At 45.2% G+C, this 114,502-nt stretch overlaps 4 protein-coding genes and 1 long non-coding RNA gene across 26 annotated transcripts; 4 read left to right on the forward strand and 1 right to left on the reverse strand.

Moving 5' to 3' along the window:
* The first annotated feature begins 4,748 nt into the window (after positions 1–4,748).
* Positions 4,749–17,452, forward strand: LOC310698698 (rho-related GTP-binding protein RhoG-like). The gene is made up of 2 exons (XM_083486094.1): positions 4,749–5,017; positions 14,281–17,452. The coding sequence occupies exons 1-2, from the start codon at positions 4,835–4,837 to the stop codon at positions 14,878–14,880; spliced, it is 783 nt and encodes a 260-aa protein (XP_083342220.1). The 5' UTR covers positions 4,749–4,834; the 3' UTR covers positions 14,881–17,452.
* A 1,991-nt stretch (positions 17,453–19,443) lies between these two features.
* TAF1 (TATA-box binding protein associated factor 1) lies at positions 19,444–64,876 on the forward strand. Of its 20 annotated transcripts, none has more exons than XM_083486179.1 (37): positions 19,449–19,646; positions 21,663–21,780; positions 23,834–23,947; positions 27,640–27,750; positions 28,209–28,381; positions 28,935–29,168; positions 31,264–31,458; positions 31,567–31,759; positions 33,831–33,998; positions 34,904–35,031; positions 35,125–35,232; positions 35,638–35,811; positions 36,673–36,846; positions 36,935–37,039; positions 38,535–38,735; positions 40,441–40,579; positions 41,971–42,101; positions 44,410–44,520; positions 45,004–45,153; positions 45,460–45,576; positions 45,672–45,847; positions 46,087–46,328; positions 47,744–47,963; positions 48,979–49,123; positions 49,388–49,584; positions 51,314–51,422; positions 51,691–51,789; positions 53,498–53,675; positions 55,011–55,078; positions 56,170–56,292; positions 57,025–57,117; positions 57,670–57,754; positions 58,993–59,060; positions 59,148–59,264; positions 60,055–60,208; positions 61,555–61,729; positions 64,622–64,876. In XM_083486179.1, exons 1-37 carry the CDS (start codon positions 19,515–19,517, stop codon positions 64,695–64,697), a joined length of 5,301 nt encoding a protein of 1,766 aa, XP_083342305.1. In that variant the 5' UTR covers positions 19,449–19,514; the 3' UTR covers positions 64,698–64,876. The 20 variants fall into 20 exon arrangements, with proteins under 20 accessions (XP_083342322.1, XP_083342323.1, XP_083342307.1 ...); XM_083486193.1 differs by having other exon boundaries at positions 64,625–64,876; XM_083486190.1 differs by having other exon boundaries at positions 51,694–51,789.
* A 3,472-nt stretch (positions 64,877–68,348) lies between these two features.
* Positions 68,349–91,316, forward strand: HTATSF1 (HIV-1 Tat specific factor 1). Of its 2 annotated transcripts, XM_083486494.1 has the most exons (9): positions 68,349–68,955; positions 75,295–75,499; positions 75,904–75,951; positions 77,497–77,651; positions 77,900–78,063; positions 80,873–80,972; positions 83,014–83,103; positions 83,784–83,921; positions 89,787–91,316. In XM_083486494.1, the coding sequence occupies exons 1-9, from the start codon at positions 68,785–68,787 to the stop codon at positions 90,069–90,071; spliced, it is 1,356 nt and encodes a 451-aa protein (XP_083342620.1). In that variant the 5' UTR covers positions 68,349–68,784; the 3' UTR covers positions 90,072–91,316. The 2 variants fall into 2 exon arrangements, with proteins under 2 accessions (XP_083342620.1, XP_083342621.1); XM_083486495.1 differs by lacking the exon at positions 75,904–75,951 and having other exon boundaries at positions 68,647–68,955.
* On the reverse strand, positions 90,903–94,038 carry LOC310698895. Its single transcript, XR_014521793.1, has 2 exons — positions 92,581–94,038; positions 90,903–92,325 (listed from the first exon to the last, which is right to left on the reverse strand). It is a non-coding gene; the product is annotated as an uncharacterized lncRNA (long non-coding RNA).
* A 1,798-nt stretch (positions 94,039–95,836) lies between these two features.
* VGLL1 (vestigial like family member 1) lies at positions 95,837–109,444 on the forward strand. Of its 2 annotated transcripts, none has more exons than XM_083486622.1 (4): positions 95,837–96,063; positions 97,949–98,154; positions 99,165–99,575; positions 106,962–109,444. In XM_083486622.1, the coding sequence occupies exons 2-4, from the start codon at positions 97,971–97,973 to the stop codon at positions 107,000–107,002; spliced, it is 636 nt and encodes a 211-aa protein (XP_083342748.1). In that variant the 5' UTR covers positions 95,837–96,063; positions 97,949–97,970; the 3' UTR covers positions 107,003–109,444. The 2 variants fall into 2 exon arrangements, with proteins under 2 accessions (XP_083342748.1, XP_083342747.1); XM_083486621.1 differs by having other exon boundaries at positions 95,866–96,063; positions 97,949–98,178.
* Positions 109,445–114,502: the final 5,058 nt, after the last annotated feature.

Raw genomic sequence — 114,502 nt, forward strand, 5'->3', positions numbered from 1 at the left:
GGCGTTAGGAAAACAAGAAACTGGCTTTATACAGAATCAGACCATTAGATTACCTTGCCCAGTATTGTCCAGCCTGACTGGCAACAGCTATCCAGAGTCTGAGGCAGGGGATCTTTCCAACCCTACCTGGAGAAATGAGGGACTGGACCTGGGAGCTTCTGCATGCAAGCAGATGCTCCAAGACTGAGTCATAGTCCTTCTAGGCTTTGTGTGGGTTTCCATTTCTGAATTGGGGTTGCCTTCACATACCTGCTCTGGACAAGGCACAGCATCATTCAGACAATTCAGAGCAAGCAAAGGAAAAGTAATTCTTCACATAGTGCACAGTTGAACTATGGGATTGGCTCTCATTAGATGCAATGGTGGCCACCAGCTTAGGTGACTTTCAAAGGAAATCAGAACTCCATGGAAAAGGAGGCTGTCAATAGCCATGATGTGTTGTCCCTCCACTGTAAGAGGCAGTATACCTGTGACTTGCTGGGAGTCACAAGTGGGAAGAGTGCTGTTGTGCTCAGGTTGCACTTTCAGGCTTCCCCCTGTGGCATCCAGCTGGCCACAGTGACAGCAGGACTCTGGGCTACATGGACCTTGGGACTGATGCAGCAGCCAGTCTCTTCTGGTGCTCCTACCATTTTCAGAAAGGGAAAGGATGTAGAAGGAGCAGAAGCAAGGGAAATGTATGTTTGCCCCTAGCAGAATTTTGATCCACCTGAACAGTTTCAGGTGTTGGAGGGAATTTTTGGAGGTGTTGAAGCTGTGCAAGGGTCAGTTTGCAGGCTTGGAGAAGTGGTGATAATAACTATCCATTGAAATGACTACTTCGCAGAGTTGGAAAACGAGAACAGCCTGATGCCAGGGTGGAGAACACCTTTCTCAAATACCTACCTTCTTGGCATGTGCCAATGGTGGGCTCGGCCAGAGGCAAAACTGGGCAGACCAATTAATGTAAATTTTATCTTCGCACAGTAGGCTTGCTTGTGCACACACTTTCTCCTCCATCCAGGCATGCAAGAAGCATTATCAAACTTCATTGTAGCAATCAGGCCAGGCAAAAGGACTCTATGAAGGTGCAAAGCAGGGCCAGTAGAGGATGTCTGTGTGTGATGGGGGAGGGGCTGTAGAAAGTCCCAAGGGGGCTGGAGAGCTGCATTCAGCCCCTGAAACTGAGCCCCCTACCCTGACCTACATAGAAACTAGGAGAAGAGTATGCTATGTCTGTTCTGAGCTGCAGGCCCAAAGTGGTTTGATGCAGGGATACTAAAGAAGGATGGAGACAACTCCAGAATGGCCTGTTCTAAGTGCTTTATTAAAAGAAAGGTATAAACTCACAACACAGCATGCAGAGCCTCACAGTCTTTACAGACATGGGATGGAAACAGCAACAGAGAGAGGTCATCATGACCTGCCTGCAAAGTGCTAATATGCTAAGCATTACTTACACAAAAGACAGCTTGCGTCAATTTGTCCAGAACCTCCCCTCACACCTGGCTGGTGAGGCCATAGGTGGCAACTGTCCAAAGCTTCTCCCCTCTCTGGGCCTAGAGCCCAACATCCCAAGGTCCGCAGATAAGCGCAGCATCAAAGCAAATTCATTAGTATACATCAAAGCAAGCTCGTTAGCATACATCAAAGCAAGGGAACATAAACATATATGAGCTCATTCTTGCAAAGACTACCAATTAATTGTAGGGTTATCCTGAATACCAAGATGGCGTTTGCAGAGCTTCTGGGAAATTTCACCTTTGGTTCAATACAGTGTCCTTCAGGCACATGGTGACCTGTGAGAATTCTGGAGTTCCTGGAAGCAGGTTGCCAAGGAACAAAGCCTGCCTGCCTGCGTGGCCATGGGCGATATGACAAGTAAGGTAACACCTTTCAAGGTATTACCTTGAAAGTATTACCTTGAAAGTATTACCTTGAAAGTGCTATGTTCTGGAAGTGGTATGTCATAAGAGAGCATATCCTCGTTAGCTTTTGCAAGAGCTGTTGTTTTCAGCAGGCTGGCCACAAATTTGTGCTCTTTTCCCTGTCACCATCTCAACTTTAGCTAGCTTTTCATTTTCCCTGATGGGAAACAATGTGTCACTCAGAAAGCACGCATAAGTAGCCCAATAGCATGCATCTGGGCTGATATGGGGCAGCAGCTGCTTGACACAACATCTTGTGATCTCCCAACAAACAAAGCAGAATGAATGCTTAAGAAATATCTGATGTCATCTAATCTCCCTGCAAAGAAAGCAGGATGAATACTCAATAAGCAGATAACCTGGAAACTACCTCAGAGAGGTACCAGCTCTGGATGAAAAGGTGCTAGGGATTGAACCAGGAACATTTTGAATGCAAAAATATGTGCTTTCTACCACCTTGTTCTCCTGTGGCCTAGTATGAGTGAATCACTGGATGGCCACAGCTGCTGGGCGCCAGCATGTAGAAGTATAGGAAGTGTGAATGGAAATGCTTTATGTTCCCAGGTCCATGCAGGAATATACACGTTGCCTCTGTTCTGCCATACCAGTGACATCATGCTTTGGTGCTTGAATTGTCTACTGGAACTAAGAAATCAGGGTGATAAATGAATGTCTGCCTTAACTGCATGAAATGCAGAAAAACACAGGCGGTGATAATTATGTAACATAAGCAAGTTGTTGATAACACAGGCATTCTGGCATTGACAAGGAAATGAACAAATATTAATTAAACATCCTTTATCTCGATTCAATCAGATGTGATAGTGTGGAACCTCTTGATAGCTTGTAACTCAGCAGTTTCATATTGCAGCCTCCTATTTAAATTGCTCTAGGATGAGCTCTCTAGAATCACTTACAGAAAGAACTGGAAGGTTGAAATGTTCCCCCCAAAGGGCTTTTAAATATTGTCATACCTGATGCCAAAATTTGTGACCATTAATTTTTTTCCACAGAACATAGCTGGCAGATGATAGCATGCATGACATTGGAAGATGAGGTGATTGAACCCCAGATGTTGTGAATGGACGAGGGTGTTCAGGCATATGTCCCTAGAGAGTAAGAGTGTAACCCTAACCCCTATTTAGTAAAGGTAACGGGACCCCTGACCATTAGGTCCAGTCGTGGCCGACTCTGGGGTTGCGCCGCTCATCTCGCTTTACTGGCCGAGGGAGCCGGTGTACAGCTTCCGGGTCATGTGGCCAGCATGACTAAGTCGCTTCTGGTGAACCAGAGCAGTGCACGGAAATGCCATTTACCTTCCCGCCGGAGTGGTACCTTTTTATCTACTTGCACTTTGACGTGCTTTCAAACTGCTAGGTTGGCAGGAGCAGGGACCGAGCAACGGGAGCTCACCCCGTCACGGGGATTCGAACCGCCGACCTTCTGATCGGCAAGCCCTAGGCTCTGTGGTTTAACCTGCAGCACCACCTGCATTCCAACACCCCACTGAATTCAATAGGACTTACTTCTGAGTACAGTGGTACCTCGGGTTAAGTACTTAATTTGTTCCGGAGGTCATTCTGGAGGTCCGTTCTTAACCTGAAACTGTTCTTAACCTAAAGACCACTTTAGCTAATGGGGCCTCCCACTGCTGCCGCACCGCCGGAGCATGATTTCTGTTCTCATCCTGAAGCAAAGTTCTTAACCCGAGGTACTATTTCTAGGTTAGTGCAGTCTGTAACCTGAAGCGTATGTAACCTGAAGCGTATGTAACCCGAGGTACCACTGTATACATTATTTGGATTGTGTGGTCACCCTCTCTGAACTTAGGGGTCATTCCTTCTGAGTAAATGAGTAATGGGGCAGGGATGCATGATGTTCGTGCTGCTGATTTCATGTATGGTCTCAAAAACCTCAGCCATCACCTCAGTCGAAACTGGCCTAAGGTCACACAGGCTTGTCTTATTCCTAGGGCTGTCATCTGAGTGGAGAAATTCCTTCTTAACTGATTCATCACATGTGTTTTTAGCTGATGAATTGATCAAATTAATGATTTGATCTTGATTTAATATTTGTATTCTGCTTTTCCAACAACAAAATGTTGAGCTCAAAGCTGTTATTGTCGGCATCCATCAGTCTTGCAAGACAATGGAAAAATGTGCCATTAAGGGTAAAGTCTAAGCACTGGAGAATTACAGCACCTGCTATGGCTGCAGAGAGCGATACGGTAGAGACATGTGTTGTTGCAGGTGGGGCAGATGAAGGTGTCTGATTGTGTTGCTGCATCTGCAGCAAGGCGTTTCTTCTCTCTGCGCTCCTCCCAGCAGCCATTCCTCCCCTAGGCACTGTTCTGGATACATGACCTGACTGTCTCCAGGCACTGTGGCCGTCGTCTGCAAGGGATCCCCACATGACAGTGTCAATGGCAGCTCACAATAATCGCCACAGCACTGCACACACACATTGTAAACACTATAACATTGAATACAGTAACATATAAATAACTCGATGATAAATTCATCAGCAATTCAGTAAAATCACAATAATTCAAAATATTAGAAAGAGCTGCTGAGCTGTGCCAGGCGACCTCCTCTCTTGGGGAAGAGGCTTCTTTCCCCCCTCAGTGGGCAGGCACAACTCTCTACGTTTCCAAACCAGACTTAATGCCTGCAACCGTTTTTTGTTTTTCCAAATCTCCACAACCTCCTTGCGAGGTAGGCTAGCTAATCCCCTCTTTCAGTCTGGGAAGCCGCGGAAACTACATCTCCCATCAACCCCAGTCGCTGGCCACGGAAGCCTCCCCTACGCAAGGAAAACCATAGACAGAGGGGGGGGGAGAGAGAGGCCGGAAGTCAGCCCTGAGCGGACGCCGGAGGAAGCTCGGCTGGCTCCCGGCCACCGTAGGTTCGAGCTGTGTGTGTGTGTGTATGTGTGCCCGGCGGGCCGTTCCGAAAAGGAGGGCGGGCAGCGCGCGCGTGCGCAGAATCGAGGCCGGGCTGCGGCGGAGGTGTGGGGGCGGTTTCCCTCAGCCGGATACAGCTTCTCTTCGGCCGGCGGCGGTTGCAGCTGACGGGAGAGAGCGAGCGAGAGAGAGCAGGGGGGACCCCAAGGTAAGACCCGGAGCCCCAGGCCGGCTTCCCCTCGCGAAGCAGGGGGTTCGGAGGGTGGGGGTGGGGGGAGCGCTTGCTTCAGGCTGTGTGGCCGCCGCCCTCAGGCCTGACAGGATGGGGGAGGGGGGCTATTTTAAAATCTCTTGCGGGCTCAGAGAAGCCTCCGGGGGCTCCGGGGGGTGGGCACGATGAGGAAGGGCCCCCCCCACCCAGTGTCTGAGCACCTTCCTTGCAAGCAGAGGAAGACTGGGAATCGCCTCTCTGGAGGCAGGGCTGCTGCCAGTCAGTGCAAGGCAATGCTGGAGGAGAAGGGCCCAGTAGTCAGAGTGCCGGGGGGGGGGGGGCGAGACGGCTTGGTGTAATCTGTGGCCACCGTTTCAGCCCCCGCTGGCAATCGCCAAGAGGAAGCGGGGAGGGGGGGGGAAATCTGATTGATTGCTGCCGGTCTGTGCGGGCCCTGCTGAGCTAGATGGGGTGAATGGTCACGTTCAGGGCAAAGGGGGCTTGCTGCCGTCTGTATGGGGAGGCTGGTGGGGTAGCTCAGCTGGGAGAGCCTTAAGACCTTTACTCTCAGCTCGACGGACTGTAAATGAGAAATGATGCGGCAACGCGAGGAAAAGGATGGCGATCGTGTGTTCGGGACAGGAGCGAAAAACGCGATTTTAAGAAATTGTATTGCATTAATTTGGTTTGGTTTGGTTTGTAATCGTTTGGGAAATTAATAAAAAATAATTCTGGGGGGGCGGAAGACTCTTCATCTCAGAGCTGTGGGTTCGAGCCCCATGTCGGGCAAAGGATTCCTGCATTGCTGCAGGGGGTTGCAATCACTACATGGGTTAGTTGGTCTCTTCCAACTCTACAGTTCTGTGAAAAACCCAGCAAAAATCAAGGTCTGGGGCTTGGAGAAGGGCTTTGGCATCTGCTTTGCATGCAGCTTCAATCCTCCACTCCACCAGGGAGGGCTGGGAATGTACCAGGCCTGGAATCCTGTAGATCTGCCGCCAGCCAGTACCTTCTTGCTGGGCCAGCCTTAGGCCTGTGACAGAGTGGGCAGAGTAAGAATTGGCCTGACTCTGTATAAGGCAGTTTCCTCTGTTCATTAGCAGTATCAGTAGGGGGGAAAGAGTTTGCTTTTGATCCCTGAGATCTCCAGGTGGGGCTAGGAGAGGACCCTGCCTTAAATCCCAGAGAGCTGCTGCCTGTCAGTGCAGACAAAACTGAACTTGCTGTGATTCATGTTGACTAGATCAGAGGCAAGCAGTTGAACTGGTTCACCACTGCGGCGTAACTTTGAAAATAAATCATGAACTTGGAGGCTGCTATGAAATTTCATATTAATTAGCAGGTAAAAGAGATGTAGCTCAGTGGTAGGACATCTGCTTTGCATGCAGAAGGTCCCTTGTTCAATCCCTGCTTCTCCACAGAGTCTTGAGAATGATCCTTGCCTGAAACTCTGGAAGCTGCTGTACGTCAGAGTGGACAGTGCTGGGCTAGGTTCTTAATGGTTTGACTGTATAAAGCCAGTGCTTGTTTCCCTAATGTCCAGAGGCTGCAGTTTATATTGGTCTTTTAACCAATGAAAGTTTCTCCCAAAACTGCAGAATGTAGTCTTTGGATATCATGCTCAAATAACAGAGTCTTGTAGCAGCTTGAAGACTGACAAATCTTACTGTGACATAAATGTCACTGAGCTACAATCTGCTTCATCAGATGCATGAAGCATAATCCTGAGTTCCAGGTATATATTATGTTTGTCCTTCATCTCTGTTGGTCTCTATGCTCACCCACCCACCTTGTTTTGGATAAGGTCCAGCTTGAAGAAGTTGAGAAAAATAACAAGGGAGGAGCTGGGGAGAAGAGAGAGCAATATTGTTAAAGCCCCAGAGTTTTCTATTTGTAATAGACATTAACACTTTCTGCTGTTGTAAGCTGCAGAATTTGTGCCTTCAACATTATGCACTTCTACTTCTCTCTCTCTTCTCCCCCTCTGCAAACATTTTAACATTTTCCTGACAGTTCTGGAGAATTTGGGAACTTGTTCTCTACATGGACACCTTTTTATTGATCCTAATAAAGCTGTTACCCACCTGAGGTCTTTTGTTGCATTTCTAATAGGCTTTGAAAAATGTTCTAATAAAGGGGACCAAAAGATACTGTTGGTGATGGTGGAGAAGAGGGGAGGTCTTCATCTTTATTAACTGTGGGTGGGGGGGACCGTTGATCAAATGCATTGACTAGAGTTGCCAGCTGACCAACTTGGCCTGCTCCTTGGTCTGTGTATCTGAAGAAGTGTGCATGCACATGAAAGCTCATACCAAGAACTAACTTAGTTGGTCTTTAAGGTGCTACTGGAAGGATTTTTTTTATTTTGACTATGGCAGACCAACACGGCTACCTATCTGTAACTTGGTCTGCTCCTGTGCTTGTACAGCAGCCAGAGGTGCAGAAATTAACAGGTAAAACTTTTCCTAGAGAAATTAAATTGCTGTGATTTGTGCATCAAACTGTTAGTAAACATGCCGAAGTAGGTTTAGAGAAAAGTTGGCCACCTGCAATGCATTTTGGGTGCTGCAGAGATGCTTAGCAAGGCATCCGTCAGTGTTAGAAACTGAAATATGAAAGCTAGGAGCTAAATGGCACCTTAAACCTAAGTTACAGGCACAACAAAGAAATGTCTAGGCACACTTTTTTTAAATAACAAGAATACAAAGCTGAAAATGAATAAACTGCAGCTAAAATATTATGTTCATTTTTCATATGATTTAGTCCTTCTGCCCACCTCCCTAATATTCTTAAGAGGGTCTCTCTTCCAGTCTTCAAAGAGTAGCTGGAAGTGGGGAGGCAGAAAACGCTCCTCCTTTTCTTCCATTCTGCAGTTTTAATCTGAAATCTTAGGTGCAGTACTGCGTCCAGAGCTCAGAAACTGCTCACACTAATGAAATTCCCTGTCGCAAAATGCGCCTAGAACAATGGGAGTTTCGAACACTGGCACCCACTCAGGGCTTCTTTTTTCTAAGGTAGGATTGGTCTTCCCCTTGCTCTTTGGCAGCTCTTGCATTCCTTGTTACACAGCTGCATGATCCAGAGATGGTTTTGCTTGTGGATGAGAGGCCAGAGCACAAGCAGTGAGGCATGGCTGCTGCTTCTCCACCCAGCTTGTGTACCTCCCTTGGGCATAAGGCTGCTTTCTTTCTTTCTGGTGGCTTGCCAGCTAGACTTTGTTCAAGTGTGTCAAATTGAACTGGTGATCACGTGACGCTTTTGTCCCACCCACAAAGGGTGCTTGGGACTTGGTAACCCTTCTATGATCTACCCCCAACTCCACGCTCTGTCATTTAAATTTCAGAACTGGCACTCTCTTACACTGGCTGCTTCCATATAGTCTGGTAGCATCAAATTGTCTTTTATTTTATTGATCCAGTAAGCAGACATCACATTAAAACTTGTATATCAGCTTACAGAAACAGGATGCAGAGTTGTCAAAATATTGATTTTATATTTAATTGGATAATTTTTCTGCTTTCATCTGAATTTAGCTACAATTTATGTAGGAATCTTAATGACACAGTGTGCGCATACACCCTCCTTCCCAACTCCTTTTCAATATGGCTTGAATATGGCTAGCACATAGGGGGACATGTGTGAGCAGCAAATCCTTTGTATGCACAATCTGTGGTGGGGCTCCTCTCACCTTGCAGCAGCAAATGCAAAGCTGCTTGCCATGTACAGCAACCACTGGGGAGGACTGAAGCAGAGTGGGTGAGGAAGTGGTTTTTTGTACAATGTATCTGAATTGACTGTTTACAGTTTGTCACCTTATCTCTCCCTGGAGGTGTGGCAGCTTTTGACAGCATATTATGTGCCTTGCAGGGAGGGTGTTTGGGATACCAGGCTGATCTGAACTCACAGTCATTGCTGCAGTTTGAGCTGCTGACATTAGTGAGGATGGAATAGCCGGGGAAAGTGAGGGCTGTTGGAGCTTGGGTCCTGCTGCACATGCAGTTTTGCTACCAGGGCGTTGCTCCTATCTGGACACCCTGGCTCCATAACCCAGCACTCTCTTCCTTCTAGCAGGAAGCAGACAAAACTGATCTTGTGACACTATTGTTACAGTTATGTTTTCAAATGTAATCTTCAAAGCTATATTGAATATCTATACAAGTCACTGCTATATTGTCCTTGCAGTGCATCATGGAATACTGTTTTTTGGCGTGTGGGGTATGGGGGGAGAAGTCTGTGCATTATAGAGATGTGATGAATGAAAGACATTTGCTGGGGAAAGTGAATGAGTTGGTAAAGATGCTTTGTAGGATGTGATTTGTAAATGAAATAAATAATTTATAATAAAAAAATAGATGCTGGTTATAAACTGTTAGCCTTAGATAAAGTGTGGCCAAGAAATTCCCTAAACCAACACTCTTAACAACACAATTCCTTACATATAAGTTCCATTGAGTTCACTGGGGCTTCCTTCCCAGTTGTTTTCATTGTATTTTGTATTTTCTGCACCACCATGATATGTGTGTTAAAGGTGATAGATAGATAGATAGATAGATAGATAGATAGATAAATACAATAAGTGGATATAGGATTTCACTCTTAATGAAGATAACTAGCAAACCGATTCCATTTTTTGGGGGCGGGGAATATTCTGGCCACCTCTGCTTGTTATTACACTAGCGGAAATTTACATGTGGATGTTTAGATGTTGGGCAGACCAAGGTTCCCTTATCACAGTTAAATTTCTAGCCATTTTTTTGTAACTGGCGGCTGTCCTTGCTGAGCCTGTGGTATATGATAGTTGAGATAGAATGTGACATTTTACACACTTCTGTGTATGAAGCTGAGCTGGTTAGCTCCATCTTGTCCAGGCTTGACGAGATAGCTCTTTAGTGTCTGTGGCAGAGATCTTTGCAAGCCTGAGATCAGTTATTGGCTAGACTGGTGGGATTGAATCTGGAAAGATACAGGACGGGGCAGGAGTCCAGTTTCCCAGATTTTGTAGGCTGCCTTCTATACCACACCAGTGCTCCCCTTTCATTTAATCACAGCTTCCTAGTTTTCTCTTGAAAGTGACTGCATTCCCTCAATGGCAAACATTCCTCCCATATGCAATTGCATGGATCCAGGCTTCCCCAAATTGGTGCTCTCCAGGCATTGTGGGTCTCCAGCTCCCATCCAGCCCAGCTGGCATAGTCACTGGTCAGGAATGATGAGAGGGGTAGTTTTGAACATCTGCAAGGTTCCAGGTTAGGGAAGACTCCAGATATGTTAGCAACTTTCACAGAAACAGCAGTCCATAAAACTTAAAATATATGGGGAGGAATTCAAGTTAAATGTCATACAAGAAGATGCAGGATATTGGTTTGGCTCTCGTGGCTGGTTGCACAACAGAAGTCCCATTACTTCCTGTTCCACAAAAAAAATTCCACTAGTGCAACCGTTGTGCTGGATTTCATATTGCGCAACTGTGATTCTTGCCCTTACACTAGCACAACTGTCTTTGCACTGACAGTTAAAAAATTTTGGGTCTCAGACTCCAGCTGCTTGTTTGCGGCTAGTATGAACTATTCAAGCAAGATTATGGTGGAAGGACATTTTGGGAGTTCAGATTGGATAGAGCTTCAGTGTGAATGATTGCTGCTGTGTGAACAGGGAACTCCAGTGCCAGTGTTCTCCCCTCCCCATCCCCCAAAAGGAGATTGGTGATTTGTTGAGGAACTGGAACAATTGCTTTAAGTGAAGGGACTTGAGCCAAAGGTTGCAGAGAGTGGTTGACTGAGTTGCTCTCTGGAGAGCTGCCCTGCTAATACATGTTCAGCTGTTAGTCTCTTGGAATGGGCTGCGTTATCTTCTAAGAGGGTTTCTCGCTCAGCAGGAAACTGCATCCTGGGAGCTAAGTAGCACCTTCCAAAGAAAGAGGCTGACAAGTTGTTTCTTGTTTGGGCTAGCTTGGCAGTTCCAGCTTGAAAGCGTGCAGGCTTTTGGTTTATATTTGGGAGTGATATGCGGCTCCACCAAGTCCATTGGGAAAGTGCTGGGAAGTGTCCTGTCAGAAAATGGACTCCCCGCCCCATCCCCAAATTGTCTCTGGTGAATTTGAATTTTTCATGCTAGAAGTCATTCTGAAACTTTCCAGAGTGACGAGGCCTGCGCTGAGCTTTGCACATTGCTTTCATCCTGAACTCTTCACATATATTTGGTATTAACGTGTTTGCAGCTCAAGCCCCTTAATTCCTGCTGGACCATTCATTGTTAAGAATAATCTGCTCTTGGCTTCCTTCTCAACAGTTCTTTGTGTATTCACAGAAGGCCTCCGTGCCTCTGGTGCTGGCTGAGAGAGGAAACGTTCTGAGCACCCATCACAGCTGTTACGTTCTAAGCTGTTGTGAGTCTTGGACTGCTGAATTGGGTCCTAGATTGCACCAGAGCAGCTGACAGATAGTTCAGATTTAACAAAGCAGAAGATGTTTCTCTTGCAGTCATTTTCAATGTAGAGAATTTCTGCTGGTAGAGAACCAAAGTTAAGACTGCTCAAGATTGCTAGAAGCTTATTACAGAGTATCTGGTTTGTTCCTTTGCTGTTTATTCAAAAGCTTTGGTTCAGCAACCAGGAAAACTTTTCTAACAATCAGGGGCCAATGCTAACTCTTGGCTGGGGAGCAGTAGGGGTTATTCCACTGCGATATCTGAAAACTAGCTATGTACTGACCAGGGCAGAAGTCTTTTTTGTGTGGGGGAGGGGGGCAGTATTTGTCTTAATATTTGCTGAGCCAGCTCTGAATTGGACCCCTCTCCAGTTGATGGAGCAGTTTAGGATCCAGCAAATCTTTGTCTAGACCAGCTCTTCCTGTATCCTGCCCCATTCCGAGGCTTTACACTGGCTGCCCAAATACCACAAGTGGTATCCTGTCAATAATCTGCACTGTTGGCAGGCGCAAAGGAGGACCCCCCTGCTGGCAGAGGGAAATCACTGCACTCTTAATCCCCTTCCAACAACAGATCAGGGGTCAGCAAACTTTTTTAGGAGGGGGCCAGTTCACCACCCCTCAAACCTTGTGGCGGGCCAGGCTGCGCATGCATGCGCACGTGCACACATACGCATGCATGCACGCATGCACACGGCGGAGGGGGGCTTCTCTCTCTCCCCCAGCCCCTCCCCTCCCCCACTTTCCTACCTCCTCCACCGCTCTGCCTGCGGTTGGGAGCCGGTGGTGGTGGTGGTGCCTCTCCTTTCTAGGCCAGCTTTCCCAGGTACCTGGTGCAGGGCCAGCAGGCACTCCAAGCTCCAGCCAAAGCCCCGTGACACTCCTGTCATGATGCCTACAATGCAGCCATGGACGGAGAGGCTGGCAGGCGGGTGGCGAGTCTGGGCCGTGCCTCAGCGCACGAGTGGCAAGGCTTTGGATTGGCTGGCACCAATCAAAGCCCAGCTCCTCCACAGGGCAGGGAGAGCCCGGAAGAAGGAGGGAGGAGGGGGAAAAGGTGCCCGGGGGGGGGGGAAATTGCAAAAAAAAAAAAAAAAAAAAGGCAGAGCACGAATGATCATGCCGATCCAAGTGGCAATTCCAGGACCGTCCGCGGGCCAGATCCAGAAGGCAATTGGGCCTGATCTGGCCCGCAGGCCTTAGCTTACTGACCCATGACATAGATCAAGGGTTAGGATTGCTCTGTTACTGACAAACCAAAAAGTGTGTGTGTGAGTTTAGGGTGAATGTATGTTGAGACAACAAGGGACGCGGGTGGCGCTGTGGGTTAAACCACAGAGTCTAGGACTTGCTGATCAGAAGGTCGGGGGTTCGAATCCCCACGACGGGGTGAGCTCCCGTTGCTCGGTCCCTGCTCCTGCCAACCTAGCAGTTTGAAAGCACGTCAAAGTGCAAGTAGATAAATAGGTACCGCTCCAGCGGGAAGGTAAATGGCGTTTCTGTGCGCTACTCTGGTTTGCCAGAAGCGGCTTTGTCATGCTGGCCACATGACCCGGAAGCTGTACGCCGACTCCCTTGGCCAGTAACGTGAGATGAGCGTCGCAACCCCAGAGTCGGTCACGACTGGACCTAATGGTCAGGGGTCCCGTTACCTTTTTTATGTTGAGACAACAAGTCGTGGTGTTTTACAATCTCTGGAGTTTTACAAAATACATCAGGCAGACCTGGTCTTGTTCAGATGCATGGTTTGCTTAGGAGTAGGTTCTAGCTCCCCGGAACATGGTTTTAAAAAGTGTTTGTTAAACTAGGTCAAGAAAAAGCTCCTGTGCTGTGTAAGACAGCTTCCTGGGTTTTTGGGGGGTGGTGATGATAGTGGGTTGTTCTCTGATTGCTTCTGGCTCATTCCTGGCTGGTTTCTCTTTTCTCCTTGCATAACTTCTGAAAAATGAGCTCCTTACTGTGGTTGTGGTTCTTTTAAATGCTTGCATATTTAATACGTTCGTATTCTGCTTTCTCCTAGTGCACTTTTCTCCTAATGCAGTTTACTGTTAAAGGCACTGTACTAAAACAAAAGGTACAATAGACAAAACAGAATCCTCTCAATCTGTTTGTGGTTTCTTTAGGAACTGTTACACGTAATTCGCAATTTTGAATATTTATATTTTGCCGTTCAAGGCAGCTTATCCAGCCCAGCAGCCCTTCAGTCTCCTGGCCGAGGCATGTAGCTAGAAAGTGCCTCTTTTCAGCTCTGCAGTCTCAGGGCAACTTGCAATTGGAGACTAAAGAACATGGGAATTCTTCCTGACACCAAATCAAACGCTTGGTCTACCTAGCTCAGTACTGTCTGTGGTGACTAGCAGAGGCTCTCCAGGGTTCCAGACAGGGAGCCTCTCTCAGCCCTACCTGGAGTTGCTGCAGATTTGGGACTTTCTTCCTGATACTCCACCACTGAGATGTGGCCCATCCCCGTAAACCTTACGTTTTGAGGCAGGAAGGTGGGAAACCAGCTCCTTTCAGTTACGCTTCCCTTGGCTGATAGGGTGGGACCAGGTTTTATTTCCATCTTTCCATGATTTTCTCCTGGACAGCAGAGGGTGAAGCCTCCCTGTGGCCATTGGCTGATGGTAGAGGCCTGAGTCTGCCTCTCTTTGGCTTTGCTGTCCCCTGGGCAAGTGGGAAGTGAGTCGTCTCTGGAGAAGGGTGGGTGCGGAATGCATGTCCATAACTTGGTTTCTGAGTTATTGCATAAGTCTCCTAGCAATACTGGAGGCTTGGTCCAGTATTTTTCTCCCAACTGAGTTTGGCTTCCTCTGACTTCTTCCTTTCTTTGTGCAGGACTCTTCCCTTCAGATCAGAAGAATGCAAACGATAAAGTGCGTGGTTGTTGGCGATGGAGCTGTGGGGAAGACCTGCTTGCTCATCAGCTACACTACCAATGCATTCCCTGAGGAATACATTCCCACGGTGTTCGACAACTACAGCGCTCAGATGACTGTTGATGGCAGGATGGTTAGTCTGAATCTCTGGGACACGGCAGGCCAGGAGGAATATGACCGCCTGCGCACCCTCTCCTATCCTCAGACCAATGTCTTCGTCATCTGCTTCTCCATTGGGAGCCCCTCCTCGTACGCAAATGTGAGGCACAAATGGCACCCTGAGGTGTCTCACCACTGCCCAAATGTGCCGATTCTTCTTGTTGGCACTAAGAAGGACTTGAGAAGTAACACGGAGACGGTGAAGAAGCTGAAGGAGCAGAGCCTGGGCCCCACCACCCCCCAGCAGGGGACGTCGCTGGCCAAGCAGATTGGAGCCGTCAAATATTTGGAATGTTCAGCGCTGAACCAGGAGGGGGTGAGAGAAGTCTTTGCTGAAGCTGTGCGTGCCGTTTTATACCCTGTGACAAAGAAGAACTCCAAGAAGTGCCTTCTGTTGTAGTCGCCAAGGAATGTGGAGTAAGGATTGAGGGCTTTGGGTTGTTTTGAAGGTTGCCTCCTTAATCTAATTGCATCTTGCACTAATGGCTCTAAAGAGATATATTTCTTTCCGCAAGTACTCTTGCAGTTCAGGTGCCAGTTCCAGCAGACTGGAACAAAAGACATCAATTCCAAGTTTTAAGATCACCCTATCTGCCATATTCTCAGTGTCTATGCTTATCTAATTCTCCATCTCTTCAGTGGAGGAGAGCTGCAGCCAAGAGAGACTGTCCAAGACAAGTGCTTTCTTTGCTATACAAACCTAAGATACAGTCCTTTCTGAAGGAGACAGTAATCTGTTTTGATTCATGGGCCACTGTTGCTTTTCCTAACAATTTCTTCATCAGTTAGCTGTCTTTTGTATAGATAGGGCTGTGCCTTTCCAGTAACTGTGTCAATTTGCCAAGAGTGTTTGAGAACATGTTCTGAATTTTAGAATGTCTCCGCTGTGGGATGCAAGCACCACATGTGGTAACAGAGATTTAGAAACTGAGAGGGCTTTCAATAAGATCAAAACTACTCTGCTCCTCTTTGTGGAATTGGATGCAGGTTCCACAAACTTGTTCTGGGATTGGGAGCTGGTCCCTTTTTGCTTTCAGGGTTGGAAAACTGGGCTTTACAATGCAGCTCCTTACTGTTTCTGGAGGGTGTCCCTCAGCTGTGTGATTAAGCCAAGGCATCCTTTCAAAAGCTGACTTTGCCACATATCCTTTTAAAGCTGGGCTTGCCCTCCACAGGATGAGATTTCCTTTCTCAGCCTGCCATAAGAGTCCATCACTCCAAGATTATACTCTTGCTGTGCCTGCTGTAGGAAGATGCCCTGATGGCATCGCTGCCAGGCCAACTAAACCCCACAATGAAGTGTGCCCACTCACTTGATTTTAGGTATGTTTTATACTGTTGAAGGCTTACTGCTATGCTACAGGTACCCTTATATAAACTCTGGACTGGCTGGCCTTTATGTCCATGGGCACCGTGGCAGTGCCCACCATTTCCTCAGCATATGCCTCCTTCCCCAAATGTTGTGGTTGACCGTAAATCTTATGAATGTGGTATAGATGGCAGAGATCTGCCTGCTCTAGAGCAGAAGGTCTCATTTGCTCACTACACCCCGCCTGCCTTTTTAATATAATTGCCAATGCTACAAAGCAGTACTGTATTTCTGTGCCTTTTCATTAGTACTATGTTTTCTCCTGCAGGTGAAAATATCAGTAATTTCTTGCCTTCTAAACTTTCAGGTGTAAATGCTATTAAAATGTTGCACTGGTTTGTTGACCTCTTTAGGACATAGGTACCCAATATAGGTGCATATAGGCAGGGTTTTAACTTTCACTGAAATATTAACTTCCCTTTCTTGGAAAAAAAACATGTGCAAGTGCTTTTTAAAAAGAAAACATGCATTTCTAGCACCACAGCTGATTTAATCTAGTGGCATTAAGGAACTTTTTTTACTTATGATGATTTGTGGCCATATTCAAGATCTTTAGTTTATTGGGAGCCTGATGCTCTGTGGCATCTCTCTGGCCAAGGATAGCTTATTTATTTGATCAACAAGTTTGTTAATTGCAGTTCTTGAGAAATGAGTGTTTTCTCCACAGGTATGCTGCATTGCTGCCAAGGAACAAAACAATACTGAGCAGAATTCTGTTCCTTTTTTTTTTTTTAAGCTCAGCACCATTTCGAAGTGAATTATTTATGTTTTTATATGACGATTGTTCTGATTACAAATCTGGTGTGTCTAAATGGAGAGCAAAATTTGCCTGACTTTAGAATCGCAGTACTTGTGAGCTGTCCTCGGTATTGATGCCAATAAAATGCAGGTGTAATGGAGCTAGACAGATAACTGAGACCAGGTGCAAAGCCAGTGTAGTTCACACCATGGTTGAACAAAATCTGCACCTAGAAGTCCTAAGAGTTGAGGCTAACCTGACTAGATCACTACAATTGAAATTGGGTGTTTTCTTCTCCTCCCCACATAGCCTGGGTCCTTTGGCTGTGATCTGACCATTCTCAGGATTTAAAGTGGAGACGGACACATTCTTGGTGACTAGGGAACACAGTTAAATATGGCTTGGTCTAATCTCTGGATCCAAATGCTTTTTTGAACATCAAATAAAATCATAACTGTGTTTGGCTCTGGTGCCTTTAGGCCCAGAAATATTGTGGACTAGGCTCTGGAGGCCAATAGGTGGTTTGTTTTTTTACTTGAATGTTTGTGTAGAATGTGCAGGCCCTAAAAACTTGCAAAGCTTTCTTCATCTGCCTTGCAGAAATAATTCTGGGTGCTGCAGGGGCCAAGGTGAAAGAGCTGTCTGATCTGCCCGTTGGAAGGAATTTCTCTAGGTTGAGGTTTTACGTGGTTGATGGGTGTGCCACATGTGCCTTAATGTGCAAGGGGAATCTGAGACTGTGTGGTACTGAAACATACACTGGCAACTGATTTTATAGTTAAAAAATAAATTTGTATGGCGACTAACGGAGTTATTTTTAAATTATGCAGAATTAAATTGTAATAAAGCATTTTCTTTGTTTTTTCCTTTGTCTGGTTATTCATTCTCTCTCTCTCTTTTCATAAGGGGTGTTTCAAAAAGTGTTCCCTTTCTCCCTGAGCTTTTGTTATAAGGAATTTGTAGTTCCTTGGAACCAAGTTTGTTTAGAGCAACTTTGATCTTTTATGAAATGCCCTTGCTCCCTTTAAGAATGTTCCTCTGTTTTTACAGCTTTGATCTTGCATTTAGTTCTGAGGGAAATATCTCTCCAGTCATGCCTAGAATTGCATTCTGAGCTGGAGAGGAGGATGTGAGTTATGACAGTAGTAGTGCCTCTTAAAAGGTTGAAGTAGAGATGGTGCAGCAGCTACCATCATCTACGCCTGTTTAAATGTAACCTTTATCATGTCTTTGTTTCAGAAGTGTCTCCTACTCCATTGTTCTATCAGACCTTCACAAATTTGGTGTAGGCAGACCAAATTTATAATGTCCAAGAACTACAGTTGGACATATGCTACTTCTGTTACTTCTAGTGCCACCTCATCCTTGCCTGATTTCTGCTGGGTGGTAGTTGTGCAGAAAACACAATAAAAACTTACCCATTTCCCAAAACAAGCAATTGTGTGAATATATGTGGATGCAAAGGGTGGCGCTGTGGGTTAAACCACAGAGCCTAGAACTTGCCGACCTTCAGCAGTTCAAATCCCCATGACGGGGTGAGCTCCCATTGCTCAGTCCCTGCTCCTGCCAATTAGCAGTTTGAAAGCACGTCAAAGTGCAAGTAGACAAGTAGGTACTGTTCCGGTGGGAAGGTAAACGGCGTTTCCGCTCTGGTTTGCCAGAAGCGGCTTAGTCATGCTGGCCACATGACCCGGAAGCTGTATGCTGGCTCCCTCGACCAATAAAGCGAGATGAGCGCCGCAACCCCAGCGTCGGTCATGACTGGACCTAGTGGTCAGGGGTCCCTTTACCTTTACGTGGATGCAAATCTATTCTGTCTTCCCTTAAGAGCACAAGAACTATGCTGGGTCAGGCCAAATGTCCATCCAGTCTACCACCCTGCAGTAGCCCGTTGTATTTTTTAAATTACCCCCTCACACACCACCTGCTCTTCAAAACAAATTAGCACAGTGGTTTACAATGAATATAAAAATACCAGCAGGCATCTGTGGCCCTGTAAGTTAAAGTAGTGTGCAGTGCTTCTGTTCACTGTTTCAGCTGCCTAATTTCATCTTTCCGGGTAAACCACTGGTATTGCGTTAAGCTAGGTAAGCTCTGATTTCGTCCCAAGCCTGCTGCTGCCCCCTTCTTCCTGCCATAGCTGTCAACGTTTTCCTTTTTTTAAGGGAAAGTCCCTTATTCCGAAAAGGGTTCCTCGGAAGAAAAGAGAAAGGTTGACAGCTATGTTGCTGCCACCTCGTGGAACATGTTTCAGTAGTGCAAGCATAAGCATGCCTCCTCGGAGGTAAGTGCTATTGAATTAAATGGGGCTTACTCCCAGGTATGGAAGTTTAGGATTGCAGCGTCCCCCCCCCCCTTTAAAAGCAGTCTTGAGTAAGAATTTGTTGCCACATCATTGTGTCGGAGTTCCACAGGTTAACTGCATGCAGGTTGGGAGAAAGTCCTGGGTTTCCCCACATATAATCCCCTACTTAGTGGGGTTGTGTGTAGAGGATAGACTAGGAGCACCGTCAGCAGCAACTTCGCCACTTGAGAGCTCCTCGTGGGAGATGGTGTGATGTAACAAAAGATTCATTTATAAAACCAAAAGAGCTGTAAGGGACTACAAGGGTCCCGGAATAAATCTATTCTCCCAGCGCGGGGGCTGCAGCCCGCAACCCGCGCTCGCTCTGCCGACTTGAGCTGTGCCAGCGCTCATTCATTTCGCTCAGCCCGGCGTAGTGGGAAGCCACGCCTCCCCGTCCTTCACAGGCCTCCCGCGTCCCGTCCCACGGCAAACTCGCTAGTCTAGCGCCGCTCTACCCTCATGGCTGCTCTCTATGGATGCGGCGAGACACGGCGCAACTTCCGCTTCCGATATAAACAAACCTGAGTTGAAATAAATGGCGCTGTTGGAGGCGGCACCTGCAGATACCGCTTGGCGGAGATGTCAGACACGGACAGCGAGGAAGCGGCGGCGGCGGCGGCGGCGGCAGCAGCAGCAGCCAAGCCTGCCGCATTCCACTTCGGCAACATTAACGACCACGGCCAGCTCGAGGGAGAAGAGCTCTTCGACGAGGTGGGCTCCTCTTGGGGGGCAGGGGGCTGGGCGCTGGGCAGGGGGCTGGGGCTCGCTACTCTCCGAGCAGCCGCCCCGGGACCGGAGCTCCATAGCTAGGGGGCTTGCTCTGCATGGGGAAGAGCTCTTCGACGAGGCAGGGGGCTGGGGCTCGCTACTCTCGGAGCAGCTGCCCCGGGACCGGAGCTCCATAGTTAGGGGGCTTGCTCCGCATGGGGAAGAGCTCTTCGACGAGGTGGGCTCCTCTCGGAGGCAGGGGGCTGGGGCTCGCTACTCTCCGAGCAGCTGCCCCGGGACCGGAGCTCCATAGTTAGGGGGCTTGCTCCGCATGGGGAAGAGCTCTTCGACGAGGTGGGCTCCTCTCGGAGGCAGGGGGCTGGGGCTCGCTACTCTCCGAGCAGCTGCCCCGGGACCGGAGCTCCATAGTTAGGGGGCTTGCTCCGCATGGGGAAGAGCTCTTCGACGAGGTGGGCTCCTCTCGGAGGCAGGGGGCTGGGGCTCGCTACTCTCCGAGCAGCTGCCCCGGGACCGGAGCTCCATAGTTAGGGGGCTTGCTCCGCATGGGGAAGAGCTCTTCGACGAGGTGGGCTCCTCTCGGAGGCAGGGGGCTGGGGCTCGCTACTCTCCGAGCAGCCGCCCCGGGACCGGAGCTCCATAGTTAGGGGGCTTGCTCCGCATGGGGAAGAGCTCTTCCTCAGTCGCCAGGAAGGACTGGGAGAGCTCCTGCAGAAAAGCGTAGCAAATATCTAGGGTTGTCATGTGCCCTCTTTTTCAAGGGGGGGGGGATTCTTCTTTTTCAGAGGGAAAATTTCTGTTCTAAATTTACATTTTCTCCGGCTTTACTTTCTGGATGATACATAGACACCGCTGGTGGCTGAAGATTTGCTTTCCTCTTCTCTTTTCTTCTGTCCCCCCCGCCCCTGCCCCCTGGGGGCAGGGGGGGCACCACTGGTTTGGTTTTGGAGCATGTGCTCTGTGTACAGAAGCCCCCTTCCCCAGTTCAGCCCCTGACATTGAAAAGTGGGGCTGGGAATGTTCCTGTCTGAGGGAGTGCAGAGCCACTTCCAGCAAGCATGGAGAATTCTGGGCTGGGGGGACCACTGGTCTGGTTCTGGAGCATGTGCTCTGTGTGCAGAAGCCCCTCCCCCTCCCCCATCAAAAAACCCTCTCCCCCTCTTCCATCAATCCCTGACATCTCAATGTAAGGATTGGAGAGTTCCTGCCTGAAAGCCTGGAGAGCCAATCACATTAATAGCAAATGGTGGACTAGGTGGACCAATGGTTTGGTGTTGGAGGATGTGCTTTGTGTACTGAAGCCTCCTGGTTTGACCTTGACATTTCAAGAAGGGGCTGGAAAAGTTCCTGCATGAGTGCATGGGAGCCTTTTCTAACAAGCATAGCTGATTGAAGCTGATTAAAGCTACAGCATTGGACAAAGCGTTAATTAGAAGCCCCTTTCCCTGCTATTGAAACACACACACACACACATTCTTCTTGCAGCTGTGCATCTGCTGTAACTGGTAGTACCTCTGCAAGATATTCCAGGCAGAGAAGGATTTTTTCCCCACTTGTCCTTCAGTCTGAGATGCCAAAGACTGAATGTCACTGAGGTCTTGTCACTGAGCCCATAGTGCTCCCCCCCCCACCTTCCATATGAAACAGTCTTATATCAAATGAGACCTCTGGTTCTTCTAAACCAGTACTATCTGCTTTAACTAGCAGTGGTTCTCCAGAGATTTTTTTCAGCATTGCATCTTTTTAACTGGAGATACTGAAGACTGGATCTGGGGCCTCCTGCATACAAAATGTGCTCAGCCATCAAAACTACTGTCACATCTTGTATAGCTCCCAGGTATGCATTTCTGTTAATAGTGCAGTGTGGCTAGATGTTATCTGCAGTGCAACTTACTGCTTTGTCCTCCTAATAACTTTACAGTTATGCCTTCCCAACTCTACTCCATATTACTGTCTTTCCTTCCACTTCTGACCAACTTCTGTTCTCTTTCTTTCTCCCAGGAAACAAAAAAACCTTTGGCTGATCTAGGGGCAATGGATCTGGGGAGCGACATAACCGAAGCCACAGCCGGTGAATATGATGCTTCTGTGGTAGATGAAGTCCTGATGGATGAGGAAGGTGAGATAACCTTTTTGCCTTGGGGGTCTGGGGTAGAACAGCCTTCTCCAACCTGGTGTCTCCCACATGTTGTTGGAATCCAGCTCACATCAGCTCTAGCCCGCACAGCCAATGGTCAAGGAAGATGGTACTTTTGGTGCAACAGAATGTGGAGGGCACCAGGTTGGGGAAGTCTAGGGTAGAAGAAGGGCTTTGGTCTCAGGATCTGGGATGACTCCTGTTTGTGTATTAAAAAGAGGTCCAGCTGGTTGATGCTTTAGTGATGCTTGCTCAGCATCTGCAAGCAATGGCTAGACTTAGTAGCAAAGTGGCATCTTCTGCTAGGTAAAGGTAAAGGGACCCCTGACCTTAGGTCCAGTCGTGACCGACTCTGGGGTTGCGGCGCTCATCTTGCTTTATTGGCTGAGGGAGCCGGCATACAGCTTCTGGGTCATGTGGCCAGCATGACTAAGTCGCTTCTGGCGAACCAGAGCAGCGCACGGAAACGCTGTTTACCTTCCTGCCGGAGCGGTACTTGCACTTTTGATGTCCTTTCGAACTGCTAGGTTGGCAGGAGCAGGGACCGAGCAATGGGAGCTCACCCTGTGGTGGGGATTTGAACCGCCGACCTTCTAATGGGCAAGTGCTAGGCTCTGTGATTTAACCCACAGCGCCACCTGCCAGCCCCCAATACAATAGCACAACGTTATATACAATTAGCACAGATGCTTCAGGAAGAAATGGATGAAATTATATACCTCAGGTTGCAATCTTGTAAAGTCTTACCTGAGAGGAAATAGCCACATGTGATGGGACTTTCTTTTTGTTTGTGGCTCCAACTCTCCCCTTCCCCAGAGATGTATTTGGTTCCCTCCCAGATTTCTTTTAGAAGAGCTTAAAACCTTTTTCTTTGTCGATCAGTTTTGTTAAGGTCATGCTCTCCTCTGGGTTTGATCTTCTCATAGATTGATGATGCAAGGGACAGATAAAGATGCTACTCTTCTGTTAATTTTAGTGTTTTGTTAGATGCCTAGGCAGAGCTTAGGTTTTGCCAGGACTCCCTCTCAGATCTTCTTTTTACAGGCTATAATCTTGTAAATGCTTGTCTGGTAGTAAGTAGCCACATGTAATAGGCAGAAATCAGATGTCTAAGCATAAATCCTTATGCCAGTGGAACAAAAGTTAGTGCTAAACTGGATTCCATCAGGGGAGCTGATATTCTGCACTGGGACTGAAGGGGTTTATATGTGATGGTTCCTATGTGTTGTGGTTCCTTTAATTGCTGTTCAGAAAAAATTGGTGCATGGCTTCCCTTATCTTGCACCTGCAGATCTTGTGATTGGTGTTTGAAGGTCACTGTGACCTGGCAACCAGCCAAGGTTATGGTCATTCTTTAGTATATTAAGAGAGAGTTTGTACATTGTCTGTTCGGTTTGCTTTGAGAAAGCTATGCATGCTGTGAGTTCTACTTGCTTTGCATTTGAAACCCTCACCTTCTACCAGGGATCTAGTGGAAGCCTGTACTTTATGTATACAGTGAAACTGTCTTAATGCTTTGGACTGTCAGTAAGTACTGAACTGACTGAAAAGTTGGAGTCTGACTGAATTTCTTCCAGCACAAACTGCACTGCCATGAACCTACATGCTTGGGGAGCTGCACATGCTTGGCACAAGCCCTATGCCAACAGCTTCTATGTGATTTGTTATCTGCACCTGGTTTGTTCATATTCTGTGAATTAAATATTGTATTCCTCTCTCCCTCCCACCCATTCCTTGCCTTGGTGTTTCCCTTACAGTCATGGGAAAAAGAAAGTGCACCCTCTTTGAATTCTGTGTTTTTACATATGAAGACATAATAACAACCATCTGTTCCTTAGCAGGACATATTACACTTTTGCTTTTATCATCATGTCTAGTTGCTGGTGGGAATGAGGCTTAGGATACTCCTGCGAAAGCCATACTCCTTTTTCCCACGTCCTTCATGAATGTGGGTGCAGAAGCTGTGATAGGAAAAAGGTGTTGCCTGCTGGATCTGTAATTTTGCTGTGTTTTCTGTTTCTCCCTCCACCACTAGGCTGGGTTAAGAGTAATGACAATGCTGTTGATTATTCTGACATTACCGAGCTGGTTGAAGATGATGTCCACAGTGGGCAGGCGGTATGCAGCCCTCAGCTAGTTGTGAGGGCAGGTAAGCGGTGGCAGATGGTTTTCTCTGTCGCCTTTGGCATAACTGATATTTTTCTAATCAAGCTGGTTCCTGCTGCCCTGATGTCCGTGCTGGTTCTCTCTTGCTCTTCTTCTTTAGAGTCCTATACCTTTAATAATTGCAACCCTGGTTTCTGCTCCTGGTAAACATTTTATCAACGGAGTCAGTCTTGCATAGTATGCTTTTCCATTGCTCTGCCCACCTTGGCCCCTGTTACAGGAGCTGATGGTAATGAAGATTGCATTAATTGGATGTTTTAGCCCTAGGCCTTTCCATTCCCATAGCAGGTGTCTCAGCTGTGGGGAATAGGGAAAAGGTTTTTTAAAAAGAGAAAGTGGCTAGTTCCCTTGGATTCTTTCACATTTTTCTGTCTGAAGTCATCACTTGCAAATATGTCTCAGGCTTGGCTAGCCAAAGGACAACCTTCTTTCACACGGCCAGACCATGGAAGATGAGGCAATCAGTGGCTACTTACCATGACTAAATTGATTTTAGAATGTATTTCAATAAATTGACTGTGATTTTATGTAAACTGTGCTATTTTTACTGTTGTTAGCCGCTCTGAGCCCAGCTTTGGCTGGGGAGGGTGGGATATAAATTATTATTATTATTATTATTATTATTATTATTATTATTATTAATCTCCAACAATGCTTTATGTTGGGCCAGGCGCCTGGCCCACCTAACTCGGTATTATCTTCCCTGGCTGGCAGCCGCTCTCTGGGGTTTCAGCCAAGGAGTCTCTATCAAATACCCCTGGAGATGCCAGGAACTGAACCAGGGAGCTTCTGCATGCAAGGCAGGTGATCTACCACTGATCTATTACCCGTCGTCTGGGGGCCCTCGAGGGTTGCATTGGGCTGCTGTAATCCAAATGAATTCTGCCTGGTCTGTGTTGTGCCATTTATTTATTCAGTGGATTTCTTTGCACTGTATCCCAGCCTTATATTGGAAGTTCAGGCTGAGTTGTGATGTTGGTTGTGCTTATGCACATTCCCAACCTGCTGCCCTTTGATTTGATCTTTGGTGCTGGCATAGATGTGATCATGCTCCCCCCACCCCCTGTGGAAGTGCCATGGTCTGATCACTATGCTCTGAAAGCCAAGATTGAAACCGGGCCCCTTGGTTTACCGAGGAGCTCTGGAAAATGAAGCGGGATCTCAGATGGCTAGAGCGAGTATGGCAACGGACTTGTGACGGAGCTTCAAGAATATCTTATAGGACGCTTATGAAAGCTTATGAGATGGCTATGAAAGCTGCTAAGAAATCTTACTTTGCAGCCTCCATTGCATCCGCTAGTTCTCGCCCAGCACAACTTTTTAGAATAATTAGGTCAATAATGTCCTTAGGAGGACAACCAAATTTAAGCACAAATTCGACCCACAGCTGTGAGGCATTTGCGAGCTTTTTTGCGGAGAAAGTCCTGTTGCTCTGCCATGACCTCCCTGCCAATTTAGATACAGTGACAGAACTGGAGGCCCCCCGACTGTCTTCGGGTCCAGTGTTGGACCATTTCGATCGGATACTCCCTGCTGATGTGGATAGACTCCTCCAAGCTGGTAGGCCCACCACCTGCCTCCTCGATCCGTGCCCATCTTGGCTGATTAGGGCATGCCCAGATATCACATGGACTCCCCTGGTTGAAATTATCAATTTTTCCCTTGGCACGGGGATATTCCCAGGGGAGCTGAAGGAAGCAATGGTGTGTCCGCTCTTAAAGAAAACTTCACTAGATCCTTTAGATCTATCCAATTACCGCCCAGTTTCAAATCTCCCATATCTGGGTAAGGTAATTGAGAGAGCAGTTGCAGAACAGCTAGGTAGGTTTCTGGAGGAAACATCGGCTTTATCGTTCCAATTTTAGTATATGTGCTGCCGAAGCGAGCACTAGATCCATTTCAGTCCGGATTCCGTCCTGGTTTTGGGACTGAGACGGCTCTGGTTGCCCTAATAGATGATCTCCGCAGACAACTGGATCGAGGCGGGTCGGGACTGCTGATTCTCTTAGATTTGTCAGCAGCCTTTGACATGGTCGATCACGATCTTTTGGACCACCACCTTGCTGACGTGGGGATGCAGGGCATAGCCCGTAAATGGCTGTGCTCTTTTATCTCTGGTCGGGGACAGAGGGTGGGAGGGAGATGTCGTTGCGCCACTCCTTGGTCTTTGGAGTGCCGCAGGGCGCAATCCTCTCCCCGATGCTTTTTAACATTCTTATGCGCCCCCTTGCCCAGATTGTCCAGAGCTTTGGGCTGGGCTGTCACCAATATGCTGATGACACTCAGCTCTATCTGCTGATGGATGGCCATACTGCCTGGATCCTGGATCCAGATGTTTGGAAGCTGTGGCTGGATGGTTTCGTGGGAGCTGATTGAAACCAAATCCTTCGACGACAGAGGTCCTCTGGCTGGGTCGAGATGGTATGGGGATGAGGGACCAACTCCCTTCTCTTGCAGGGGCCCAATTAGTGCCACTGCCTTCCGTTAAGAGTTTGGGTGTAATCCTTGATGCCTCCCTTTCCATGGGGACGCAGGTTACAGCAACAGCCAAGGCGACATTTTTCCACCTTTGCCGCATCAAGCATTTGGTCCCTTACCTTTCCTGCCTCAACCTGGCCACAGTGATCCATGCAACGGTCGCCTCCAGGCTTGACTACTGTAATTTGCTCTATGCGGTGCTGCCCTTGAAGCTGTCCCAGAAACTCCAGCGGATGCAGAATGCTGCAGCGAGGCTCCTCACGGGGTCTCTGCCATGGGAGCATATTCACCCAGTGCTTTTCCAGCTGCACTGGCTCCCGGTGGAGTACAGGGTCAGATTTAAGGTGCTGCTTTTGACCTTTAAAGCCCTCCATGGCCTAGGACCCTCGTACCTACGGGACCGCCTCTCCCGGTATGCCCCACGGAGGACCTTAAGGTCCATATATAGCAACACCCTAGAGGTCCCGGGCCCTAAGGAAGTTAGATTAGCCTCAACCAGAGCCAGGGCCTTCTCAACACTGGCTCCGGCCTGGTGGAACGCTCTGTCTCATGAGACCAGGGCCCTGCGGGATCTGATTTCTTTCCGTAGGGCCTGTAAGACAGAGTTGTTCCACCTTGCCTTTGGCTTAGAATCAGTTTGGTTCCCTCCCCCTCTTTCTTTTTCCTTTCTCCTCCGGTGAAGAGGCTACATCCTAATGTTTTAATGTATTTTAATCTTTTTAAATTGTATTTTAATCAACTTGTTTTTATTATTGGTTGTTAGCCGCCCTGAGCCTGGTCTTGGCTAGGTGGGGGCAGGGTATAAATAAAAAATTATCATTATTATTATTATTTGGGGTCATAGGAAGCTGCCTTAGACCATAGCTCCATCTTTCTCAGTATTGTCTACATGGACTAGCAGTGGCTCTCCAGGGTTTCAAATTAGGCCTATCGCAGCCATACCTAGCGATGCTGGGGATTGACACTGAGGTGTTCTTCATGCAAAGCAGATGGTCCTCAGCCCTTCCCCACAGGAAATCTAAAAATTACAGAAATAACTAGTTGAGTTTGGGGAATTATGTGGGAATAGAAGATGATGGAGGATGCCTGGGTCTTCTTGGAATGTTAATTCTGGTAGCTTTTAACAAGGACAACGAACTGGAGGTGGGATGAGATGGAAGGGCTGCCCATCATTGAGTTCCCTCCTTTCTTCCTTAGGTGGTGTTTCTGTTTCTGGCTCTGAAGAAACCAGTTCCAGGCTGATGGCTCCTTCGCCACCACCTCCAGCGCTGGTGAAGGAGGCCGAGGAACAGGACACAACTTATTTTGGTGCGTATGCACTCATGGGATGTGACTGTGAGCCCTCTAGAGTCAGGGGCGAGCAGAAGGTATACGGGAGCAAAACAAGCACACTGTACTCCACCTGTTATTTTTCATTGTAACACCTAGCTCTCATCTCATTACGTTAAGGATTTATGGTTGCGCAATAGCTCGACAGTCACAGAATCTACTGGTAGTGGGAGAACTAGATCTGGGTCATTCAGACTTCTTTAGTGCAGGGTCAGTGTGGCTTTGGGCATGTCCAAGAGGATTCTGTGTGACTCTTCCCTTGCCCTGCCCCACACCACTTTTGTCCCAAATGCAAGCTGCAATTCTCAAGAAGCCAGGTTCCATTTGAAACACTGCTCTTCTTTCCACTTCAATGCCTGGCTTAGCTTTCTGCCATGTTGAGGTTACGGAGCAGAGATTTTCTTTCTTTTCTCTCTGAGAGATGCTCTCCATTCCAGGGAATGAAGACAGCGAGAATGCCATCCAGCTGCCCACCATTTCCTCTTCCGAATCTGAGCAGCAGTCCAAGGAAGACAAGTCTACATTTCCGCTTGCAGGGATAATGCAGCAAGATGCCACCGAGCAGCTGCCCAGCGCCACAGACCTGTTCCCTGAATTCCGGCCAGGCAAGGTAGGGCTTGAGGGTTGAGTCGGAGTGAAAGGCTGCACTTCGTGGTAGAAGGATGGGCGATTTCTCTCTGTACTTCTGTTTATTTCACAAATTTATATACCACTTGATTGTAAATCCTCCCCCCAACCCCCCTCAAACAGTTTGCAGAAGGAATAAAACAATAAAATTATCAGTAACAATAGTTACAAACATCTATTTAAAACAAAATATAATTGCATTTAACAATAAGCTAAAAACAGATTAAAACACATAGCAACATTCTACATATTTGGGTAGGCTTGTCTAAGCAAAAGTGGCTTTAGCAGCGAGTTCCATAGTGTAAATTCCCAAAGTGTAAAGGCAGGGCAAGTATTATACAGCAGCTGCAATGGTGTCAGTTCTGCAGACTGAAGCTGTTGGGTGAGCACATTTCAGGTACGGTGATCTTCCATTTTGGCCCCCGGAGCCCTGAGATGGCTCTGTGTCTCCTGCTCCTCTCCCAATCCTGAGTGATCAGAGAGACCAGCCACTTATGCCTCCCAACCTTCGCGCCCTTCTTTGTCCTTCCCTGTAGGCGCTGCGATTTCTGCGCCTCTTTGACCCTGGCAAAAATGCCCCATCTGTCTGGAGCACAGCCCATGGGAAGCTCAAGAAGAAGAAGAAGCAGAAGCAGCACCAGAAATCAACTCAGAAAGTACAGTTCCAGAAAGGAGAAGCTGCTACTGAGGAAGGCCCAGAAGGCAAATCGTCCTGGGAGTACAAGTTTGCCCCAACTCCTCCTCCGGAGCAGTGCCTTTCTGACGATGAGGTGGGTTTCTGGGAGCAGAGAGGAGGATGGAGTAGGGGATTGTTAGTGTGTTCGCTGCTTTTACTCTCTCACAGCAGAGTTACTTAGAAAGCCTTCCAGCATCTTCACAGCAGTCCAGCTCTCTATCAGTGGGTCTGTTTAGCCTGGAAAAGAGGAGACTGAGAGGAGATATGACAGCCATCTTCAAATATCTTAAGGGCCGTTACATGGAAGAGGGAGCATGCTTGTTTTCTCCTGCTCTGGAGGGTAGGACTCAAGGCAATGGCTTCAAGTTGCAAGAAAAGAGATCCCGACTAAACATTCAGAAAAACTTTCTGACAGTAAAAGCTATTCAGTCGTGGAACGGACTTCCACAAGAGGCGGTGGACTTTCCTTCTGTGGAGGTTTTTAAGCAGAGGTTGGGTCATGGGTGCTTGAGCTGAGATTCCTGCATTGCAGGGGGTTGGACTAGATGACCCTGGGGATCCCTTCCAACTCTAAGATTCTAGGATTCTCTGAAATGAAGAGAGCCTCTTTGCTCCCTGCAGCCATCTAATTAGAGAGACAGACTCTCACAGACACAGGCTGACACTGAATCTCTCCTCCCTCAGATGTGCCCCACCTGGTGCTAGGGAGGATTCTCGTTGCTAAGCAACTTGCTTCAAGGACAGACTCTGTTCCAAGCACCATTAAAAGTTTATCTTTGGAATACAGCAGCAGGGGTGGGATGTAGTTCATGCCAGACAGCCTCTTTGCTACTTCAAAAGAGAGGTTGTGGATTCCTGTCTGCCTTGCTGTAGGACATAGGTTCCCCTGCCAACAACAGCTGAATCTCTTCCTACCAAGAAGGAAGGCTGAGAAATATTAGTCTCTGCAAGGCGAATGCCAAGTGCAAATCAGTGCTGAGGGTGGTCCAAGTCCTCTGGAGATGCTCCTACCACCTCACTTTTTTAGAAAATAATTTTTATTAAGTTTTCAATTTTACATCTCCAAATAAACCTTTTACAAACTTTAAAATATCTAGTGACTTCCTTCTACTCTTTCCATGGTTCATTTTACACATCCCTGCATATTTTTACTATAACCATTCAAATCAGTTTTCCATTTTACATCTATCAAAAAAATTATTTACTCTGTTGAATTTATCTTAGTGCTTCCAGCGTTTTCAGCTTTATAGTTATTTTCCATATATTCAATAAATGATTTCCGCTTTTCTTTAAATATGTTCTTTTTGCTCTTTTATTTTATGTGTTAAATATGCAAGTTCTGCATTTTCTGACACCTTAAGTTGCCAATCCTCTTTAGTTGGGACCTCACTCACTTTGCATTTTTTGGCTAACAAAACATGGGCCGCAGCTGTTGCATACATAACCTTTTCTGACACCTAGGAACTTCAGTCTGGGTTATTCCTAACAAAAAGGACTCTGGTTGTTGTTGGTTTTTTTTGGGGGGGGGAAGTAGTTTTAAATATTTTTTTTCAATTCATTATAAATCATTTCCCAATACACTTTTACCTTGTTACATATCCACCACATGTGAAAAAAAGTTCTCTCCACTTCTTTATACTTTAAGCACATATCTGATTCTGTTTTATAAATCATAGCCAACCTACTCAGAGTTAAGTACCATTTATGAATCATTTTCAAATAATTCTCATTCCATGAATAACTTTCAGTAAATTTCAGGTCACTTTTCCAGAGTTTCTCTCAGAGGTTGAGATCTATATTGTGCCCTATATCTATTGCACAGTGTGTCTTTGAAGCTTTAACAAGCTCGTCTTTTGTTTCCTGTTCTAGTAGAAAATTATACATTTTAGACAAAGGTCTATCCCTTTTTTGTAAGAGTTTTTTTCCCCTCTTCAAATTGTGAGCTTTGGTCCAGAAATCAATTCTTTCTATCTCATTTAAACATGTTGTGTAACTGGTGTTATTGCAACCAATCTGTAACTTGGCTCCTTAAATCTTCCATAGGTTTCAATCTGGGTTCCCTCACTGTAAAATCCAGCAGTTCCCTGTAAGCCGCCCATTGTCGGTCCCTATTAACTCTCTTAATTGTAATTGCTTCAGTGGGATCCAGCTCCTCTCTCTTGACCCTCTGACTCCCTCTCCCCCTCCAGATCACCATGATGGCACCGGTGAAGCCCAAGGCCTCCCAGTCTACAAAAAACACGAAGGTGGCAGCCCCCACGTCCAAGGTGGCTGAATGGCGCCATGGGCCTGCCAAGTTCTGGTATGACATGTTGGGCGTCCCCGAGGACGGCAGCGGCTTTGACTATGGTTTCAAGATGAAGGAGCACAAAGAGGAGGAGGAGGTGGGTGTGGAGGAAGGGCTCTGTTTTTCCTCTTCCAAAGCAGCAGCAGGAAGAGGAGAGAAGGGGCCCAGCTACCAGCACCTTGACCATTTTCTGTTCTCCCTTCAGACTCCTAAGGCTGAGAAGGACAATCTGCTGTCAGATGAGGACTTCCTCATGGTGACCCAGAAGCACTGGGAGGACGACGTGATCTGGAACGTGGATGACATCAAGGAGGATCCCAAGGCAAAGCAAGCGAGGCACGAGGCCTGGTTGCCGTCCAGTATGAAGACAGGTGCCGCCGCCACCAGCACCCAGCAAGGTAAGGTTAGCAGGCAACTGGAGGAAGGGCCATATCTCAGTGCCAGAGCACACCTGCTTCGCACACGGAAGGTCTCTGGTTCAGTTCCAGCATCTTCAGGTCCGGCTGGGAAACGTGGCCTGAAATCCTGGAATGCTGCTGCCTGTTAGTGCCCACAATACTGAGACTGATGGACCAATCTTGGTATAAGTCAGTTTCCTATAATTATGTATCTTTAAAGCTGCAGGTTGTATTAATAACAATACCATTGTCAAAACATTATTATTGGTAGTAGTTGTAGTAGTAACCCTTTTATATATACAGTATATATGTATCAAAATGATTTACGGACAGGCCAAAGAAACAGATTACAATTTTACTCTGTGAAGCACCCTAAGATCCTATGATGAAGGGTAGTATATAACTCAAAATAATAGAATAAAAGCAGTACGACCCCCACCCAGCCCCCGGCAAATAGATTTCAAAAGCAATACGAAACAAATACCTGCAACAGAGACGTTTCACCTCACTGCACAAACTTATTGAAACGAAAAGTTCCTCAATTTGTCACTTTGTTTTTAATGTCTGATTTGATGTTTTCAATGAATTTGTGTGTTTGTGTGTGTCTGCGTTTTATGTGAATAGCTTAGAGCAGGGATGTCCAACTGGTCAACAGTGATTGACAGGTCGACCCCCGGTTGATATAAGTCGATCGCGGTTGATTGTGGGCTCATTTTCCTCCTCGGGTGGACGTCCCTGGCTTAGAGGGTTTCGTTGTTGTTGCTTGTGCAGTATTTAAAGATATTGCCAAATAAATAGACAAGAAGCACACTTTTTGGACCGTCTGCCGCTGGACTTCATTTGGCCTCCTCAACATCTTCTTGCATCTGTTGCCAGGACTGAACTGCAGTGGGTGCCTGCTCAGTTTGCCTCTCCCTCTGACACACAAAGCCCAGCATGTTGGGAGTGTTGGGCCTTGCTCAGCAAAGAGGAACAGCTCCTCAAACAGTAGAGAGGAAAGAGGAGGCTTGTACCATGCAGTGGAGAGATGTTCTATGTTAGTCAGCAAAAGGGAACGGGCAATAATTACCTGGCAGGATCTAGGTCTGACGTGTCAGCTTCAGCCCTGCCCACATTTCAAGCTTGAGGCCTATTCAGAGGAACAGCAGCAGATCTGTACTCAGTCAGTGACCATTGAAGAGTTGTTGAATCTGGGAGTCCCTGCCACAGGACAAGAGATCCCAGCACCTGGGGTTCCTGGATAGCTATTTGACCCCACCCCACCCCACAACAAATCTCCCCCAGGAGCACAGAATGCAATGAACCAGGCAGGATCTTCAGAGACACTGCCAAAGTGGCTGGTTTAGCTGCAGAGGACACTATTGTGGTGGCTTTAAATGGGATTAGGCAAATCCATGTAGGCCTGTTAACCCTGATGGCTATGTTCTCCCTACATTGCTGGAGACAGTATGCTTCTGAATACCAGTTTCTGGAAACCATAGGAGGGGAGAGGTCTTGCTTGTGGGCTTCCCTGGGGAATCTGGTTGGCCACTGAGTACAAGATGCTAGACTAATTGGGCTGTTGGCAGAACTTCATATATCGTTATGGGGTCTTGAGAGAGCAGTTCCTTGGAACAGAGGTGCTGAAATTCCAATGTACCTCAAGCACGTGGCAGTCAGTGGAGATATGGTCATTTGTATCCTTTGCGTTTCTGGAAATAAAATGGCTAGGCTGTTGAGGAACAAATGGAAGCAGGGCTGTAGTGATAAGGACCAATCACATGAGTCATCACCACACACATGGCAAAAAAACAAACAAACCCTCTCCCCACATGCTGGTAACTTGTGTTAAATGAGCAGCATCGATTCTCCAATAAGCCTCTGTGTGGAAGGAAGCACCCTCCATTGACAATGTGCTCTTCCTCTTTGTCTTGCAAAATTCACACACTCTGCCCTTACATCTTCTGAGGGTCAAGTCTGTGCTTTGGAGAGGGTGATCAGCATCATTTGGGTAGATAGGGGGAAGAGGAATTTGACAGGGTCCTAGTTCTCTGGAGATCTTTACAGGAGTGCTTTTGTTGTGTCGTTGCAGCAAATCAGAAAGAAGGCAAGCCGTGGTACTCTATTTTCCCCATTGAGAACAGAGAGCTCATTTATGGCCGTTGGGAGGACAACATCATCTGGGACCATGAAGCAATGGAGAATGTACTGACTCCATCGGTTATGACACTTGACTCAGACGATGAAAATCTAGTCCTGGGTTTGTTCACACAATCACAATGCTTTTCCTTTGACCTACTAGTGGTTGGAAACAAGAGATTTCTGGTTTTCTGGAGATCAGTGATTTTGCAGGGTTGGGTTGGGGAACATAGATGCAAAATTCAGGTGGACTGAGGAAATGATGATGATGATGATGATGATGATGATAATTTTATTATTTATTATTTTTACCTTGCCCATCTGGCTGGCTTGCAGCTTATATAAAAACATAGTAAAATGTCAAACATTAAAAACTTCCCAATACACGGCTGCCTTCAGATGTTTTCTAAAAGTTGTGTAGTTCTTTTTATCTCCTTGCCATCTGACGGAGGGTGTTCCACAGGGAGGGCGCCACTTACTTAGAAGGCCCTCTGCCTGGTTCCCTGTAACTTCGCTTTTTGCAGTGAGGGAACCGCCAGAAGACCCTCTGATTAGGACCTCAGGGGCTGGGCGGTGGGGGTGGAGATACTCCTTCACGTTTTACTGAGCAATCTGCTGTTTAAGACAGGTGAAGCTCTTGCTTTTTTTTTTTTTAGCTCCCAGAAAATTGCTCCTAACTGTCCTGACTTCTCCCAAGGGATTCTGGGAATTGTAGTTGCTTAGGGGGCCTGAGGATCTAATAGAACTCTGATTCCTTTGGAGGAGCCATTAGTTAACTTGTGTGTGTGTAAAATATTTTTGCAAATTTTACAGCAGAGATAAAAATATCATCACCTGGCATTAACAATAAGAATATTCAATCAATCCTTGCTTAAAAGTATAGATGAATATAAGCAGTCCATGTCCAAATAGGTTTCTTAAAGGGTCATGCATTCAGATGGACTTCCTTTATGTAAGTGCTTTGGTGATGGGGATACCTACAGGACAGACATTGAGAGTACACTTTTATTTTATGTTCTTTCCTAGAAATTCCTGAGGAGGAGGAGGACGAGGGGATGTTGAACACTCCTTCTGAAAATAAGAAAAAACCTTCTCAAAGGAATAGCCGGATTCTCCTGAGCAAGACGGGAGTTATTCAGGAGGAGCCTCAACAGGTTTGTGGAAGCGGCTCAGTTTGTTTCACATAAGGCTAATAAATGGAAGGGGGGAAAAATTCTGACTTCAACTTCCCTGTGTTGCAACTCTAGAATATGTCTGACCCAGAGGTGAAGGACCCCTGGAACCTCTCGAATGATGAATTTTACTATCCAAACAAGCATAGGCTTCATGGAACCTTTGGAGGCAACATCATCCAGGTTAAAACCAGTGGTATCATCTCTCTCTGTATGTGCATGCATGTTTAAATGTGCAAAAGTGCAGTCTCGTGCAGAATTCCAGCCTTCTGAGAACCATGTGCCTGTGGCAAAATGCTCAGCCTTGCATCTTCACAATAGGACAAGATTCTGTGTGCAGGTACGATTGGTGAGCCAGCTTTCCATTGGATGCTTACAGAGCTTCTTCCCAAGGCTTAGGATGTGGCTTTGTATGGCATGTTTGTAGGGTGGACATATCCCTCAGCCCCTTCCCTTCTGTGACCCATGATTGCCCTTGTTCTGGGATGGGGACATGTTCCTTTGGCTGGCGGTAATGTACATCCAGACTTTTGTACATCCCGAGTAAAAGTTCATGTTTGGGTTGTGTGTTTTTTTGCCTTGGTGCAGCACTCAATTCCTGCAATGCAGCTTCAACAGCCCTTCTTCCCCACCCACCTGGACCCCACAGAGCTTCGCCAGCTGCACCGGCCCCCCTTGAAGAAATACTCCGCCGGGGCCTTGTCCCAGCCTGGCCCCCATCCAGTGAAGTCACTACAAAACCACATCGAGAAGAAAGCCAAGGTAAAGCCTCCATTTCCTGGTTCTGCTCTGATGCTTTGACAGCTATGCCCTCAACTCTTTCTCACCTTGGGGGCTCAGAGAAACTACCTGATGCTGTGTGTGTTTCTGTCCTCGTTTAGTCGGTTTATAATTTTTTAATATTAAAATCTTCATTGGTTTTATAACTTGACACAAAACCCAATTTATACACTTTTCTTAGCAATTCCACTTCCCGTCCTCCCATTGATGATGTCCCCCCTCCTGCAATTACCTGGTGCCTTTTATACAATACTTATTCTACTTTACATTTCTTTATTTATTTCATTCTTGCTACCCTTCCATTGCTTACAGTTCAAGCCTGCTTGCAATTTCATTTGGCTATAATACTTTTTGAAAAAATTCCATTCTTCCATATACTATTCTCATTTTTGTCTCTTTGCCATCACTTTTGCCATCTTCACATAGTCCATTAACTTCAAAATCCGTTCCTCTTTTATTGGAACCTTGCCGCCTTCCCACTTCTGTGCATACAGAACTCTGGCTGCTGCGGTCGCATACTTAAGCAACTTGGCCATCTTTTTTGGGATTTCTAATCCTATTACTCCTAATAAGAATGCTTCAGGCTTTTGGGGAACAGTGATTTTAAACTTTTTTTATTACATTATGTATCATTACCCAAAAGCCTGTTGCTTTATATATATATATATAAAGCTTTATATATTTGCTACGAAAGCAAATATATATATATATATACACACAAGTCCAGCACCTATAGAAAGATGTCCCCCGTGTTGGCACTTCTGACATTTGCTCGATGCTGTCTTATACATCTTTGCTATCTGCATTTGGTCTCTTTGTACTTTCAACTTGCTCTGCACCCAGATGAGAAGGAGTGCGCTGCAAGCCTCTGGTGGTGGGGAGATGTTCTTCATGCGCACTCCGCAAGACCTCTCAGGCAAGGATGGAGACCTTATCCTAGCGGAGTACAGTGAGGAGAACCCCCCCTTAATGATGCGGGTTGGCATGGCAACCAAGATCAAGAACTACTACAAGCGGGTGAGAGTGCTGTTGTTTGGCTGCAGGTGTTTGAGCTTCTGTAGCTTGAGGCTGCCCTTCTCACTAAAGCTATATTTCCTTTTGGCAGAAGCCGGGTAAAGATTCAGGTCCCCCTAAGCAGCCATATGGGGAGACCACCTACTGCCAAACCTCCCCCTTCTTGGGTTCTCTTTACCCAGGCCAGCAACTCCAGGTGAGATGTCTGCCTTTCACAATGGGTGGGGTGGCAAGGTTGAGTTTGTGTGTGTTCTTCAGAATTGTGTGACCTCCTTCCCAAAGCCAAGAAGTGTTTGCCTGGTTTTGGGAAGGAGGCTCGAGGCTCTGGCAGGGTCCCAGAGCTACCACCTTCCCAAAGCCCAGTAAGCAAGGTGCCGGGCTTTGCGGAGGCGTGTCATAGCCCGTATGAGTCCTGTTGCTGAGCAAGCAAGGACTAGGAGTCTCTGAGGAACACTTACCAGAAAGGAGAATCCACATATGAAGTCAGACAGTCCAGAGATCAGGGAAACCAGATGATTACAGAGCCCAGGTGGAGAGCAGGAAGCAGCAAGGTAAGGCCAGGCACCACAGGCATTGTTTCCAGCATCTACTGCTACTGGGAGCTCTATTTAAAAAGGCTGAAGCCAGCTGATTCTCATCAGTGCCTTCTCTGTGTCCTTGAAGGCTGATCAGCTACAGGTGCAGTCATTCCACCTTCTCCTCCTCCAGGCTGCTGTTCAGCAGGCGAAACTGACTCCTGGCTCGTGACAAGAAGGCACAGGGGCTCTTGGGCACTGCCAGAGTCCTTGTGATGCCTTCCCTGCGGCCCCAGCTGTGCAGGGGGGAAATAAATAAACGGAGAGTGGGTTTCCTCCACTTTCCATTTTTTAATTTCGCTCCCCGTACCTCTCCAAAGCCACAACCTCGTGAGTAAAATAAGCATAAGATGTGAGTCACTTGTATGGCTTTCTGTAGATGTCTAAAAGAAGGCAGGAATGCTTTCTGCCAAAACTCTCAGACACTTGCAATAAAAGCTTGGACTTGGTCATTAGAGTTGCGGTGGAGAATTCTTCCATGGCTAGGGAGTCTGTACTCTGGGTGTGAGTGCTTCTCCCCAAGGTACCAGCAGAGGCCAGATACCTGGGAAGGTGGGGGGCGAACAGCTTGTTCATGGCAGTCCCACCCATGGACAGCATCCAGTATTCCCTCTGGCCCATGACTTCAGAGAGTGCCACAGTGAACTGTGTGCAGGTAAGCAGCCAGTACATTTGCTGTTTCTAATGTTTTGCACTTTGGTCACCTTTGGAAAATGGAAGGTGACTTGGCGTGTGGGTAGTGAGCTTGCACTGCTTGTACGCCTTTGATCTTGCTGCGTATCAACTGTCTCTTGGGTTTGATGGAGAATCCCATTACAGTAAAACCTCATCCTGCATCCGCCTCCGCTTGCGTCCGCTTTGGCGAATGTCTGCGGCAAACCTGGAAGTACCGGAATGGGTTACTTCCAGGGTCGCCACTCGCGCAGAAGCGCTAATCGCCCCATGTGCAGACACGGCATTTCGACATGCAGATCCTCCAGAACAGATCCCATCTGCAAAACGAGGTTTGACTGTATGTCTCAAGGACTAAAGCTGGTCTGTAAGGTCCTGTTGGATTCTTTTTCTTTCCCTGACTCCTGTTGCAGTTGACCAAGGTAGCCCCTTTCTTTTTGACAGGCATTTGAAAACAATCTCTTCCGCGCTCCGATTTATCGTCACAAGATGCCGGAAACAGACTTCTTAGTTATCCGGGATCAGAATGGTTACTACATCCGGGATTTACAGGATATCTTTGTGGTTGGACAGCAGTGTCCTCTCTTTGAAGTTCCTCAACCCAACTCCAAACGTGCCAAGACTCACATTCGAAACTTTCTCCAGGTTTGTCTTCTGTGGGTTACGCAAGTTATTAGCTCTGCAGTAAGCTCAGGGAAAATGGAGTGTTGTTGCAGCTGTGACATATGGGTCTGTGCAAGAGGGCAGACTGTTAAAAAGTTTTGTGTTCATATTGAGCTCAAAAATGGATTGGTTCATGTTCACTAGTAACTTCAAAGTAATTGCCCTCTTTTGTAGTTTGGCTCACTTGCTTGAGACTATTGATATTTTCTTAATTGTTCTTTAGTATTTTCCAAAATAGCATACAATAAAACTTACTGTTGCAAAATGAAACAAGGTCATGCACAACTAAGACACTCCTTCCCTCCCCAATTCACATTGCAAGATTGTTTTCCTCCTTCAAGAAGCTTAGCTGAAGGCACTGACAAATTTTCATTATCACAGAAACACAAGTGTCCTTCCAAAATAACCCCTGCCCTCTAGAAGGCCAAATGCTCCGCATGCTCATGTTTACAAAAGAAACAAATGGAAACCAAGGAGAGTCAAATGCATTAGGATTAGCTACTTGCCTTAAGAATCTATTGGTATCCTTCACTTTTTCAGCCAGTGCTGTGTGCAACACAGTAATACCAAGTTTGCCATGACAGCTCTGACGTATCCCAGCATCAGGAAATCTCCATGCTGGCTTCTGTCAAGAGGAAAAAATCTTTGTTCAATATGTTTGATGCAGTGCACGCAATATCTCGGATGCGGATTCACATGAGGTGGATGTGTTATCTGGTGTACTGAGCATTTCTTCCCTAGGTTTGGGCTAGGGCAGTGCTGCCTATCAAGTATGCAGCCTTATTGTTCATTTCCCCTTCCCAGAATCACAGGCAAATAAAATAGGACAGAAAAAGCACTCTGGACAAGGCAACCTTATATGGATGTGACACACAGATCTTAGGCATTTGTTCACTGGGGCTCTGGCTGCCCAGTGATCACCACCAGCTTCTCATTGTTGGGTTTGGTGATATTGCACAGCTCGAGCTTCAAGTCTTCATGATACTCAAGTGCCCCCATTTCTTGCCAAGTGGATCCGTACTGAAGGCACAGACTCAGCTATGTGCAACGAGGGGGATGGCAGAAGCAGATTGAGCCACCTCCGCTGTTGCCTGAGGATGAGAGACAAAAGGGCTCTCATAACGGCTCCCGTTTTCATTTGAGCCCCATTGGTGCTTTTTTCCAGGCTCTGAATCTCCATTAGCTTTGTTGCTGTCCCAGGGGGCTGCCTGAAACCCCAAATGTCTCCCGGAAAGTTTTGTATGCTCCTCCCAAGGCTTGCTGATTATTACAATTTCTTACTTGCCCTTTACCCCAGGGTCCCAGGGCAGGTTACAGCAATCAAAACCCAATGTTAAAAACAGTTTGAAACAAAATTTCAGAAATAAGGTGAGTCCTAAAAATATACAAGTGTCAAAGAGAGGTGAATCGAGCGTTCACCAAACTGTGCCAGATGCCCCTCTGTGGACAACTTAGGGGCTAACACAGAGAAGGCCCTATCCTGGAAACGCCCCCACCCCCCAGCTTCTGAAGGCAGTGGAACAACCAAGAGGCCTTCTGTGGGAAGGAGGTGGTCTTTCAGATATTTGAGGCCTGAATCATTTAGATCCCTCCTTGGTCATTGGCCTTGGCTATGCACAGGTTCCCTTCTTGCCACACAAGCGTAGCCCACTGGCATCTCAAGCTGTTCCTTTGGCTTTCTTGTTAGGCCTTCATATACCGCCTGTTCAGTAAGAGAGACGAACCCCGGAGGATCCGCATGGAGGATATCAGGAACGCATTTCCTTTGGTCTCAGACACCAGAGTCCGGAAGCAGCTGAAGCCCTGTGCAGTCTACGAGCGCACACGTAAGCTTGTGCTCCCTTGCAATACCAGGCACCAGCCTTCCTGGGAAGCCCCACTTTGCTGAGGTGGTCACTGAGCATAGCCTTGTTTTCCTGGGGAGGGCCACTGCTTCTGCCCCCAGAAGCTCCCACGTTTCGCCTTTGCCATCTCTGCTTAAAAGGACCAGGCAACAAGTAACAGGAATGTCTCTGTTGCGGCTGAGACCTTGGGGAGCCGCTACCAGTCTGTCACCTCCTCCTTCAGGTTCCTAGGATCCTCAGAGCCCCAGGTGGGCTTCTGGCCTCACAGACTGACCGGTTGGGACCCTTAGGACGTGGAAATGCCTTTTTCATCACAGGAATTCTTCTCTGCTTTTATTCCCAAGGCTTGCCTCCCTGTATTCATGCCTAATTGTCTATAGCATAGCGCTTCCCCACACCTGCACACATTCTTCTCCGATATCCCTTTACTGGCTTTACAAGCATGAGTGGGGTGCTCTGTGTATCTGTTTCCAGGGTCAAAGCAACATTTTTAAAAATGGCTGATCAGCAAGGGAGAAAAGCTTTTGGAAGCTGTTGAAAACTGTAACCCCCCCCCCGTACCTCGCAAGACGAATGCCTCGCAAGACAAAAAACTCGCTAGACGAAAGGGTTTTTGGTTTTTTGAGCTGCTTCGCAAGATGATTTTCCCTATGGGCTTGCTTCGCAAGACGGAAACGTCTTGCAAGTTTGTTTCCTTTTTCTTAACACCGCTAATACAGTTGCGACTTGACTTCGAGGAGCAACTCATAGAATGCGGTGTGGTAGCCTTTTTTGAGGTTTTTAAAGACTTTGGTATTTTTGAAGCTTTTCCAAAACTTTCCCGACACCGTGCTTCGCAAGACGAAAAAAATCGCAAGACGACAAAACTCATGGAATGAATTAATTTCGTCTTGCGAGGCACCACTGTATTAGGAGACAGATGTGAAAAAACGTTAAGATCAGATAAAATATAAAATGCAGTGAAGAATCTCAAACCTTGATAGAGAAACATATTTCACCACCCTGTGATTGCAAAAGTCTGGGTAGAATGTGTTTTGGGGTACTGAATCTGCATTTATTGATATTTTATTTGTCCCCGATATATATATATTTGGTTTTCCACCTTGGCTGTGGGTTCTGGCATGTTGTCTACCTGCTTCTCCTGTTGCTCAGACTATAAGGGGAAGGGACAGTAGGCCAGAGACAGATTAAAACTCACATCAACATTCTAAGCACCTGCGTAGGCAAAACGGTTTTAGCAGTGCAGTGCCTAGCGTCAGGAAACAGGGAGTTCCAAAGTATAGGACCTGCCACACTAAAAGAGCCGAGTTCTTACAAATGCAGATCAGGTATCATTCCTGGTATGACTCAGCGGGGACCTCTGCTTCTTTCAGAGATGTACGCAAACTGGTGGAAACTAAAGCCAGGTTTCAGACTGCCCACCGAAGAGGAGATAAGAGCAATGGTGTCTCCAGAGCAGTGCTGTGGCTATTACAGCATGATCTCTGCTGAACAGCATTTGAAGGTGAGCCTGTGTCTTTTGTGAATATCCTCAGTCCTTGTTGGTTGCCTTCACACTCTGCAAGATACTTGAGAACTGCAAGGACATCTTGCTTCTGCCAATCTCCACCAGCGGGAGAATTATAAAGGGAGAGTGTAGGTTGCAAAACATGGCCAGCCACTGTGGCGTAGTGGTTAGAATGTTAGACCAGGACCTGGGAGGCCAGGGTTCAAGTCCCCACTCAGCCATGAAGCTCACTGGGTGACCTTGAGGCTGAAATATTTTGGCTGGCCCATCTACCTAACAGGGTTGTTGGGAGAATTAAATGAGGAAAGGGAGAACCTTGAGCGCCTTTTTTGGGAGGGAGGAGAAAGTGTGATATGAACACAATAAGTTTAAATGCAAATAAATATACAGTCATACCTCGTGTTACGTTTGCTTCACGTTGTGGCTTTTCAGGTTACAAATGCGGCAAACTCGGAAGGGTTTAGTTCTGGGTTCGCCGCATGCGCAGAAGCGATCTATGCGCTTCGCACATGCGCAGAAGCGATCTGGGCACTTCAGGCATGTGCAGAAGCATTCTTATCGTGCTTCATGCCCGCGCAGTAGCAACACTCTACTTACGGACTTTTTGGGGTGCGAATGGCACCCCGAAATGGATCACGTTCGTAAGTAGAGGTACCACTGTATATAAATTTAATAAATAAATACATCATAAATATAAATCAATCTCTTGCTATCAATCAAAGAAATAGATGAGCCTGTGTCTTGCGTTGTGCATCCAGCAGTGTTTGTAGCTGCATTTGCCCTTTCAGTAGTACCATAATAAGATTCTCTTAAACATCAGGTAGAAATGGTCCCTTCCTTTGTGAAATTGCCCTTTTTGGTGATGGAATAGGAATGTCTGCCCCCCCCCAACTCCTCCAATGCACCAGGAGCCTCAAAAACAGTTCCTCATAGGATATGGTGCTTTCACTGGAATGCTTAGAATGTTAAAAATATGCTGACAGTGAGTTTTCTGGTTAGGCAGAGCTGTTGTTCTGGCCTAGGCATTCAAAGTTAACATTAATTTTGTGGAGAGGCCTTAGTTCAGTGGAAGAAGCATCTGCTTTGCATACAGAATATTCCAGGTTCAATTTCCAGCATCTCCTGGAGAGCCGTGTAGATACCAGTGAGCCAGATGGACTAGTGTATGACTGGCAGCTTTCTATGTAAGAGAGAAGTGGCCAGGCTGACTGTATTCTAGCCAGATCCAGTGTGTGCACTTCAAGGAAGCAGAAAGGCAGTATGCATTCGCTATGATTGAGGAGACTGGAGCCTCATCTATCTCCTTGTTAGGCTGGCAGTTTTTTACATGGCTAGCACTTGACTTTCATCATAGCTGTGGAATAGCACTTTGAATAGCAGTCTTGTAAGGTCCTGTTGGATATTTCTAGACACTACTTAGAGCAGTGTTTCTCAAACTTGGGTCTCCAGCTCTTGTTTGACTATGATGCACATTATCCCTTTCTAGTGGGACCAGTGGTCAGGAATGATGGGAGATGTAGTCCAACAACGGCTGGGGACCCAAGTTTTAGAACATCATCTGAGCAGTATCAACAAAGCCCCACGAGGAGACTTTCCCCAGAGCAGAAAAGGATGTCCCCTTCAGACTCTGGGGAGGGTCTCCTCGCAAGCCACTAGGACTCTCCTGGGCGGACCCCACTTCCGGGTTCCCGGCAGAAGTGGGAAGACTGGTTTGCGTGTGGCTGCACACATGTAGATCACATGCAAATAGGGAGTTGCCTGTACTCAATGTAATATAATTTTTAATACTTCTAAAGATGGGGAAAACATGGTTTATGAGAAGTTGCTTCACTCTGCTGGGCGCAAAGTAGAAATTAATTGTTCTGTAAAGTTTTGCTTCAAAGCGATGCTTTTGGTTACACAAAAATAAGGTAACCTTTGTATCAGGATCTGAGTCTAACACACCATTTCAGGTGACTCTTGTCAGATGTCTTACCTTACCTATTGCTCTAAGATGACTTCCTTGCCCCAGCTGAGGCATCCACTCAAGAGAAGGCAGGTCTTTGGGATTCTTTGGCTGCTGATTCTTTGGCTGCTAAAAACCTTGGGCAGACTTGCCATCCAGTGGGAACAGGGACAACGGGAAGGCAGTAGCCTGTGATGGGGAGATTCTTTCCTTGAGTATGTGGTCTCTTGAATACAAAGCTTGCTTTCTGTTATCACAGGTCCTGTGCTAACAGGGTGGCCCAAGGCCCCTCTGTGTGCCCCTGTTTGCATGGGCATGTCCCACGTGACTCAGAAAATTGCTTCCCAACTCTTTCCTCAGGATGCAGGTTATGGGATGAAATCCTTCATTGCCCAAGAAGAAAAAGAAGAGGAGGGAGAGCAGCAAGAAGGAGAAAGGGGAGAAGAAAACAATCTGAAGATAGATGATGAGGTAGAACCAGCACTGCACAGTGGCTCACCAGGGAAGTGCCAGATATTCTCAACCATAACCTTAGATGGGGTAGTAATAATAATAATAACAATTGTAAGAATGTATTGTTTGTACCCTGAGTGGGTTTCACCAGCCACTCTGGGTGGCCTCCAGCATAATAAAAGCACAGCAAAACATCAAACATTAAAAACTTCCTGATACATGGCTGCCTTAAGATGTCTTCAGAAAGTTGTGTAGTTGTTTATCTGTTTGACATCTGTCAGGAGGCTGTTCCACAGGGTGGGCGCCACTACCGAGAAGGCCCTCTGCCTGGTTTCCTGAAACTTTACTTCTCACGGTAGGGGAATGGCCAGAAGGCCCTTGGAGCTGGACCTCAGTGTCCGGGCTAAACAACAGGGGTGGAGATGCTCCTTCCGGATAACCTCTTCCTTCACCTGCCAAACAGACCCAGTGTGTGACGGCTTTCTCCCATCCACCCCTTAGATATGCTGTGCCCCCTGGAACACTACACGGGCCTTTATTGCAGCAATGAACGGGAAATGTCTCTTGGACGTGACTGGAGTGGCAGACCCTACAGGATGTGGAGAAGGATTCTCCTATGTGAAGATCCCACACAAGTCATCTCAGCGGAAAGTAAGTGGATGGCCCAGGTTAGGAAAGTTAGGAAAATGTTAGGGGGCTGCCTCCTCCTCCTCCCCACTCCTCCTGCTCCTCCTCCTGCTCCTGCTGCTGCTCCTTCATTCTTACTCATTGGCAAGGAAAGGGGCAGAACAGCAGTTTCCTGCTAGACCCCCTGATTACCTCTGAGGGGCTTGCATAGGGTTAGGGAGGCTACTGGAGCTGAAGAGTTTCTCCCCAAGGCCCAGGCCTAGGAAGTGTGGGGAGGGAGACAAATGGGCAGGATATCAGAAGGAAGAAACCTGCTCTTCCTCCTCCAAGCAGGATGACAAGCCGCTCCAGAAGAAGACAGTGACTGGGTCGGATGCAGATCTCCGGCGCCTGTCACTCAAAAGTGGCAAGCAGATGCTGCGACAGTTTGGAATTCCTGAAGAGGAGGTAAGCACGGGGTAGGGGCTGTTGCAGGAGCATGCCTTCATGCCCTGGGCCTCCCTTGGCAGCCTCCTGCAGTCACCCAATCTCTCGTTCTGCAGATCAACAAGCTTTCCCGCTGGGAGATTGTTGATGTCGTGCGTGCGATATCCACAAAGCAGGCTCGCTTTGATGAAGAATTGACAAACAAATTTGCCCGTGGTTCTCGCTGCTCTGCAGCAGAGCAGAAGGAGAGGTACAAGGAGAACTGCCAACGCATCTTTGACTTGCAGAACAAGTGAGTTCTTCTGCCAATGCTACGGGTAGTTGGCGTAGTCCGTACTAAGCTAGATGGACGCAGTGGTCCAACTCTACATAAGGCAGCGCTCGCTGTGTGTGTGTGTGTGTGTAGGAATTGGATGTAGCAGAGTCACTAGGGCTCTGTGGCATTTGTGTTTCCATCCTCCTGTTTGTGGCCCAAATGCTTCCTTGGTGCAGACCTCAGAGATTGACCCTTGTGGTGGTTTTCTGCTGCAGAGTTCTGGCGTCCACTGACATCTTATCTACAGACACTGACAGTAGCTCTTCTGAGGACAGTGATGTTAAGGAGATGGGGAAGGACATTGAGAGCATGGTACAGGACAACAAGACCCGTCGTCAGCTGTTGAGGGACAAGGAGGAGGAGGAACGGAAGGAGCTACAGAAGATGCTGATGGAGAAGAAAAGCATCAACCACAAGGAGAGGAATGTGAAGAACCAGAAGGACGGAAAAGAGCTGTGTGAGTGCCTGGCAGGGGCCGGGAGGTCCCCAGACAGAGCATCCAGTTATGGTCTTAATGCAAGGGGGGGGGGCACCCGTCGCACTCCTGGTGGTCTTGAACTTCAGCTTCCATCAGGCTCAGCCAGCATGGACTATGGTGTGGGATGATAGGAGCTGTAGTCCTGGTGTGTGTGTCTGTGTGTATACAGATATAGACATAAACATAATTTATTATTTATCTTTAAGCAGGACTGTGGTTTTAATTTTATTTCTCTATATGGGCTCTTGGGTACCCTGTTAGGGAAAAGGAGCAGGTTTTTTTTCTTATAATATATTTTATTAAATTTTCAAAAATTTCACATATATATTCCAATACATAATAATTTTTTCTCTTGTTTTGTCAACTTCCCTCCCCGTTTTTCATGGCTTTTTTTTTATTTCTCCCCCTTGCTGCACAGAGGTGGTCTGCAATGGGCCTGGTGCCTGAATAGTATGTCCTTCTCTCTATTTCCCAGGCATTTTATTATTAACTTTCTCTTTTAGTGCATGATGGTTTTTGTATAACTGATGTACTTGGGGAAGGAGGTGATGATTTAATTGTTGGGCATCTGTGTAGAATCATAATTTTATTGTGTTTAGTGCACCTAATTTTTCAAATTTCTTTGTATTTTCTGCAAGTTGCCTGGAGACCCTTGTGGTGGTAAAGTGACAAAGAGAGAGAGAAAAAGAAAGAGGGAAAGAGAGAAAGAGAGAAAGAACGAAAGAACAATTAATAATAACAGTAGCCATTGACAAGTGACATAACTAGTAGACAGGTCAGGAGAAGGATGAAACATTTCACAAAATGTGTTCATTTTCATTTATAAGAATGTTTATAAGTTGCCAACTCATTAAAAAATACACCATAGTAAAACAATAATAAAATAAAGAAAAAAGGATCAACAATGAACCACATTAATGCTGTTCAAACCCTTGCCCAGAACATGGGTATTCACATGCAGCAAAATATCAGGATTGTAGGTGTGCCTGTGTGATTTCAGGAGGAACAACGTTCCAAATTGCAAGAGATACTAGGAGAAGAGCCTTGTTTTGCAGAGAAATGAAACAAAGATAAGCATCGGATAGTCAGCAGGGCTTATTCAGATGGTGGCCGGCCTTGTGATGGTCCTTGACCATTTAGGCCTTGGAAATTACAGAGAAAGAGAAGCTGGAGAGTAGAACAGAAATGCGCATGAGAAGCTGGTGAAGAGGCTGCCGGGAATGCACATTGCCTAAAATTCTGCATGGTACAGTGGTGGATGACTGTTCCTTTGTGTGCGCCCTCTCCCAAGGCTCCTGAACGCCTGCCTCCATAGGATCTTGGAGACTAGGCATTTTGTTTCTTGCCCAGAGAGCTCACTGCCTTTGACAACACAGCCATGCTTTCCCCTGCAGCCTCCACCCCTGGCAACCCAGGAAAGCCAAGTGATAGCAGTGGCACGGCTTCTGCGACCAGCCCTGGTCCTGCCACCACTTCCGCCCCCCGCTGCTTGAAAATCTACCGCACTTTCCGCGATGAGGACGGGAAGGAGTACGAGAGATGCGAGACGGTCCGCAATCCATTGATCATCAACGCCTACATGAAGATAAGGAAAACCAAGGATGATGAGTTCATGTAAGGCAGAGCTTTCCAAACTGTCTGTCACGACACGTTAGGGGTCGGCTGTAGCGTGTAGGTGTGTTGTGCAAACACTCTCCATGCTCCTCCCGGGGCTGGAAAGGGGTTAGTTTAACCTCCGGTTTGCTAGTAAAACTGAACTGCTGTGTCACAAAAAGGTGCATGTCTAAAATGTATGTCACCAGCAGGAAAAAATTGGAAAGCTCTGATGTAAGGGCATCGCAGGGAGCCTGCTTTCCCTTAGGGGGTGTTATTGGCTTCTTTTCTTTTCTTTTCTTGTTTTTATTATGTATTTTGTGTTTTTAGCATGTATTTTTTTCCTGCGAACCACCCCGAGATCTATGGATGAAGGGTGCTATACAAATTGTATTATTATCATTATTAACAGTACACAAATTATTATTATTATTTATTATTAATTTGGGTAGAGTGGGAATCTCCTTGTGAAAGGAGAGGTGCAGAAGGCTGCAAATGCACAGTATGCTTATATTTTTATTGTGTGTGTTTTTTAAATTACACCCTGCCTTTCTGCCTCTTTCTATATGAAATTTAAAGCAAGCAGGCTAACAAACATATGAGCAGGATGCAGCAGGAAATAAAACACACAGCCAGCATATGGAGTCAGGCAGAGTAAATCAAATCAGGAAGCAGCCAATGCTGTAGTGCAGGGATGAGGAACCTGTGGCCCTCCAGATGTTGTTGGACTTCAGCTCCCATCAGCTCCAGTCAGTGTAGCCAGTGGTCAGGGATGATGATAGATGTAGTTTAGAACATCTAGAGAGCCACTGTGACCCCCAGTGTGGTTTATGTTTATCTCAGTGCCTGAATATTTACTGGCTGGCCGTACCAATAGGCCAGGGATGGGAAAAATGTATGGTCCTCTGAGTGTTGTTGGACTACAGCTCCCATCAGTGCTGGACAGCATAGTCAGTGGTCTGGGTTGATGGGAGTTGGAGTCCTGCAACATTGTGTTTCTCACCACTGCCTTAACAGAAGGCCTTTGTGTTTCCAGCCGGAGGTTTTCCATCTCAGAAAAGCAGCGTCAGAAGCTGCGGTGTGAAAAGCGCCAGATCCAGTTGAAGTTGATGCGGCTTAAACGAAAGAAAGAGAAGGAGCAGCAGAAGGCTCCTCCCAAGAAGAAGCTCAGGTTGGAGAAGGTAAGCAGGCTTTCTTGAAAGCTTCAGCTGCTTCTGGCTCCTTTTCTTGCAGTGTTATTATAAATAAAGAAGTAATGGTCTTGTATCTGTGAAGAGACATGTGCCAGTGTGCTGCTTGGGAACAAGTCCAGCGCTTTTTCACAAGCTCCCACTCAGCTAGTGCTGGTGTTACAGTTGATGGGAGCACTGCCTATCCCTCGATAACTCTGCCTTTGTGCTTCTGAAGTAGCCTGCAACCATTCATTCCTTTGCTTTTGCTTGCAGATTAAGTGTAGTGCTTGCGGTGCCAGTGGGCACATGAAGAACAACAAAATCTGCCCAGCCAAACTGCCCTCCAAGCCTGTCGCCATGACGGTGGAGCAGGAGGAGGAGCTGGAGAAGACCATCATTCCCACCAATGACAGTGAGCTGATCAAAGTGGAGGGAACCAAGATTGTCTTAGGGAAGCAACTCGTTGAGAGGTAAGGGCCGTGTTTGGTACCATCTCACAGATAGAGGTGCAGGGGTCCTGCCTGGGCTATGAACATCATAAGAGCCTACTGGTTGACGCCCATCACAGTCTAGTCCAGAATCCTGTTCTCACAGTGGGCACCCAGATGACTGTGGGAAACCTTCAATAAGGACCTGAACACAAAAGCACACTTCCTCCGGTGGGGTCCAGCAACTGGTATTCAGAAACGTTGCTGCCATTGACAATATTGCCTTTCCTGCATTTGTCCATTTTTAAAGCCATCCAAGATGGTGGCCATCCTCCTGTGGGAGTGAGTTCCACAGTTTAACCAAGTGTTTCATGAAGAAGTGCTTATTTTTAATCCGTCTTGGATCTCCAAACATTCAAATGTCATTGGACGACCACAAGTTCTAGCGTTATGAGAGAGAGAGAAACTTTCCTCATCCACTTTCCCCATTCCATGCATAATGCTATAAACTTACGTCATGTGATCTTTTGCTCACTTTCCTCTAAATTAAGAAGTCTAGAACAAGGTGGAAGAGTTGAAATCCCTTCCTGTGGACGTGTGGAAGTCATCCACATGTGGCAGTGGGTTAGCACCTTGTCATTGCCCGGGCCAGACAGGGCCACGTATTCCAGTTTCAAGTCATTGGGGTAATTGGTTTACCGTATTTTTCGCCCTATAGGACGCACTTTTCTCCCTCCAAAAATGAAGGGGAAATCTGGGTGCGTCCTATGGGGCGAATGCAGGCTTTCGCTGAAGCTTGGAGAGCGATAGGGGTCGGCTTCAGGAAGACATCAGCCTAGGCAGCCCTGCGGGAGTTCCCGCAGGGCTGTCTAGGCTGCGGATAGCAGCCTGCTTCCCGGAGCACCGGGCACGCTGAAAGCAGAGCGCCCGGCACTTCGGGAACACATCCGCAGCCTAGGCAGCCCTGCGGGAGGTCCCGCAGGGATGTCTAGGCTGCGGATAGCAGCCTGCTGCCCGGCGGGCGGGGTGCCCTGAAGCAGAGCACCCCGCGCGCCGGGCAGACATCCGCAGCGTGGGCAGCCCTGCAGGAGTTCCCCGCAAGGCTCCCCATGCTGCGGATAGCAGCCTGCCGCCCGCCAGTTCGGGGCGCCCTGAAGCAGAATGCCCCTCGCGCTGGGCAGACATCGGCCAGCCCCACAAGCTTGGGGGACAGCAGGGAGGCGCAGCGCCGCCATCCCGCTGTTCCTCGACCTGGTTCGGTTTCCCCAACCTGCTTTGGGGGGGGGGATAAAGGGAAATTTTTTTTCCTTTATTTCCCCCCCAAAAAACTAGGTGCGTCCTATGGGATGAAAAATACGGTATATACCAGCCATTGCACAAGCCACAATGAATTTTACAGGAAGATCAAATAAACCCATAACACCGTAAAATCACACAAGCCTTAAAAAATAAGAACACAACAGTTCATAACAAGTTGCTAAATACCATTTACTATTATCCACAGGAGCAGCAGCTGTCTGGTGTACAGTGTAGGACAGGTAGTACCACTGAATCTAAATGAAGCAGCAGGCTGCTGTGTGGGCTGTGTGGGGTTAAAGTTCTTCAACTTACAGCTCCAGTTACCCCAGACTAGACCCAATAAAAGAGCAAATGGGCTTCATATTGTGCTCTTTATGGTTTAATCAGTCCCTCCCAGAGGGGCAGCTGGGCCCACTGGAGGGAGAGGTGGTGGAAACTGCAGCGTGTTTCTCCTCCCTCTCTCTCCTTGCAGCGTGAATGAAGTTCGCAAGAAGTCTTTAGTCCTGAAGTTCACAAAAGAACAGCTTCTGCAAAAGAAGGAACAGGGCTCTGGAACCACGGCTGCTTGTAGCTCCTTAAACGTGAGTCCTTGTGTTGCTTTCATTGCCCCCACCCCACCCCTTGCCCTTGCCCACTATCCATCTTGGAAATGGTGGCAACAGCAAGTGCTTATTCTAAGCCTCAGCCAGGGCTGGTTCACTATAGACCAGGAACAGCCAAAGGGCAACTCCTCCCCAAAAAAGTAGAGACCAATTAGATGCTTTGAGGTGCCCTTTGTCAAGATTCCCAAAAGTCCATCATACATAAACTTTGGAAGTGCCTTTAACGTCCCACTTCTCTCTCTTTCAGCAGCCTCAGAAGTCCAGCCACCAGGGGAGCACACCCCCCATAGAGATACTGTCTTATATCCTGGAAGGCATTATCAACGAAATGCAAGAACTTCCAAATGTAAGACCTTTTCACCTGTGAGGTTTGATTTTGCCTCTTCTGGCTCTATGTCATCCGCAAAGACAAGGAGGCATTATCCTATCCATATATCAGGAGAGCTAGTTCCTTGAGAAATTCTTGTCTCATATCAGCATTGAGCATTTGAGGGCAATCTTTCTGCTATTTCGAGGATGTTGCCTCTCCACCTCCTGCCAAACTCTACTCCATGAGTTGTGGGCTCAGTCTTCGACAGCTCACATTCTGTTTAGTGGGGTGTATGAAAAGTGCTGTGTATCAGAATCATACATCGAAATGTATTATTGGTGTCAGCAGCTTTCAAAGGGGATCAGAAAAATTCTCATGGAGGAAAAGGGAGAGAGGTCAATCAGTGGCTGCAAATCAGGCCAGAAGAGGAGAAGCCCAGGCCAGGGAGCTAGTGCCATCAGCCCCTGAAATTGGCCTGATAATATTTTGTGCCATTTGTTGGTGTTAACTGCGTTCATATTTTAAACCCTGGGCCGCCTTGGATGCCTTGGCAAAAAGGTGGTGTATAAATGCAATAATAATAATAATAATAATAATAATAATAGAAGAGGTGGTTAAGTCTACCTCTGGACGCCAGTTGCCTTCCTGGCTGAGCATAGGGGGAAACATAATGCTTTATATCCTGCCTTCCTGCAGCAAGCACACCACAGTTGCCTAAAAAGATGGGACCTACCTTTGGGCCCGGTCCAGTGCGGCTGGGGTCACCTGCAAACCCCCGGAACTCCGAACATCCTCCAATGTGCGCAGCACTGGAAAAGGCCTCTCCCTTCCTCTCCAGGGCGCTCAGTGACATATAATCAGCTTGATATATGCACACTAATCTTCTGGCATAACACAACAAGAAGAGTGAGACATTGTAGGTCTAAGCTACTATTTATTTACATACTATATACAGACTACAATATAATGGCGACCATTCTCTTCAGCTCCGAGAGAACAACCAAAATAATAATAAGAATAATTTTTATTTATACCCCGCCCGCCCTCCCCAGCCAAAGCCGGGCTCAGAGCGGCTTACAAGCAATAATAAAAACAAGCTGAATGATTACAACTTAAAAACAAAATTAAAATACAACATTAAAATATTGAAACATTGAAATATTAATTGTGAAAGTACATTACAAAGTACATACAACGGAAGAGAGGTCAGGCTGTCTTCCGTTTCCACAGTCTTCTCAGACAGGTGTGTGATTTACACCAGTCACATTTTGAAGCATCGGCTGAATGAAATACTAACAGGAGTTTAGCCTGGAAAAGAGGAGACTGAGAGGAGATATCTGAAGGGCTGTCACATGGAGGAGGGTGCAAGCTTGTTTTCTCTTGCTCTGGAAGGCAAGGCTTGAACCAAAGGCTTCAAGTTGCAGGAAAGGAGATTCTGACTAAACATACTGGAAGACTTTCTGACAGTCAAGAGCTACTTGACAGTGGAACAGACTCCCTCGAGAGGTTGTGGACTCCCCTTCCTTGGAATGGCTCCAGTGGCCCTTTTGAGGGAGACGGGTTTCATTATCTGCCCTCTCTCCTTGGTAGGTGAACAAAGCAATGGCTTTATCTGGGTTTGTTTGTTTGTCTTAAAAAAATGTTTTTTTCATGTTGTTGTATCCGTCCCTGGTAACTTAAGGGAGGGTGGTATATTAAGAAATAAAAGGGATGCTCACATTCTTTCCCGGTTTACCTTTGCCAGACATGTTACTTCCACAAGCCTGTTAGCAGGAGGGGTGTCAGAAATTATCGCAAGATCATCGGCCGACCAATGGACCTGTACACCCTGCGCCAGAATGTCCGTAAGCTCTCTTACAAATCGAGCAAAGAATTCCGAGAGCACCTGGAGCTGATTGTGAAGAACAGTGCCACGTTCAATGGTGAGAGTTAATTTTCTTTCTTTCTTTCTTTCTTTCTTTCTTTCTTTGTTTCTTTCTTTGTTTCTTTCTTTCTTTCTGAACTGTTTCTCTTCTGCTCTTTCTTCCCTCCTTGTGCAAAGTGTCCCAGCCTTAAAAAACAGGTTACGGCAACTGGGGCAGTGACCTGGTGCTCTTTCTGAGGATGTTAAGGGAAGAGGAGGAATGGGCTAGGCAAAGGGCGGCTTTTAAGTTTTGATCTTTTTAAAAAAACAAAACCTCCAATATTTTATTTTTCCAATTTTTCATTTTACAATGTTTCTAACAAAAAAAGTTAAACATAAACAAAAATCAACGTTTTCTTCGACTTCCCTCCCCTCCTCTCTACTGCTCCTTATTTCATGTCACAGACTTACTGCATAACCAATTCCAGCCTATTTATAAATTTTATCTTTTTCCTCTCTATAAGTTATTTTTTACTGCTCGTGTTTACATCAATCCTGCTGAAGTTTTTAATTGTTTACAATTTGTCTTCATATATTCAACAATCTACCCCCATTCTGTTAAAAAAAAGGTCTCTCATCTTGATCTTTTATTCTTCCAGTAAGTTTCGCCATCTCTGCATAGCTCTGTAAGGCTACCTTGTGCTGGAGAATTTCCTTCTGATGCTCACCTACTTTACACTGTGGCCTACTTTCTTCTTTAAACCCTCTGGTGATCGTCCTGTCTTCACTAGGTGTCCAATTATTTCTCTGACGGATGGCCTTATATATTTGTAAGTTGCCTGCATGCTCCCCTTTGTAATTTCCTGGTTTCCTTTGCTCTCAGTGCGACTGCTTCTCTTTCCCCTGTCTGATTTCTCAACTGGACCTGCTAAGAAAAAACCTCATCTATCTTGAGTGATTTCAGTTAGAACTAGTCCTTCTGGACTACCAAGGAAGAGTTGTGATACCTGCTCCTTTCCTCTGGGGCCATGATCTCCCAGCAGCTTGGGGACAGTGGGAATGGAGCAAAATAAAAGCATTGCTTTGCTGGCTGCTTCTCAATTGCTGTCACACCGTGGAGCAGCCTTTGCCAATCTGATGCCCATCAGATATTTTGGACTGCAACTTCAGGGTGACTTTGTTGACTTGGGCTGATGGGAATTTCGGTCTAAAACATCTGGAGGACACCAGTTGGATGTAAAATCAAGTGTGTGCTCTCTGAGATTTCTGATGAGTCTCCAAGTTAGCTCTCCATACCACTGGGGAACAGGACCAACTTAACCACATGTAATCTTAAATGTGTAACTTGCCTTTTGTCAAGACAGCTCACAACAACACCATCCCACAATAAAGGTTTCTGCTGTTGTGTTTGCAGGGCCAGAGCACAAGTTGACTCAGATTGCTCAGTCAATGCTGGACTTCGGTGATCAAAAATTGAAAGAGGCAAGTCAGATTGTGGAGGGAGGGGTTGCTTGTGGCTTGGAGGTAAGGGCGTTGCTTAGCCACGTAGGGTACTTTTAGGGCTGAGCTGTTTGCATAAACAGTTTGGTGATTCTGGACTGAAGGGAGATCTCTCTTGAAAGGACTAAAGGCAGCCAGAGTGGTTTGTTGGATGCTTGCATTAGGAGCTGAGCATAGGACCTGCTCTCTTGATTTAATAGTTTTTAGTGGCAGAGTTCGAATGGTGACTTTACTATCCAATACTAATTTTGGTTTCTGGATTTTAACTGAAAGTTACTGAATTTGAAAGTGCAGCATAGATTTCCAAACAGATTGTGAATGTTGTATTAGCTGTGGGTGAGAAAGATTCCATGGTCATTATCTAATTAAACAAAACTTATTGCTGGAAGGACAGAATCAGAATCACACACAAAATATGAACACAAACAACAAAATTTTTGGTTGTTGAAAAAAAACATTTCTCCAAAAAGGACACCAATTTATTTAATGATAAAACATGATCTTGTTTGTCTACAGCTTATTTTAACTATAAAAATTTTTAAAACTGGAATGTAGTGCTTTTTAATAATAGTGGTATTAGTAAAAATGAAAAAAGACAGTTCCAGGTAACTGAGAGAATGTGAACAATAAGCTTCTTTTATGGGCCATGTTGCATGTGAGAAAACCAGCCCAAATTGCTGGAGATTTTGAGTTGTAGCTGACTTTCCTTATGAATAAAGATGGGATATGTGTGAATGCCTTCTGTTTTAAAACCTGAACTACCGGTAATTGGATAGGAACAGAAGATGTTGAAATATATTTTTGAAATTACTTAAGCAATAAAAATACAGTAGGCACATAGAAGACCACCCCATACTGAGGCAGGCCATTGTTCCATCTTAACTCATTTAGCTCTCCAGGGTGTCAGGTAGGAAGCATTCACAGCTCTACCTGGAAATGCCAAGGATTGAACCCAGGACCTTCTGCATTAAAAGCAGGTGCTCTGCCATTGAGCAGAGTTCAGCAAAAAGTGGGTTGCTATAAAGGAGTTGCTCTGGAGCTGAGTGTGTTTCTGTACCTTGGTGTCCTTTCAGAAGGAAGATAAACTGGCTCGTTTGGAAAAGGCAATTAATCGCCTTCTGGACGATGTTCATCAAGCGACCTTCTCCTATATTCTGGACAAGATTGTATCCCAGAAGATAAAGGCTGTTCCTCATGTATGTCTGCCCTTAGCAATTGGTGGTGATGGAAAAGAGCTTGTGGAAAAGGGGACTGTCACAGTAGCCTTGTGCTTGGAGGATAAAGCTATCAGTGACTTCTAGCCACGATGACTATGTTCTACCTCCACTTCTAAATACCAGTTGCTGGGAATCACAAGTGGGGATAGTTTCTGTTACACTCATGTCTTCCTTTGGGGCCTTCCACTGGCCTCCACTTGGCTGCTGTGCAAGCAGGATGGTGGGACTACAGTGGTACCTCGGGTTAAGAACTTAATTAGTTCTGGAGGTCCGTTCTTAACCTGAAACCGTTCTTAACCTGAGGTACCACTGTAGCTAATGGGGCCTCCCGTTGCCGCTGTGTGATTTCTGTTCTCATCCTGAAGCAAAGTTCTTAACCCGAGGTACTACTTCCAGGTTAGCGGAGTCTGTAACCTGAAGCGTCTGTAACCTGAGGTACCACTGTATATGCTTCCTGAGCTGTATTTGAGCAGCACTGCATTTAACAAATGCTGGTGCTGCACAGCTCCAAAATTATCTGGCTCTGGAGTTCCTTACTTTGGGTTTGACGAAAATGCTATAGTAGAATCCAGGCACCTCCAGAGGACTTAGGATTCAGCTTGATGTTGTACAAAAGCTTTTCAGTGTCTTATGCAGATACTGGATCCGGCATGCAATTCACCGTGCAAGACTTGCTTGCTCATTATCTTTTTACCCTCTTTTTGCTTGCAGGCCAGGCTCTTTTTCCTTCCTGTAAACAGGAGACGCGTGCCAAAATATTACAAAGTCATTGTCAGCCCAATGGACCTGAGGACTATCAGCAAGGTGCAAACTTTGAAGGGTGCAGCTGTTGTTGGTTTATGTTGCAGCTTCTCAGAACTGTCTTTTGTAAACTGCTTCAAGGTTTTCTTACAATCAGGCAATGTATACATTTAGTTAAATGAAATAAAAGAAGCCTTGGCAGAAAAGGCCCAAGGTTGATGGCAGCATGTTAAATCCCAGATAAAATACCAGGAATAGAACTGGAATATGGAAATGTGGGCTGAGGGTGAAGAAATTCTGCTTGCCTAATCTCAGCCACCAGCTGCTGACTTGGAGGCCAAAAAGTCATGGGGAAAATAAATAACTCAAAGACATGTGCTGTATTTTGTAACTCTGGCTTGGGTCATGTTGAGCAATCAGGGAGGTTGTGATGGGGAGAAGCAGTTCTATATGTGAAAGGAATCACCAGGACACTCCAAAATATTAGTGAAGTGTAAGGAAGAAAGGGTCCTCGTAAAGGATCCACTTCAGACTTTTTGTATGCCAGAATCAAGACTTCATATTGCCTCCTTAAGGCTTCACATTCCCATCTTGTCTCCTATTCATTCATTCTAGAACATCTCCAGACATAAATACCAGAACCGAGAAGTCTTTATGGATGACGTGAAACTGATCCTTGCCAACAGCATTAAATACAATGGTAAGAGACCCTCTTGGCTCCTTGCCATGTCTGCAGCCCTTTGACTCACATTTACAGAGAGTTATCAGGGCTTTGTGGGGCACCTTTGCAAGAAGAAAAGGCTAAGGAGTAAACCCTACACAAATCTGGATGGCAGTTAGATGGCATCTTGTAAGCCTCCTTCTGGCAACTCCTGCAGCCCAGCTGGTGCCAAACATCTTGCTCTGCTTTCCTTTGGACCACATCAGCGAGGCTGAGAGAGGGGTCTTGCCAACTGGGCTGCCCAGGACCTCCAGACACACTGCCCAGGCTTACTCTCCAGGGAGGTCACTTTGATGCTGCTAATGAAGCAGTTTGTCTTTATCCCCGGAGGCACACCCCATCGTCTCTTGAGACAGACAGATGCCAGCAATAAGGGCAAGACCTGAATGTGACCACATCTACTCATTAAGACATTCTTCTGGGGACTTTTCTGTTAAGCTTCTTCAGCTCTTGGGGTCCAATGCTGCTTTGTAAGCAGGCATGAACCGAATAGAGGAGGGCTGGTTAATCCCCAGCTTGGGGCTTCTAATCTGTCCACCCAGCAATTTTTTCTGTCCCCCAAGATCCCACCAATTTTGGTAGCAAAGGGGCAGTCACAGCGCTGAGAAAGCCAGAGAGCTTTTAATTCTCTCCACTGAGTCCAGCTCCCTGGTGGACATGCAACCTACTCTCTCCCACATTATCAGATAGATCATTTGATTGCGTGGAAAGGGGGCATTCCTCTCCTCAAGCTAGCTGGTTTGTGTTGATTAGCTAAGGAGGGGCTGAATGTCTGGTGTGCATGTTGAGAGTGTGCAACGCTCACTTCCACTGCAGGCATATGGCCCTGGGGAGCGGGAATTGGCAGACAGGCCTTGAAAGTTTACCTGCTCATGGACTAGAGTATTGGTTTTGATTAAATCTCAGGGCCTTTTAAAATGTGCTTGGGGGAGGGGAGGTTCAGGAGTCTTACATGGCCAGAGCTTAAGGGAAACCTTAAGGAGTTCTGCAGGGACGAGAGCCTTTGAAGAATACCACATTTGGTTGCCACCAGTGAACTTGGCAAAGCTTTGGAAAGCTCTGGGTGCATATCACAAGGAAGCATGGACCTTGGCCCTGAAGATAACCACTTGGAAGTGGGTTGCTTATTCCTGTGGCTTTCTTGTGTGTTCAGGTCTTAAGGAGCAGCATTAAGGAGATGTGGTTTGTTTGTTTGTTTGTTTGTATTTCCAATTCAGGTCCTGACAGCCAGAACACAAAAACAGCTCAAGAGATGGTGGACATCTGTTACAAGGCACTAGGAGAGGTAGGTGGCCCAGCAAGCCAATGCTGCCAAGGACTGTTTTCAATTCTTCAGCAAACACTTACTTTCTCTGTCTTTCTGCTTCTTCAGTATGATGAGCACTTGACCCAGCTTGAGAAGGATATCTCTGCTGTTAACAAAGCAGCCTTAGAGGAGGCAGACCTGGAGAGCTTTGGCCCAACCATCTCTCAGCCCTGTATGCCCCAGGTGAGGCTTCTTGCCAAAGCTCTCTTTTCAGGGACCCTCTTCTGGCATCAAGGCCTGTGGCTGCAGTTTGGGGTGGTGGCTGCAGCAGGGATAATGTATGTGCTTCTTTCTGACTCAACCCTGCCTATGTTGTTCTGCTTTATTAGATTTCTGAGCCACACCACCATGCTGGGCCTAGTAGCACTGGGAGACCATCTGGCTGGGAAAGAGCCCATTGGTCAGCTAGGCCCTTCCTGGCTACTTTAGCAGGCAGCATTGCCTACTCTGATTCTCTCCAGTAGCTTAGACAAGGAGGAGGTTTTCCTATCACCTGGTACCTGTTCCTTTTTAAAATCAGCACTTTGAATTGGGTCTGGAAACTAATTGGCAGCCGGTGCTGTGGGCCAGGATTGGCATTATGTGCTCAAACCCTTTCCCATAACAGAAGTGTTCTGTTCCACAGCTTTTAACATCATGTGATGTTTCATTATTTTATTCACTGCTGGAGGCTCAGATTCCCACTGACTTTGGGCAAATCATTGGCTCTGCCTCACTCACTCTGCAAGGTTGTTGTGAGTATAGATGAGTAGAGCAACCTTGTGTGCAAGGTGGTTGCAAATCATCCGCTTGCTGCAAAATACCGCAGAAGTAAGTACTAGTGCGGCTGGTGATGCAGGCACTTGGGTTTATTTCTGAAACCACTTCAGTTTGCCAGGGCCATTTTTAGAGAGCAGCTAGCTAGCTACCTTCTGCATGTGCCAGGAAATTCTCTGCAACCTCCTTTCTACTATTGGTTGTTCCATCATGACAGAAAGCGGAAGGTGAAAACAGAGACCTGGGTGAAAAGGAAGAAGGCTCACTGCAGCAGCCTCAGGCCAGCATGCATTATGAAGACTTGACCCTGTCAGATAACGAGGAGAGTGACAGTGACAGCAGTGGCAAGGAAGACGATGACACTTTCACATGTAAGTTTTCACTCTTTACATAGCAAACTGCCTTGCGCTGAGTTAAACCATTGCTCCATCTAACTCATGGTTGCCTACACTGGCTGGCAGTGGTTTCAAGGGCTCCAGATCAGCCAGGGATTGGACCTGGGACCTTCTGCGTGCAAAGCAGGTGCTCTGCCATTGTGCTGTGGTCCTTTGGCTATTAGCAAGAAGCAAACGCTTGTGAATTCAGGCAAATGTACATTCCTTTCAGTTGCTGTGGCTTGACAGGACCATGCAAACTGACCACAAGCTGTTGCCAGAGTTTGTCCTTGGTTGAAGTTTGTGGTTAGTGAGGAAGCATCTTAAGCCAAGACTCCTCACTTCTTTTCTCTTCCTAGCTTGCTTAAACCAGGGGCAAGATGTTCCTAGCCAATCCACAGAGCCTTTTGGATCTGCCCACTCCCCATCTCCTCTTCTGTACCCCTGTGTGGTTATTAACCTCTCCCCCTCTAAGCCTAATTGCTATGCTGATGGGGTAGAGGTTTTTTTCTTTGGCAATAGGGGGCAGCAGCCCTCTCGTCCTAATGCAGGATTAGGGGGAAACCACTCTAGAACACATGGAGGGGCCTTCTTTGGGGTGGGGGCTAGAATGTAAGGAGGGGTGGAGTAATGCTCCCATCTCCACATGCTGCAGAGCCTAAAAATTGTGCTCCCTGCATGACAACTTGGCTTAAAAAAAGGGTCCCATTTGTGACATTTTTTTTCTAAGACCAGCTGTCATGCAGTGGGGATGGGGAGTGTAGAGATAAGATGAATGGTGACTGAAATGACTATGTGTGGATGGGGAGAATAAGTATTCAAGGGGCCATAGGGATGTGTGAATGATTGGAAGCAGGGGAGAGCATGCAGGTGAAGACTCTTCTGATTTCAGCTTTGGCTCCTCCCCATTGTCAGTAGACTCTTCCCCACCAGTTTCTCTCAGGGGAATCAAACTTTTGACTTAAAAGTTTACTGCCTCTGCAGTAGAGCAAATGATTATCGGAGATGCCTAGCTGTTAAATGCTGAGAAAGGAAAGCTGAGGATGGCGGAAATATAGTACACATGAATGGAAGATTCCATGTGAGAATGGGGGACCCCAGACTGAAAAAGCTTCCTCTAGTCTAGTTTATCATATGGTACTAACTTTTCCAGTGGCTGACTTTGTTCAAATGCAAAATGCTTTTGAGGTTCTTATTTGAACTGCAACTTAGCCACCTTCTGAAGGATGACAAAACTACTCAAAGGAGAGCAATATCCTTGGAGCCATTTGCAGGTGACCTGGGGGATAAAACAGGCTTGGGTAACTTTATTATGGCTACCCATTTTCTGTCCCGTTGTGCAGCAATCCAGCAAAGTGAAAGTAGCAGAGATTCAGGTGCAGGATCCTCTGCAGTGAGACCGAGACAGCCTTGTGTTCTTCAAGAGAATGTGCAAATAGACAAAGACAACAAAGACAGCATGATGTCGTATGAGGCAGCAGGGAAGATTTCACATGCCATGGAGTATAGCAGTGCCAGGTAACCATAGACAAGTGTGCTGTTGGAGCCATTACGGAGTGTTTGGTTGTCTCAAAAGCAGGTTGGCTGCGCTCAGTTCAGATGACTCTTATGAGTTGCCTTTGAGTTGTGGGCCTCCCTGTTCTTTATTGCTCTTCTGTTAACTGGTTACACTTTCATGCCACCCATCCAACCAAGTTCTCTGGGCAGTCTGCTCATACAAGAAAATGTGAAATGCAGTACACCATTAAACTCTAAAACCAAAGTGGGGGTTGGGGAGGGAACTCACACAGCAAGAAAAAGCCCAGCAGAAAACAACAACAAACATCTAAAATTAACATAAAGCACAGCAAGTAAAACAATTTAAACAATTCATTTCTCAATTGCTGCAATGCCATCAGTCACCAAACAAAAACATGCTATCACAACTTTAGTAGTAACCCCCATGAGCCAATCCTGGCTTCTTTGTAGATGTGATTCATAACCCTAGTCATGAACAGGATTAGTCTTCCCTATTCTTTAAACATTTACGTGGATTAGTTCTTGAACATACAGAAAAATAGAAAGTGTGGCAGCACACATTCATCTCATGAGGGGAGTAATAATATTTTTCGTGCATTGCAGGGGTTTGGACTAGATGACCCTTCCAACAATGCAACCATGATTCTATGATGTTGCCATGCAAGATTAAACCTATGCAGTTGCCTTAAAGCACTGCTCATGAAAGGTTCATTCTGATGCTAAAAAGTCCAGTCTCTTAACACCATTTGCATCTGATTCTGCCTGCAATGCTTGCATAACCACCTTCCACACAGCAATCTTGCCTCTGATGGGAGCAGTCTTGAGTGGTAGGGTTGCGGTGGTATTGCTGCACCAGATGCACACCTTGAAGGATGACTGCGCAAATGAGATGGCTTGGATGGTGTTCAAAGATCAGACAGATTCATGGAGAAAAAGTCTATCCATGGCTACTTGCCACAAGGGTAAGAGGCATTATGCCTCTGAATGCCGGTTGCTGGGAATTGGAGTTGGGAAGAGCATTGCTGGTGTGCTCATGTTCTGCTTGCGGGCTTCCCATAGGCATCTGTTTGGCCACTGTGCGAACAGGATGCTGGACTAGATCCAGCAGCCAGGCTCTTCTTACATTCCTAACAAATCAGAAACCATGCACTTGTGGTGATAAAAATGTTCAGAGAAGACCAAGTGAATGCTCCTCTGCATTTGCAATGTGTCACACTTTCGTGTTTTCCTTCACTATATTGTTTCTCTTCTGTACAGTGCTCAGTACACATGAACTTATTTTCTTTATTGAGGTCAAAGTCCAGACAGCAGAATTAACAACAGGAACAATTTTGTCTACTGCGTCTGCCCCTTGAAAATTCCCTATAAGCTTATTTGCATTTAAAATAGCACTCCTTCAGCCAAAACCTATGTTCCAGAGTTTAAAATCAGTACTCATTCATCGACTATCACTGTCACTGCAGCCTGTCTTGTCCTTGTTGCCATAAAACAGAATTTCACAACAGGCCTGGTGATATTCGGATCTTTTGTCAGCAAGAAGATATTTAACATAGGTTTCCTCTGAGCAGCCAGGTAATTTCCTTAGTAACCGTTGAATTAGCTCTCTTTGGGTATCATGATACAGTGGACAATATAGAAGAATGGGCCCAGTGGATTCAATCTTGTCAGAATTGCATGGGTATAATCTCTGTTGGACTGGGATGTCATGATATCTGCCCGCTAATGATGCTGAAAGGAGAACATTAAAGCAGGCTCTGGAGAATGCCCAACAGTGTTTAGAGTTGTCCAGTGCACTTAAATAATTTGCTGGATAGGATCTTTGAAGTTTGGGTAAAAATTTACAAATTTTGGAGGATTGATTAAGATCATTTTGGAATTCTCTGTCCCAGATTCGTTCTTTAATTATACTTCTAGTCCTTCCCATTTCCAGACCTAAAATATATTCAGTAGAAAGGCCATATAAAGCCAGTTTTCTTGTGATGCCCTTCCACCATTTTATTTGATAATTATCAATCAATGTCAAAGAGAGCAGCCCAGTTGAGGTCTTATTAAGTCTTAGCCATGTGTACAGAGTAACTAGCCACACTTCGGCTTCAATCCTATTTAGGCCCATCTCCAGTCTACAGGCCTGCATTGGGGACACATTTAGGGATTTGGAGAATTGACCTTGGGAATCCTGGTTTTAGTTTTTCATAGAGGTCCAGATTAGAGAGGGGGACTAGTTGTGCACGCTATGGATTTTGCAGCAAATAGTTTGATAGCAGCTGGAATAAAAATTTCCTCCCTTTGCTCAATGGAATGTTAAGATTGCTGCAGTACTTTTTTGGGCCATAGAGGAAGTGTGATTAATATGGGCAGTTTTCTTTCTTGAAGCTTGAAATATAACCGCTAGATATTTGAAACAGGTGACTTGTTCAATGTCTTGGTTATCTATGCACCATCTGTAGGTTTTCCTTCTATTGGAGAAAACCATGACTTTTGTTTTTTGGTACTTTACTGCTAATTGATCCTCCATACAGTGTTGGACTAGTTTCTTAAGAGCAATCTTAAGGCCAATTTGTGTCTGAAACAGGATGACAGCATTATCTGCATAAAGCAGGAGAGGCAAAATTCTATCTGCCTTTTGGGCCATGTATATCTCTCCCTCGAAGATGTTTACTAAGGGAATAAATGTTAAACAAAAAGGGGGCCAATATGCAACCTTGCTTGACTCCCTTAGCTGTTATAATTGGATTAGGAAGATGACCTGCCCAGCTGCATCTCACACTTGTGTTGCTGTAAAGTTTGTATATCAACAACAGCTAGCATCAGTCTATCGTCTTTCTAAGTTTGTCCCACGCTCAGTACGCATGATAAATAACAACAGCATCATGAGATTTCTTTCTTTTCCAGTAGCCACGAGGACGAGGAAGAAAGTGACGACCTCCCTTCCATTGCAGGAGATAGTGATCTGGATTCAGATGAATAAAACACTTTATTGGGGATCATGATAAGATTGCATCATGGTCTCAGTGTATAGATTTTTCTTTGTTATCCAATGAAACGCTGCTGCTAAACTGAGACACTTGTTGTTGATTCATTCTTTTATGAATCAATATTGTGTTTAAGATGTATATAAAGGTAAATTAAAAATTACCCTTAACTGCATGAGAGTTGTTTTTTGTTCATACAAGCACTCCTTCTAAAAGTCCAATGTGGCTCTCACCACATGAAGCATTACTGCTCAAACCACTTGGAAAGAAAGGAAAATGGCTCACATATGCTGATTTATTACAGGAACATGATGGAAAATGGAAATTAAGAGATTATGATGAGATCAAAGACCACTTTCAGAGTTGGTTGCATTACGTATTAGAGTATTTTAATTTTTTTTTGGAAGCCACCGAGAGTGGCTGAGAAGCCCAGCCAGATGGGCGGGGTATAAATTATAAATTCTTCTTATTATTATTATCGACAACTATATGAAACACATAAAGAAGGCAGCAAGAAAGGATTTAGTTATACTAGATCTAGGTTTCAAACAGAAGTGATTGAAGGGAAAGTGAAACTACTGAAGACCGCATACAGCATACTATTAGAATGGGAGACAAAAGATGAAGAGGTAAAATCAGCTATGGTTAAATGGGCACAAGATGTAGGTCACAACATTATGATGGAAGATTGGGTTAAATTATGGAAAACTGACTTAAAATTTACAGATTGTTCCCTATTGAAGGAAAATTACATGAAGATGATGTACAGATGGTACACAACACCAGTGCAGTTAGGGAAAATGTACAAAACTAGTTCAAATATATGTTGGAAGTGTAAGGGAAAGGAGGGAACATTTTATCATATGTGGTGGGATTGTAAGGCAATTAAAAAATTTTGGGAAATGATATACAATGAATTGAAGAAAATGTTCCATTTAACATTTGTTTAAAAACCTGAGGCTTTTTTGTTGGAGATTGTAGGGAAAGATCTGCCAAAAAAGTTGAAAAACATCTTCATCTTCAACGGCCGCCAGAGTTCTGGTAGCACAAGGATGGAAGACTGAAGAAACCCCAACTAAAGAATCATGGCAAGAAAAATTGATGGACTATGCAGAACTGGCAAAACTGACATATAAGCTATGGGACAAGGATAACTGTGACTTTAAGGATGAATGGGAACCTTTTACAAAGTATCTGAAGACCCAACAAAGTGAACTGGACACCTTGGCAGGTTTTGAATAAACATTCACATTTTTTTTTATTGATAATAATCAGCTAAACAGTTTGAGGATCTATGCAACTTTGTAACATGCAGCATTATTAGAGAAACCAAAGACTGGAACTGAGGGAAGTCGGGGGGTGGGTTCTGTTTGGGAGGGGGGAGGGAGGAAAAATGGGGGTGGGGGAATAAGGATGATATGTTTTTGGATATGTCTTGCTATAATTTGGAATAAAAAATAATAAAAGTCCAATTTTGCCAAGACCAATGCAATTGCTGTATGTATGTATGTATGTATATATGTATGTATGTATATTTGTGGTACAGTTTGTGTTAATTTGTCCATCCCTGGCGTTTTTGAAGAGCATTGCCAATTTAGGAGCTTAAATGGATGACTTGCATCCACATCCCTCGGTCACATATACTTGTCTCTAAATACCCTTTTGCTTCCAAGCAAGCAAGTTATCACTCACAGGTTTTGATTATAGCTGAGGAACATTTAACCAAACTCTGAATAACCCTGTATCTGTAAAGTCTAGTGTGTGGTTTCAGTTTGAATAAAGGGTAGACTTTAACAGTTGCGGATCCCAAACCACTTTGAAAGCTGTTACCACGAGAGGGCGAGATGTAGCGTGGGCAGGGGGTGGGTGTCCGTGGCCCCGAGCACAATTTTGCGAAGGGGCGCAAACAGACTCCCCCACAGCAGACTCCTTTATCAGAGCCTGGCTCTGTGCAAGGAGCTGCACGGCTTGTGCCTGGCGCAGTTCTGCCCCTGGGTCAGGGCTGACCTGGGGGAGGAGAGCAAGAGGAGAGTGGGTGGCAGGTTCCCCGTGCCTTTCTTACCCTGAAATGTGGTGTGTGCGCCCTGGGCAGTGTGGGCATATGCTCTGCCACTGGTGTATACAGGGAACTGTGCTTTGGGTGGAGGGTCTAGAACATGGGTAGGCAACCTGACGCCCGGGTGCCAGATCCGGCCCAATCGCCTTCTAAATCTGGCCTGCAGATGGTCTGGGAATGAATGTATTTTTACATGAGTAGAATGTGTCCTTTTATTTAAAATGCATCCCTGGGTTATTTGTGGGGCAAAGGAATTCATTCTTTTCTTCTTTTCCCCCAAAATATAGTCTGGCCCCCCACAAGGTCTGAGAAAAAGTGGACCGGCTGCCTGCTGAAAAAGTTTCCGGACCCCTGGTCACCAGATTTTTTCCCCAAAGAATCTGGGGACACTTTTTTTTTGAAAAGAGAAAAAAAAAAGTTCTTAAAAAAGGTTATTTATTTTAAAAAATTAAGAAGTACTATCTTTTCTTCTGTGGTCTCTGTCTCATGGCCTGCTCTCTGGGCCCCGGCTAGCTGCCGTGGAGTAGGCTTGGGTCAGGCCTGGGCTCGGCCATGTGTCCTTGCCCTCCTGGTGCTCTCCTACCTCCTCCTCAGTGGTGGCAGTGGCAGGTTGGGGCTCCCCTCTTTTTTCTCCTTCCTCTTTCTCTCTCTTCCTTCTCCTTATCCCTGCACCAGCTCCAGGGTTTTCCTGGCCCCGGAGTGCCACTGGGCAGTCGGCAGGGTGGCCGGGCACTGTCGCTCCCAGCTCAATTTGGGTTTGGGGGGAGTCTGCAGTTCCCCCAGCTGACATGCCAGGTATCCCCGGTTCCCCCTCAGCAGTGGCAGTCTCAGCAGCCCAGAGCCAGCCTGGTAGTGCAGTTGGTTCTGGCTGGCTTCAAGAGCTGCTCGCTGCCATGGTGCCCACCATTTTGCCTCACCAGAAGTCCCCATATAATGTGTCTTGTGCCATTGAACCAATCATGCAACAGTCATTCCATACTAATAAATATACAATACTTAAAATATAAATCTGGGGACATTAAATGAAATCCGGGGACATTCTGGGGACGGATTTTGTCCAGGGACAGATTCATAAATCTGGGGACTGCCCCGGGACATCTGGTAACCATACTTTGGGAGGCACAGCAAAAATGCTGCTTTGTCCCAAGAGAAATAAAAATCTGCTCGCGGCATGAGCCCGTGGACGTTGCCTTGGAAACAACCACCAGTGAGTTCAGTGGGGCTTCCAGGTCCAAATAAGCAGAGACTGGCAATCAAGATTGAGACTGGGACTCGGAGCCAACCATCAGCCAACGGAAGGAATATTTTTATTTTGTTTTGACATCAGCCAATGGTTTGGAAAAAGAGCTTCAAAGAAGAGATCCCTTGATGGGACTATCCGGTACCAGAGCACGTGCGCCTTGCTCTCATGAAGAGGGGGGCTGGGCTGGGGTGTGTCTCCCTCATTCGTCCCCCCACCCTCCAGATTATGAGGCGTGTCTCTCATTGGCTCCCAGATCTTGCTTTTCAATTGGGTGCTTTAAAAAATACACATCACGCGGCTACGCCTTTGCCCCTCTCCCCGCGGACTTCCGCTCTTGCGCAGTGTGCGCGCGAGGAATTCCTCCTCAGCCTTTTGTAGAAAATCATAAAACCATCAACCGAATCCACTAAACAAATAAATAAAAGGTCTGAGGTGAATAATATTTCTTTGCGTGTACAGACGGAGAATGAGGAGTGTGCGGGGGGGGGGGAGGGAGTAACGGTCATTTCCCGCGCATGCGCCGTTTGCTTCTTCCGTAACCGGCGGTTGTGAGGCGGGGCGTGTGTGGAGATGTGACGACTTGCGTCGCATGTGGAGCGGGGCGGGTCCGCGCCTGCGCAAGAGCAGCCGTGGTGCGAGCCCGCGCGCAGGCGCCCTGAACGGCTTCGTGCAGCCCGGCGGCTCCCGAGTAGGAGGCGGCGGCGGCGGCGGCGGCGGCATCTGAGGCGCGGCCTAGCTTGTGAGGCGCGTTTTCTACCTCGCCAGCCTGGGCTCCGGCAACAACATGAGCATCGGCGGCTCGGATCGGAACGAGGAGTTCTACCAGCAGCTGCGGCTGCAGGAGCTGTACGGCAAGAAGGACGAGGAAGGCGGCGAGGACCCTTTCACGTACACGGACCCGGCGGACGGGACGCAGTACGAGTGGGATCGCGACAAGAGGGCCTGGTTCCCGAAGGTGAGGGGCGGGGCCTGTGCACGTCATGGTACGGACAGGGAAAGACGCCGCCGCTGTTTCTTTGCTTCTAATTTCATTACCTTTGTATGCCGACTTCAGCCAAAGATCTCAAGGCGGTTCACAGCACAAAAACACAAAATACATAATATAAAAGCAAGAATCAGAGCAAAGTATGGCGTAGCCTTGCTCTCGTTTATTGCTGCTATTTATACAGTGGCCAAAATGTTCTGAGTGCAGGTTAATAATGATCATGGTTATAATAATGGTAATATTGGTGGCCCGGGCTTGTATGGGGCCTTTTACAGGCTGGCCCAAAGGAGGTGATGGAACCAATGGTAGCTCGCTGTGACTTGTTTGCAAAACACTTTGAGCATAAAATCGCTTGCATCCACCAAGACTTTGACTCTGCTGTTACAGCAGATGTATCTCATGGGGTGTCCAGAGCACAGTCTAGTCCTGTTGTTGCTGGATGAGTTTCAGTTGGTAAGGCTTGAGGATGTGGACAAGGTGCGCTGATCAGTCAGGGCAACAACTTGCACTCTGGAGTCTAGACCCTTGCCCCTCTTGGCTGATAAAAACCAGCAGGGAGGGACTAGCTGGGCCAGGGAGGTGATCAATGCCTCTTTAAGAGAGGGGGTGGTCCCTGCCTGTTTGAAAGAAGCAGTGGTAAAACCACTCCTTAAGAAACCTCCCCTGAATTCAGAAAACCTAACTAACTACTGGCCAGTTGCTAATCTTCCTTTCCTGGGCAAGGTTCTAGAGTGAGTAGTCACGGACCAGATCTAGGTGCTTTTGGAAGAAACTGATTTTTCTGGATCAATTTCAATTGGGGTTTAGGCCTGGTTTTGGCACAGAAACTGCTTTGGTCACCCTGTATGATTTCTGTCAAGAGAGAGAGAAGGGATACATGCCCCTGTTAATTGTTCTCAACCTCTCAGCGGCTTTCGATACCATTGACCATGGTATCCTTCTGGAGCGACTCTCCAAACTAGGAGTGTGTGGCAACACTTTGCGGTGGTTCCAATCCTACTTGGATGGCCGTTCCCAGAGGGTGCTACTTGGGGAATGCTTTTCAACCCTGTGGAACCTTCAGTGTGGGGTTCCACAGGGCTCAATCCTATCCTCCATGTTGTTTAACATCTGCATGAAACCACTGGGTGGGGTTATCCAGAGGTTTGGAGTATTTTTTTGTCAGCAGTATGCTGATGACACTTGGCTCTATTTCTCCTTTACATCTGCAGGTGAGGCAGTGGAAGTGCTGGACCAGTGTCTTGCCTTGGTAATGGATTGGATGAGAGCCAACAAACTAAAGCTCAATCCAGATAAGACTAAGGCACTGTTAGTGGGTGGTTCCCCAGACCAGATGACTGGGACATCGCCTGCTATTGATGGGGTTACACTTCCTCTCAAGGAGCAGGTTCGCAGCTTGGGGGTACTCTTTCACCCTTTGATGTTGCTGGAGGCTCAGGTGGCCTCAGTGGTCTGGAGTGCCTTCCATCAGCTTCAGCTGTTGTCTATGCTCTGGTAACTTCAAGGTTAGATTATTGCAATGTGTTATATGTAGGGCTGCCTCAGAAACTTCAGCTAGTGCAGAATTCAGCAGCCAGGTTGCTCAGAGCAAGACGGTTTGAGCATATTACACCGATCCTGGTCCGACTGCACTGGCTACCAATTAGTTTCCAGGCCCAATTCAAAGTGCTGGTTTTGACCTATAAAGCTTTAAACGGTTCAGGACCACAATACCTCAAGGACCGCCTCTTCCATATGAACCTACCCGGACTCTCAGATCATCTTCTGAGGCCCTCCTTCGTGTGCCTCCTTGAGAGGACTGGAGGGTGGAAGCAGGAGAACGGGGCCTTTTCTGCAGTGACTCCCTGTCTGTGGAATGCTTTCCCCAGGGAAGTTTGCCTGGCACTTTCATTATACAGCTTTAGGTGCCAGGCAAAAATGTTCCTTTTTAACCTTTGGTTGAGCAGATTGACATCCAACATCCTGTACCCTTTTAAAATGTGGCTCTTTTTGGGCGGGTGTTATTGGGTCATTGTTCTTATTTTGATTTTATATATTGTAATCTTTTCTGTGAACTGCCCTGAGACCTCTGGGTATAGGGCAGTAAATAAATTTAATAAACAAATAAATAAAATAAACAGCCCAGCAATATCTGCAGAGCCAAAGCCCACCCCCCGCAGCCCCAGGTCCACTTAGAGCTAGGTTCCAGTTAAGGAATCATAATCAGAATACAAGTAAGTGGTGTTAATGTTAGCCAAGCTTTTTGCTTTGGGGCTGTTCTTAATATTCTCTGAATTGGACTGGTAGTTTTTGCTCTGGTGTGCCTTGCAGTGCAGCAATTCCTCCCTCCCAGGAAATACAAATTGGAGATCTATGTCTTTTACTTACTTTTATTTCATGTGGAAAAATTCCATGTATGCCTGGCCCCCACATTGGCAGAGTTAATTAATGTTTATATGCAAATTTACTTTGGAGTGACCTTTGTCCGTTTTGTTTTTTAGTATGTGAATTATAAAACTTACTTTGAAGAAGAAAAACACTATTTCAAAAAGGTCTTGATTTGCAGTCTATTGACAGTAGTGCAGTAATTTCCCTCACAGCTCAGTTGCCACGGCAGCCACTGTGGAGAATTATCTTAATGTTTTAGATTGACATGTGCCCTGTGGGTGAGAGCTGAATCAGTGATGTAAAATATTTTCAAAGTTTGTTTTGATGCCATGTAGCTAATAATAATAATTTTATTATTTGTATCCCACCCATCTGCACATGCTTTTGTCTTTGAAGACAACACTTTGTGTTTCGTAATTGATTTTAGAATTTTAGAATTTTCAGTGAAATTTGTAAAGAGGAAAGTAATAATAATAATAATAATAATAATAATAATGGAATAGGAATATAAGAAGAGCCTGCTGCATCAGGCCAATGACCCTTATAAATCCAGCGTCCTGTTCCCACAGTGCCCAACCACCGGATGCCCCAGTGGGAAGCCCTCAAGCGGGGCCCCAGCACAGCAGCCCTCTCATCTCCTACTGTGGTTTCCAGCAACTGGGTATTGAGAAGCCTTTCTGCCTCCCAACTGTGGTGGCAGAGTATATCCTTTGTGGCTGGTGGCCATAATGATAGCATTACTGTCCACAAATCCTCTTTTAAAGCCTGTTCCATAAAGTGAGTTCCGTAGTTTTAAGGAAGTGCTGTGTGAAGACTTTATCTGTGCTGAATTTTCCAAGAGGAAGGTGGGTGAGTGAAGCTCTTGGGGCTCTCCTACTATGCGTATTAATATGAGTACAATAGTGTAACTCCAAAGTATCTCCTAAAAAGATCAACATTAACAAATGAAACTAAATAGGGGAAATACTTTTTAATGTTCATTTGATAAAGTAACCTATAAGGAAACACTATTGCATTATGCTAGGGGTGGCTAATCTTTGGCTTTCCAGATGGTAACTGAATTTTAATTCCCATCAACCCCAAGTAGCATGGCCAGCGCTCAGGGATGAGGAGAGCAGGAGTCCAGCAGCATCTGGAAGGCAACAAGTTAGCCACCTCTGTATTAAACAATGCCATGCCCTTTTGAATTTTGTAAGGGGTTGTCCTTATAAGTTTTATAAATAGATAAAATTATAATGAAAAAAATGCTACAAAGAACAATTTAGAAGGAATAAAAAGATGGCATTGCATCAATGTCATATTTTGTTTAAGATACGGTGAAGTACCTGCAAAGAATTGCACAGGTCAGACATAATTTCTCTTCCACCCCCCTTCCCCATTTCCAGTTTCTTGGGAGAGAAACTGTTCTTCACTTTATACTTGTGCTCCTGTGCTCAGCCAAAAGTTGGGTGGGGAGCTCATCATCCTTGTCCAATAGGGGATGTACACTTGCCACAGTGAACAGGCCTGTAGATCCCTTCTTAGGGTAGCTCACTGTTACATTGGAAAGTTAAAAACAACATTGAGTAACAAAAAGGTAAAGAGCTCTTTCCCTTTCTTAACACCAAGCAGTAGTCTAGGTGAAGAGATTTTTTATTTATCCAGACTTTCTAGCTGTTTTTTGAAATCCTGGCTGTAAATTATTTTATGCTGCCTCTGTGCAAGGAGGTTACTTACTTTTTAAAAAAGCTGTTATTGTACAGGGTGAGTCCTTTAAAAGAGGCCCCATGGATGCAGAGTACACATGTTCCACGGGACCTCTTTTCAAAGACTCATCCTGTATAAAGCACATTCTATATTTTTCTGTTTGCTGCCTCGGGAATGCTTATTAATAGGTTGTCAAATGTTGTTCATTCAGGATAAATATAAATCATTAGGGACTTAATCTCTTAGAGAGCTGTTTCCTAGTTTCCTAGTTCTGCTGGATCTCTCAGCGGCATTTGACACCATCAACCATAACATCCTTCTGGACCGTCTTGAGGGGCTGGGAACTGGGGGTACTGTCATACAGTGGTTCCGCTCCTTCCTCCTGGGCCGTGTCCAGAAAGTGGTGGTGGGGGATGAGTGTTCAGACCCCTGGGCTCTCACTTGTGGGGTTCCTCAGGGTTCTGCCCTCTCCCCCATGCTTTTCAACATCTACATGCAGCCGCTGGGAGAGATCATCAGGGGGTTTGGGCTGGGTGTTAATCAGTATGCGGATGATACCCAGCTCTACCTCTCTTTCAAATCAGAACCAGTGAAGGCGGTGACGGTTCTGTGTGAGTGTCTGGAGGCGGTTGGAGAATGGATGGCGGCAAACAGATTGAGATTGAATCATGACAAGACAGAAGTACTGTTTCTGGGGGACAGGAGGCGGGCAGGTGTGGAGGATTCCCTGGTCCTGAATGGGGTAACTGTACCCCTGAAGGACCAGGTGCGCAGCCTGGGAGTCATTTTGGACTCACAGCTGTCCATGGAGGCACAGGTTAAATCCGTGTCCAGGGCAGCTGTGTACCAGCTCCATCTGGTACGTAGGCTGAGACCCTATCTGCCCGCGGACTGCCTCGCCAGAGTGGTGCATGCTCTGGTTATCTCCCGCTTGGACTACTGCAATGCGCTCTATGTGGGGCTACCTTTGAAGGTGACCCGGAAACTACAACTAATCCAGAATGCAGCAGCCAGACTGGTGACTGGGAGCGGCCGCCGAGACCATATAACACCGGTCTTGAAAGACCTACATTGGCTCCCAGTATGTTTCCGAGCACAATTCAAAGTGTTGGTGCTGACCTTTAAAGCCCTAAACGGCCTCGGTCCAGTATACCTGAAGGAGCGTCTCCACCCCCATCGTTCTACCCGGACACTGAGGTCCAGCACCGAGGGCCTTTTGGCGGTTCCCTCACTGCGAGAAGCCAAGTTACAGGGAACCAGGCAGAGGGCCTTCTCGGTAGTGGCGCCCTCCCTGTGGAACGCCCTCCCACCAGATGTCAAAGAGAACAACAACTACCAGACTTTTAGAAGACATCTGAAGGCAGCCCTGTTTAGGGAAGCTTTTAATGTTTGATGTATCACAGTATTTTAATATTCTTTTGGAAGCCGCCCAGAGTGGCTGGGGAAGCCCAGCCAGATGGCCGGGGTATAAATAATAAATTATTATTATTATTATTATTATTATTATTATTATTATTATTATTATAGATATGCAAAGCTGTTGTGGTTCACAAAATGTCTTGTACTGATGTACCTATAGCAGCATCCTTATACCTTGTATACCAGCTGGCTGGGACTGATGGCAACTGTTGTGAGAAACAGCTGGAGAGCACCATGTTGGGGAAGGCTGTTATAAAAGATGCATGTTTGTCCTCCTATACTGTCATTTGCAGTTCCATTATGAAAGGCCTCTGCCCCATAATTTAAAAAATAGAACATGATCATCATGATTTGTTTCAGTGTTTAGATTGGTACATTTATTACATGTAGTAGCTCTGGGGAGCAGGTGGCGCTGTGATCTAAACCACTGAACCTCTTGGGCTTCCCAATTGCAAGGTCGACAGTTTGAATCCGCATGCCAGGGTGATCTGCCGTTGCTCTGTCCCAACTCCTGCCAACGTAGCAGTTCAAAAGCATGCCAGTGCAAGTAGATAAATAGGTACCACTGTGGCATGAAGGGAAATGGCATTTCCGTGTGCTCTGGCACTCGTCACAGTGTCCTGTTGCACCAGAAGCTGTTTAATCATGCTGGCCACATGACCTGGAAAAACTGTCTGCAGCCAATCACCAGCTCCCTCAGCCTGAAAGCGGAGATGAGCGCTGCACACCATAGTCAAATTCGACAGGACTTAACCATCCAAGGGTCCTTTACTTTTACCTTTACCTTGTAGCTCAGACAGAATCCCTTATCTATCTCTACTCTGAATTCTCTTTTAGGTTACTGAAGATTTCCTGGCAACATATCATGCTAACTATGGCTTCCCCACTGAAAGTTCAGATAATTCATCTGCATCTCTTAAAAAGACTGAATCTAAAACTCCTAAAGATTCAAAGAATACCAAGATCCAGCAGCCAACAGATCCAAAAGCATCTCAGGCAACAGATCTTAAACAAAGAGGAGAGAAAAGAAAACCTGATGCAGGCAAGGGGCCCCGTTGTGCATGACTTAGAAGTAGTCTGCTGCTCAAGAAGAAATGTCTGTTTCTGTGGAGTTGAGCATTTAACAGCTTCAGTGGCAATGTTGCATGCATCTTCATACTGAGAGATCTCATTACCATTCAGAAAGACTACTTAATCTCTTCTGAAAGTCTAAATTTTAAAGAATCAAATGACAGGCAACTTTTAATGATTTGTGATCTTTGGTAAAGCTGCATAAATGTGAATATAGGAAACTGCCTTAGGTCATGTCAGACTGTTTGTCTGTCTAGCCCAATAGTTTCAGCTCTGATTGGCAGCAGTTCTCTATGGTCTCATGTGAATTTCTGTGGTCTCATGTGCTGGTTTAGAACTGCAACATAACTAATCTAATCATGATCTGCTCCTTAGGATGGTTTCATGTTGAAGAACAGAGAAACACAAATGTATATGTGACAGGTAAGAAAAAAACCTCTTGGCATTTGCAGATTGCTGAAGATGCATTGGGAAGCCTTATGGTTGAAAGTCAAACCTTATGGTTAGGAAGACAGATGTATCTGAATATACTTTAAAAATATATTATTTTACTTTGGATTGCATAAAAGCTTTGCAGTGGAGCAAAACCTTTCTGGAAGTTGAAGAAGAGAAAAATGATGGAATTTTAGTCAGGATTTTAATACAGTTTAGCTGGCTGGAATATAGGAAATAAAATAAAATAATAAAAAAAAAAAAACAATACCACCAGGGAAATTGTAGGTGGGTAACGCTAACAACAAAATAACCTATTAAAAACTGGGTTCTGTGCGTATATTTGAGAAACACGTAACAGAAATTATTACGCAGAAGTTATTTATGCTGAAATGTGTGAATTTTTTGTCAGCCTCCTACCTTCTCCATTGCTTTTCTGCTTACCTATAATTGAGAGCCACACTTTGTCCATTTAGTGGTGATGTGGATACTACTGACTCTTAGGCAAGTGGGACCTGCAACTGCTAACAAATCCCCTTTAGGCAAGTTCATTCCATCCAAGTTAGAAAGCTGTCTTATAGCAAGTCAGGCCATTGGTCCATCCAACAGAAAAATGCCTACGCTGCCAGTGGCCCTCTAGGTTTCTGAAGAGCCTTTCCAGCCTTCTCTGGGGATGCCAGGGGTTGAATCTGGAACCTTCTGCATACAAAGCATGTGAATTATGATCCCTTTCTGTTGTTCAACACTTGCAAAGTGCTTACAATTTTCTAAGTACTGTACGGATATTAAAAGTTAAGAAAGTTGCTGCCTGCAGGCTTACAATCTGACATATTTCTGTTGAAATACAAAAAGTATATACGTTAATGAAATGGGGAAATAAAAGGAAATTAGGCGTGGAAGAGCTATACTTTAGCAGCTGTTGAATGGGACCAGATTGATCTCTCTCTTGCTCCAGATCTCTTGGTGGGTAGCAGAAGCCAGAGTGTGTTTCTCTTCAGCTCTGCATCCCTGATGCAGTTCTCCAGCTTACGTCAGTTGTCCATAAAACCCTTTTTGTGGCACTGAAACACGAGGACTGTGACTCCTTTCCTTCCTAGTACCCCCTCCTGCAACTTCTGCTCCCGTCCTGTCTGCTCCTGAACTTGCCAAAGCAGAGTTGATGTTTGAAGTTCCAGATGCTTTCCATGGATTCATTCTGGAAGGCTCCTCTGGGTCAGGATCATCAGATTTCAACTCTGGAAAAGGGAGGGAGAGTGAGCTGTGCTTCATGACCTCCCTGAATACCGCAAGAAATACCTGCTTTCATTAAAACAATTCACTGCATGGCACATACTTTGGGATCTTCCACTGTGTTCTTAAGTCCAAAAGCCAGGAGATAATGCCAGAAAGCGTGTGAGTAGGGAAGACTAAAGGTATATTGAAGAACACCAGGAACCTTGTGATAAGTTAGAATCCTCTATTTGATTCTTCTGTATAAATTGATTTTGTGAAGTTGGCAGGTGTATTTCTTGCAATTGTTTAAATTTATTTCCACAGGTTTGCCACCAGACATTACAAAAGATGAGTTTGTGCAGGTTATGTCAAAATGTGGTATTGTTATGCGTGATCCACAAACAGAGGAGCCTAAAATTAAACTTTACAAAGACAAAGAAGGAAATCTTAAAGGAGATGGGCTCTGCTGCTACTTAAAGGTTAGTTGTATGCTTCAGTTATACTTTCACAATGATGCTTTCAGCTTTTCACTTGTCTCTTTGTTACTTTGAATTTTATTTTTATTTTGAGCAGTCACTGGGACTTCAAGGTAGCTTATTATGGTATTTTTTTTTGTAAGTTTTACCTCTTCACAAGCCAGACTTTGTTGTTTAGGTGGAAGGTAAGAGTCCTTCCACCTATGTCTGAATTACCTCTTCTAATTTTTTGTTTTTATTTTTAATAATAGAGAGAATCTGTTGAATTAGCATTAAAACTATTGGATGAAAATGAAATTAGAGGCTACAAATTGCATGTGGAAGTTGCACAGTTTCAACCAAAGGGGGAGTACGATGCCAGCAAGAAGAAAAAGAAATGCAAGGACTACAAGAAGAAGCTGTCTCAACAACAAAAGTGTGTAGTCATTTCTGTAAATAAAATTGGCTTTTACATTACTGGGAGGAAATATACAGGCTAAAACCTGAAATCTAAAAATATGTCATTCATTTAAACCAGTGAAACAAAGTTTCTAAACTGTCTGGCACACCTGCCTGGCTGTTATACCTTTTATGATTTCTAAACTCCATTTTTTTTTAAAGTAATATTTATTAAAGTTTCAAATAGTACAGAAAAACAAAAAGAAAAAACAAAAAAAAAATTCAACCTTTAGAATCCCATTTTCAATAACTTCTTTCCACGACTTCCCCTCACCTCCCCTTCTTGTATTCCAAATCCAAATATTTATCCAACAAGTTCTTATCTCAAGTTTCTTAACCTTAATTTGTTATTTATGTTTATTTATATTAAATTTTTACCCTTAATTCATTATTATATTTAATTCGATTTATATATCAACTTTTAACTTATGTACCTTAATCATTTATAAAAAACTTTTTCTAAGGTTGACCCTATTTCCCTTCCACGAATTCCCCATTCTTATAGTGATAACAACATAAAGTTAAACACAGAGTAGAAAAGATCAGGCCCCCTTTGGATTTCCAAACCCCACCCTCCCCTCCCCGGTTTCAATCCCAGAACCATAGTCCATTAGTCCATCTATTTAGCCTGGTGACCTTACGTCCGAGGCTCTTAAATCTCTCTCAGTCCCTTTCTGCCGGCTTCTTTGAAAGTCCCTTATGTTTAATACCCAGTCTCGAAGGGGCACTCTCTCTATAATGTCCATGTTCCTTCCAGCCAGGCCTCCTTGTTTAAAGGTGGAGCTCAAGTCCTGTTTCTTAAGTCCTAATTCTGACTATCGGTCGAATAAAGATATTGATTGATTGGTTTCTTAAGTCCAAATGTCCCAAAAGCTCCAGCTTCCACCTTAATCAGATTAGTAGTCCCAAGATCTTCAGATCTCCACAAAAGAAGATCTTTCCATTCCTCATTTCTAGGTTCAGACCAAATTTTCCTCTTCCAATCCTTGTTTTCTTTTATAACCATCTTGGCAGGCCTCTGGCTCTCATTTACCTTCTGTGACATTTCAGCCCCTCCTTTCTGCTCTTCCTGTTCAGCATATATCTCTTCCTCCTCCTTGGTCTCTGGTTTCTTTTCTTGTCCAGCTGCCTGTGTTTTGAACATCAAGTCCTTTTCCAACTCAATAGGTATATTTGCTGTTGACTTCAGTTTTGTAGGACTTGGAGACAAAACATGGCCTTGCTCGTACATCCTTCGCAGCTTTCCCATGAGAAAAACAACCTCATCCAAATCAGCCAGAATTTTCCGACCTATTTCCATTCTTGTAATGTCCGTGAACCCCCTCTAGAGGGATTCTGGTTTCTTAGTATTCCTTTCACTTCCAGTCCAAAAGTCAAGTTAATTTGTTTCAATCTTTCTTTACTTTCAACACCTTGTAACAATGTAACCGGCTAAACCAGATCTTTCAATTTTTTCCGACTTTGACAGCTAATTTGACAGCTGTCAAAATCTTCTGTAACTCCTCAACAGGCTCCTTTCGCGGGTTGCTCCCGGTCTCGGGAAGGGTGGCACTTAGTCAAAAAGAAATAAGTTCTTATCCTCCAGCACAGTAACTTATACTTTTAAATTCGTGGAATTAATAACTTTTATCCAATCAGGAAAAAAACAACTCTTCTCTCAACCTTAGTTGACAAATCCTTGCTTTAAAATGTTTACAATGGGGGGGAGACGGACTTCCTCTTTGCACCTCCCCCGCTCGTGCCAAATCCACAAAAAAGGAAAAATTTTAACCCAATTTCCAAATTACTCACGGGTTGTTGTTCTTGATTTTTAGTCCAAATTTTTAAAGGAAGAAGTCAGCGCTCTCCGGCGAATGGCATGCGGCTTCGCTCGGCAGGGGAAGCCGTAGACTCACAGCACCGCGCCGCTCCCCGTCCCCCGTTCCGTAGCCTTTAAAAAGGCTCCTTCGCGGGTCGGGAGGGCGCTAATGGTGCCCGCCGAGTCACCATGTCCACGGGCATCCACGCCCGTGGTTTTTAAGGGTCCCCGCGTCGCCGGCGCGACAAAACCCGACCCCTGTCGAGCAGACTCCCTCTGGAGCTCGGAGGAAGTCCGCCATTCGGCGATGGCGCCAACCCGGAAGTGTGATTTCTAAACTTCAGGATATTTTGTTGATACTGAGTGTGCTGTCGTTTAAAGCTATGTCCACGCTTATTTTTGTATTAAGTAGAGTAAGCCTGCAGCTATACATGCTTGGCAAAAAAAGAAAGAAGAATTGTAAAAATGAAAAGGGAGGTAGATGTCAGGGGAAAAATACTTTGACAGTTGCACCTGGCCTTGCATCCGGTGTGTTTTGACCATATGTGATATTGGCTTTAGGCGCGATCTCCAGAATGTAACCTCTGTGTAAGTTGAGGGCTTACTCTAGTGGTGTGACATTTTTACCACAGTTTTTTTTTTTTTTACAGCAGCTGCCTGATACCTTTATCTCAAAAGCTGCTCCAAATTTCACAAGGGACTAGCTTCAAACTAAATATATATTGCAGGTGCTGAGTTCAGTGGGGCTTAGCCCGAGGTAAGTGAGTATGGGATTGCAGCCTTCTTTGAATTGCCAGAGACTTAAATCAGGTGGTTTTCCAATAGTTTTTCAGATTCAGGTTGCTAGCTTCATTATGTGTTATGAAATAACTGCCGGTGCTGAGACCTTGATTTAGGAAATATCAAATTTAATGGTTTTTTCCCAACAAACTCTTATAGAAACTGAAGAGATCAGCCCCAACCCCTTACTATTGCTTCATTTCATTAGACTGCTGGATTGGAGACCGGAGAAGAAAGATGGCAGTGTTCGAATGCGGCACGAGCGTGTTATCATTATCAGGAACATGTTCCACCCAAGCGATTTTGAGGTAGGGAAGCACATCACCCCCCCTTTTTTTAATGTAAGGCACAAAAGCTGGGAATGGCAAGTGCAGGAAGTCATGCTAGGAAAAGAAACTGCAGCATGCCTTTTAGGACCTAATAATAATAATAATAATAATAATAATAATAATTTTTATTTATACCCTGCCCTCCTCAGCCAAGGCCAGGCTCAGGGCAGCTAACAAGCAATAATAAAAACAAGTTGAATGAATACAACTTAAAAACAGGATTAAAAGATAACAATTAAAATATTGAAACATTAAAATACAGTGGTACCTCGCAAGACGAATGCCTCGCAAGACAAAAAACTCGCAAGATGAAAGGGTTTTAGGTTTTTTGAGTTGCTTCGCAAGACGATTTTTCCTATGGGCTTGCTTCGCAAGACGGAAACGTCTTGCAAGTTTGTTTCCTTTTTCTTAACACCGTTAATACAGTTGCGACTTGACTTCGAGGAGCAACTCATAGAACGCAGTGTGGTAGCCTTTTTTGAGGTTTTTAAAGACTTTGGTGATTTTTGAAGCTTTTCCAAAACTTTCCCGACACCGTGCTTCGCAAGACGAAAAAAATCGCAAGACGACAAAACTCGCGGAACGAATTAATTTCGTCTTGCGAGGCACCACTGTATTAGAATGCAGCCTCATCACAGGAGGAGAAAGGAAAAAGAAAAAAGAAAGAGGGGGAGGGAATCAAATTGGCTCCAAGCCAAAGGCCAGGCAGAACAACTCTGTCTTACAGGCCCTGCGGAAAGAAATCAGATCCTGCAGAGCCCTGGTCTCATGAAACAGAGCGTTCCACCAGGCGGAGCCAGAGTTGAAAAGGCCATGGCTCTAGCTGAGGCTAATCTAACTTCCTTAGGGCCCGGGACCACTAGGGTGTTGCTATTTGTGGACCTTCAGGCTCTCCGTGGGGCATACCGGGAGAGGCAGTCCCTTAGGAACGAGGGTCCTAGGCCGTGAAAAAGATACATGATAGGTATCTGAAGAAGTATGCATGCACACAAAAGCTTATACAGTGGTACCTCGCAAGACGAATGCCTCGCAAGACGAAAAACGCGCAAGATGAAAGAGTTTTCCGTTTTTGAGTCGTTCCGCAAGACGAATTTCCCTATGGGCTTGCTTCGCAAGACGAAACGTCTTGCGAGTTCTTGCGAGTTTGTTTCCTTTTTCTTAAAGCCTCTAAGCCATTAATAGCCGCTAAGCCGCTAATAGCTGCTAAGCCGCTCATAGCCGTCCTTCGCAAGACGAAAAACCCGCAAGACGAAGAGACTCGCGGAATGGATTAATTTCGTCTTGCGAGGCACCACTGTATTTAGAACAAACTTAGTTGGTCTCTAAGGTGCTACTGGACTATTTTTAAAAATTTTATTTTGACTGTGTCAGACCAACATGGCCACCTACCTGAATTTAAAGATGTGGTTCTTTTAATTCTAAGAAAATATTGTAAAAGGATATTTTATTTCATGTATACTTTGTTCATTTATACCACTTGTTCTTTTTCACATGGGCAGCACAGTAGCCCTGCTAAGATTCCATTAATGTTGACCAGGAGCATTCTGTCCTGTAAGGAAGACGTTTTTCTTTTGGAGTTGTGCTTTGAGCATCAGATGAATATGAAACCCAATTTCAATAATACTCATTAGACAAAAAAAAAAAAATTCCTTCCAGTAGCACCTTAAAGACCAACTAAGTAAGTTCTTGGTATGAGCTTTCGTGTGCATGCACACTTCTTCAGATACACTTCTTCAGATACACAGTGTATCTGAAGAAGTGTGCATGCACACGAAAGCTCATACCAAGAACTAACTTAGTTGGTCTTTAAGGTGCTACTGGAAGGAATTTTTTTTTTTTTTTTTTTTTTTTTTTACTATGGCAGACCAACACGGCTACCTATCTGTAACTCATTAGACAGTTTGGCCAGGATTGGCTTAGTGTCTCAGGATGGTATAGCCAGTATGTGGAAATTCTTCTTTCTGAAGCAATGTTGGAAAATGCTTTTAAGACGTAATCTTGTAACTGGATCTTTTTGCAGGAAGATCCTTTAGTGCTAAATGAGATAAGAGAAGATCTTCGGACAGAATGTGAAAAGTTTGGACAAGTAAAGAAAGTCATTCTATTTGACGTAGGTAATTTTACATGATCGTAGTTGTTAGCTGTATGTAGCAGATACTTAAATTGTATTCAGTGTTAAATATTTTGCTTTTTTTTTTGAGAAACTGTTTTAGAAGAAGTTTAGATTAACTGCCAGATACGTTTAAAGTTTCTTGGATTTAAAATGCTTCACTTTATTAATAAATAGCCCCCATCCTCCTGAGGAGCTCAGGGTGGTATTCCTCTGTCTTCTTCCTCTCTTCTTGATCCTCACAGCTATCCTGCAAGGTAGGTTAGATTGAGAGATGTGGACTAAGATCACCAAGACACCATTGTGTCTGAACAGGGAACGGATTCTAGGTCTCCCAGGAAGAAAAGCTATTATTCCGTCTATTACACCATACTAAACAGACAGTCAGTGAAGATGGTGCCTCGCAAGAATGTGTTTAAGCAGCTATAGAATTCTGATGTTGATACTGCCATTGTATGTATATAGGATGACAAATATTTAAGATATTTAGGAATATGGTGTGATGATAGCCATCTCGTAATGTTTTCAGAGTTTCTTTCTTTCTGGAAGTGGTACCATGGTACTTTTATAGTGTTCTTGCTCTTGAAGTCCCAGTAGTCTTCTAAAATCTGTCATTATGTTTAAGCGTATAAAGGCCTAGATTGGATTTGATAGCCTCTGGCTCTCTTTTGTTTTTATAGAGGCACCCAGATGGTGTTGCTTCTGTGTCATTTAAAGAAGCAGAAGAAGGAGATGTCTGCAAACAGGCACTCAACGGGCGATGGTTTGGTGGACGTCAGCTCTCTGTGGAGACATGGGATGGTGTAACAGATTATCAGGTGTGTGTCTAATAACAACAACAACAGCAGCAGCAACAACAACTTATTATTATTTATATTCTTCCCATCTGGCTGGGTTTCCCCAGCCACTCTGGGCGGCTTCCAACAAAACACTAAAATATAACAACCTATTAAACATTAAAAGCTTCCCTAAACAGGGCTTTTAGCTGTTTGAGAGATATTTGAAGCTATGTCTGTATATGATGCATTACCGTATTTTTCGCCCTATACGACGCACTTTTTCCCCTCCAAAAATGAAGGGGAAATGTGTGTGCGTCCTATGGGGCGAATGCAGGCTTTCGCTGAAGCCTGGAGAGCCCCGTCGCCAGCCCCGCAAACTCGGGGGACAGCGGGAGGCGCAGCACGCCTTTCCCGCTGTCCCCCGACTTGGCTAGAAGGCTGGCGGGGGGGGGAGAAGCCTGCTCCTCCCCGTCGCCAGCCCCGCAAACTCGGGGGACAGCGGGAGAGGCGCAGTGCGCCTTTACCGCTGTCCCCCGACTTGGCTAGAAGGCTGGCGGGGGGGGGGGAAGCCTGCTCCTCCCCGTCGCCAGCCCCGCAAACTCGGGGGACAGCTCTGGGTCCCGTTCTGGGGGAGGGGGAAGCTCCGCTTTCCCCTCCTCCAGCCCTGCAAGCTCCCAGAGCGATGCCAAAGCTGCCAATGCCCGAGCTTCCCCAGCCCCTCGCCTGGGGGGGGGAAATCATTTTTTCCCCTTTATTCCCCCCCAAAAAAATCTAGGTGCATCCTATGGGCCGGTGCGTCCTATAGGGCGAAAAATACGGTACATAGAGGCTGGTTTCAGGAATCCTACTGTAGGTTAGAAATCAACACATCCCCTCTGGCCAGCTAGCCAAGGGTGAAAGCTCTGGATCTCAGGCATTCATAATCACAACGGAGAATTGGAAATTTGAGTACTTTATATTTTCAAAGTACTTTCTCACTTTAAGTTTTGCTCTGCAGTCATGATTCCAATAAGAATGTTGGTTCCCTTCCCCTGCGGGAATGAGCCCCTTTTTGAAGTGGTGCAGCAAAGCATGTCCCTTTTAACCCATAACAAAAAAAAGTCACCTTAAATTTAGCCTGTGGCATAACATGCTGTTACATTCTCCCCTCATCCCCTGGGCTCGTCCAGCTTATTACTATTAATGCAGAGCTTTCCATATACATGTTGCTTTACAAAGAATGAAAAGATTCTCATGGTGGTGTGTGTGTGTGTGTGTGTGTGTGTGTGTGTGTGTATATATATATATATATATAATATTTTATTAGGTTTTAACAATAAAAAGTTTAGAAAAGTAGTAAAAACAAAAAGATACAAAGTTATAAAATACAAAGATACAAACATTAGACACAAAAAAAGAGATAGGAAAAAGACATATATTAAAAAAAGACAAAAAATCCCTCTTTCTTAAATTCTCCTCTTTAGTTAACTTATTTTCCTGACTTCCTCACGTCCCCCATTTTTGTATCCCTTTTAAAAGTTAATTCAGCAAATTCATGTCCTATTATTCTATCTATTATTAATCCAATCTTATATTTTACCTTGTTGCTAGAACCCCTGCAATTCATTTCAATGTCCTCAACATTCAAAAATTTTACAAATAAGTTTTAAATTTCCTCCAATCTTCTTCCACCGACTCTTCTCCCTGGTCTCGGATTCTGCCAGTCATTTCCGCCATCTCCATGTAGTCTATTAGTTGCACCTGCCATTCTTCCAAGGTGGGTAGGTCTTGTGTCTTCCAATGCTTTGCAATGAGAATTCTTGCTGCTGCTGTAGCATACATAAAAAGGTTCTATCCTTCTTTAACACCGACTAGCCGACTATGCCCAGGAGAAAGGCCTCTGGTTTCTTCGGGAAAGTATATTTAAATACCTTTTTCAATTCATTATATATCATTTCCCAGAAAGCCTTAATCCTTGGGCACGTCCACCAAAGGTGAAAAAAAGTACCTTCAATTTCTTTACATTTCCAACATTTGTTATCAGGCAAGTGGTATATTTTTGCTAGCTTGACTGGAGTCATGTACCACCTGTACATCATTTTCATAATATTCTCTCTTAGGGCATTACATGTCGTAAATTTAATCCCGGTGGTCCACAACTTCTCCCAGTCAGCAAACATAATATTATGACCTATATCTTGTGCCCATTTTATCATTGCAGATTTTACCGTTTCTTCCTCAATATTCCATTTCAACAGCAAATTGTACATTCTTAAAAGCGTCTTAGCATTGGGTTCTAACAGTTCTGTTTCTAACTTTGATTTTTCCACCTGAAAACCAATTTTTAATCCAAGTTATAAACCTCTCTTATCTGAAAATAATGTAGCCAATCTCGCACCTTCTCTTTAAGTAGTAGATAGGTAGCCGTGTTGGTCTGCCATAGTCAAAATAAAAAAATTCCTTCCAGTAGCACCTTAAAGACCAACTAAGTTAGTTCTTGGTATGAGCTTTCGAAGAAGTGTGCATGCACATGAAAGCTCATACCAAGAACTAACTTAGTTGGTCTTTAAGGTGCTACTGGAAGGAATTTTTTTATTTTGACCTTCTCTTTAAGTTTGTCATAACTCTGCAATTTCAATTTGTCACCTTCCTGTTCTAAAATTTCCCAATACCTTGGCCATTTAGCCTCCATGTTTAGTTTTTTCAAAGCTTTCGCTTCCATAGGTGATAGCCACCTTGGAGTTTTGCTCTCCAAAAAGTCTTTGTACCTTATCCAGACATTAAACAGAGCTTGAGAGCCAGTGTGGTGTAGTGGTTAAGAGCGGTAGTCACGTAATCTGGGTAACCGGGTTCGCGTCTCCGCTCCTCCACATGCAGCTGCTGGGTGACCTTGGGCCAGTCACACTTCTATGAAGTCTCTCAGCCCCACTCACCTCACAGAGTGTTTGTTGTGGGGGAGGAAGGGAAAGGAGAATGTTAGCCGCTTTGAGACTCCTGAAGGGGAGTGAAAGGCGGGATATCAAATCCAAACTCTTCTTCTTCTTCTTCTTTCCTGACAATATGGTTTTTAAATGCCTTATGTGCTTTTACCTTGCCGTACCATAAATATACATGCCACCCAAATATGTTATCATACCCTTCAAGATCCAAAACATCTGTGTTCTCAAGAAGTAGCCATTCCTTCAGCCAGCAGAAAGCTGCTGACTCATAGTAAAGTTTAAAGTCTGGCAGGGCAAACCCCCCTCTGTCTTTGGCATCAGTAAGAATCTTAAATTTTATTCTGGGCTTTTTGCCCTGCCAGACAAATCTGGTTATATCTCTTTGCCACCTCTTGAAACAGTCCATCTTATCAATGATTTGCAATGATTGGAATAAAAATAACATTCTCGGCAATACATTCATCTTAATAACAGCAATACGACCCAGCAAGGAAAGCTTCAGATTCGTCCAAATTTCTAGATCTTTTTTCACCTCTGACCAGCATTTCTCATAGTTGTCTTTAAATAAGTTCACATTCTTAGATGTCATGTTAACCCCCAAGTATTTTACCTTCTTTACTAATCAGTGGCGTAGCGTGGGGGGTGCAGGGGGGGGCGGCCGCACCGGGCGCAACATCTGGGGGTTAGGGTTAGGGGGCGCAAATTCACGGGTTAGGGGGCGCAAATTACTTGCTTTGCCCCGGGTGCTGAGAACCCACGCTACGCCACTGTTACTAATGTTAAATCTGTCTCTTTCTGAAACCTCTCTTTCTCTATCGGCGTCAAGTTTTTCTCCAAAACCTTAGTTTTCAGTTTATTCAGTTTAAAACCTGCCACTTGACCAAAGTCTTGAATAACTTCCAAGGCCCTCTTAGTACTAGATATCGGCTCCTGTAATGTCAAAACGAGATCATCTGCAAAAGCTTTAAGTTTGTATTGTTTAACTCCGACCTGAATACCTTGAATCAATTGGTCCCTTCTAATCATGTTTAGCAAAACCTCCAGGACCGAAATGAAAAGCAGTGGGGAAATTGGGCAACCTTGTCGTGTCCCCTTCTCAATTTTAAACTCTTCTGTAACCACATTATTTACTATCAATTTAGCTTTTTGTTCAGAATATATCGCCCCTATACCATTTTCAAAGTTTTGTCCCACCCCCATCCCCTGAAGATTTTTCTTCATAAAACTCCAAGAAATATTGTCAAAGGCCTTCTCCGCATCTATAAAAATCAAAACTGCTTTTGTATTAATGTTCACCTGCAACTTTTCCAAAATATTAATTATATTCCTCATATTATCCGATAGATGTCTTCCAGGGAGAAAGCCAGCCTGGTCTTTGTGAATCATCTCTGCCAAAACTTTTTTCAACCTTCTAGCCAATATATCTGCAAAAATTTTGTAATCCACATTGAGTAGGGATATGGGGTGGTAATTCTTTTTTTATATATATATAAAATTTTTATTGGGTTTTCACAATTTATATAGACACACACAATACACAATACAGACATAAAAACACAAAGACAAACATGTATAATTTCAAATCCTTAATTTCTTAACCAATTTCCCTGACTTCCCCACACCTCCCCTTCTTGCATCCCAATTCCAATAGTTAATTCAGCAAGTTCTTATCTCCAACTTTTACCTTATTAATATTTTACTTAATTCGTCTTAATAAACCAAATTTAACTTATATACCTAGATTAAACCACAGTACTCATCATTACACCCTTTTCTAAGGTCGACCCAAGTTCCCTTCCACAAATTTTCCAATTTTTATATTAATTACAAAGCAAATAACAAAAAACAACTTAAAATTATGCACCCTTTGCATTCCAAAACTCTCACACCCCCCCTTTCCCGGTTTCGATCCCCAAAGGATGTCCATCAACCTATCAGATCTCAGCCTGGATCCCTCACGTCCGAGGCCCTTAAATCTCTCTCAGTCCCTCTCAGCCGGTTTTGTTGGTAGTCCTTTATGTTGAACATCGTGTCTCGGAGAAGCTCTGTCCCAATAGGGTCTATATTTCTTCCAACCAGACCTCCATATTCAAAAGTGGAGCCCAAATCATGTTTCATATTCCTTTTAAATCCAAGTGTCCCAAATGTCCCAAAAGCTCCACCTTTCGCCTTATACAAATTTGTAATCCATAGGTCTTCCGATCTCCCCATAGGGAAATCTCTCCAATCTTCATTCTCAATTTCAAACCAAATTCTGATCCACCAGGTCTTGTTTTCCTTGTAATCCATTTTTACGGGCCTCTGGTTGTCCTTTTTCACCTGCAGCTTTTCGGCTCTTCCTTCCCACTCCTCTGAAACAACACATATCTCTTCTTGTTCAGCTGCAAAATTTTCTTGAGTCGAGTCCTTGGTACAGTCAACAAGTTTATTTACTTTAGAATTCAAGGTCGTAACATCTGTAGCCAAGGCTTCACTCTGATCATGTAATTTTCCCAAGAGAAAAAACATTCTATCCAGCTCAGCCTGTATTTTTCCATCTGCAGCCATTGTAATGTCTCAGAACCCCCTCTAGAGGGATTCTAGTTACTTAGTGTTCTTTCTCCAACAGTCCAGTTACTTTGTTTTTGTTTCTTCTTTATTATTGACTACTTAAAGTCAAATGTAACAAAAATAACCAGCAGAAATAACAAAAGGCAGATTTTTCTAACTTTGACAGCTCGTTTGACAGCTGTCAAACTCTTTATGTCTCCTCAGCCGACTCTCTCGCGGATCTTGTACTGTTTGTTCATAAGAGTTTTATGTGTGTGTGTTTTTAGTGCAGTTAATTTACTTTAGGTTTGAGGGGCATTCCTGCAATATAAATGTAATACTTAACATAGGTTTTGGTTAGGTTTCTGAAGCTTTGATTATTAAGTCACAAGCAAAAAGCTCCCCCACCCCCTTTTTGGCACAAAACATTTATATTTACTTTCATATGTGATCGCAGGTCGAGGAGACTTCAAGAGAAAGGGAAGAGAGACTGAAGGGTTGGCAGAAGTTTTTAGGTGATCCAAATACAGAAATGCCGAAAACAGCATCTGACGCAGATTCTTCGGAAACTGGTGTCCAGCTCCCAGAAGGAGTTCAGCCATCTAAAGATAATAGTGCATCTGAGGGTGGCCCAAAGGGTGAAGCAGCTGAGAGAGGAGATAATGGCGAGGGTACCAACGAAGATGTCACAGCATCCACAGACAGCAGCGTTGCAGGCAGTGACGAGGAAGTAGAGACCTAACGTCTTTAACTCATTTGTAAAAGCATGTATGTAGGGTAACCTTTAGACCTCTGTTATGCTGTGCTTCGAAGCAACTGCAGGCAGCATTCAAATGAATATATATGCATTACCCTGTTAAGATATCATCAGCGTGTTTTTGAAGTGTTTCATTAATAGCAGCGTTTAATGATCATCTGCTGCTGCTGTCCAAGCTGTGTGTATGTGTCCATAAGTTGCCAAGAGCCTGCTGAACTGACCAGCTGTCTTACATTATACCTTTGCTTGTCAGTGTTCAAAGTCCATCACTGTAAGCAGGTACAGACTTGCAGTTCCTATTAACTACACAATGACCTTTAGAATTACAGAGGTATGGATGCTTTTAATTTTTTTTCTCCCAATTTCCTAAATGCCCCAATCTTTGGATGATCCAGTACTTTTTTGGATGAGCTGGCTTTCCTGATACTATGCACTTTTAAAATAACAGATCACTGAGAATACATTACAGTATTGGCACCCTGTACATGTAGCTGGGGAGTGGAAAAAATAATTATCACCCGCAATTAATAAAGATAAATGTTCTGAAAGTACTCTCCTGGGATGCAAAGTTTTAGATGACTGAAGTTCCCCTTTCATTTTAATTCATTTTAAATCCTGATGAGATTAGATGACAAATAGGAAAAATGTGTAAATAAGCCTAACTGATCTCTGTTTTTAATTTTTTGAGGATAAATTCATATTGGAAACAAAGCGAGAGCTTGTGTGGTGCAAGTGTGATTCTTTTCTTCATCTTACTGTGTTCAATTGTAGTTTGGTTTCAGGCATTTGTCAAGGGTGATGAGCATATAGAGCCTGTTTTTGGTATACTTGGTTTTACTACAGGAGACTACAAACAAAATTGTTTTGCGATTCCCTCTCAAAATTGTTGCTCAGATTTTAAAAGACAGATGTTTGTTTACAGATGCAAACCATTCAGAACTAGCAAACATTTGTGTTTTGGTTTTAAATGTACCTGGCTTCCAAATGTTGTATATAAAATTATTTTCCAATATCATTTTTAACAAGATCTATCAAATCAACTGCACTAAAAACCAACAAACTGTTACTGTTTTTAAGCTCAATTCAGACATAATGAGGAACCATGAACTTCTGTGATGAGAATGAGCAGCGGTGGGCGTCTTCCTCTTAATGTTTAGCATACCTGTTTTGTATTTGGGAATATGGGATTATGTTTTAAAAAAATTAAAGAGAGATTAAATTTGCATCACATTTGGACTGTTTGCTTGCTTGAACTTGCTGCCAACAGATGAAAAAGCATTTCCATATGAAAACTAGGAATTTGAGTGAACAATGAGTGTTCATTCTAGTGTTGTTGGGGTTATTTTTAGATACTATCTGTACACCCAGGAACAACAACGACAACAATTTATTTATAGACCGCCCATCTGGCTGGGTTTCCCTAGCCACTCTGGGCGACTCCCAATTGAATATTAAAAACACGATAAATACATCAAACATTAAAAACTTCCCTAAGCAGAGCTGCCTTCAGATGTTTTCTAAAAGTCAGGCAGTTGTTTATTTCCTTGACATCTGATGGGAGGGCGTTCCACAGGGCAGGTGCCACTACCAAGAAGGCCCTCTGCCTGGTTCTCTGTAATTTCACTTCTTGCAGTGAGGGAACTGCCAGAAGGCCCTTGGAACTGGACCTTGGTGTCCGGGCTGAACAATGGGGGTGGAGACGCTCTTTCAGGTATACTGGACCGAGGCGGTTTAGGGCTTTAAAGGTCAGCACCAGCACTTTGAATTGTGTTTGGAAACGTACTGGTAGCTAATGTAGTCTTTCAAGATGTGGTTTCGGTGGCCGCTCCCAGTCACCAGTCTACCTGCCGCATTCTGGATTAGTTGTAGTTTCTGGGTCACCTTCAAAGGTTGCCCCACATAGAGCGCATTGCAGTAGTCCAAGCGGGAGATAACTAGTGCATGCACCACTCTGGCGAGACAGTCTGTGGGCAGGTAGGGTCTCAGTCTGTGTACCAGATGGAGCTGGTAGAAAGCAGAACTGACCTGTGCCTCCATGGACAGCTGTGAGTCCAAAATGACTCCCAGGCTGCACACCTGGTCCTTCAGGGGCACAGTTACCCCATTCAGGAACAGGGAGTCCTCTCTTCTTCTTATTATTATTATGATTGGAACACCCAAAGATTGGGGCATTTAGGAAATTGGGAGCATCTTGATAATAAAAATGAATCATTGCCTAGAATGCTATTTTTATTCCAATCTATACCGATAGTGGAGCTGGACACTTCAAACAATGGCAAAAGGACATAATCTAAATTTATCTGGCAGGCGGGAAAGCCAAGGATTAAATATAAGTTACTAATGGATGCCAAGGAAAGAGGCAGATTTTCTTGCCAGATTTAAAGTTATATTATGAGGCACCCTGCCTCTGCTGGCTACATTAATGGATAACGGTAAATAATTCAGATATATTAGATCTGGAAGGTTATGATAACAGATTTGGATGCATGAATACCTTTTGTATGGAAAAACAAAAGTACATAAGGAATTCCTGAACCATGTAAGAAAATCAATTTATGCTGTATGGGGAAAATACAAAAATCTTTTAGAAGGTAAAACTCCATGGTGGTTATCACCACTGGAAGCAATATCAGTTAAAAAAACAAACATGGAAGGTGAATGGGCAACTTACAAAGAACTGTTAACCAAAGTAGGAAACCAATTAAAGGTGAAAATAATTGAGGATATAAGACATTTATTAACAGATTGGTTACAATACCACCAACGATCTGTTTAGGCTGGACAAAGGATTGGGTTTCAGTAAAGAGTTGTCAAGGTTTGAAAAGGATTTGTTGGGAAATAATGAAAAACTATTGTCAAAAATGTATAAACTGTTGGAATGGGAAACTAAAGATGAAGAGGTAAAAACAGTAATGATTTATTAGATAAAAGATGTAGGGTACAATATACAACTTGGCTGACTGGGAAAGATTATGGAGGGAGGATTTGAAGTTCACAGCAGGATGTACATTGAAAGAAAGTTATATGAAAATGATGTACCGATGGTATTTGACTCGCACAAGATCAGCGAAAATGTACAAAACCACTACCAACATATGTTGGAAGTGCAAAGAGAATGAAGGCATGTTATGCCACATGCGGATGTGCAAAAAGGCTAGAGCATTCTGGGAAATTACATACTGTATAATGAACTGAAAAAAATATTTAAGATAATATTTGTAAAAGAAACACCCTGAAGCTTTTTTAATAGGCATTACAGGAGAAGAAATACCAGAGGACTTAAAAAGACTGTTTATGTATGCAACAACAGCTGCAAGAATGCTTTTTGCCCAGAGATGTAATGAAGAGGAAATGCCAACCAAGGAAGAGTGGATAGTGAAGATGATGGACTGCAGAAATGGCGAAAATGACTGGGAAGATCAGACACCCAGATGATTGTAAATTTTAAAAAGAATGGTATAAAATTATAGAGTACATTAAGGAACAATGTAAAGATTGATTTAAAGACGTTAGCAGGATTGATTTAGCACTTATAATTTTTAATAGGTAAAGGATTAAATAAGGATTTAATTAAAGTTGGATATATGTAATTAAATGCGGTAAAAATTAAAAAGTGTATCTGTGGAAAACTGGGGGGGGGGGAGGGAAGTCCAGGGGTTCAGCGAATCCCGCAATTGTATAAATACTGTTAAATTTAAGTTTGAATGATGTTAATGATGAAAAACTGAAAACATTTTTTTTAAAGGAAAGGTCATTCAGATTGAAATATTTTTTTGTGTAAGTTTAGTTGTACTAGACTTTATTAACTGACTAGTGTGATAGTTAATTTTAAATAAAATATTTCTGGAATTGAAATGGCTACCCTGTTATGAGAATACAAGTTCTGTGACTCAAGTTTGTGTGTTTTCGGTATAGCACAAATTTACCTTACAATGTTCATTGTTTCAGGTTTGGTCGATGGGCAGAATAAAATCGTTGCAATTCTGATGCAGCATTTCCAACCTAAAATCTCCTGTGGCTAACCGTGGCCTTCTCTGAGGGTGGTCAGCCCCAGAACCAGGTGTATAACCCTAGCAGAGGGACTTCTGGGCAGGATCAGCCAACCTGCCCAGATACCCAGTCTGCTCACTCCACCTAGAGCAGCATGAAAGGGACTATCTCTACACGCCCAAGAAGGTGGTGGTATTATTTACTGATATCATGTGCTAGGTATACATAATGCCTTACAGCAGGAGAGGGGAACTTTTGTCCTACAGGCCAGTCTTACCCCACCAATGGTCCAATTTGGCCCATGAGGTCATTTCCCTCAAATCACACCCAACTTGGAAATCAGATGGCATAACTTTAGGGTTTAATCCTGCATTAATACAGGGAACAGGATTGCACAGGCAAGGCATCATCAGCTGATGAGTATGGATTAAAGCCCTTGGCTAAAGCTCTGGTTGAAGCAGCCTGCCCATTGTTAAGGCTCTGGGCAGTGGTGGCAGGTTAAGGCTTACATAAGGGTTACATACTGTAGGTGGGCCAGAAGTGCCTGGAAAGTAGAGCAGGATCTATGGGAAGCTCTCAGAGCAGAGATCCTGCAGTAGATGTCAAGGGTTTCTGACTCTCACTTGTCTTAACAAAAGTAGCAACAACGTGACTTACCTAGTTAGGCTGTAAAAATGAAAAACGATAATCAGGAATAAAAAAATTCCTTCCAGTAGCACCTTAAAGACCAACTAAGTTAGTTCTTGGTATGAGCTTTCGTGTGCATGCACACTTCTTCAGAACAGATAATCAGGAATGCATTCTTCAGATTATCTAATTCTTCAGATAATCAGGAATGCATTTTCGTGTGAGCTCAGCTCAGTTCTGGTGCTGAAAACGAATGGCCAGGCTTCAGAATGTGCCCAGAAGCAACCTGCCCTTTAATTCTAACTTCATGTCTCTTGAACCTAGCTTTGGGTGGATGTTCTTGTAGTGAAAAATAAAGTTGATCCAAACAAGCCTGAAGTCTACCCTCCCTTGACACAGGCAGCACTGATAGGCTCTAATTAGACAGTTGGGAGAGGTGGAGCACCTCAGGGCTTGGAGTGGGAGACAAATGCTGGCCTCCATCTCTTTTCATCTGGCCCCCAGGGCTCTTGCCAGGCCATACTTCACACCGGCCCTCCTTTGCAAACTCCCTTGAGCATTTGTGCCTGGTTGGAACATGTTGTTGAGATCTAATAATGCCTGCTGGCCTGGATAGATAGAAGATATTGAAACCAGTCCTCTGCACAAAGGTAGAATTAAACATTTGTTGGAAGGCCCATTTTCGCTTATGCCGCTACCCCCAGCCCCCACAAGGCAAGCCCCCCCCCAGTCACTTGCCTTGAAGGGAATGTATCCCGTCAACTAGAAAAGGTTTCCCACCCATTGCCTGAAATTTAGTTACAGCTGGGAATGAGGTGAAGTGGGAAGGGATGGATTTAAATGTTGCATCATTCAGGGAGGCAGTCAATGTGCAGGGAGAGTGGGAGGGAGCCGAGAGGGTGAAACAAGGGGTTGCCTTTGCGACTCAGTATCTGCACAGTAAGGGGTGGGAGAGAGCTGCATTTTTTACCCTGGCCAGGCACACCGGGCGATACCAGAGTCTATATATGCATCAGTTCCTCAGGTTGCCTGTGTGCCTCGTTGCCAAAAGCTGCCTTGTAGAAACCCACACCAAACAACCCTTTTTATTTTCCTCATTCCTGAAACCTCTAAACCTGGTTGACTTGTCAGGGTGCATTTTGCACATTCCTTCTAGCAAGCCTGAAGGATACGCCTAGTTCAGTCATTGCTGGAAGGACAGAGAACAAGTAGTGTGATCTGACGCAGGCTTCTCTTCACCCTGGGATTGCTGCCGAATTCCAGCATCAGCGTGGAGATGGAAACCTGGAGCGCTGCAGTATGAGCTGTATGGAGGGACAGGAACTCTGCAGGGTGGCTGATAAGAAAGCAGTACGTTGGGGTAAGCAAACCTGGGTAGCTGGAGAAGAAATGCCTTCCCTTAGCTCCAAATATGTCTTGTTTTGTAAGAGGAGAGGATGGGGACAATCCCAATGCATTTAAAGGGCTCAGGTAACATCATGGGAGGATGTGAGGCTTCTCAATAGCCAAATGGGACTTGCAATGACAAAACGTTGCAATGTTAATCTGTTCAGGGTTCCAGCAGTTCTGTTCAAAAACCTTTATGCCCTGGTTTTCCATGGGAGGGGTAAGGAGGTGAGTTTTCCACACACACACCCTTTCTGCAAACGTTGTGGTTTCCCCCAGAGACCTGCTGAAGCATCCTCCTTGCGCGCTGGTGCTGTCATTCCTCCCTCTCTCATGACACCAGAACTCGTGGACATCCAACAAAGCTGATGTGGTGATTCAGGAGGGACAAAAAGAAAGTGCTTCTTCAGGCAGTGTGGAGTTAAACTACAGAAGTCACTCCCACGGGAGGCAGGGAGGGCCACCAACTTGGATGGTTTTAAGAGAGGATTAGACTAAGTTGTGGAGGAGAAGGCTATGATCCACCTTCACTGTTGGAGATTTTATGCTTCTGAATACCAGTTGCTAGGAATTGCAAGCAGGCTGTTTCACTCAGGTCCTGCATGCAGGCTTCTCATGGGCATCTCCATGAGAGCAGGAAGCTAGACTAGATGGGTCATTAGCCCATTCCAACAGGCTCTTCATATGTTCTTATTTGGGCTATCAGCCTATCACAGCTTGAACACTGGAAGGGGCAATATGCCCCTTGAATACCTGTTGCTGGTGAGTCTGAGCAGAGGAAAGCTGGTGTTGTTTGTGTGCTTTTCATGGAGTGCCAGGAGGCATCTGCTTTGCAACGGTGGTGGACTAGATAAATTTAACATGACGGTCCTTTAAATCATATCCTTTGCAGTTTGCAACCCTCCATACTGAATGGCACATACGAGTCACGTACTGAGAGCATGTCATTCAAATAAAACAAATACAAAGTTTAATGAAGTTCTGGTGGGCTGAAGCTAACTATAATTTCAAGCCTACCTGCATAGGTGCCAACTACCTGGGGCCCTGGGTGCCCGAGCACCCACAAAATTCCCCATGAAGGGGCTGGGCACCAACATATTTCAGTGCCAGGGCCATGCACACTGCATGGCACCCGCGGCCTCGGGCACTCATGGTCACAGGGCCAAGCTGGCACTCCTGACTGCATGCACAGTAATGATTAGTAAATATTATTAATAATAATAAAATTTAAAAGCACTCTTACCTACCTGGAGAGTCAAGCCCTCCACTTGCCATGGGGGAGGGGAGGGGGGCAGGTGAACCTGGAGACTTCAGCTCTGCCCTGGGGTCCAGCAACCCTATATTGAATCCATCTTCTTTAACAAGAAAGGCAATTATTTCTCCTTCATCATCGTAGCCAATTTCAAGCAAACAACCCCCTGGCCCACTCTGTTGAGTAATCTGCTCTTGACTGCACAGGCAGTGATAGATCAGAACATAAACGGTGACCAATGATACAGTAAAGTTTGGTTTTAGGGCAACACAAAAACTAAGGAAAACGAGATTAAGACCCATCTGTGAAAATATGGAAAGCCTTTATTGACTACTGTATACAAAGGTAAAGATCACTGCCAGCTTGTTCCCTGCCCTTGATATACTCTTCATCTCAAAACTCCTGTAAAGAAAATATAAAGCAGAAATAAATTATTGAGATTACCAGTATGTATAATTATTGAGTCGTATTCAACCTGTTGATTACCCACCCCTTGCATCTGTTTTGTTTGTTTTGCTTTTAAATTGCAACTTAAAAATAGTTTAATGAAGCACATTTTTTGAGCCAGAACCTACTCTTCCATCACTTTGTTTCTCTTCGTTTTTAGGCACAGACAAAAGTCCCTAGAAATGGAAGAGAGGAAGGACTCCACAAAGCTGAGCAAATGCAAGCAGCCTGTGAAAACAGAGTGGGGAGCCCAGTGTGTGGTGTTTACCTACTTCCAAGGAGACATTAACAGTGTGGTGGATGAGCACTTCTCTAGAGCATTGAGCGCATCCAAAACTCCACAGGATTTGAGCAGAAAGAACAGTGGTGAGGATGGAATTGTAAAACATGGTGAGCTTTTCCTCCACATTTTCTGGCTGCAGGTTACTTATGTAATAATGTTGACTCGCTGTGGACAAGAAACTTGTACAGCCACAGCTGCACTGTGGTTCTCTCCCTCAAAGAATTCTGTGCACTGTAGTTTAGCCATTGCATAGCCAAAGTTCCATCAAACTTTAACATACTACAATGCCCAGTATTCTTTGATGGAGAGAATGTGCTTTGAATGTGCAGTGTGCACACAGCCTCCATGACAGTTTCCAGACAACCTGCTTACTAAGCAGTCATTCTGACTGCTTTGCAGGGAGGTTATACACTGTGGCATCAAAGAAGTGCTACCCTATATTTTCCTGTGTGTTTTCCTGCCTCTTTTTGTGATGGGGGAGGGGGGACAGCTGTCCTCTTTCTCCTCCATTTCATTTATGAATCAATTTGCATGAAGCACCATGAAGTGATTGGCAATATTATAACCCAGATACAAATACATGAAACAGCCTAAAACAGCCACGGCACATACAAAAGACCAATTCAAATCCATGACAGATACAAACTCAGGAATGATTGGTAACAACTGGACTTGGTTGGGTGGCCCAGGGTGTGTGGGGTCACTGGAGATGGAGAGGTTTGTTTTAGCTTTCTCCTTACCTTCCACTCTTGCAAAGATACTTTGAGGGCTTAAGCAATGCAGGTGCTAAAACTGAAGCAGGTTTTTGGTGACCAAACTCCTGTGGTTCTTGGTATACACTACTGGAGGGCATGATTCTGTCTTTCAATAGCTGGGCTTCCTGGAAGCCTTTGCACAGGGTAAGAAGGAAAAAGATTTCATGGTTGTGCCCACTGAGTGATGCTTTCCTAGCACATCCTTTAGTCATGAGTATCCCTATGTTTTGGTTCACGTGTGGTCTCTCTGTGTTTTTGGTGGTTGTATTTATTATAAAACAATTTCAAAATGCAATAAAAATGCATTGATTACATCCTTCCTCCCTTTTAATAAACAGAAAGCCACACATCTCCCCAGCAGTGGAACTTCTCGCCGCAATGGGCTAAGCCGTACCATGCACCGCCTCCTTTAAACCTATCCAGCTCCGATGATAATGCAGCTGCTGCAGCAACAAACCCCTACCCTCCTCCTCTTCTCCAGGGCATCACACCACCAGCTACAGAGCTATGGCAGTTGCCTTCAGGGGGCAACCCAAATTTGACTGCAGCTTCAGTGTACCCTCCCTCTATGCCTGACGTGCATATGACGCAGGGGTCTGTGTCAGATGGGAAATACGGGTCCCTGCTGGGTCTCTTGCAACAGGAAAGGTGTCCTTCGTCTGTCCAGGAGCCTCTCAATTCTGGATCTGCTTGTCCTACCAGCTCTGCTAGGTTACAAAATATGAGCCAGAGTTTGACTTCTGGGGGAGGTAAGTAAATATCGGCTTACTTTGATTGTTACTTTGATTCTTACGGCTACCTATCTGTAACTTTGATTGTTATGGCTTTTATAAATAGAAAGGGACCAGGAGAGAAGAAGCACTTAAATGAAAAATGCTGGAAGGATATGTTACAACAGCCATTGCTGCTGTTGAATGAATTAGAAACAAATACTGGTTGAATGATTGTGCAATATTGTGATTGTGCAATATGATTGTATGATATCACTATTGAATGATATGATTGTATGATAATATGGTTGGGTATTATGATAAAACATGTAAACAGGAGCATTTGTGAGGGCATCTAGTGGGGGAGTTTGAGAGGGAGGCCTGGAGTGCCGCCTCACAGCGTACATAGGACCAAGAGACATGGATGGCGAGGGAGCTGCTGCAGTGACCTGCAATACCTGTGCCATGTTTCACTTCCTGCCTGAGAATGTGCAAAACTATGCCTGCCCCAGGTGAAAGCTGGTTGCCTGGCTGGCAGAGAGGGTGCATCAAATTGAGGCCCGCTTATTCACACTTTGAGCTGTTGGTATAGATGAGGAAATTCTTGATAGAGCAAAGTGTCTTGGAACAGCAACACAGGCAGGGTGCTCCTAGGGAGGAGGAAGATTGCCCATTGCAGGAGACAAACACCTGGAAGAATGTGACACACAGAACCAGGAGTGCCAGTAGCCATGCTGCGTCACTGGAGTTGCAAAATTGATTCCATGCCCTCATCTCAGACACTGATTCTGGGCCAGAGGAGCAAGGACAGCAGTTGTAGACTTCAGAAAATACAGAGGTGGCTGTGGAAGATGCAGTGTACCAATTTCTCCAAAACAACTCCCCAGAAGAGGAAGAGAGGTGTGGTGGCAGTAGGGGACTCCCTGCTGAAGGGAACAGAGGCTGTGTGGTAGTAACAGGATGTCCTGGAAGGTTCATGATGTGACAGAGAAGTTGCCAAGCCTTATAAAACTCACTGACCACAACCCCTTCCTTTTGATTCATGTGGGTACAAATGATACTACCAGAGACAGCCTTCCATAGCAAGGGGCTTCAAGACTCTGGGTGGGAAGCAGAAGGGCCTTGGTGGTTTTTTCATCACTGCTTCCTGTTGAAGGTCATGGCCCAGGAAGAGAGAGGAAAATACTGGAAGTAAACCATTGGCTACACAAGTGGTGTCATCAGGAAGAGTTCCGCTTCTTAGACCATGGTCTCTGCTTCCTTGAGGAAGGACTTCTGGCAAGAGATGGGGTGCATCTCACAGTGGTTGGCAAGAATCTCTTTGCTGAGAGTCTCACAAACCTGATCAGAAGAGCTTTAAATTAAATTTTGAGGGTGAGATAACATTACAGACAACAGGGGAACACCTGGTACTAGTGATAATACATTCACTGATGCACAGGAAGCTGAGGTGGTGCTGCAGAAACTTGGTAAAGGCTAGGGAACTACAATAAGGAATCAGCCAGAGGGAATGACTCATGGTTTCAGATGTCTCATACTAAAGCACAGAGTATGGGAAACAAGCAAGACAAATTTGAGCCTCCCTAGAGCAGATTACCAAGCATTCAAAAAGGAGAGATATAGTAGTCAAGGGAGACTTCAACTACCCCAATATCTGTAGAACGCAAACTCTGCCAAGAATGTAAGGTCCAACAAATTCCTCAATTGCCTCACTGACCATTTCATTTCCCAGAAGGTGGAAGAAGCAACAACCAGATCATCTATCTTGGGCTTTGTCTTCACCAACAGGAAGGAACTGATGGACAAAGTGGAAGTCCTCAGAAACTTTGGAGGAAATGACCATGTCCTCTTGGGTTTCACAGAGGCAAGGGAAAGCTGAGTGTATTTGGGTATGCACTCTGGATTTTAAGAAGGTTGATTTTGAAAAGCTTCAGGAAATACTGGGTGAGATTCCATGGTCAGAAATACTCAAAGAAAAGGGAGTCCAAAATGGATAGGAGTTCCTTAAAGATGAAATATTGAAGGGACAAAAGCAGACAATTCCTACAAAAAAGAAAAGTGGGAGGCATCTAAAGAAAGCAGTGTGGCTGCATAAGAAGCTTACAGGTGAGCTGAGATTTAAGAAGGGTACGTCTAAGAAATGGAAGAAAGGGGGAATCGTGAAGAAAGAGTATACACGAGTAGCCAACAGTTACAGGGAGTTGCCTCTGTCTTCACCCAGAATGAAAGTAGTGCCCAACCTGGTGTTAACAGAATAAATGATGCAAGAAGGGAAGTGCAGCCCAAGATAGGACAAGAGGTAGTAAGGGAACATCTGGTTACAATAAATGAATTCAAATAACCAGGGCCTGATGAGCTGCACCCAAGGGTACTCAAGGAGCTTGTGAATGTAATCTCCAAGACTTTGTCTATAATCTTTGAGAATTCTTGGAGAACAGCTGAAGTCCCTACAGACTGGAGATGGGGAAACGTTGTCCCCATCTTCAAACAGGGGGAAAGAGAAGATCCAGGTACGGTAATTACCAACTGGTCAGCTTAACATCAATACCAGGAAAGGTCCTAGAGCAGATCATTTAACAGTTGGTGAGCACTTAGAAAAGGAAGCTGTGATTACTAAGAACGAGCATTGGTTTTTCAAAAGCAAGTCCTGCCAGAGAAATCTCATTTTTTAAATTAGAATTACAAGCTTGGTGGATCAGGGGAATGCTGTGGATGTAGTGTATCTTGATCTCAGGAAGGTTTTTGCCAAAGTCCTCCAGTATATTCTTATGGAGAAGGTGGTAAAATGTGGGCTGGGTGAGGTAACAGGTGGCTTTGTAGCTGGTTGCTCACTAATGGTTCCTCATCACCCTGGAAGAAAGAGACAAGTGGGAGGCTGCAGGGTTCTGTATTGGGCCCATCTTTATAAATGACTTGGATGAAGGTATTGAAGGGATGGTAATTAAATTTGCAGATTACACCAAACAGGGAGAGGTAGCCCTCCATGAGCGGTCCAGAGGGTGGCAACACGGCTTTTCCACAGTAGCTCCCCATTTGTGGAATGCTCTCCCCAGGGAAATTCAGTTGGTGCCTTCATTATACATCTTTAGGCACCTTTGGCAGACTGACATACAATGCCATTTTAAATGTGACGGGGGAGGAGGCATTATTGGTTTGTTTTTGTTCTTCTTTTTATTATGTATTTTGTGTTTTTATAAAGTAATTTTATGCTGTAAACTGCCCTAAGACCTATGGATAAAGAGAGTTATATGAATTTACTAAATACGGTAATACTAATAATAACTAATGCCTTTGAATACAAAATCAGGATTCAATATGTCCCTAACAGATTGGAGCACTGGGCCCAAACTAATAAAATGAATTTCTGTAGGGACAAATGTCAGATTCTACACTTAGGCAAGAAGAACCAGATTCACAAATATAGGATGGGGGACACCCGGCTTACTACAGGTGAAACTCGAAAAATTAGAATATTGTGGAAAAGTTCATTTATTTCAGTAATTCAACTTAAAAGGTGAAACTAATATATGAGATAGACTCATGACATGCAAAACAAGATATGTCAAGCCTTTGTTATAATTGTGATGATCATGCCATACAGCTGTTGAAAACCCCAAATTAAGAATATCAGAAAATTAGAATATTAAATGAAATCAGCAAAACAAGGATTGAAAATAGAGCAATATTGGACCTCTGAGAAGTAGAAGCATGCATATGAACTCAGTACTTGGTTTGGGCCCCTTTTGCATCAATTACTGCCTCACTGCGGCGTGGCATGGATGCTATCAGCCTGTGGCACTGCTGAGGTGTTATGGAAGACCAGGATGCTTCAATAGCAGCCTTCAGCTCTTCTGCATTGCTCGGTCTCATGCCTCTCATCTTTCTCTTGGCAATGCCCCATAGATTCTCTATGGGGTTCAGGTCAGGCGAGTTTGCTGGCCAATCAAGCACAGTAATCCCATGGGCACTGAACCAGGTTTTGGTACTTTTGGTAGTGTGGGCAGGTGCCAAGTCCTACTGGAAAATGAAGTCAGCATCCCCATAAAGCTCATCTGCGGAAGGAAGCATGAAGTGCTCCAAAATCTCCTGGTAGACGTCTGCGTTGACCCTGGACTTAATGAAGCACAGTGGACCAACACCAGCTGATGACAGGGCTCCCCAAATCAACACAGACTCTGGAAACTTCACAATGGACTACAAGCATCTGGCATTGTGTGCCTCCCCATTCTTCCTCCAGACTCTGGGTCCTTGGTCTCCAAATAAGATGCAAATGTTGCTCTCATCAGAAAAGAGGACTTGGGACCACTGAGCAACAGACCAGTTCTTTTTTTTTTTTTTTTAGCCCAGGTAAGACGCTTCTGACGTTGTTTCTTGTTCAGGAGCGGCTTGACAAGAGGAATACGACATTTGAAGCCCATCTCCAGGATCTGTCTGTGTGTGGTGGCTCTTGATGCACTAACTCCAGCCTCAGTCCACTCCTTGTGAAAGTCCCCAACATGTTTGAATGGTCTTTTCCTGACAATCCTCTCCAGGCTGCGGTCATCCCTGCTGCTTGTGCACCTTTTTCTTTCACACTTTTCCCTTCCACATAACTTTCCATTAATGTGCTTCAATACACCACTTTGGGAACATCCAACTTCTTCTGCAATTGCCTTTTGAGGCTTTCCCTCCTTATGGAGGGTCTCAATGATGGCTTTCTGCACAACTGTCAGGTCGGCAGCCTTCCCCATGATTGTGCTTCCTACTGAACCAGACTGAGAGACCATTTAAAGGCTCAGGAACCCATTGCAGGTGCTATGGATTGAATAGCTACTGCACCTTTTCACAATATTTATTTTCTGAGATTGTTAATTTGGGGTTTTCATCAGCTACACGCCATGATCACCACAATTATAACAAATAGAGGCTTGACATATCTCGTTTGCATGTCACGAGTCTACCTCATGTATTAGTTTCACCTTTTAAGTTGAATTACTGAAATAAATGAACTTTTCCACAATATTCTAATTTTTTGAGTTTCACCTGTACACGTGAAAAGGATCTAGGGGTCTTGGTCAGGGGTCAGCAAACCTTTTCAGCAGGGGGGCCTCAGACCTTGTGGGGGGCCAGGCTATTTTTTTGGGGGGGGAATGAATGAATTCCTATGCCCCACAAATAAGCCAGAGATGCATTTTAAATAAAAGCACACATTCTACTCATGTAAAAACTCGCTGATTCTTGGACCATCCGTGGGCCAGATTTCGTAGGCGATTGGGCCAGATTTGGCTCCTGGGCCTTAGTTTGCCTACCCATGGTCTTAGTGGACCACAAGCTTAATCTGAGTCAACAGTGTGATGCAGCAGCAAAAGCAGCAAATTCTATTCTAGACTGCATCAACACAAGTATAGTGTCCAGATCAAGGGAAGTAAAAGTACCATTTTATTCTGCCTTGGTCAAACTTCATCTGGAATACTTGGTCTAATTTTGGGCACCACAATTTAAGAAGGAGATTGAAAAGCTGGAACATGTACAGAAGAGGTGACCAAGACGATCAAGGGTCTAGAAGCCAAACCTGAGGAGGAGCGGTTGAATGAGCTGGGTATGTTTAGCCTGGAAAAGAGGAGACTGAGAGGAGATACGACAGCCATCTTCAAATATCTGGAGGGCTGTTACATGGAGGAGGGAGCAAGTTTGTTTTCTCCTGCTTTGGAGGGTAGGACTCAAACCAATGGCTTCAAGTTAGAAGAAAGGAGATTCTGACTAAACATCAGGAAGAACTTTCTGATGGCAAGAGCTATTGACAGTGGAATGGACTCTTTCTGTGATCTTGGACTCTCCTTCCTTGGAGGTTCTTAAGCAGAGGTTGGCTGGCCATCTGTCATGGAGGCTTTAACTGAGATTCCTGCATGGCAGGAGGTTGAACTTGATGACCCTCGGGGTCCCTTCCAACTCCACAATTCTATGATTCTATGGTTTATTCTGTGGTGCTTAGGGTTTATTAGACTATATAGTGTAAAACTCGAAAATGTGTTTTGGTTGCATTTTCAGAGTGACAACGCTAGTCACAACTCGCTTGAGCTGTCTTGGGGCTCTTCTTACAACCACGATGGGTGGTGTCCTAAGTTGCTCCATGCACCTGTTTTGTCATTGGTGTTGCCTTGGATCTGCTAGGTAGGGTGATGATGTTCTTTGCCCGCCAAGTGCTCAAAACTGGTGTCTTTTGAGATGTGTTGATTATGGAGCTATTTTTCAGAACAACCCGCCTGTTGCGCAGGACATTTATTAGGGTCTGTTTATAGTAACTGAAACCGCAGTTGCCTTGAAAAAATTGCCTCCACCGTGGCCTCTTCTCTAGCTCACCCTCATCTCCCAGGCAGTGATGGAGAGCCCATGCAATGGTTAACTGGCACACCATCCTCTGGCCCCTAAGCTTATTGGCTGGCTTTGGGTCAGTCATGCTTTCTCTCATCCTACCCTACCTCACAAAGTTGTTGTGAGAATTAAATAGGGGTGTGTGTGTGAGTGAGAGAGAGGGGGGTATAGAATTAGGGTTTGGCCCTCCAGATGTTCCTGAACTACAACTCCCATGAGCCCCAGCATGGTCAGGGGTGATGGGAGTTATAGTTCATCTGGCAGGCCCAAGTTTCCCCATGCCTGGGTTAAATGAATAGATTTAAAATATTTTGATGGTCTAGCAATGTGCCTTCCACACAGTTAATAAGTGTAAGGATTTATTATTTTTAATCCAAGAGTTTATAGCAACAGGCAAAAACCATCTTAGAATAGCATTAAATGTTTTCTCTTTTGCTCTGGGGAAGGTGTGGTGAACCTGGTGAAACGGCAACATTGGCTAGTGTGAGTTGTACTTCAGCAGCATCTGGAGGGCCAAAAGCTTTCCTACATGTAATTGAACTGATTAGCTTATTGAATAGCATGGGCCTAATTATTATTACTTAATTAATTTTTTTTAATCATCAAAACTTTATCAGACAAGAAGCACATTAACAGCAAATGTGACATACACAACAAAACCCAACTGTGAACTTAGTTCTCACACTGTACTGTAAGTTGCTACAGAGAGACAAAAAACTGGAGCAACCAGAGGACACAAATAATTATCTTTACAGTGGTAGCTCGGGTTACAGACGCTTCTGGTTACAGACTCCACTAACCCAGAAATAGTGCTTCAGGATAAGAACAGAAATCGTGCTCCAGCGGCACGGTGGCAGCAGGTGGCCCCATTAGCTAAAGTGGTGCTTCAGGTTAAGAACAGTTTCAGGTTAAGAACGGACCTCCAGAACAAATTAAGTTCTTAACCCGAGGTACCACTGTAATCATAAGTAAATGAAATGTAGAGGTTCCATCAGCCCTCCCTTGTCTTCTGCCCCTAATATCCTCCTCTTTAAGATTAACTATTTCCCCGCTAATCTCCTCCCTATTTTCCAGGTATCCTTGAAAATGACAGAAGAAGAGATCTCTACTTTTAGAAAATGGACACATTTGTTTATTGTTTCTGGCACAGAGAAATCTCCTGTGTGGACATTTTTCAAACAACAACAACCAGCCACTGTGATGAAGAGGAGGACATCAGTGACCCCACCTCCAACCTCCATTTGCAGACCTTCCGGTGCTCCTTTGAAAATATATATACTGGGTGTGGGGAATCTTCAGCTTTCCAGATGTTGCCGGACTACAGCTCCTATCATCAGTGGCATTTGTCCAGGCTTGCTGGGCTGATGGGAGTTGTAGTTCAGCAACACCTGGAGAGCCAAAGGTTCCCTCCCCCACAACACCTGGTCTATATACAAGGACTTGCTACCACTTACACTATGTTGTTTAATTTCCCTTCTGCTTGCCTTTTCAACAACCCTAATGCAGCATGCTTGGCACATGGGGACTCTTTTCATCCGGAAGACCCCCAGACCCTACTTTTCACACCAGCTGAAACTTGTCATCAACTTCCAGAGTGTTTGCTGGCCATCAAAAGAGAAGAGAAGCACCAGCTGTGGTGGAGGTGCATGGCTGCAGGCGTAAAAACTCTACGGGGTGTGGTAACAAAGCCAGACCTTAGAGCTCATTGTGTCAGTCTAGATTCTCCAATATCTGATATGTGTTAATGGATGTGAAAATCATTCTGAAGAAACAAAATAAAAAAATTCCTTCCAGTAGCACCTTAGAGACCAACTAAGTTTGTTATTGGTATGAGCTTTCGTGAAGAAGTGTGCATGCACACGAAAGCTCATACCAGTAACAAACTCAGTTGGTCTCTGAGGTGCTACTGGAAGGAATTTTTTTATTTTGTTTTGACTACAGCAGGCCAACACGACTACCTACTTGTTTTCCTGAAAAACATTCTCAGTTCACCCTGCTATAGATCCCTCAGCTCCTACTCTTCTCTAAAGGAGGAAAATTTATTTAAAAAAGATTATGTGACTGGAAGAAGTAAAAGGAGGGGGAAACACAGCAGTTTTCTTGTTAAATGCGAAGCAATGGATCTGCAGGCCCTTATTGAAAGGCGGAACTTGCACACTGATGTAACACTGCCTAATTTACACAAGAATCTGGGTTTTCTTGCTTTCAGAACCAAGAGTTGTTTTTGCAACAGAAATCACAACTGCCTGTTTCCATCTCTGCTTTACTAGAAGGGGGAGAGAGAGAGAGAGAGTAATCATTTTATTTTTCCACTTTAAAAACCAGCACGAGCAGAAAATGCTATTTCTGCAGGTCTCCCCTGAGGGTGGAAAAAGTCAATAGTGTGTTCTCAACAATGAGATGTTGTCATACTTGCTGATGCTTTCATTCCTCTGGGCTTTGTATATTTCTCTCTTACTCTGGAAGACTTGGCAAAACATTAGATTGTATTGAGTTGCCACCATCTGGTGCTGCAGATATATATATATATATATATATGGCTTCTGTTCCTCCCCAAAATTAAAATATGGCACTTCTTGTACTGTCAGCTCCCATCTGAGATAAACCGGCAGTCACCAAGTTCTGAGTTGCTTAAAGTCTGGACGAACTGCAGCATCTAAATCGAAAGAGAATCCATGCATTGATTTATGAGCATCCTTCTCTCTGAAGCAAGTTGTCCTGCTTACATCTGCCTCAGCAGTAGCCAACCTCAAGGGCAGAGCTAGAGGTGTGTGACTGGGTTGGCTACACTGGGCATGGAGCTTCTGGGATGCAGCAGAAGGCCCACAACTATGAAGTTCAATGGAAGGCAAGAGGCAGGTGTGTGTGTGTCGTCGCACAGGGCACCACTGAGATTTGAGATGCCAAGGTCTACTACTGCCAGCCTCTTCAGCAAGTGTGCCAAAGAGCCAAGCCTAAAGGATGAGTCAGATTCAGCACTTCAGATCAACCTCTATCCAAAGCAGGAAAATACTGGGCTGACCTGACCCAACCTGGATCTGGGCCCTGATTTGATTTGTGGGGGGGGGGGGGGCATCCCTAATGCCTAATTGGGGTTTTAAACCCTTAATTAAATATGTGATCAGGAACGGATGGGAGAAGGAGACACTGCATTTAATGTTGTAGGTGTCGCTTCTGTGGTGTGTTCCCTGCAAGGAATCACTGATGAAGTAGACCCAGCAGAGGCTACCAGTCTCTTCTCTTCCTTCCACCCTCCCCCAGCCCCATCACCTTGCCTTTCAACAGCCTCAGATCACTCTGGGTGGGTCCTGAGCAATCAAGGGCTGTCTCAACCAAAGCCAGGTGACCCTGTTTAGGATCTGATGCACAGTCCTACCGAGCAGGAAGTGTGCCTGGATTATTGTAAATCTGGTAGCTCTCTCCCCACCCTCATTTTGTGACAAGTCTCTTACATTGTAGATTGACTAAGCAAGCACTTGTTTTCTTTAAATCTGTGTACAGTGCTTATTATGCATGCACTTGCTTGAATAAAATGCACCATTATGTTTATGAATATATATGTGTACCCACCAACTTGCTTCATGCATTAGGCAGAGGGTTTTTTTGGCCAAGTAAAACATGGTCCACAATAAGGGAGATTGTTCTTCATGGCATCAGCGGGGCAGTTAGGTAATCTTAGGGAAGCTTTCTCCAACCTTGGGCCCTCCAGCTCCCATCAGCCCCAGCCAGCATGGCCAAGGATGATGGAATCTGTAGCCCAGTTACTTGCTTCCCCAGCCCTGACTTACAGGGATGCCTTTGAACAAAAAGAAGTTCCTCAAAATTGGATTAACAACCTACCAGTATAGTTTGAAATATTTCAAAATGCAGCAGTAAATCCCTCACAGTTTAACACAAATTCAGAGCACTTGTAAAAAGATGAAACAAATTTGCAGCTTATGTTTGTGGGATCAATAACAACAATAATATTTATATGCCACCCCTCTGACTAGGTTGCCCCAGCCACTGGAGCCGTTCCCAACAAAATATTAAAAATGCAGTAAAATATCAAACATGAAACACTTCCTGATACAGGGGTGCCTTAAGATGTCTTCGGAAAGTTGTGTAGTTCTTTATCTCCTTGACATCTGGTGGGAGGGCGTTCCACAGGGCAGGTGCCACTACGTAGAAGGCCCTCTGCCTGGTTCCCTGTAACCTCACTTCTCGCAGGGAGGGAACCGCCAGAGGGCCCTCGGAGCTGGACCTCAGTGTCCAGCTGAATGATGGGGGTGGAGACGCTCCTTCAGGTATACAGGGCCAAGGCTGAATAAAGTCTGTGGGTGTTTTCAACACAGTCCTAATTTCTTGAGTTATCACTAGAGCACCTTTGGCCCTCCAGATGTTTTTGAACTACAGCTCCCACCATCCCTGGCTACTGGCCTTGCTTGCTAAGCTGCATGGAAGCTGTAGTTCAGTGAGATCCACAGAGCCAAGGTTTCTCACACCTTCCTTAGAGGATAAAGGAGGACAGAGAAAATATACCGCCCTCTCTCTTTGTTGTTGCTGCTTGTTTGCCTGTGGTTGGGTTGACACCATGATTTTCAAGTCAGTAAATTGAAAGCAGAATGGTCTCTGCATATTGTCCCACACCCCCAAAGTGCAAGCAGCAGGTAATAAGTGTCAGGACTGCAGGTTGCTAGTAATGGAAGAGCCTTGCGTATGTAAACCTACCGTATTTTTCGCTCTATAACACGCAGATTTTTTCTCCTAAAAAGGAAGGGGAAATGTCTGTGCGTGTTATTGAGCGAATGTGTGGTCCCTGGAGCCGAAAAATCAGGCAAAAATCAAATCGTGCTTCACGGAGAAGGGAAACCTGAAAAGAGGAAGTGGCTGCTTTCCTGCATTCAGCCTCAGGGTCTTACTGCCCACCCTTCTCTGTTTCGTTGCTGTGTTTGCTCAAACAGAACAAAGAGCAGGGAAAGCCCCTCCCCTCCAGGCAAGCAGAGGGGAAAGCAGAGTTCCTCTCTGTGCTCCGGTGCTGCTGGGGGAGAGGGAGAGAGGGGGGGGAGAGGGAGAGAGAGGGGGGGAGGGAGAGAGGGGCAGGGGGGAGGGAGAGAGAGGGGAGGGGAGGGGAGAGAGAGAGAGAGAGAGAGAGAGAGAGAGAGAGAGAGAGAGAGATGGATGGCTGGCTGGCTGGCTGGCTTGGGCGGGGAGAAACTTTTGCCTGTCTTTCCTCCCTTCCGTTAAATCCCTCTCCTGCATTCTTAGCCAGCTGGTTCTCTGCACACCCCTCTCATGTCCCTTCTTTGTTTTTCCTTCGCTCCCCACTTAAAATGTGGTTACAAAGCATAGATCCATATGGATCCTCAGGATCTTTGCATTGGGTCACCCCAAATTCACCATCAGATCACATAGCATGTCCATGGCTACAGCCTGCACCAAAAAAATCACGCACCCACTGTTGCCTGGGGCTGCAATGGTGCAAAAATGTGGTTACAAAGCATGGATCCATAGGGATTCTCAGGATCTTTGCATTGGGTCACCCCAAATTCACCATCAGATCACATGTCTGTGGCCACAGCATGAACCACAAAAATCATACATCCACTGTTTCGTTTAGAATGTTTTTTCCTCCTCTAAAAACGATGTGCGTGTTATGGTCAGGTGCGTGTTATAGAGCGAAAAATACGGTATGTAACCCATCATCCCGTTCTCTCAGTGGCTAACCAGATACCCTAATGGGAAGGACCTGAGTGCAAAAGCCATTCTCCACACGACTTCCAGCAAATGGTATTCAGAAGCTTCTTGCCTCCAGCAGCAGCAGCCGTCGCCCATCAGAGCCCTGTTAGCTGGGAGATGTGGCCTACTTTATTGTGTTTATTTTGGGGTGTGCTTAGTAGATGTTTTGCCTATTTGTTTTGGGGTGGGTCTCAGTATTCCCACTTTTCTTCAGTGAAATGGGTGTTCTGTGGCAACCATGACAGTTTCTTACATGTCCAAATGTTCACCTAAACCCACAAAAGTTGCAGACTCCTGGCTTACCTAAGTTTGCACCATAGCAGCCAACCTGAAGCCTGCACACAGGATGCAGGAGCTCCCACTGTTATTCCCCACAGCCACAGAAGTTTTCTTCATTCTGAGGGAATTGAACAGGCCTCTGCAGGCTCAATGACTGGGCTGGCAGGTGGCTTTGAACTTTATGGCTATGCTCAAATGGCTTGTCTTGCTTAGATTGACTCTCTGGGGGAAAGTAGGATTGTGAAGAGAGGCACATCAGACAAGGACAAGGGGTGTGTGTGTCTAGTAACCCTCTTTCAAGAAGCCACTAGAGGCAACTTAAAGGCAATGCAAGAAGTCACCAGGCATGAACAAAGACCCATAAAAAAGTTGTGGTCGCATGATGTCTGGTTTATAGCGCCTGCTCCAAAAACTCGCCCGAAAGTTACACATCACTCAGAAAACTAGCATGGTAGTTACTTGATGCTGATTTTTCTGATGATGTAGGATTTGATCCAACTAAGTTTTACTCAAGAGTTAGGGATAAAGGAAGAAATTAAATTCAGCTTACATTTAAAGGTGAGCCTACCTAATTGCAGTCTCTGAAACAATACGTGAAACAGAATTTTGCCCATTGTGAAATTGAGAGAAATAGGCAGGACATGAATTGAAATTAATGGATGTAAACCCTGTTTTTACTTTCCAGTGCATCGGCTTTGAGTAAAAAGTAGCAGGATAGAACCCACAGATGGTTAATAAGATGATCTTTGAATTTATAATTTTATTGGCAAACTTTGCTGGTTTAGCTTTGGATCCTCAAAAGCAGGCATAGGCAAACTCCAGCCCCCCAGATGTTTTGAGACTACAATTCCCATCATCCCTTACCACTGGTCCTGTTAGCTAGGGATGATTGGAATTGTAGTGCCAAAACATCTGGAGGCTGGAGTTTGCCTATGCCTGCTCAAAAGCAAGTGCCTAGACAGGGCACCATCTTGCCCAAATTCAGCACTTTACATGTTTACCCAGAAGCAGGGTTAGAAACTGAGATATGAAAGCTAGGAGCTAAATGGCACTTTAAACCAATGTTATGGGTGCAGCAATGGAATGTCTAGGTGTGCTTTTTTATAACAAGGATACAAAGCTGAAAATGAATAAACTGCAGCTAAAATATTACGTTCATTTTTCACATGGTCTCTAGTCCTTCCCCTGCTTACCCCCCCCCCAATATTCTTAAGAGGGTCTCTTCTCCTGTCTTCAGAGAGTAGCTGGAAGTGGGGAGGCAGAAAAAAGGTCCTCCTTTCCTTCCACTCTGCAGTTTTAATCTGAGATCTTAGGGGCAGTACTGTGCCCAGAGCTCAAACACTGCTCACACTAATTAAATTCCCTGTTGCAAAATGCGCCTAGAACAATGGGAGTTTCGAACACTGCCCAGAAGCAAGTACCACTGTGCTCAATGAGGCCCAGAGAGATATGCAGCCCTATAATGGGAAAGTTAAGTATTTGCTTAAATCTCTGTGTCTCTCCCACACACATACACCAGAATTAAAATAAATCTTATTTTGGTTGCATCATGCCAGTTGTCACTAGGTAAACCCTAAGCAGGACCTGCCACATTCCTGCCCCACATACTTGTGATTGCTGGAGAAAAGCAATACCTTTCCTTCTCCTGAATTAGTTTATGCATGTGCTACTTTAAACCACGGACGGGGTGAGCTCCCGTTGCTCGGTCCCTGCTCCTGCCAACCTAGCAGTTCGAAAGCACGTCAAAGTGCAAGTAGATAAATGGATACCACTCCGGCGGGAAGGTAAACGGTGTTTCCGTGCGCTGCTCTGGTTCGCCAGAAGCTGCTTAGTCATGCTGGACACATGACCCAGAAGCTGTCTGCAGACAAACACCGGCTCCCTCGGCCTAAAGCCCAGAGTCGGTCACGACTGGTCAGGGGTCCCTTTACCCTTTACCTTTTTTACTTTAAACCACACGAGGGCACTATTTGTCTTGCAAGCTAGCCAGCACTTGCTTATAGTCTTCACTTTGTCTAAGACTCTAAGTTAATTCCACCCCTAAAAGTAGAGCCATTATTTGTTTGTTGTCCTCTTCCAGCTTGTTGAGATAGGGTTTCTGCTATTTCTCTCTCACCTCTGCTTATCTTGTAAATAATCCATTCTGTGAATAAAGCCTTTGAACTCCAGAAACTGTAAGTGATCTTTTCAATCCAATTCACCCAAGATGTGAGGTCTGTTAATGTTGATGCCCAGCACCAGGCATTCAGAGGCATACTGTCTCCAGCAGTGGAGGAGGAAGATAGTCTTCATGGCTGTAGCCACCGATAACCTTAGCCTTATGAATTTGTCCAAATATACGAACCTAAGGATTCAAAGGACTGTATGAAATTAAGAATCAGGAGCCAACTTCAGGCATCTGATGATGTGGATGTTATTAGGATGCTGCAATAATTGTGAGCCCTGCAATCCAAGGCTCCCAGTACTTTCACTTCGTAGATCAGTTTCTCATGAATTTGGTCAAACTCTTGACATTTCACATAATGTAGAGCAGTGTTTCCCAACCTTTTTTGGGCAAAGGCACACTTGTTTGATGAAAAAAATCTCGAGGCACACCACCATTACAGCCCCGTGACGTC

The sequence above is a fragment of the Podarcis liolepis genome, assembly GCF_965112155.1.
Source record: "Podarcis liolepis genome assembly, chromosome: Z".
In the NCBI taxonomy this organism is placed as follows: domain Eukaryota; kingdom Metazoa; phylum Chordata; class Lepidosauria; order Squamata; family Lacertidae; genus Podarcis; species Podarcis liolepis.

What these genes read in the sequence shown, in the direction of transcription:
- TAF1 (XM_083486179.1), top strand. Translation starts at nt 19,515, where the DNA reads ATGTCAGACACGGACAGCGAGGAAGCGGCGGCGGCGGCGGCGGCGGCA. An exon ending in GAAGGACGGAAAAGAGCTGT is followed by an intron (nt 46,329 to 47,743) that starts GTGAGTGCCTGG and finishes TTTCCCCTGCAG; the next exon opens with CCTCCACCCCTGGCAACCCA. An exon ending in ACCTGAGGACTATCAGCAAG is followed by an intron (nt 57,118 to 57,669) that starts GTGCAAACTTTG and finishes CATTCATTCTAG; the next exon opens with AACATCTCCAGACATAAATA.
- VGLL1 (XM_083486621.1), top strand. Translation starts at nt 97,971, where the DNA reads ATGGAAGAGAGGAAGGACTCCACAAAGCTGAGCAAATGCAAGCAGCCT. An exon ending in GGATGGAATTGTAAAACATG is followed by an intron (nt 98,179 to 99,164) that starts GTGAGCTTTTCC and finishes TTTAATAAACAG; the next exon opens with AAAGCCACACATCTCCCCAG. An exon ending in GAGTTTGACTTCTGGGGGAG is followed by an intron (nt 99,576 to 106,961) that starts GTAAGTAAATAT and finishes CCTATTTTCCAG; the next exon opens with GTATCCTTGAAAATGACAGA.
- HTATSF1 (XM_083486494.1), top strand. Translation starts at nt 68,785, where the DNA reads ATGAGCATCGGCGGCTCGGATCGGAACGAGGAGTTCTACCAGCAGCTG. An exon ending in AAGCTGTCTCAACAACAAAA is followed by an intron (nt 78,064 to 80,872) that starts GTGTGTAGTCAT and finishes TCATTTCATTAG; the next exon opens with ACTGCTGGATTGGAGACCGG. An exon ending in ATGGTGTAACAGATTATCAG is followed by an intron (nt 83,922 to 89,786) that starts GTGTGTGTCTAA and finishes ATGTGATCGCAG; the next exon opens with GTCGAGGAGACTTCAAGAGA.
- LOC310698698 (XM_083486094.1), top strand. Translation starts at nt 4,835, where the DNA reads ATGTGTGCCCGGCGGGCCGTTCCGAAAAGGAGGGCGGGCAGCGCGCGC. An exon ending in AGAGCAGGGGGGACCCCAAG is followed by an intron (nt 5,018 to 14,280) that starts GTAAGACCCGGA and finishes TTCTTTGTGCAG; the next exon opens with GACTCTTCCCTTCAGATCAG.